The 144,179-nt window shown below is 40.4% G+C and overlaps 1 protein-coding gene across 1 annotated transcript; it reads right to left on the bottom strand.

The window, feature by feature from the left end:
- Nucleotides 1–59,786: 59,786 nt before the first annotated feature.
- On the bottom strand, nt 59,787–131,334 carry PAMR1 (peptidase domain containing associated with muscle regeneration 1). Its single transcript, XM_081327530.1, has 11 exons — nt 131,190–131,334; nt 129,443–129,571; nt 116,089–116,203; nt 114,590–114,807; nt 98,112–98,219; nt 69,968–70,168; nt 68,793–69,005; nt 66,128–66,194; nt 63,703–63,935; nt 61,614–61,906; nt 59,787–60,478 (listed from the first exon to the last, which is right to left on the bottom strand). Exons 1-11 carry the CDS (start codon nt 131,317–131,319, stop codon nt 59,942–59,944), a joined length of 2,244 nt encoding a protein of 747 aa, XP_081183656.1. The 5' UTR covers nt 131,320–131,334; the 3' UTR covers nt 59,787–59,941.
- Between the last annotated feature and the right edge of the window lie 12,845 nt (nt 131,335–144,179).

The following is a 144,179-nucleotide window of genomic DNA, read 5'->3' as shown; positions in this document are numbered from 1 at the left end:
TGAAAGGTAACGATCTAAGCCACTGGAGTGGCAGTACTGGATATTTCCCAGTAATAGCCTTGTGCTGATGAATTTATTTTCATCGCTTGCAAAGAACAATCCAGTTAAGAGTCACTTTGATAGAAATCGAGGCAAATGAAAACAACCTACCCTGTGGAGGTTGCAGGAGCCAATCATTTTGTTTTTTAAGGCTATGCTTAATCGTGAGTTGTTAAAAGCAGGATAGAAATCAAGTGTAGCATTACAGAATCTCTTGTGACATATTATTTTTGGTACTGAAGCTTAGCATGTGTGGCTTTATCCTTTTGACAGCTGTTTCTTGAAGCAAAATGAACGATCACAACATAGACTGATTTGATGAGTGAGTACATGCCATCTGGTATAATCAAAAAGGCTTTTTACACAGCGCACCTTAAAAACCAGTCCAATTTCTCTCTCTTTCTCTCTCTCCACACATGTACACTTGCAGCTATTTTAACAGCTGCACAACATTAAAATATAACTGGCAATGGATATTTTGCATACAGATGCATGCAGAGTTTTCAATACGCTTTCACATTAAGTATAAAGGGAGGAGATGAACAAAATACATGGTATATGAAACACCTACCATCTCAAGTAAAGGTGACTCAAGATCAGCCACAAGAAACAAGAATACATGCCAGACTCCTCCCATTTCGTCTATCAAAATGTACGTCCCAAATGAAATCTTTTAAGGAAATCCTGTTTCATGTAACCTTGAAAGGTAATGATTTGAGCAACTCAACTAGTAATACCAGCGCGGACCTCATCCGTCAAGGAATTCCAGCTGGTGGAATCTACAGAAGGGTCTTTTCTGCCATGGCTCCCGCCCTCTTGGACATCATGCTCCTCAAGGTGAGGAACGATCCCACCCTCTAGCCCAGGGGTAGACAACCTTGGCTCTTCATAAAAGAGCCAAGGTTGCCTATCCCTGCTCTAGGCCTTCTGAAAGAGCCTCAAAACCTGGCTCTGCCTATTGGCCTGGTGCCCCAATGTGGATGTTCCATGTTGGAGGTGGTTAGTGGACTCAGAAGAGGATCCCACCTCCATCCCTCAGCATTCTGGTTTTTATACATATTTAATCTCTGCCCATTTAATATTCAGTGTTTTGCATCTTTGTTTTTACAATGCTTGTAAGCTACGATCATATTAATTAATTAAATGACTTTGTACCAATGGATATCAGCTGGAGCACAAATTTCCCCAAGGCACAAAAGACTTACTTATTCATCTTAGCCTTTAACCAAATTAGCATATTTGTGGGAGGCACTCCTGCATTCATGATCCTCATCATGAATGCAGGAGAAAAGCAGATTAATTTTTTTTAAAAAAAAAGATTGAGAGGCATTTCTAATGAAACATGATATACAGCCTTACTCTATTTTCCTATACAGCACAGCAAACATAATATTTCAGAGAATATGCTGGTGTCCAATTATGAAGAAAAATCATGAGCTGGCCATTAACTGCACCTGGTGCTGCTAACATTTCTATTCCCGTGAACCAGAAAAAGGGACAGGAACACAGACTCCCCTCTATGAATTTGTTGTCCTGAATCCTCCGTCTCCCCAAATGCCATGGTTGTTATAAAATGCAAAAAGGCATACAGGATTTAAACTTTTAAGTATTGTAGAGTGAAGCCGTTGCCTACATTTTTAGCTGGAATTATCCTCAGTGATCTCTAAATGGATAATAATAATAATCCCTGCTTATGGACGGTTGCCATGTTTGTTGTGGTAAAGTCTAAAGTGCATTATATAAACATAATCTAGGATGAAATGGAGAGATACAAGGTAGAACATAAAGAGCAGCAAAGGCTAAAAGTTAGTACATGATTAAAAACAAAGTATTTGATTCAGTCCTTGGTAATCAGTCTTTTCTTTCAGTCAGAGGTGTGCGCAGGATAAAATAAAGTGCAATAAGAGCTCTGCCTATTTTTTATGAGCATTGTGCATGCAGCACACATATGGGTGCAGCTTCAACTGCACCACTGTAGTTGTCCCTTGATTTGTTTGACCATACCCTATGGAGACCTCTGCTTTCAGTCTTGCATTTCACAGACTATTACTCAATACAGTAACAAATATTTAAATAGGAAAGGAAATTTAATGGGTGGGATGTTTCTGACAAGCAAATAACTTAGTTTCTGCTTGAATAGATAAAATTACAAAAGGGCAGAATAATGTGAATACATTTTGTAAAAGGTTCTGAGCATTAATTATGCAAATTACCTTCTTATACATAAACCTCTGAAATTGCTAACGGGAGGGCACATTTTCTAAAAAAGAAATACACCATTTAATAGATAAATATATATCTTCTATCATCTATCTATCTATCTATCTATCTATCTATCTATCATCAAGAGAGAGAGAGAGAGAGAGAGAGAGAGAGAGAGAGAGAGAGAGAGAGAGAGAGAGAGAGAGAGAGAGAGACCGTCCGCAGATGTGCTGGTTATCCTTTGAATAAACAGCATACCAAAGGCAGCACAAATATCCAACAGAATGTAAGATGCAGACAGGAACAGCATACACTGAACAACACAACCAACTAGTTGGTACTGTGTACATGAACATCTGCACAGTGTATATATTAGACCCTCTGAAGTCTAGAAGGGAGGTTCCATAGAAGATCATAGAAAAAGATTTTCTGTGGAAATCCCACAGGACTAAGATCTTGTGGGATTTCCAGATCCAAACAGATAGGCAGATACTGCTCAATCAGCCAGACCGGAATGGGACAACTCGCCATGGCCAACTCGCCACAGGACAATTCAACAATTCAATTTAATTATTTAAAATAATTTTAAAAATATTTTAATTTTTGTCATGCAGATTTCATTTTGTCCCTTCTTTTGCATACTTTACTGATTCTATTCCACTATTTTTTTATATTAATTTAACTCTTATCTAGTGGTGGATTCAAATATGCGAACAACCGGTTCTCTGTGTGGATGCTGCTTCCAGAAGTCCATTCTAGGCCTGGGCAACAAAAAATTAGCTACCGGTTCTGCCAAACTGATGTGAACCAGCTGAATCCCACCACTGCTCTTATCCCATGGCAAGTTAGCTGGGGTGAGCTGTTCCACAGCAGGTTGGCCATGGCAAGTTGTCGTAGACTTCAGCCAGTCATCCTGGTGACAGACAAGGACCTGAAGACAGTGGTGGTGATAGATGTAGCAGTTCCAAGTGACATAAACATTAGTCAGGCGTATGATAAGTTGAAGAAGTACAGAACCTGAAGGAGGAATTAGAGAGGGCATGGCATGTAAAGGCCATAGAACTCCTAATAGTGGTAGGAACACTTGGGGCTGTGACTCCTAAGCTTGGAGAGTGGGTCCAACAGATTCCCAGGAAGAACATCAGAGCTCTGTCCAGAAGAGTGCACTACTAGGAACATTTAAGATACTGTACAGAAGACTCAGGGTCTCCAGTATTTGGTCCTAGATTGAGGAAGACACATCCCCCTCATAGTAGTGAGATGGTGTTTCTTTTTTAACAAATTACATATAGCACATGATGGGTATGCCTTGCATTTTCCCTTCTCTTCTACAGCACAGAAAGTCTCGAGATGAGGTGCAATTAATTTGATTTGATGAACTATTTTGATAAAAATGACAGGTTCAGTGCAGGGCAGGAGAGAATTATGGATATACTGTACTGGGGAAGGACCAGAGTCATCTTAATCCAAACATTTATACAACCATCTTCTCACAGTTCATTAGCTGAAGAAATGTGGCAGGCGCCATTATATATAAAGCACCACTGCTTGGCTTGTTAGACACTCCCAAGTTAATTTATTCTTTGAAGTGACAGGGAACAATATAGAGCAATTATTAAGGCATCTAGTGCTTGAGACCAAAGTAGAATTATCCTTGTAAGATGGGCAAAGTTATCTTCCATTTTTAGGGATGGTAATGTTTCTATAATGGATAATTCCAGTGAAAGAATTCTGCTCATGAAAACTCTGAATTCAAATTAGTATTATTTTCTGCAGCAATCAATTACTGCAAACATTCAAGGTAAAATTCTTATACCATTTATTTCTAAGAAAACTGTATGATAAGAGAAATGTCACCTTGGTATAAACTAAATGACCTTCAGAGATAAAGAATATTATAGTAATAGCTTAAGAATCCTAAATAATTATATAAGACAGACTAAGCTATTATTTCTAAATATAATTTGTAACTCTTTACATTTACCAAGTTTTGTCCATTGCCTATTAAATTAGGCTCCATTGTAGACTAACTAGATTTCAAATAGATGCCACTCTTGCTAGCTCTATGTTGAGAACTACAGTACAACTAAAAGTTGTGTTGTTTGGTACGAAGGCTCAATTACAGTACAAGTTTGATCCTGGAACTTGAACTAACCTAATGCATTGTTAATACATGTTATTATGTATCAAAAATAGCTCTGAATATTAAATGTACAGTCTAACTGGAGATTTTTTTTCATGCAAACATATAGTTGAAAAATGGAAGCGCATTTATTCTTTCTTCCATTTATATCAATAAGATGTATGTGTTTTTATAATTGGAAAGTCTGTGATCTTCATTTTAAAATTTCTTATCTACACTAGTTATATAGGAAAAAAGGCTATTTTGATAAACCTATCCTAAATTGGTAATTCAGCGTGTATGGCTATAGTTTGGGCATTATTTATAAAACTATCTACCACACAGTCCAATTTATCCAAAATGATATAATCAAAGGCTTTGCTTTTCTACTGCATTTGCTTGGCCTGTGTTCACTACTTCTCCCATTCTCATTTTGCATTGAAGTAGTAGAATGAGTAGTATGAAAAACAGAAACATGTTGAGATTATAAATTCCAATATACTGAAAATCCTGGCTACTTTCTGGCCACAGGAATGAAAAAAAAGAACAGGATTTCAGAGGACCTATTAGGGTTTAATAAGAAAAATACCCACATTCCAAATTTTATCTTTGGAGGATGAAACTTTATGGAAAGTTTTAAACCTCCCTGTCGGAGTAACTTTCTATCTTAAGAAAGAATGCTGAGTTTCAACTTGTGTTACAATATTTTATAACTGAAGTCTGGTAGCCAAACTTTCACAGCTGTCTGTACATATTGAACGTGTGTTTGTGTGTGTGTGTGTTGGGTGGTGCTTTTGAATCAGTCTTTACTCTTCGTGACTTCCTGTACTAGCGTCTCCAGCTTGTTTGTTAAAATTTCAGAAGTGGTTTGCCATTGTATTACTTTCATTTATACACAGTGTCTTGTTTCTTATCCTAAGTTTATAATTTTGATTAAGATTTATTTGAGCTCTATTTCTGTTGCCAAGTGTGACATTTGTTAAGTGAGTTTTGCCTCATTCTATGACCTTTATTGCCACAGTTATTAAGTGAATCACTGCAGTTGTTAAGTTAGTAACACAGTTGTTAATGACTTTGCTTGTCAGAAGGTTGCAAAAGGTGATCACATGACCCAGGGACCCTGCAACCGTCATAAATACATGCCAGTTGCCAAGTGTTTTTCACTTTGATCATGTGACCATGGGGATGCTGCAATGGTCGTAATTGTGAACAGTCATAAATCACCTTCTTCAAAGTTGTTGTAACTTTGAACGGTCACTAAATGAACTGTTGTAAGTTAAGAACTACCTGTGATTAAGAGTTCTTTCTTTATTCTACAATAATGTTTTAAAAGCAACCCCACTATCACTTTTGGAAGCGGCAAAGGGATTTGGTGAAGAAAAACCTCATGAGGCTGAAGATGGTCAGACAGAGGAGGATGGTGCTGGAAGGGATCAAATTACAACTTTGTTGGCTGATGCTGGAGAGCTAAGGGTGACGCGTGCTGCTTTAAAAAGAGCAAAACAAATAAAAGAACAAGACCAGCAGAAGTTTATGGAACTTTCAAAGCGTACTTACAGCGAGGCAGTGGGAGGAGCGCGGCCCAAAGAAGATAGGGCCATTGGAGAGGTGCTCCAGAAGCTTCGGGGCGATAAGAATGGCGACTAAATTCTTAACTTGGAATGTTAATGGACTAAATTCGCCTCAGAAGAGGAAGAAAGTTTTTCAATATTTAAAACAATTTAAGACTGATGTTATATGTTTGCAAGAAACGCATATTAGGGCTATGGACCAAAAGTTTTTACTGAATTCAAGATTGGGTACGCAATTTGTTGCCTCTGCAATGAATAAGAAAAACGGAGTGGTTGTTTATGTTAAAAGTGCTATAACAGCGGACTTAATTGAAGCAGATAAGCATGGAAGATACGTAATGATAGATTTGTTGTTAGAAGGTAAAAAAACGCTTTTAGTTGGACTGTATGCTCCTAATCAACAACAACAACAGGCTGACTTTTTTAGCTTACTTCATACAAAGCTTACTCAGTTGGATTACAAATCGTTTATTTTTATGGGGGATTGGAATGGCGTTTTGGACGTACAGATGGATAAAGCTGGTTTTTTTAAGCGTATTCCGTGCCATGCCAGACTGCCTAAGTCTTTTTTTGAAATGAAGGATGATTTGGAATTGCGAGACATTTGGCGTGACACACACCTGCATGAAAAGGATTATACTTTTTTTTCTGACAGACATCAATCTTTTTCTAGGATTGACTTCATTTTGCTGACTAATGACTTTTTTTCTAGGATTAAGAAGGTAAAGATCTGTGCAAGAGCTATTTCTGACCATAGTCCAGTATGGTTAGAGATCAATAAGGACAATAGAGATAGGCGCTCGTGGCGCGTAAATGAGAACTTGTTTAGAAATCAGAAAAATGTGGAAGAATGTAAACAACGGATGAAGGATTTTTTTGAAATTAATATGAATAAGGATACGTCTATGGACATGGTTTGGGATGCTAGCAAGGCATATATGAGAGGGGTGCTGATATATATGAATAATAAATACAGACGTACTTTGGAAGCTAGAAGGAAAGAATTGGAGAATGAAATTAAGGAAAAAGAGAAGGCCTTGATTTTGAATCCATTGGATGTGAAGACTAAGGAGGCTATCAAGCTATTAAGAGGACAATTTGATAAATTAATGGCTGATCAAGTGGCAACCAACTTGAGGTTTGCCAGGCATAATACTTTTTGCAATGCTAATAAGCCAGGTAGATGGCTAGCTTATAGACTAAGGAAAAAGCAGAGGGCTTCTAACATAGACAAAATTGAACATAAGGGGAAGGTAGTGTTTCAACAGGATTTTATTAAGGAAGCCTTTGTGGATTTTTATTCTAAATTATATGCTAAGGAGAAGATTAATGAAAAAGATATTGATGAGTATTTGGAGAATGCTAGCATCCCGGTTCTTACGCAAGTACAAAAAGAGGAGATTAATCAATTGATTACAGAAGAAGAAATATTTACAGCAATTAAGGAGTTGAAGGTCGACAAAGCGCCAGGTACAGATGGTTTGACTGCGGCCTACTACAAAAATTTACAATTAGAGATGGTTAAACCGTTAAAGGAATTGTTCCAGACAATCCAGAGAGGGGGAAAGGTGCCTCCATCTTGGAGAACTGCTTTTATCTCTCTGATCCCGAAGGAAGACCAAGATGCTACTCAAGTAAAAAACTATAGACCGATATCACTATTAAATACAGACTACAAGATATTTGCTAAGGTGCTGGCTAATAGATTGATGAGGGTTCTGCAACGGGTGATTCATGGGGATCAAACTGGGTTTATTAGTGGTAGGCAAATGAAAAATAACGTGAGGCATATAGTTGATGTGTTGGAATTTTTGGAAAGGAACAACCAGATCCCTGCGGCGCTAATTTTTTTAGATGCTGAAAAAGCTTTTGATCAATTGAATTGGCAATTTTTGATGAAAGTTTTAGATAAAATGAATTTTGGGGATAAATTTTTGCAACCAATTAGGGCATTATATCAAAAACAAACAGCTCGAATAATAGTTAACAATAGTTTGTCAGAAGTATGTAGTATTGAGAAGGGTACAAGGCAAGGGTGCCCGCTATCGCCTTTGTTATTTGTGTTAACATTGGAGATATTATTGGTAAAAATACGAAATTCGGAAAGAATTAAGGGTATACGGATTAGAGATCAGGATTATAGATTGAGAGCGTTTGCAGATGATCTGGTTGTTACAGTGACCCAGCCGGAGAGCTCTGTTGTGGACCTGATGGAGATAATAATGCAATATGGGAAGGTTTCTGGATTTAAAGTTAATGTACAAAAAACTAAAATTTTGGCCAAAAACATGACAGCATCGCAAAAGGCCCTTCTAGAAGGGTTAACTGGATTTGAGATTGTCAAAAGGGTCAAATATTTGGGGGTGCTTTTGTCGCCCTCTAATACAAAATTATATAAAAATAATTATGAAAAATTATGGGGAAAAATCCAAAAAGAAATGGAGAGTTGGGAAAAATTGCAATTGTCTTTACTGGGAAGAATTGCAGCAGTGAAAATGAATGTCCTGCCTAAATTTTTGTTTTTATTTCAAATGATACCGATTCTTAAGAAAGATTCTAACTTGGAGGAATGGCAGAGAGGTATCAATAAATTTGTTTGGGCAGGGAAAAGACCACGAGTCAAACTTAAGATCATGCAGGATACTCGTGAAAGAGGTGGTCTTAAAATGCCTAATCTTAAATTATATTATGAAGCTGCTGCGTTAGTAGGTATAAGTGATTGGATTAATTTGACACAAGAGAGATTATTAAATCTTGAGGGCCACGACTTGTTGTTTGGTTGGCATGCATATTTGTTGTATGATAAGAAGGTAGATAATGTGTTTAGAGTGCATATTTTAAGACAGGCATTGCTGAGAGTTTGGAAGAAGTACAGACATAAGCTAGACTGCAAGATACCATTGTGGGCAATTCCAAAACACGCAATAGAAAATATACATGCTGGTTTCAAACATGATGTGACTACGTACAAGGAGATTCTAAACTTGGAAAGAAATGTCTGGTGTTTGAAACCATATAGTCTCTTGCGAGATGAGAAGATTGTTCAGAATTGGTTTCAATATACTCAGCTACGGGCCAGGTGGAAAGAAGATCAGAAAAATGGTTTTACAATGACTGATGAAAATCTGATAAAGCAAATCAGAAATCAGGGTCCAGCACATATTAAACGGATATATCTTGCATTGATAGAGATTGACTCAGAAACAGAACTTGTTAAGGATTGTATGATAAAATGGGCCCAAAATATTCAAGAAGTTATTACAATGGACATGTGGGAAAAGATTTGGGTGAGGAATGTAAAATTTACACAAGCTCAAAATCTAAGAGAGAACTTTTATAAAATGTTTTATAGATGGCATTTAGATCCTAAAAAGCTGGCAAGCATGTATCCGAATTATCAACCAAAATGTTGGAGGTGTGGTGATGAAGATGCAACATATTTTCATGTATGGTGGACTTGTAAAAAGGTTAAGGCCTTTTGGATAAAAATTTGGTGGAATATGCAGAAGATTTTCAAGCAAAGGATAAAGTTTTGTCCGCAACTCTTCTTGTTGGGAATAATTACAGATGCTACGGTTGTGGACACTAAGTTGATGTTGAATTTAATCACGGCAGCAAGACTTTTAATAGGTCAGTATTGGAAGAAAGAGGAACTGCCGACTATAGAAGAATGGACTTTAAAGGTTTCCGACCTGGCAGAGATGGCAAAGATTTCGGCTTACTTGAAAGATCACTCGCAAGAACGTTATATTATGGAATGGAGAAAATGGGTTGAGTACATCCAGAACAAATATAGGGTTAAGAAGTTTCATGTAGCATTTGAATAAGTCTTCCTTCGCTTTTTCTTTCTTTATTTCCTTTTTTTCCTTTCTTTTTTCTTTTCTATATATATTTAATATCATTAAGATTTGTATTATCCTGTATAAGCTAGAGAGTGATGGATTTTAGAGTTTATGGTTGTTAGTATATGGTTGTTTATGATTGTTTTTCTTTTCTATACCTTGTATTTAGCTCTGGGAAGTCGGGGGGGGGGAGGGGGGGAGGGGTAGGGAGGGAGGGAGAGGGGAGGGGGAGGGGGGATTGTTAAAGATAAACTGTATGTTAAAACTTTTCAATTAAAAAAAAGAGTTCTTTCTTTATTATAGCGCATATATGCATGAGTGGGTATATAAATAGAGAGAAGGGAGAATTCGGAGGTGCTGTTTTGTTTTGTTCTCTCACAGACAAAGTAAGTGTGAGAATTTTAGGGATAGAAAATGCTGTAACTTTTACCTCTCTGTAACTTAATGGGTTTTTCACCTATGAAAATACAAATGGGAGTGTACCTTTTTACAGTAGAAGTATGTGAGTGTTTATTCAGAACAAATCCAATTAGAGTCAATGAACCTATTCCCCAAGAAATGTATTACTAGAGATTGCATAATACATTAATAAAAAGGAAAGATGCCCTTGACTGTTGCTGCCAGTTATCCCATTTATCTTATTTTCTTGGCAGTGTTATAAAAATGCTTTTCAGGATATGTTTTTAACTTCACAGTCTAGCCTACAGCCCTGGAATTCCCATGCAGTCATCCATCCAAATACGAACCAGGGCCCACACTGGTTCTTTCAGAAATTCAACAGAGCAGAACATTGTTTGTCCATTTTTACACTAGACTAGGGCATCAGGTATTCCTCAACTTACAACCGGTCACTTAATGATCATTCAAAGAAAAACCTTATTTATGATGCATCTGTGAAGTTACAGCAGCTGCACCATTTTGGGTGCTTGATAAGTGTCTTGCATTTCTGACTGACTGCAATATTTTGTGGTCAGCGAATCACATTTTGTGACCCTTTTTGCCATAATCCAGCAAAAACACACCTCTTAGATAACCATGTGATTTGCTTAGCTCCATTACTTGCCTAATGACCATTGTAAAAATGGTCCTAAAATGAAGATCAGTAATGTGATGACTTGAGTTACAACTGCAATGACTTATGACCAAAATTCCAGGCTCAATTGAATATAAATCAAGTACTACTGTACCTGTAGTTTAGTGTATTGCTAGAACCCACATACTGTACTGTATTAGTTTGCTTGCAAAACTGGGGAGCTAAGTACAATGAGAACAATGAAAATAGATAATAACAACCAACTAATTAGTAATAGGTTATCATAACCCAAACCTTCTCATAAAATCTGGCCAATTTATACATGCATAATCTGGAAACAATAAATCTAATTCCCCAAAGGATTTGTGGAAGAACAGCATTTTAACTGTATTTCTAAATACTAAAAGGAAGGGACCCAACCTAACTTTGGAGGATTTCAACTTTGGGATTATTCCAGGAAATAGGGATCATCACAGTGAAAGCCATTTCTGATTCCCCAATGTCTTTTCTGGATTCAGTTTGGATTTGCCATAGAGAAGAAGTTCTACTATTGTGCTTCCTAGACTTTTTTCAATTGCACTTTCTGCCCCTGTCCTCTCTGTTAAGGGCATTAAGTCCAAAGTAATCTGTGGCTACTGTCTGTAGATGGCCTTGAGCTAGGCTGAAACAGGAAATAAGATTTGTCCCGTGTCTGGGACTAAGCAAGTGTATTCTGAATGCTTAACTAACATTTAACACATATCTTCCTTGCTTCTCAGCTAACAGAGAGCAAGAGAGAGCCTGTGGCCTAGGGGTTAAAACAACTGCTTAAGACGCAGTCAGCCCAGGTTCGAATCTCAGAAGGGTATGGCTGACTGATGAGAACAAATGAGTTTGAAATGATCATATCGGTCTCCCTTTATTCTTTGTTAGCAAGCCAAAAAAATTTACACAAATATGAGCTGCCACTGCTGTGGCTATTGTCTGTAGATGGCCTTGGGCTAGGCTGAAACAGGAAATAAGATTTGTCCCGTGTCTGGGACTAAGCAAGTGTATTCTGAATGCTTAACTAACATTTAACATAGATAGATAGATAGATAGATAGATAGATAGATAGATAGATAGATAGATAGATAGACAGACAGAGAGACAATAGTTGGATGACATATCTCTATATCTGTCTATTTAAAATATGTATGCAAGCCTATAAAATGTAGAACTGTATACTGTATAGTGGGGTTGGACCAGAAGATCTCCAAGATCCCTTCTACCTCTGTTATTCTGTTTAAATAAAAGATACAGTAAGTTGCCAGTGTAGGTCTGCAGGCATTTCCATGAAAATTTGAATTTGTGCCTTTAACACATGACTTGAAAGAGAATTCTGTGAAATTTTAATTTTGTGGTTCAACATTTTTCCAATGTATTAAATTGGCAGTAAGGTAAACAAAACAACCCATGCTTTAATGGTCTAAATAAGCATAAAATCATATTGAACAGAGAAAGCTAGAATATGTGTCACTTGGATTTTTGTAGAATAAAAACATATAGCAGCTCAAATGAGAAAGAAAGAGGGAGCAACCTGGGGTTTAATACTTGAAATGCTTCTTGTTACAAAGGTAAAGGTAAAGGTAAAGGTTTACCCTGTCCAGTTGTGTTTGACTGTAGGGGACAGTGCTCATCTCCTTTTCTTAGCCAAGGGAGCCAACATTGTCTGAAAACATTTCCGTAGTCATGTGGCCAGCATGACTATAGTCAAAAGTGCATGGAATACTGTTACCTTCCCACCAAAGTGATACCTATTTATCTACTCACATTTGCATGCTTTTGAACTGCTAAGTAGGCAAGGTTACAAATGTAGCTGGTATTAAATAATCATAATCATATAATCATGACAGACAGTGAACTTTAACAATAACTTATGTCATGAATTTTATTTTCCCAGCAGATGTTTTACTTTGACTGGTACCTACTATGACCTCCACCTCACCAATAGAACTGGAAGAAGCTATTTAGCATTATAAAGATGGAGCCAGAGTTAAGCATATTTGGAGTTAGATCCACTAACATTACTTTCACCATTTATACTTCTGCAAATTATGGGGCTAAGTACTCTCCTGGCTCTAATAAGGCCAACCACACTAACACCTAATCCAGCCACTCCCTTAGTGTGGGTTAAAAGTTAATCACTCTATGCTATCATCACTAGTATAAAGTTCTAAAGATCGCCACACATGGAGATCGCAGCTCAAAAAACAACAAGGCACAGCACAGGTGGTAACATTTTAAATGTAAGAAGTATTGAGGTTGATAGATTAAGGATGTAAGTATTGAGGTTGATAGATTAAGGATGTCGTATTGCATCTATTCATTTGCATGTGTACATGGACATAAACATACACATTCAACTGATACTCTGACACACCCTTCTATCTCCTTCACGTCTAATAATAATTTTAGTTAATGAAAGAAAATTGATGTAATGTATTTTCCACCTTCCTTTTGAATCAAGTGCCTAGTAAGGTCCAAACATTTCATAGTGTTACCAATGGGAAGAAGTGAATGGGTCTCCGTGAAACGTCCTAAGTAGTTCTACTGGTGGCTATTAAGTATCCACATGTCATATACTGCATTACCAATGATGTTAAGAACCAGATCAAAACCAACAATCAGGGATACAATACTAGACATATGCTTTAACTGCAGCAACCCAAAATTTAGCCACAGTATCAATTATGTTAGTGTAAGAATTAAAAAGTGGAAGCTTTCTACAGGTGGTCCTTGACTTATGGCCAGCAACTGTTGAAAATTATGATGACACTGAATAATGATTGGTCTCTGAAAGTGCAGTTTCCCCAAAGTCCTAATCCAGGCCCTTACGATGCTGCAATGAGCCATGTTCACATTTGCGACCTTCTCTGCTGGCTTCCCCATTAATAGGGAAGCTGCAAATAGCAATCATGTGACTGCAGCCTGCTGCAACATCATAATCACAAATGGGCACTCAGTCAGTGGGGAAACTGGTTGCAGATTGTCCCCATGAATCACTCCTCCTACTACTGCCTTTTCTCCTTCTCTATATAGCATGAAATTCCAGGGATCTTATACTCCATAGCAGCCCCCTGCCCTCCTAGACTCTGTGGCACACACCCATCTGCAGCCCCTCCTGCCTGAGCCTTGGCTGGCCCACCCACATGCCCCAACACCTTCCCAGGACCCACCTGCACTCCTTGCCAGCCTATCCATGATACTTAGCATGTCACACAAACACCTGCATTCATTAGCTGGGACTCCCACGTCAAACCGCTTCACAATCTGGGTGATCCTGGAATTAAGATAGTAACTGGGACTGCTAGTGTTAAGTGATACAATCAGATGGCATCACCCTTTACAACTGCATTGCTTAACGACAGGAATCCAGGATCCAACTCTCTATTGTAACCCGAGGACTGCCTTTATAATAAATATCTATTCTGATCTTTTTTCTTTCTTTCTTTCTTTCTTTCTTTCTTTCTTTCTTTCTTTCTTTCTTTCTTTCTTTCTTTCTTTCTTTCCTTCCTTCCTTCCTTCCTTCCTTCCTTTCTTTTTCTTTTCTTCTATGCCTATGTGCAAGGCATGTATGGATCACTGGCATTTCCAAGGGTACTGGATGAATATCTGCCATTTTAAAGTTTTTGTTTTTTTAATGAAATTGTTCTCCTTTTCTGTCCTAGACAGACTACCACATTACAACAACAGTAGAAGCAAGCATATTTTCATTCTCAGTTTACAGTTTATTCTGTAAAGCTGCTATTTATTTTAAATAGCTTCCACCATTTATCTGTCGGGCTGGAAAGACAAGTTGGTCTTGCTATCATTATGCAAATATAATTATCAAAATAATAACTAGTGCTATTAAATGTTCATTGCTTAATTATAGGCTTACTTAAAATACTCAGTTTGGAAAATTTGTAAATACTTTCCTGCAGCTGGTATACAGGCACACCCAGAACTGAAATCTTGGTATAAATCTGGCAGTTATTACAGTTGAATATGCCCTTCAGCCAAAAAACTTTTATTATGAATAACTTTTTAAAATGTTGGTAATGCTACTGTTAATATCCATGATATACAGATGTGTCAGGATCTAAGAATATAAACCAGACACTGTTAAGCAATCCAGAATGTATTTTATGCACTTCTATCAGAAACAATTACAACTGCATAAAAATACATTCTGAATTGCATGAACAAATGTTGACACAATTCTTCTCTGGACTTCAGGTCTGTGCAGGTTAATTTAGAAGATAAATCCATTTAATTCAGTAAGGTTAGAAATGCAATTTTCATTTGCACTTCCCTGCTGGGGATTTCTATGAAAAGGTAAATAGCAACTTTAGAGACTTGGCTCCATCAGGATCATACATTACAGGGAAAGATAAAATTAATAAAATGGTATAGGTTCTCCTGCTTGAGCAGGGGGCTGGACTAGAAGACCTCCAAGGTCCCTTCCAGATTCTATTCTATTCTATTCTATTCTATTCTATTCTATTCTGTTCTGTTCTGTTCTGTTCTGTTCTGTTCTGTTCTGTTCTGTTCCCATCTAACAAGTTTCTTAGACTGTCTTGAATAGATGTCTGATGAAAAATGCCTGCTAATTACATTCTCACAGTTAACAGAACAGTCGCCAGCTTTGGGGGAACAGTAGGAATTTTTGGAATGTTAAAAACTCATTTTAGTTTACATAATGGTTGCCAGACCAAGTTATAAAACAAAACAAAAAAACAACAACTCAAGGGTAGGACATTGAGTTTTAATGGCACAGAGTCTGGCCTTTAACCATACTGCTGCTTATCAAGTTGAAGAATTAATACAATGCCTAGTTTGACCTAGAACTAATTTGGATTACCATTCTCTACCCCACCCCCCATTATTTGGTTCTGAATATATATTGTGGTCCTGAATCATGTTGTAAGTGAACCAGAATTGCTTGTATGAGATAGGTGGCCATACAAATCAAAGAAATAATAACTGATGGTGACAGTATTAGCTTTTGGCACAATTCTTTATGGCATTGATAACATGCATATCCAGTGCTACTTTATTTATTTGGCACTGTAAAACAGAATGGGATTGGGTCTTAAAGGCATACATTTTCTTCTTTTTATTTTCCTTCTACAAATCTATTTATTATTTATTTCTGCAAATCACAAGAGGCTTTCGAGATGTGAGGTTATTGGACAGCAGAGAACTCTGTTGTGACCATCCATTTAACTTTTATTCTGAATGCCAGGCAGTTGTGAAAAATAATAAAGAAGTACTACTTTACTAGAGTCCAATTATGGGTGTGGCAGCATAGACAAATATAATGAAAAGTATTCCTTTAATTATATTTGGAATCCACTGGAATTCAACGCCTGGCAAGGAAACTTAAGCAAAATGCATTTGACATATTCTAATGGAAAGCTGTATGTACGATTAGCCAGGCTTTCTGTCTTACCGCAAATACTCAACACGTTTTTCAGGATTCAGCTTACAAATTGTTTACCATTCACAGAATGCAATTAAGAATAAATAATTATTAACTTACAGAAAAGGAATCCAATTGGGAAACAACTCTAGGATTTCTGAGACACCTATGTTTCTCCCTTAACATATATCATTTTGATTCCTCCACAATTATCCCTAGAGTTTTCTGATAATATTTTCCATCCATTAGATATTTGCTGCTAGAGAGCAGAATCTCTATCTATATTCTGAACAGAACATTCCCCCCCCTTTTTTTGAATCCTTATATCTATTGTTCAGGACCACAGAACTGATCTGCAGCAGAGGTCTCCAACATATCTGGGTTGCCGGCCTGGTGGGAAAGGGAGGGGCAGGCACCTTTATGCATGCATGCACGCACACAAATGTGGCTGTGCGCATAAATGCATGAACAGGGCCGGGAGCATGCGCGTTTTGCAAATGGGGCTGCTAGTGCAAGTGCAAGACTCAGGGCTTGGCTAGCGCCAGTGTGCAACTCAAGGCTTGTTGCTTGGCTAGCACGGGTGTAAACCTTGTGGCTTAGCTAGTGCTGGTGCGAGGCTTGCGACTCAGCTAGCGCTGGCATGAGGCTCATGGCTTGGCTAGCACTGGCTTGGCTAGTACATGTGCGAGTCACAGCTCGGCTAGCGCTGGTGTGTGGCGGGGGACTCATTGCTCGGCTAACACCGGTGCGAGCATCGTGGCTTGGCTAGTGCCAGTACACAGCTTGCAGCTTGGCTAGCACTGGTGCGTGACTCAAAATACATGGCTTAGCTAGTGCCTGTGAGAGATTCACAGTTCGGCTAGTGCCGGCACGCAGATTACAGCTCAGCTAGCACTGGTGTGCAGCTCGTGGCTCAGCTAGCACTGGCACATGGATCAGGGCTCAGCTAGTGCCGGCACAAGGGGGGTGAACATGTGCACACATGCGTGTGTACTGGCTAGCCACCCATGTGGCCCGATGGCCAACAGGCCACGGCCCGATAGTTGATTGCAGCCCATAGGTTGGGGACCGCTGATCTACAGCATTGCTGAAATCCGCATAACTTTATTCAAGGTTTTTCACAATGCCTTTCCTAAGTTTGTCCAAGTGACAGTGTCAAGTTTGGTGGCATTTTACCACACGTGCAAATATAGCATAACTGTAATGCTCTATATTTTATGTTCTTCTTTTTGAGCACTGCAATCAGAAAGCTAATAATGCTGGTGATCTAGTTTATTTATCTTTTGCTTTGACAATATGAAGACAGGACGAGAAAGTATGAAAAATGCACACTTCTGTTCTCATTACTACCTTCTATCAATATTTCTCCCATTGTTTAAAAACATTTTTGTATCACACTGGCTCTGCAAACGTATGTTACATGAGAAATCATTTTGTATTAATATCCTCACTTGCTTTTTCCTTACCTAACAATACAGTATATATTATGACTAGTTATACTTCTGTGCAATCTGGAATTCATTACATTCATCACGTTTACTTACAGGAAAATACATGGAAAAAACCCACTACGTGTAAATTGGAGCTTTGGTTGAAACTATATACGAAATGTAATTGCCAGTGTCTTTTTCCTTCTGTTTTTTTTGTTATAAAACAGCTCCAGGTTTTTTTTTAGATCAGTTGGAAACATAGATCGTTTTCCTTTATTTTAAATTACCAACTGTTTTTCCCTATGTCCTGTGAAAAAAAATTGTAACAGCACTTCAGTCACCTCCTTCCTCCTGGAAAACTGTTTAAATGAGAAAACAGGACACACACCCTGCCCCCCAAAAAAGAAAGAAAGAAAAGAAATATCTGAGTTTCCCTCTGTCTGCTCATCTGCTGAAAAAAATCGGTTTCTTGGGCTACTTTGGATTTCATTTTTTTAAAAAATCAAGAAAGAAAAAAATGCACAGCAAGTAGATTCCCAAATAAAAGGAACAGAAAAGTTGCTTTGCAGAGTGAGATCGGCGGCATATAAATTTAATGAATAGACAAAAAAAAAATAAGATACTTACAGAAATTTCTATTAACCCAGGCCTTTCCAAGTATGCTCAGACAACAATAGTAGTCTTGGAAGTGATGAGAATGACTTAGAAAGAACTCGTATCAGTTTTATTTGGAATACTAGGGGAAAAAAATGGAGTTGATGGTCCCCAAGTTTTAAGCTTTCAGGAAGACTGGGAGTGGCTTTACTTTTTCCTAGATTATGTTGAAAGTCAATCCCATGCCAAGTCAAAATTGGGATGTTTTTTTTTAATTTAAAAGGAATCGATGTTTGTTTACTGGGCTATGAATTCTACTAACGATAAACAATTTTAGCCTTTTTTCTCATGATAGAAAAACACACGGTTTGACCCTAAACTTCCAAAACAAGAGTTAAAATATAAAGGGATGTCACAGAGGAAGAATTAATGGCTGCTTGCTGAATTCTGGGAGCTGAAGCCCACAAATCTTCAGGTTGCCAAATCTTCGGATGCCCCCAATATAGAAACTTTACCATTTAGGTCTATTGCTAGTAGATATGCGTGCTAACAAATAAAATGTGAGATTCATGTTCTGAACAATGGCAACCAGCTGCGAAAAGAGTGCCATATTTTTTTTGTTACGGATGAAGAATACTCTGAAGAGAATGATAGTGATATCTAAATGATAGAGAATATATTGAAACTTGCCCTTCTGATCTAAAAATTAAAGATTAAAACACAACTGCTACAGCTATAAAGGAGTTAACATTATCCATACAGCTTCACTGGAGATTAGCCCTCTAATCACTGTAAAAGTTCTGTAAATAACTAATACCATCACTTTAAGAATGATAAAAGAACCACTCACTATAAATGGCTGTGGTTTCTTGTTTTCACTTTGTTCCACTACATTATCTAATGCCGTAGTAAGTCTGCATTGAGCAAGAGTAAAAGCAAACAGTCATGAGCTTTATTGCCTTTAATCTCCCTAATCATCAGCCTCAAAGACCGCAATGAAGCCTTATTAAAAGGCAGCGAAAGGTGTTGACATTGCTAATTAAAACAAATGACTTAAAATACAGACTGTACAGAATACTCACCGGTTGTGCAATGCTTGATGACTCCCACCCAATATATATATTAGGCTAACTTTGGTGGACTTGAAGATCCAGCAGACATTTTGTTAGTTTTACTAAGATAAGCTACGTAAATGCGGCTGCTCTGAAAATTCAGTTTACAATTATTCTAATGCAGGAGTGTCAAACTGCTGACCCGCAGGCCAGATGTGTCACGACGAAACCGCGCCCACCCCGTTGCTGGCAATGGGGAAAAAGTTCCGATATGTCGCGCAACATCACGTCTGTTTTACATGTCTGTTCTAATGGTACTAATAGCCATTAAACATAAGGCACCAATTTGTATCCAGTTATATCTATGACACTTTCATGAGTGAGAACGTATAGCAGAAAAGTCAAGATTAACAAGTAAAAATCCCAGACTCCAAATAGTGTCTTAAATATGTTTCAGTGTCTTCCTGCAGAGTCACTTTTTTAAAAAAAAATGCTAATCCCCTGTCTGTTACTTTGCCTTGCCACTGACATCTGAGCAGACATGGACCATAAGTACAAGGCCTCATTGTTGAATTGTTCATGTATGAGTTAATTAATTACTCATTTTGATACCTTTGATTAATTTAATTCTATGGCTTTTGATAATGAAAATATAAAGCAGGATTAGTAAAAACGTTACAGCAACAACTAACCAATATATTAAAGAGCTCCTATGTCAGAAGTGAAACCTATATGTGGGCCAAGAAGCAACAGTGAGAACTGGACACGGAAGCACTGATTGGTTCAAAATTGGGAAAGGAGTCCGGCAAGGCTGTATACTGTCGCCCTGCCTATTTAACTTATATGGAGAGCACATCATGAGAAAGGCAGAGCTAGATGAATCAAAAGTTGGAATTAAGATTTCCAGAAGAAATATCAACAACCTAAGATATGCAGATGATACCACTCTAATGGCAGAAAGTGAGGAAGAACTCTTGTTGCGGGTGAAGAAGGAGAGTGCAAAACTTGAAACTTAACATTAAGAAAACCAAGATCATAGCATCCGGCCCTCTCAATTCCTGGCAAATAGATGGGGAAGAAATGGAGGTAGTGACAGATTTTATTTTCCTGGGCTCCAAGAACACTGCAGATGGGGACTATAGCCAAGAAATTAAAAGACGCTTGTTCCTCGGGAGGAAAGCCATGGCAAATCTACACAGCACACTAAAAAGCAGAGACATCACCCTGTCAACAAAAGTGCGTATAGTCAAGGCTATGGTCTTCCCAGTTGCAATGTATGGCAGTGAAAGCTGGACCATAAAAAAGGCTGAGCGCCAAAGAATTGAGGCCTTTGAACTATGGTGCTGGAGAAGACTCCTGCGAGTCCCTTGGACTGCAAGGCAATCAAACCGGTCAGTCCTAGAGGAGATCAACCCTGACTGCTCCTTAGAAGGCCAGATCCTGAAGCTAAAACTCAAATACTTTGGCCACCTAATGAGAAGGAAGGACTCACTGGAGAAGAGCCTAATGCTGGGAAAGATTGAGGGCAATAGAAGAAAGGGACGACAGAGAATGAGGTGGCTGGATGGAGTCACTGAAGCAGTAGGCGTGAGCCTAAATGGACTCCAGAAGATAGTAGAGGACAGGAAGGCCTGGAGGAATGTTGTCCATAGGGTTGCGATGGGTCGAATACGACTTCGCAGCTAACAACAACAACAAATGTCAGAAGTTCCTATTAACCGAGTCTCTTACTATCCAAGAGACGCTGGATAGTATAATTCTGAAATAGGAGTTAGCAAGTTAGTTGTGGCTTTGGGGTCAGACTGCTTTCTTCGATCCTCATTGCCTCCAATGAATTGAGGTCTTCATTGGGGAAATTTGAACTCCCCATTATTCTGAGGCAACAAACACAAAAGAAGTGTCATGGCAGTACTAAGGAAAAAGGAAACCTTTCAGTCCTCAGCTATTCTACATTATTGCCCTGCGCAATGCAACTCTTCTTTGGTTTAAACCATAACAAATTTGCATGTTTTGCATTCCATTAAATCATAACAAATTTCTGTTTGAAACTAGGGCACTGTTTTTCAACCTCAGCAACTTTAAGAGACGTGGACTTCAACTCCCAGAATTTCCTAGCCAGGAATTGAAGTCCATGAATCCTAAAGTTGTTAAGGTTGACAAACCCTGATCTAGAATAAAATGTCTCTCAAAGATACAAAAAAAAAAAGATCACCATGAACTGAAAGAATTTTTTTTGTTGTTTTTTTAAATATACACTGATATTTTGAATACAGTGAGAGTACAAACTTTTTGCACTTTTTTCCACTTAAAAATACAAGATCTACATCATTTAATCTATATACTTGTGTTCTCCTTGTGTCTCTTCTTGGACAAATGCACAGTAGTTTATTTTTAGTGAACTTTTTCAAAGAGTTTTAATTTAAAGCCCAGCTAATCTTAGCTGGTCCATAGACAAGGTTGATCTCTTGATAAATCTTAGCACAGATTTGTGGTGAGCTCTAAGAGGATATTCGATGTCCACGCAGGAAATTTGTGAAAGAGAAATTATATCCAAAATCTACAAAAAGAGGAGCAGCCAAGATAAATATAGCCAGTGGTGGGATTCAAATATGTGAACAACCGGTTCTCTGTGTAGATGCCGCTTCCGGAAGTCCATTCTGGGCCTGGGGAACAAAAAATTAGCTACCAGTTCTGCCAAAATGGTGCAAACCAGCTGAATCCCACCACTGAATGTAGCATAGACTTTGTGATTCTCAAACATGTATCTGAAATGTGTTGGTTATTCATAGCTTCCTTGACATAGTTTTGAAATCATAGTGGTCAGAGAAATCATTTCACTCTGCTCAAATACAGTACTAATCTACTCCACATCTTGTAAACACAGAGCAATACACCCCTGCTCTTGAGGCTATTTCCCATTAACTGGTTGTCTCTATGGAACCATGTTATGAAAGATACATACAAGAAACAGGATACTAGATTGAAATCATTTTTAATAAAACTGTTAGGAGAGTTTCTCTAAAGTCTGGAAGAAAAAGCAAAAACGGAATTGGAACATGCAATCAAATCCCAGAATCTTTCCTTGATATTTTTTTAGATATGATATAGAATAGATCTATTTTATTCACATTTCCATATCGAAAGATTCCACAATGTGCTATCATTCTGGACAGGCAGTATCATGCCTGTTCCAAGTAAATGGGAGCAAGAACCCAGCAATAGGGTGATTTGTTGACCTTATGTGATGAAAGCTTATTTGACAATTCAGAGTAGTAGTAAAGCCTTTACTTTTATAGAGAATTTGACTGAAACTAAATAACATCATACCTAGTTCTTAAAGGTGATGTGGTTATTACAAGCATTTGCTTATTACAAGCAAGTACATTAATGAATGGATTTGTCTTGGTTATTTTATAAAGATGGGACATGTCTTATAATCAAAAAGCAGCAAAGGCATATATCATATCATTATTTATCACTTAAATTATATCCTGCCTTTGTTCCAGGAGCTCCAAGTAGTATACATAGACCTTGACTTATAAACAGTTGCTTAGCAACCATTTGAAATTATGATGGATCTCTCCCAAAAAGGTAGCTACAATCCAGATTTGAAATTCAGATAGCAACCCCTCAGGTGACATGATCACATTTTGGGTGCCGGGCAACATATAATAAAAATACGTAATTTTATTTTGTCACCAAAGCAGGAAATGTCTTTCAGAAAGAAAAGGGCTCCGTTTTAGACCTTTACTTCTACAATCCTTCAGTTCCTTGGCTCTGTCATAGTAGGAAGTAGTGCAGGAAAGACAAAATAGCTGACCAGTACTTGCTAATATGCAATGCGACATCCAGAGATGCAGAAGAAATAAGTACGTTATAGTTTGAAAACTGTCAAATTTATATATTTCAACTATGAAAGCCAAAGTTTGACCAGCTTTGGGTTTTTTTCCTCAAATTAGATGCAACAAAATGGTTTCTATGTGAAATCTACTCCATACAGGTGCTCCTTAATATTACTGTAAATACTGGATATTCTGTAAGTTAAGAGGAAAACTTAGCTTTATTCAGGTTGTCTCCCTTTTAAAACAAATGGTCATACAGCATAGAAGACTATATTAGTGCCACTCAAAGACAAATGGGAGACATATAAGCATCACATTTCGTCCAAGGAGAGAAAAATCTATAGCTTCCTACACCCATTCCAGGAACCACCAGATAACTGCACCTCCCCACCCCCACCAAGAAACTATATGTTCTAGATCAGTGATGGTGAACCTTTTAGAGACCGAGGGTCCAAACTGCAACCCAAAACCCAATTATGAATCATCGAGTGCTGGGTGGGTGTGGCCCATTGGGTGGATGTGGCCCATTGGGTGGGTGTGGCTGCAGTGGTAATGGCAGACTGGGTGGGGCTAAAAAGTTCAATCAATCAATTCCAACTTTGCAGATCTTTTTTTTTCCCCGCAAGAATTTGAAATTGATTGATCGAACCTTTTTTTTTTTGCACACAGCGGCAGAGGCCTAAAGCGAAAAGGTTTTATAAAACCCAGCTGAAGGCTTAGGATTGGGGTGACGATGCACGTGCCCAGAGAGAGGGCTCTGTGTGCCACCTGTCTATGAAATGGTATCTGCATATATTATTCTTATATCCCTTGGTTCGCTTTTAAAATCTGATGGTTAGCTTCATGGGCCATCCCAGAAAGGAAATAATCGCTTACAACAAAATTGAATAAATAATACAAGCTTATCATAAAATATATATTTAAAATAAATACTGGGCAAAGTTTCATAAGAGACTTATGTACATAGGGGATTGTTTGTAGCTGTTTTTCTAACCACCATAAAAAGAAGCATCTTTGAAAATGAATTTGGGTAGAGAAATATAGTCTTAATATATACTGCCATCTGTTGGGAAACACATGAAATTTTTTAAGTGTGCAACCGATATATTGTATAGTCGTAAAAGAATCTCTGGCAAATCTAGCCCTCATTCCCAAATAGCATCCAAAAGAAAACATACATTTCATTTACTGAAAGAACACTACTTCACTTGCTAATCCCAAAACATAGTTTTATCACATGAATAAACATGACTATGCTTTTTTCTTAACTCAATAAATTAATTAAGTAAGCAGTATTACATTTAGATGTCCCTTTAACATATGGACATTATGCAAATTAATTTCAGCATAGATTAAAGCTTCTTTACAAGAGCATAATTAAATATATATTTCTCTCTGGGAATGAGAAAAAAAAGAGAATTTATCTTCCTAACCCATTTATTTTCTGCTGAGTGGATTTTAGGCTACAGACATTAAGAGTGTGCTAAGTACAATGTCACTGCACTAAGACAATATGTTGGACAAAATCCATGGCTTTATTGGTAAATAAAACATATTTAAGTTAGAAAGACAAAATAAAAACAAATAGACTAGCTGCTATTGAATTGAATTGCTGAGGGAATATCATATGCAACAAAACATGCATTTTAATATTCTGTGGCTGTTTGCAATGTCAGCCCCAATCTAATTTGTGCAATATTAACACAAGCTCCTGACAAACCACCAATTGTCAAATCAGTATCAAAAGACTGACAAGGAATGAATCTGCAATTATCAAGGTGAATCTTTTGATTGAGACAGTTTTAAATAGTACTAAAAGAATTGAATGTTGTTCCCCCCCCCATTTAGAAACAAGCTTTGAGTTTGAAACTGTTACACATCATGCAAGTTCATCAGTTTCAAGAGACTGAGATGAACCTTGTAATTGGAAGTATTCTCATTTACCCAGGAAGAAAAGCCAGAAAATACACATTTCTTTGTCAATGCTCTGTAAATGTAGAGCATTGACAGAACATGGACATGGATGCCCAAGACTTAAGTCTAGATTTAAATCATAGCATTTCTTCAAGTTGTTGCAGAGCCCCTGTTATGACATCACAGCCCCCCCAGAGGGGTCCACAGACCACAGATTGAGAATCATGTGTTAGAACATTAGGTCTGAATTCTGCAACACTGAAAACCAAAATGCTTATTTTATAATCTGTGCAATGTAACACAATTGTCCAGAATACAAAATTTAATCAGAAAGCTAGATAATGAACAAGTCCTCTCCTTCAAATTTAGAATCCTTGAAAAGGAATTTTAATTCTGAAATGTAAGCTTAGATCGTTGAAAAAAAACTGGTGAGCCAGAATACAACTATAGCATCATCCAGTCATGGTGCAGAAATAAGAGAGACACTTGCTGCATTACAGTGCTTTTTTTGTAAAAAAAAAAAAAAAGTGCCAGAACTCACACACAGCTCCGGCTCCAGTCAAAACCCCTTTACAGAGCTGGGGGAGGAGAAACTGCTTTAGAGAGCTTCCAAGGTGCAAATCACGTGAGCAGTGTCAGCTGACGGATGCCATTGCTGCGGCTTTTGAGAGGGCACTTGTTCAGAGCTGGTATGTCTTCTGAGACCTTGTCCTCCTCCGCCTCTGATGACACAGAGGCTTCCTCTGGAGCCAGAGTGACCAAGGCGGTGGTGGCACTGTTGCTTTGGGAGCACGCCTGGTCCTTCGAAGAAATTCGCTCCAGGAGTCAGTCCTGGTCCCTGGTGGCCAACACAGGGGTGAGGACAGGCGGCGGTGGTGGGGTGACCCCTATGAACCAAGGCAAAGAAGAGGGTCTGCTTTCAGGAGCATGGAAGTGTTTCCGGGTTGACCTTTGATGCCCCCGATTTCCCTGGGCAGCTTCCTTTCACAGGTAGTTCTCAAGATATGAGTGTAATGGAGCCTGCCCATTCCAATCGTAACTCAAAAACTCATAGAGTGAATCTCATTCCTTTAGTGAAATCATTCTCTTGCTTGTTAAAACATGCAGCTCATTAAGTAAACATGAGGTATCTCAGGGTGGGGAAGGCCATGGATGGCCTATTGATGGAACAGGTACCCAAGGCCTGCTGACACACTAAGATACCTCATGTTTCCCCCTCTCTTCCTGCCATGCGGGACTCACCTGGAAAAGGTCTGTTTCCTCTCTGCCGTGGTTCCTGCTGCTGCTCTGATCTGAAGCCAGGGGACACGTCCACAGCCCCCCATGGCCCAATCCGGGTTCCAGAGGCCTGGAAAAGACCTCTACCACCTGGATCTAGGGTCACGGAATGATTTTGAGCCCCCCCGACCCGATCTGGGCTCCACACACCTTTTCCAAGCCTCCGGAGCCTGGATCCATGGCCGCAGAGTGATTTTAAGCCCCCCCCCAGCGGCCTGATCCAGGCTCCAGAGGCTTGGAAAATGCCTCCGGAGCCAAATTCGGCCTGGGGTGTGTGTCCAAAATCACTCCGCAGCCATGGATCCAGGTTCCAGAGGCTTGGGAAAGGCCTGTGGAGCCCAGATCAGGCCGCAGGGGGGGCAGTGCAAAATCATTCTGCGACCATAGATCCAGGTGGCAGAGGTCTTTTCCAGGCCTCTGGAGCCTGTATCGGGCTGCAGGGGGCTGTGGATGCGTCCCCTTGCCTCAGATTGGAGCGGCAGTAGGAACTGTGGCAGAGAGGAAACCGAACTTTTCCAGGTGAGTCCCGTGTGGCAGGAAGAGAGGGGGAAACATGAGAGCGGTAAGTGAATGCTTGTAACTCAGGAATTATCTGTACTCGTGCTGGCATCTTACAAGGAACCGGTTCTTCCATTCAAAAAAAGGTGCCGGAATTCCATCCTGTGCGTTCTATGACAAAAAAGCACTGCTGCATTATATTAAATGGTGTTTGAGGTAATGTTTCATCATTTGGGTTCAATGCTACAAGAGCATTCATAGCTGGTACAATTGCTAATAAACTGAAATACTGTTCAGCTGCAAAAATATGTGCTTAATAAAGTATTAAAAATTGCATTAGTCTGCAGATTGGTTGATACAAACAGACAACCTCACTCAATTCTTTGGCCAATCCCTCTCCTTTTGAGCTAGTTACCATCCTGATTCCATGCTGGGAATCTAATCTAGGGGAACTAGCTGACCCGTGGAGGTCTACAATCTTCCAAAGCCTCTTTCCTCTTCCCAGTTGCCAAAGTCATTGCTTGTGGGTGCTCTACTTGAAAGCATCCATGTCCACTGTGCTTTGGTTCCCATACCTTTTCCCTTCTGGAATGGCGAAAAAGGATAGGGCAGCTCTAGCTAAATCTGCTGTACAGATTTGATTCCATTTGAAACAATGCAAAAATTGTTTTTATTGCCTTCTATCACTCTGATTTGTTTTATTCATTCATTCATTCATTTATTTGTATCCTGCCTTTATTATTTTGACAAATAACTCAAGGCAGTGAACATATCCTACATGCCTCTCTCCTCCTATTTTAACACCAAGTTCTGTCAATCCACGTCCTTCAAATAAAGCAAGCAGGAGTCTCCAAACAGGAACGTGTGACAAACAAAAGAGGCTTTATTCAGCTCCAAAGCACAAAAGCAAAAGCAAAGTCAATGTTGGGAGTTAATTGCTCCCAACACTTACATAGCTGGTCAGACAGGGCCCCGCCCCCAAACCACAAACTAGCATCTGCCCACAATCCATTATAATCCCTCCTTCCCCTTACAGCCCCCTTTGCTACTCTATCCTATTCAGCATCCCCCCCCACGCGTTCATCAGCCTTTTTCCCCCATGTCCAACAGTCCACTGGCAACTAGATAAGTAGTCCATGAAACCCCCACTCTTACTTCCATATGTCCGGGCCTGCCATATACAGCTCCACGAAGGGCAGTGCAGCCCAAACCATCCCCAAGCCTCGACCGAGGCAAAGCAAGCCCTGGAGAGCTTGAGGTAGTCAGCTGCGGTGGCGGCATGTAGGGAGATGGCAGCATCACCGGCGGCTCAGCAACACCCACCGACGCTCCCTGGATCAGCTGGCCGGCAGTAGAACTGGCAGGGAACTCCAGCTGCTCTGTGGCCTCCGCCAACATTCCCTGGACCAGCTGGCTGGCGGTAGACCCAACAGGGAACCCCAACTGTGCAGCTGCGCCTGCCGGCGTTTCTGGGGCCAGCTGGCAGGCGGCAGAAAGAACAGGACACCCAGGGTGACCGGCAGCATCAGCAGCGAGACACATCGAATGCCCCGAAGTCAGCTGACTGTCGGTAGGGCCCGCGGGGAGCTCGGTAGTGTTGGCGGTTCCGGGTAGGGAAGCAGCAATGTGGTCAGTGGCCCAGTGATGCCCTCTGATGCGTCCAGGATCCAGGAAGGGAAAGGAGCCGATGCGAGGCTCCGCCTTCCCCCCCACACTGAATGTCGGGCCCACGGGGCTTGACAGGTGGCTCCCCCTACCAGGGCTCCATCTGGAAGACAAGAGGATACAGATGAATAATCGACCACCCAACCGGATGGTTCAGCTTTTCCCCCACCCGGCTTTCCTGGATGCTGGCGATGAAACGCTCGAACCAAACAAGGTGCATGGACGTCCATCTCCTTTACCCATGATGCTTCTGTCATGGGATAACCCTTCCACAATATGAAATATTGTAACCTCCTGCTCTGCACCCAAGTGTCAAGGATTTCCTGGACCTCAAAGTGATCGCTCCATACGGGTCCTGGGCCCCCCTCTCCTGGTTCATGGGACGATACCAAGGCCGGCTTCAGAAGGCTGCTCTGAAAGACAGGATGTATTTTCCCCAGATACCTTGGCAACCAGAGCCATACTGTTACAGGGTTGATGACCTGTATCACTTTGAAGGGTCCTAGGAACTTCGGTCCTAGCTTCTTACAGGGTACTTGCAGCTGCAAATACTTAGTGGAAAGGTACACCAAATCCCCCACCTGGAGGGGCTTAAGGGGTCTCCTCTTCTTATCCGCCTGCTCTTTGGTTGTTTTTGCACCCTTTGTTAGGGCTTTCTTCACTGTATCCCACATATCCCCCACCTGTCTCATCCATTCCCTGGGTTGGCAAGGTAAGGGATCCCCCTGAACACACACGGGGATGGGAACAAATTCATGACCAGACACCACCCTAAATGGGGAAAACCCAGTGCTACTGTGCACCAGGTTATTATGTGCCACCTCAGCGAATGCCAACAGATCCACCCAGTTGGACTGCTGATACGACCCATAACATGTCAGATACCACTCTACCATGGCATTCGCTCGCTCAGCTGCCCTGTTGGTACTCAGATGGTATGCCGAACTGAGACCCTGGGATGATCCGATAAATTGAACGAATTCACGCCAGAAGTGAGCCGTGAACTGTACCCCCTGGTTTGAGATGATACTTTGGGGCACTCCATGTAGGCGATAGATGTGGGTTATAAACATTCAGGCTAACCTTCTGGCAGATGGTAATCCCTTACATGGCACAAAATGCGCCTGTTTAGAGAAGAGATCAATTACTGTGCAGATCACATTGTAGCCTCTACTCTCTGGTAATTCGACAATGAAGTCCATTGCGATGTCCTACCAGTTTGTAGTAATCCCAATGGCTTCCCCGTACGGGGTTTTGTGGTGGCACAGGTGTGACACCCCCAGACGTAGTCCTCGATCTCCGCTTTCATTCGCGGCCACCAAAACTGCCATTGTGCCAGATGTAAGGTCTTTAAGAACCCAAAGTGGCCCGCCTGTTTGGCATCATGACACCGATGAAGCACCCCTTGCCTCATAGTTTGTGGTATGTAGATCTTATCCCCATGCCAGGCTAGACCATCCTGTCTCGTCAAAATATTTGGATGGTCTTTCAACCAGATATCATCCTGGAGCGCTTTCTATAAGTTATGTGTCAAATCCCCTGTCACAATGCGGGATACTGCTCCTGCCACTTCTTGTTGGCAAGGGGGCATAATTGCTTGCACCACCTCCTCCCTCTTACTTTCGTATTGTGGCAGTCGTGAGAGGGCATCAACCAGGAAGTTCCCCCCCCCCGGCACATATTTTATAGTAAAACGGAAGCGTCAAAAGTATTAAGCCCATCTGATATATTTTGGGGACAGACGTCTTGGCGTTTGTAGCACCTCCAGATTTTTGTGGTTGGTCCACACCTCAAACGGGTTTCTAGCCCCCTCTAGGAGATGTTGCCACGTCTCGAGCGCCCAGCGTACAGCAAAGGCCTCCTTCTCCCAGATTGCCCATGCACGTTCAGTGTTTGTTAGCTTCCTTGATGTACAGGCACAGAGTTGCAGGAAGCTGTGACTGTTTCGTTGGAGAAGAATGGCTCCTACTGCAACGTTGCTGGAGTCCACCCGCACCACAAATGGTAGTTCGGGAACTGGGTGAAGTAGAATGGGTTCTCTGGCAAACAAGGCCTTCAAAGCCTCAAAGGACTGTTGGCATGCCATAGACCATGCCAGTGTCTGCCCAGGACAAGGCTTCATCGATGCTTGTCACGTGTGCAGGAGGTCTGTAAGGGGCAAGGCTATTGTGGCAAAAGATGGGATAAACTGCCTGTAAAAATTGGCAACCCCCCAAAAAAATTGTAATTGGCGATGAGTCCTTGGTGCATGCCATTCCAGGATGGCTTTGACCTTGTTGGGGTCCATCTCCACCCCTGTCCCAGATATCCTGTACCCCAAATAGTCCAACTGAGTCCTATGGAACTCACATTTCGGTAGTTTCACATATAGCCGGGCCTGCAACAACTTTCTCAGCACTTGTCTCATCAAGGTAATGTGTTCCTCCATATTGATGGTGTATATGAGAATGTCGTTCAAGTACACTAGTACTCCATGGTACAGGTGTTCATGCAACACCTCGTTAATTAGTTGCATGAATACCGTAGGAGCTCCTTGCAATCCAAACCGCACAACCCGGAATTGGTAGTTGCCAAGTGGACAATTAAATTTCATCTTCCATTCATCACCCCGCTTAATACGGACCCTATAGTATGCCTCCCGCAGGTCCAGTTTTGTAAATATCCTGCCCTTAGCCAGGTGGGCCAAAGGTCCTTCATCACGGGAAGGGGGTACAAATGTTCTACACATACCCCGTTTATGCCTCAGAAATCCATACATAGACGTAAGGAGCCATCTTTTTTCTCTTTAAACAGGACAGGTGCTGCTATATGATAATGGACTGGTTGGATGAAACCTCTGGCTAGGTTCCGGTCGATATATCATCGCAATTCCTCCATCTCCTGTGGTGTCATGGCATACATACAGGGCTTGGGTAATTTAACTCCTGGCTCTAATTCAATGGCGCAGTCCGTCGGTCGGTGGGGTGGCAGGATGTCGCATTCTTGTTTGTTGAACACTTCAGCAAGGTCAGAGTACACCTCCGGGACTTGGGCCTCCTGTCCTGTATCTGCCTTGCATGCCCCTCGGGTTTCCCTTCAGGTTTTTCAGGGTCATGACCTGGTGGCCAGGGACCTACCACAATGCATAGGTTACGACAACCTCCCTCCCACCAAATTGTTGGACCCCATTTATTTAATTTTAATTTAATTTAATTTATTAATATTTCTATACCGCCCTTCTCCCGAAGGACTCAGGGCGGTGTACAGGGCAAGAATAAAACACAGAAATTTACAAAAGATAAAAGGTAATTAAATACATGCCCAATTAAAAAATACAGTTAATACATACTAAAAACCCCAATAAAAATAGTAAAAACCCCACCAATCCCCCCTCAGGCCAGGCCGGCTTGCTCGAACAAGTATGTTTTCAGATCGCGGCGAAAGGAGCGAAGATCGGGCGCCGTCCGGAGCTCAACCGGTAACTGGTTCCATAGCTCCGGGGCACCCACAGAGAAGGATCTCCCCCTGGGGGCCACCAGTCGACATTCTCTGACCGGTGGCACCCTGAGGAGGCCCTCTCTGTGGGAACGCACAGGTAATTTATCAAGCCAGGTAAGCCCCAGAATCACTGCTTCAGTCATAGAGGGTACCACTATGAACCGAAGGACCTCCCAGTGAGCCCCCATCTCCATTCGAATAGGCTATGTTATGTGGGCAACAGGCGCTCCCCCCAAAAGCGACCCATCTACCTGTTCAAACCTGAGTGGGGTGGCTAATTGTTCCATCCTAATCCCCACCTCAGTCACTACTGCTTTACTAATAAGGCAGCGGGTACTACCGGAGTCAATCAAGGCTCTGTATGCATCCCTATATCCTGTCTGTGGGCTTACCAACACAATGGGGATGGCAAAGGGACACACCGGCACACTCACCATAGGGTCCTTGATTGACTCGTCCGCACTGTCGTAGATCACCAGCTGGTGCCTAGCAGCCATTGGTGTCTCTTCCCCCATCTGGGATGGCCGTCTGGACATCTCTGTCCTGCTGGTGTGCTGCCCGTGTCCATTCCACAGGTTTCTTTGGTGTAATGCCACGTGTCCCAGGGGTTGGTGGGACTGCTCAAAGTACTGGAACCGGACACTCTGCTACCCTATGTCCCGGCTGGTTGCAACGAAAACATCTGATCGGTGAACAGGGTGCTCTGACTGGAAGCCCTTGGTGTTGCAGACTGGGTCTTCTGTCCTTCCTCCTTGGTTTTCTCAATCGACTTCCAGAACCCGGGTGGGTTCTCCATTCTCCCCCGGAATTCCTGTAAACCTATGTCCAGCTCTACTGTCACCCGGAACCAGTCCTGTAACCGGTTCAGGATGCCTCGGACAATACATACCCAGCGAAGAGCCCCGTTCAAACCCGCCCGGAAATGGTGGACCAGAAGGCATTCCAGCCACGATCTTAGTCTACCAGCCACCTGCCAGAACTCATGGACATATTCTATGACAGGCCGACCGTGCTGTCTCAGGACCACCACTTCCGCCTCAGCATGTTGGAACCAAGAGATGTCCTCAAACCTTGCCCGTAATGCCTCCAGAAAGAGACTGGCATCGCACAGCTCTCTGGTGTGGTTGCTATAAAGATCCGCTGCCCAGGCCGCTGCCTCACCCTGCAGGCTAGCTGTTACTGCCACCACCATTGCCCACTGAGATGGGTAGGCTGGGGCATATCTGTCCAGGTGGGTAATGGCATGACTGAGAAACATCGCCAGGTGATAGGGATGTCCATCGAATGACATCGGCAGCGATGGCGTATCCCATACCAGTCCCGAACCCCATGGTCCCGTATGCGGCCCTGTCCCTCGTGGAGTGTTGTCGTAATGTTGGGAACCCGTTGCCTGCCAGTCCAAAGCACCGGATAGTCTTGCTGTCTGCCTGGTAGGCATTCCATCTGCCGATGGCCTGGCATCCAGACCAGACCGTGATGTTACTGCCAGGATGTGCACAGCTGGACCCCTCCCCTGGGACACACCAAGGCTGGATGGAACCCGGAACCGTGGGCTAGCTAGCCAGAAACGGGACGGCCCCGAGCGAACAGGCTAGGTCTCATTGCGAGACCACAGCATTGTATTGTGTTCAGCCTCTGGGCCTGACCAAGACATGGGCTCCCAGTACCCTATTTCGCCAAACCTATCCAGGAGAATATCCATGGTTTGTCTACCTGGTGCCATGGAGTAACTCCACTCCTCCTCATCATCATCAGTGAGAAGCCTTTCCATCCACTCCGTTAAAGGTCCTCCAGGCCTTGGCGTTTGTCCTTGACCAGGGTTTGGGTGGCCAAGAGTGGGGCTGAACCACCATTCCCCTCCAGAAGCAGGGTCCCGTCTCCTGGGACTCACCCACTGCGGCTACCGGCTGTGAGTCCCGCACCTTTGGCCTAACCGTTGGCTGAGCATCCCCTGGCTCTGCCACTGTTATTGGGGCTGTGTCATCAATTACACAGATAGAACTGTAGAGGTAGAATTAAGTGACACATTTTTTCCTTTTGTACTTCTTTCCATTTCTGAATATTGGAAACTCTTTGATTATTTGTGTTATAAACTACACAGGTGACATCACAATTACCAATGCATCAGTTCAAACAATAAATACCCATACTTTCTAGGCTGGAAAAGCTAACATGGAGGTAATTTGCCTCTAAAATATAGATCCATTCAAAAACCTTGTATTCTGCATCCATTAAAGTTGGGGTTTTGCTAAACAGTCATTATATCTGACTAGGAAACAATATCATGACCTATCTTGAAACAAGCAAGCCAACAAGATATCAAACCTACATTTAATTGAGGAGTAAAATACCAGAAATATTTTGGGAAGTGCAAGTGGAATCTGTATCAGAATGCTGCAGCATAAATTAATTCACCTCAGAATTCCAGATAAACAGTCTTTAACATGCCGTTTGCCATTTCATTGTCCCACTAGGAAACTCCAATCTTTTCTACCCAACTGTCAATCAGCATGCCAAAACCCAAGCTCACAGATTTAAGCCAAAGATAAGAGTTTTCTCTGTATGGCTTTACAATATATGCAGTGGTAATAACAAAGAATGGCTGATTATTTGAAAAAGCTTCCTCTTTTATGTAAAACCAAACTTCATCTCTTACTCATCCTCTTAGAAACTTCATAAAAAAATCATTCCTGCTTTTATTATGTATATGAAACCCATGCTTTTGGGGGGAAAAACACAACTCCAGCTATTTTAAAAGTGACAAAAAGTTTTAAATTAACACTCTTTTCAAAATGCACCTGCTGACAAAAATAGATACACCAAGGTTTCTGACATGAATACAAATACAGGCAGGAAGCGAGACTGAACTGTGCTATTTTAAAAGCTTAATTTTCACAATGATATGAACCAGATTGCCTGTAAAGTAATACCTCTTGGAGAAAATGAACTACCTTAATGTGTCCACAAGTAACCACCCATTGTTTATATTAATGTAACCCAGGATTATCCAATTTCTTTCTCCTGGTGGGTTTTGGCCTCTTCTCAGTAGCTAGTTTTTTTTTTTTTTGAGAAGAGAAGGATAGTCAATTTTATGTACAGACACATCATTTCACTATTTCTTGACTCAAGTATCTATCAATAGTTTCCTGAGTAAAGAATAAAGATACAAATATCTACATAATATTCAGGCACAATATTGTGTGTCAAGATAAGGGTGCATGTAATAATTTAGACCATATAGTACTTGCTTCTTAAAACCTGAGATGTTTTCTAAAAATATTTTCCTTTTATTTTATTTTCAATTTATTTTCCAAAGCACCAGAAGGCAAGACAAGAAGCAACGGATGGAAACTAATCAAGGAGAGAAGCAACCTGGGATTAAGGAGAAACATCCTAACAGTGAGGACAATTAACCAGTGGAACAGCTTGCCTTCAGATGTTGTGGGTGCTTCATCACTCAAGGTTTTTAAGAAGAGACCTGGACAGCCACATGTCTGAAATGATATAGGGACTCCTGCTTGAGCAGGGGGCTGGACTAGAAGACCTCCAAGGTCTCTTCCAGCTCTATTTTGATTACTATTGGCTGGCTGCCTACTGTGGCAATGCTGGCCAAGTGCCTGGAGAGTGTAAGCATCTCGACGGGGAAGAACCAGTTTCGACTTAAAACTGATAAGACAGAGTTTTTGCCTCACCCCTCCCAGGTCCAGAAGATATTTCATCTTTCACTCTGGATGGGATGGCATTTCCCCAGATTGTTGGCATGCAATTTGGGGGTTCTCCTGGACTTATCGCTTCTGCTTGGGAAGCAGGTGAGAGCCATGCGTAAGGGAGCTTTGTACAGATTTGTCTAGTGCAGCGGTCCCCAGCCTTTCTAGGTTGGTGGACCAGTGGGGGAATGGAAGAGGGGATGGTTCTGTGTGAGTGACGGGTGCTTGTGCTTGCACAAATGGAGCTTCACGTGCAAGTATGAGTGCCCACCGCTGGCACAAGTGGATCTGTGTGCACGCTCACTGCTTGCACAGCCCAGTTCCAAATGGGCCATGGCCCAATACCAGACCACAGCCCGGGAGTTGGGGATATCTGGTCTAGTGCATCAATTGCATCCCTTTCTGCTCAGTCACTCACTGTATGTCTTGGTCACCTTCCATTGGGATTGCTGCAATGTGCTCTATGTGGGGCTTCTCTTGAAGACCGCCTGGAAACTTCAACTGATCCAGAATGCAGCAGTGTGCACAATGATAGGTGCTGTTATGTTTGCCCGTGTAACACATTTGTTGTCTGATTTGCACTAACTTCTACTTTCTTTCCCGGTGCAATTCAAGGTGCTGGTCATCACCTTTACAGCCCTCTATGGCACAGGGCTAGGTTATCAATGAGACCACCTTTCCCTAAGGCCATCTACCTGTCCTAGAAGATCAGGTAAAGTGTGCAGGCTCCTAGCCCCTTCCCTAAATATTGCCATCTGGTAGGAACTAGGAAGTGTGCCTTTTTCATGGGAGTCCCTACCCTATGGAATACTCTTCCCTACTGAAATTCAGCAGGTCTTTACCCTTTTAGCTTTCCATAAAGCTTTGAAGACTTGGCTCCCCCCCCACCTTTGGCACAATGTGCAGGTGACTGCACATTGGAAGTTTGAATCAGCACCAGGTTTTTGTTTTTAATGTGTTTTCATATGTATGGTTTTCATAAGGTTTCTATGTTTTATGTTTTAATTTTTGATTGGGAGCCACCCAGAATTTGTTATAAGATGGGTGGCTATATAAATATTTCAAATAAATAAATACTTTTTTCCATAGTTTTTTTTAAAAAAAAACTGCATATGTGAATTGATTTGAAAGACTAAGTATTTTTTTTCACAAACACAAGATTTAGCCTGTATTTGTGTGCAAGATAAATTATGAGAAGTTATTGTTTCCTATTTTCTACATCTCAAGATACTTTTTCAAGTGTCTGACCTACTCCATTTTTAATCCCTTTTAAGTAACTCCAGGCAGTGAACATACCTACTACTCCTATATTGTCCTATGTGTGAGGTGGGTTGGGCTGTATGTTTTTACCTATTTAACTTATATGCAGAGCACATCATGAGAAAGGCAGGGCTAGATGAATCAAAAGTTGGAATTAAGATTGCCGGAAGAAACATCAACAACCTAAGATATGCAGATGATACCACTCTAATGGCAGAAAGTGAAGAAGAACTAAAGAGCCTCTTGTTGCGGGTGAAGAATGAGAGTGCAAAACTTGGGTTGAAACTAAACATTAAGAAAATCAAGATCATGGCATCTGGCTCTCTCAATTCCTGGCAAATAGATGGGGAAGAAATGGAGGTAGTGACAGATTTTATTTTCCTGGGCTCCAAGATCACTGCAGATGGGGACTGTAGCCAAGAAATTAAAAGACGCTTGCTCCTTGGGAGGAAAGCCATGGCAAATCTAGACAGCACACTAAAAAGCAGAGACATCACCCTGTCAACAAAAGTGCGTATAGTCAAGGCTATGGTCTTCCCAGTTGCAATGTATGGCAGTGAAAGCTGGACCATAAGAAAGGCTGAGCGCCAAAGAATTGAAGCCTTTGAACTATGGTGCTGGAGAAGACTCCTGCGAGTTCCTTGGACTGCAAGGCGATCAAACCGGTCAATCCTAAAGGAGATCAACCCTGACTGCTCTTTAGAAGGCCAGATCCTGAAGCTAAAACTCAAATACTTTGGCCACCTAATGAGAAGGAAGGACTCACTGGAGAAGAGCCTAATGCTGGGAAAGATTGAGGGCAATCGAAGAAGGGGACGACAGAGAATGAGGTGGCTCGATGGAGTCACTGAAGCAGTAGGCGTGAGCCTAGATGGACTCCAGAAGATGGTAGAGGACAGGAAGGCCTGGAGGAACATTGTCCATAGGGTCGCGATGGGTCGGACACGACTTCGCAACTAACAACAACAACAACATATACATGATACATCCAGGATAGTCTCATCAGCATAGGCAGTGACAGCAAATTAGAAACACATCTATCATAAAACCACACACAAAGACCAAGTGCTCCACTACCAAAGTAACCACCCAATCTCCCACAGGAGCAGCTGTGCAGAATACTATTTAAATGAGCACACACTGCAGCAATCCTGAACATCAGAAAAAAGGAAACAGATCCTCTATAGACCATCTTCCAACAAAATGGATATCCACATAACTTCATCAAAAACTGCCTGACCACTCAACCCACTATAGCACAACCAACACAAGCTGTGAAAAGGATACATGTAAACAGGAGACATGTTTACAGTGTAAGGACTGTAACAGCCACTATGTTGGATTTTTCAAAATCCAAAAAGGATGAACATAATATTCCATTTATTTATATTATTTTAACACATTACGTGACTAAATCCTGATCTTATATGGAACCTGTACATGGATTATTTTTCCATCCAATTATGGACAAGTCTTTCCTATCACTATATAATAATCTAGGATTCAAAATGATGTATAAATAATGTACTAATACAAGCCGGGTAACTTTTCAGTAACTTTTCTGTAGATGTTCTCTTCCCACTCTGGAAGAGAGAAAGATGAATTTCACCAATCCCCCTTTTCTGTTGATCCCCAACATACATTGTCTTGGTGGAGCAGTGGGCTAATGCCTCCTTAAGTAACACCAGCTGCTTGCAATTAGTGCAGGTTCGCATCCCACCAGGCTCAAGGTTGACTCAGCCTTCCATCCTTCCGAGGTAGGTAAAATGAGGACACAGATTGTTGGGGGCAATAAGCTGACTTTGTAATAATGCCGCTTGGGGGCCCCCGAAAGCCCTAATAAGCAGGCATATACATAGAATGAAGGCTATTGCTAAGCACATTGATTTGTGCTTTAAATTGTAAGCCGCCCTGAGTCTTTGGAGAAGGGCGGCATATAAATAGGAATTTTTTTTTAAAAAAAGCAGGCAAAATGGCCGGCTAGCAAGCTCAAGTAGAGGTGTTAGAGCATCGAGATGGCCACACCCACCCAGTCTGCTGTGACCACCCTGGCTATGCCCACCTAGTGGGCCACACCCCCACCCTCCCAGAGGGCACCACAATGCTGATGCAGCCCTGGCATTTTGCAATAAATAAGTGGGTTTTGGGTTGCGGTTTGGGCACTCGGTCTCTAAAAGGTTTGCCATCACTGTTATAGCCCTTCCTTATTAGGCAATAACCTCTTCATCTAATGCCCTCCCAAAATAAATCATCATCCCTGTTCTTCTCTCACTTGTGCCATGAAGGTATCCTGCCGCAGAAACAGCAGGTTTAGTTCAGAAAAAGATGTGTCAGGTCAAGCTCGGCAACTGGTATCTCTTATGAGTACAAGCAATTTTGTTTTGTCATGTTTTTTTTCCAGGTTTTTTTTTAGTTGGCCCTACAGTCTTGTAATTTATTCATGGTCTTCTGTCCAAGTACTAATAGCTTAGCTTCCCAGTTCACACATAAGGTTGGCCAGGTGCTACTATTTGTTGAAATGCAGCAGAATTAGAAAACAAATACTTCCCAAATCTCTGAATGTCATGTTCTCTTCTTTCCTCTTAACTTGCATGCTTCAACCTCAGGCCATTGGAACATATCAGGCTGTTAAAGACTTGCAATGCAATCTGCATCCATTATAGTCAACAACTGACGTTCACGGATGGAGCTTCATGACACTCAAATATTGTTTCTATTTATAGTGATAGGGTTTTTTTTATGAAATTAATAAAAGTAAGCATGTTTTGAGGTGTCCAGATAATGTCTTATTCTTAATTTTGCACTTACAATAAATTTGCACTACTGAATTCATTGGGAATTGTATCTCTGACATCAGTGGGAAGGAAGGTCAGGATACAACAAAAATGTCTTATTTTATATGTAAGTCCATTCTTTCTGGCCCTTGATTGCCAAGTGAGATAAAATAAAGAGCAAGGCAAGTAGAGTTCTGGTATTGCATACTAACACTGAAGCTTTGTGCTCCATGGATTTTAAACTGACTTGATTGCATCACAATAGCACCATTTAGGCATTCCATACATGATGTTAAATAACATCTGGGCAAGGAAGGCAAATGTGTTAGTGGCCCATACACTCCACTGCTATTCTAGTTTCCATATGTATATTGAGGAACTCTGTACTAGAGACCCTTATCTATCTGGTGAAGTTCCCCACATAATTTAGATTTCCATGATTCAAAATTTCGTTAGGAACTTGCATGGGCAGAAAAGGCTTCTCTTTGCAATTAGTCTTCAAGGGATGAAATATTAGTTGAAGGAAGAAGAAATACATGTAGTCACCCTATTTTCTATCTCTTGCACATGTAATGAAGGAAATACACTTGCTGTTTCCAGATAAAAAAGCTATGTTGATGTGCCGTACCAAAATTTACAAGGACGCTTGTAGGATCTTCTAATTAATGGGTTTATACAGGGTAAACTTTTGTGGATTAGAATCTCTTCCTTAGAGGAAGTCATGCTATCCTCAAGAACAGGAGAGCGCACAATCTCAAACTGCAAGGTTGCGTTTCACCCAAATTTGGGCACAGTTCCTGGAGCCCTTTCTGAAATTTAATGCTTTATTTTTAAAATGTTACTGCGAATGAGAAAAGAATTACATTTGAAGAGAAAATATATCAAAGGCATAAAGTAAGTACAATTAAAACAAAGATGTCAAAAATGAAAATCAGATAAAGCCTATGAAAAATAAATGACGATACAACCGTGTTCCTGCACGTTCAATGTATTTTCCACCAGTTCTATGGCTATGTTATCACAGTATCATATTTAGAAGACCATAAACAATCTTCAAGGCTTTTTATGGAATACCAACTACAGTAATATCACAGAACAGAAGGTAATCTGTAAATTCAATGCAAATTAACAATAGTACTAGAGAAATTAACTCCTCTGGCTACAAGACATACCGTATATTAATTCAGGTTTACCTCACCCTAGTGCTTTGCCGGAGGGTTACCCGTTTCTGCCATTAAATGCTACTGTTTGGCAAAGAGAGACACTTTTTTCTTTCTGGAGGGCAAGGTTGGAGATTGCTATCTCAATTGTTGCCAAGCATTAGCTCCATCTGGTGCGGATTCCATGGCTTGAATCTACAACAGCAAAATATTTTATTTACTCAGCAACTCAGTGCCTGATAGGTGGTGAAGTAGTAGCCTTCTCTCTTTCTAGTAAATCAAGAGTAGGAACCTTTGTGGCGCATGAACTCTCCTCTGAGCATGAACGCTGAAGAAAGTGATCAGTTTCTTGTCATTTTTAAATGAAAAATATGGCATCTGTATGGAAAGCTTCAAAACTGATGCTTACAGCAAAAACCCCTCCAAGCTCTCCTGATTTCCAAGCATTTCATGTATCTTAGTTGCTTTGTGGCCTGCCTATTACCAGAGAGCATCAAATACAGAACTTGGCTATCGAAGGTTGCTCATTCCAGCTTTAAAAGCAGTGAGAATTTTCTTTTTCTTGTACATTGGAAGTGCATCAGCGGCTAGCAACCTGCTGCGTGAATTGATAACTTATGACCTAGAATGGAATAACTGATGTTGGTGCTAGCTTGTTCACAAAATACCAGTCCATGCTACCAAACTTACTGAAGCTAGAGGCTCTATTATATTGAGTGTGGTTGAACATTAAAGATGAGAGACGAGGAGGAAAAAGTCACGTTTCAATTTTATCCTGAAATGTATTAACTCACGTAACAATTTTAGCGACACCATAATTTAATCGACTATGAAGTTATAGACTAACTCCCTCTGCCTCCAACGCCAGTAAAAGTTTTGTTTGGTGTAAACTTGCACAGTGATATATCCAGAGTTTGGAATCAAGTCTGGGAAGAAAACACTGGATTTTTAAAGCAGATGCTGTGAATACACCTAGCCAATTCAACACTGAAATGCCATTGATACATATATAACCTATTTCTGCATTCCTTAGGAATATTACCACCATCCCAAGCCAGTAAAATGTTGCTATTATGGTTCATAACTTCTCCATGAACCCTGACCCTATAACCTTGGGTTACAGCTGAGACATTGCTAAGAAGCTAGAAACTGATTCTATCTACTTTCTGATACTATGATCTAGAACAAATCTTTAATGTAGATAACAGCCTCCTTCATTCCAGTGAATAAAGAAATCACGACTGGAGCTCCTGAGCGGAGAAGCAGCATTTCTATCTTCAACCAGAAGCAAGTAAGCAATCTCTGCAATCTTTCCACTACTCAAGCCTGAAAATTTTTCTGCTTCCTTGTTAGGGGATTTTTCTTCCATCAACCCTCTAAGCCCATGGAGGAAATTGCTGCAGAAGACTTCTCTTTCATGCTTTCAACAGATGTCATGGTTATAAATACACCATGACTCTGCTTCGGAGCCTCTTGTTAACTAAAGGTAAAGGTAAAGGTTCCCCCGCACATGCGTGCTAGTCGTTTCCGACTCTAGGGGCCGGTGCTCATCTCCGTTTCAAAGCCGAAGAGCCAGCGCTTGTCCAAGGACATCTCTGTGGTCATGTGGCCGGCATGACTAGACGCCAAAGGCGCACGGAACGCTGTTACCTTCCCACTACTGGAAGTGAATTGATTCCTAATCAATGAATATATTGTATGGGACTTGGCTTTTTCAGATATATTCAATATACTATTAAGATAATAAGAAGTGGATGGCAGAGTTGGATGATGTTTAGAATTGTTCCAATCTGTTTTCAGATACTGGACGGTTCCAGTGGATGAGTTATTTTGGGAAACTGATGAAGGAAGTACAATGCTGCTGGTTGTTCTTGATTTCTTAACAGTTTTTGTTATTTCTCACCTAACATTATGTTACCCAAAAGGGTTTGGTTACAACTGCTGTCACTTTTCATTAGTAAATTATAGTTAAAATAGCACACTTCTATGGTTGTCAAATGTGGCCATCTAATAGGGCCCTTCTAAGAATACTTTGCTTCTCTGAGAGACATACATGGGGGAGGGTCTTCTTCATGGTAGCCCTGTTTACGAAACATTCCTCCTCCAAATTATATGCAATCATGACTCTATTATCCTTCCATACGTAATTGAAAGCTGCTTTATTTCAGTGAGTGTTTGGCTGCAGTTGTTGGATGTTAGCCTCTCCTATGGGTGTCAACATGGACATCTGTACTTTTGATTTTATCATTTCTCTTTAGTCCTGTATATCACCCAAAATTCTTCAAGAATGAGGTGAGTTATAAATGTTGTTAATAATAAATATCACAATAATGGCCATGGTGTGTCCATGACTATGTCTACCATTTTTTCTGCTTTTGCAGATATAGTCCAGATAATTTATTTCAATTCTCTGTTGCCTGGTATCTTCAGTCCTTGTTTGTTGCATAAGATTTGCTCAAGACTAAACTTTGACATGCAAGAAATCATCTTATAATAACCATGGTTAGCTTATCTGGTTGAGGATCCTCTCAATCATTTTCAATAGGAATATTCTGGTCTTCCTACCTGACCATTTCACTGAATCTGAGACATGCACTAAGTTTAAAGAAAAGCTTGAAAAATATATGTTGCAGATAATGGTAGATCATGACTACCATGGGGCATGGTAATGACTCAAGAAACATATTGCAAATAACTATTTTTTTACCCAAAAATATGTGTGTATATTTGAACTAATGATTTGAAAAATAGCAAGCTTGATTTATTTGAAGTCCACATAACTTATTTTAGAGCAATCTAAAAATAATCATGAGAGGTATAAACTGTACAATTCTTCTATCGATTTATAGTTTTTATGATAAATTTGAAACATACATGCTAAGCTACCAGATTTGGATTGCAAAAATCCATATACCACTAGACAGGGACAAAGAGATACAAAAGCTCTAATGCTCTGCTACCTTTTAGTGATCATATGCATTTTAGCAGCTCACTTCTGTTAGCCCTGATGTCTTCCATACGCCAATGTTTGTCATTTGCCAATGTTTGGCAAAGACTAAAGATATATGTATACAGTATTCAGTCTTTTAAAGGAAGGAAACCCTGGTTGGCTTGGTGACTTTTTGAGCAGCAATTCAAGGTTTTTCAACCTTCCCCACCAGATGCTATTTGTATGGTGAATTTGTTCAATTTCATTCTGAAGTAAGAATGCTATTGCTAGCCCAATTTATGGAGAAGAATTCTAAATTAGAGATGGGATTGTAAGTGTATAAACTCACTCTAAGTATACAACTTCTTGTAAATTTCGTTGTGTATTTAGCCTGAAGACTTCAAAAGAACATTTGTAGGAATGCATGTTGCCCTAAAGATAATGAGACTTACAAGCTGAGCCTGACTTTGGTGATTGCACCCATGCAGTTATTCAAGCAGCATTACAAAAGTGGTTTGCTATAGCCTTCTTCCAGGATATTCAACCTCTCAATCTAGCCAATAGCCCTGAAATCCCTACCTTACAAGGAACCGTTCCTGGATGAGGAAAAGAATGAAAGTGCATTTACCTGAATCTCTGTTAAGGTATTTGCAAACAGTAAGGTTGAGATGTAGGCATGTTCCCCAATTCCACTAGTTTTAAAATGAACATCTACACAGGTCTTAAATACAAAGTTTTCACTAAGAAATCTAACCACACGCTCTACATTATATATCCATTAAACAATAACAATGCTATGATGAATTACCGTATATACTTGAGTATAAGCCGAATTTTTCAGCCCACTTTTTGGGCTGAAAAACTCCACTTCGGCTTATACTCCAGTCAACAAAAAAAAGAACTGTCCCTTCGTTCGGAACAGGCTGCTGAGAGAAGCTGCCTCGCCTGCTGCGCCCCCAACAACCGCCGCTGCCGCTTTCCCCCCCATCGCTCACCCGCTGCCCCCGAAAATGCCGCTGCCGCTTTTCCCCCCCCATCGCTCACCCGCTGCCCCCGAAAATGCCGCTGCCGCTTTTCCCCCCCCATCGCTCACCCGCTGCCCCCGAAAATGCCGCTGCCGCTTTTCCCCCCCCATCGCTCACCCGCTGCCCCCGAAAATGCCGCTGCCGCTTTTCCCCCCCATCGCTCACCCGCTGCCCCCGAAAATGCCGCTGCCGCTTTTCCCCCCCCCATCGCTCACCCGCTGCCCCCGAAAATGCCGCTGCCGCTTTTCCCCCCCCATCGCTCACCCGCTGCTCCCGAAAATGCCGCTGCCGCTTTCCCCCCCCATCGCTCACCCGTGCTTTCCCCCCCCATCGCTCACCCGTGCTTTCCCCCCCATCGCTCACCCGTGCTTTCCCCCCCATCGCTCACCCGTGCTTTCTCTCCCCATCGCTCACCCGTGCTTTCTCTCCCCATCGCTCACCCGTGCTTTCTCTCCCCATCGCTCACCCGTGCTTTCTCTCCCCATCGCTCACCCGTGCTTCCCCCCCCCATCGCTCACCCGTGCTCTCTCCCCATCGCTCACCCGTGCTTTCTCTCCCCATCGCTCACCCGTGCTTTCTCTCCCCATCGCTCACCCGTGCTTTCCCCCCCCATCGCTCACCCGTGCTTTCTCTCCCCATCGCTCACCCGTGCTTTCTCTCCCCATCGCTCACCCGTGCTTTCCCCCCCCATCGCTCACCCGTGCTTTCTCTCCCCATCGCTCACCCGTGCTTTCTCTCCCCATCGCTCACCCGTGCTTTCTCTCCCCATCGCTCACCCGTGCTTTCTCTCCCCATCGCTCACCCGTGCTTTCTCTCCCCATCGCTCACCCGTGCTTTCCCCCCCCATCGCTCACCCGTGCTTTCTCTCCCCATCGCTCACCCGTGCTTTCTCTCCCCATCGCTCACCCGTGCTTTCTCTCCCCATCGCTCACCCGTGCTTTCTCTCCCCATCGCTCACCCGTGCTTTCTCTCCCCATCGCTCACCCGTGCTTTCTCTCCCCATCGCTCACCCGTGCTTTCCCCCCCCCATCGCTCACCCGTGCTTTCTCTCCCCATCGCTCACCCGTGCTTTCCCTCCCCATCGCTCACCCGTGCTTTCCCCCCCCATCGCTCACCCGTGCTTTCTCTCCCCATCAAAGATCCTTGGAAGTAATGGTTGGAAAAGTTTGCAAGTCTTTGGGAAAGTTCAAGAAGTGAAAGGAATACCCTCCTCTTGAAAGACCAGATAAGGCAGACAGGGAGATGAAGAGTTCAACCGAGTTTCCTCTTTTGTTCAGGCATCTGCACCCGCTGCTTTTAAACTCGCCGGGCGCTGCAACGGCACCCGTTTTCCCCGGCGAGTTTTCCCTACCTGGCCCCTGCAGAATCGCGGCGGCGCCCCCGGAGAAGCCTACCCCGAGGCTGCGGCCGATTTTTCCTTCTCCTAGACTCTGCCGCCCAGAGCGTTGTTTCTCCCCCTCGTGCGTGCGTGGGATGAGGCGAGAAACCAACAGCCTGCGTCCGTCTCTCTTTATGTATATTTCTGTATATATCTTATCTCGGGATCTAGACCTTTCGAAGGAGAAGGGGCGGCTGGAGTTCGTGAGTTGCTGTGGGACCCAAGGGTTGGGGGAAGAGAGATGGGAGGGAAAAGGGGAGAAACCTGCCGCTGGCTAGTTCTTTGTCTGATCGGGGAGCCTGAACAAAAGAGGAAACTCGGTTGAACTCTTCATCTCCCTGTCTGCCTTATCTGGCTTTTTGAAACGCACCACCGGCTGCTCCGTCCAGAAGCCCAGATTCGGGAGGGCTGCTTGGCTTCCACTTGAGCCCATCTATGTCCGCGGGCCCCCCCCACTACCCCTAGACCTCCGCCGCCAGCGGAGGCTGGATCCGCGCTCCGCAGCGGCAGGGCGCGGATCCAGCCGGCGGCAGAGGCTTGTGGAGCACGGATCCAGCCTCCGCCGGCATGCAGGCAAATCCTGCTAAAGGGCTTTCCCCCCCCCACTGGATCCGCGCTCCGCAAGCCTCTGCCGGCGGCAGGGCGCGGATCCAGCCGGCGGCAGAGGCTTGTGGAGCACGGATCCAGCCTCCGCCGGCATGCAGGCAAATCCTGCTAAAGGGCTTTCCCCCCCCCCACTGGATCCGCGCTCCGCAAGCCTCTGCCTGCCTGCTTCTTTCCGCCGCGGAACGAAGCAGCCTGTCTCCCCAAACCTCCCCAAACCTCCCCAAAAGAAGCAGGCAGGCAAGGCACGGAGATCCGGAGACCTGCCGACGTTTGGGGAGGTTTGGGGAGGTACCCAAACCTCCCCAATCATCAGCAGGTCTCCGGATCTCCGTGCCTTGCCTGCCTGCTTCTTTCCGCAGCGGAAAGAAGCAGGCAGGCAAGGCACGGAGATCCGGAGACCTGCCGACGTTTGGGGAGGTGCCCAAACCTCCCCAATCATCAGCAGGACTCCGGATCTCCGTGCCTTGCCTGCCTGCTTCTTTCCGCAGCGGAAAGAAGCAGGCAGGCAAGGCACGGAGATCCGGAGACCTGCCGACGTTTGGGGAGGTTTGGGGAGGTGCCCAAACCTCCCCAATCATCAGCAGGTCTCCGGATCTCCGTGCCTTGCCTGCCTGCTTCTTTCCGCAGCGGAAAGAAGCAGGCAGGCAAGGCACGGAGATCCGGAGACCTGCCGACGTTTGGGGAGGTTTGGGGAGGTGCCCAAACCTCCCCAAACGTCAGCAGGTCTCCGGATCTCCGTGACCTGCCTGCCTGCTTCTTTCCGCAGCGGAAAGAAGCAGGCAGGCAAGGCACGGAGATCCGGAGACCTGCCGACGTTTGGGGAGGTTTGGGGAGGTGCCCAAACCTCCCCAAACGTCAGCAGGTCTCCGGATCTCCGTGACCTGCCTGCCTGCTTCTTTCCGCAGCGGAAAGAAGCAGGCAGGCAAGGCACGGAGATCCGGAGACCTGCTGACGTTTGGGGAGGTTTGGGGAGGTGCGCGCGCACCTCCCCAAATCTCCCCAAACTTCGGCAGGTCTCCGGACGGCGGCGGCTTGGGAGAGGTGCGCGCGATCCTGGAAGCACCGAAGCCTCGGCCGCGCGCAAGTCCTCGGTAAGCTCCGGGCGGTCACTTGCTTCGCGTCTCCTGAGGGAAGGGGGGGCGACTGGAGCGGGCGTGTTTCCTCGCCTGCTGGGCGCCGCGATTTGCCCGGGGAACGCGCGGGCCCCGAATGGCAGCGTGGAGCGAGGAAGCGGACAGCCAGGGCTTCCCCGAGAGCCGCGGCCACACAGGGTATTCCTGTGTATTCAGGCTTGCAAAATGGCGGATCGAGCCTCTGCTGGCGGCGGAGGCTTGCAGAACGGCGGATCGGCTTATACTCGAGTCACGAACTTTTTCCAGTTTTTGGGGGTGAAAATGGGGGTCTCGGCTTATACTCGAGTCGGCTTATACTCAAGTATATACGGTACTCATGTGATATGTGATTAGGCTAGGATGAATGTTGGAATCAGACTACCTACTCGAAGAGAATCAACAGATCAACAAATAAATATGTTCCACAATCTCCAACACAACATCATTACATATCATAGTAGTGTATATCTACTGTACATATCATCTTTATTATCTACCTTTTTGGCTTTTCAGACCTCAGCCTTAAATCAGCAGGTTTTTTAAAGTAACTTTATGTAGTATCTTCTGGTTATTTTTAGTATTTTAAAGGTTTATTTTTTCAGTTCAGTCACTGCAGCCATATTTTATAAAGTAAAAATGCACATGAGTAATTCATCATAGCTAGAACTTGCTGGTCACTACTAGGTATCTTTTGCTTTATGCTTATTCTCTCCTGAACAGTATTTCTCTCAGAGAAGTGAAGGAATATATGAGCTAAAGAAACAGAAAGTTAGATTTTCTAGTATACATGTACCTGTGGTATCAAATTATTCTACTTTAAAATCCAAAGTCTATGCATTAAGCTTATTTCAGGCAAGAGAGAGAGAGAGAGAGAGAGAGAGATAACAAGTAGGCATATTTCTAACTCTTGTATGTCCTAATACCTGACAGACATTTATGGTGAGAACTCATATAACGAAAGTAGGCAAATGATAGTTCTCCATATGTTACTCAACTGAAGTTTCCTATAAACATGACCTACAGCAGTTTTTCTCAACCTTGGCAGCTTGAAGATGTATGAACTTCAACTCCCAAAATTCCCCAGCCAGCATAGCATAGCTGGCTGAGGAATTCTGGGAGTTGAAGTCCACAAATCATAAAAGGGCCAAGTTTGAAGACCCCTGGTTTAGAAACATTGAGATCCAAGAAACTGTACTTCAGCAACATATAGAGCTTAGGCACCCAGCTACAAGCCAAGCTACCAAAAAATGAAATGAAAAGTGTGATAGCACAATGCAGCTCATTTTATATACTTATGTCTTAACTCTGATAAATTGGTAATTCCTGCTGAGTTTCCACTGCAAAGTTATGACACATGTTTCACTGGTCTCCAGCCTCCATCAGTTCTTTATTTTTATGACATAATGTAGCTTTAATGAGCCGCGTGTCTCTAGCTCAAATACTGTATCAGCAATGTATGTACTCAGTGCCTCATTCAGTCTCTTTCTTTCACATATAATACATCTGATATATGGGTCATAACACAATTGCTGCTGGTAGAGATGTTAAGAATTATCCTGATTCACTCAAAGCTTTGCAATTAGACAATTATTTAGCTATTGGCCAAGTTCACCCAGCATGTTCTTGTAAGCTGAAATGGGACTCAGAGCTTTGTGGGAACCAAAGTCAGTATCTTAACATGGTATGCCAATCAGGCTATCAGGTTAAACTGTAATAAAGCAGCTCATTTGCTTGGGAATAGCATGAGATATGAGGGCAGCCATTCTGTTTTATCAAGTTTGATTTAGTGTTAACTTGTATGAACTTGGCCATTAAATATCAATGACAGCAATGATTTATCTGGAAGAGAAAATGTAAGCCTTTTGAGAAACATGCCACAACAGGACAATTCTGCTAATGTTAAGCATTTTCAAATAGCATATCACCAGCTGGAAGAAACAATCGGTAGGTTTTCTATATTACGCAATGATTGATTGATTTATCAGAATCCTTTACAGCCATGCTAAAGAAACAACCTGTTGTATTTTACTGTGCTGTAGATCCTTGTTGCCCCAGACATAATCTCACAAGTGATCCACATTCCTTTCCTTCACATACTGATGGGGATGCATTTTCCAAAACTGGCATTTGTGTTTTGTTGTACTAATCTAATGGATTAGATGGGGGGAGGGGGGGCGCAGAGACAGAGGCCAGCAAATAGTAAACAACTAAGTGGAATCAGTGGGTCCTGCTTAACTAGGTCACATAAACATGGTAAATATATCTGCAGGATGCATGGAAAATAGGGTTAATAGCAATGAATTATTTTTAAAAAACCCTCTCTTTCAGTAACTTCTATCTGCCTTTTTTATTTTTTTTTAATTTTAATCCCATTTATATCCCGCCCTTCTCCGCGGCTTACAAGCTTAGCAGTAGCCTTCATTCTATGTATATGCCTGCTTATTAGGGCTTTCATACACCCCCCAAGCGGCATTATTACAAAGTCAGCTTAATTGCCCCCAACAATCTGGGTCCTCATTTTACCTACCTCGGAAGGATGGAAGGCTGAGTCAACCTTGAGCCTGGTGGGATGCGAACCTGCACTAATTGCAGGCAGCTGGTGTTACTTAAGGAGGTATTAGCCCACTGCACCACCAAGGCTCATGTTTTAATTTCCTTGACAATATTTAAATGAGCTAAAGCATTATAAAAGGAAATTCTATAGTTCCTAAAGCTGATTATGAACTTCCCTGGGTTTCTAACAGTACTCCAGAAGGAAATGTTCTATCTAGGTGGTTTATAATAATTTCACAGGAGTACCACCACACGAGTCTCTCTCTCTCTCTCTTTCCCTGTTTCCTCGAAAAGGATACCGTATAGTGGAAAGCTTTCAGGAACTTCCTGACGATCACTCGCCTTTAGCCAGACAAGTTATTTTCCTTCTCTCAAGGCGCGCAACAGTTTTCCAGCAACGCGCCTCGAAGCCTCAGGTTGCTTTAAAATCAGGGGTCTTCAAACTTGGCCCTTTTATGACTTGTGGACTTCAACTCCCAGAATTCCTCAGCCAGCTGGCTGAGGAATTCTGGGAGTTGAAGTCCACAAGTCATAAAAGGGCCAAGTTTGAAGACCCCTGCAGTTTAAATCGCCTCGCAGTCGCGCGTCCGAGCGCAGTACCGGCAGCCTATTTCTGCGCAGCCTCAATCCCGCGCTTACAAGATTCTCCCCAGATCTGATCACGCAGATCCAACCTGACAGCAAGGTTTCGCGGCTCAAGGGAGGAGGGATAGATAGCCCGGCGCCTAATAATGCAGGACGAACCGACGGGAGCCCCAGACACAACTTTTCACTGCAAGCACGCCAACCATTCCCCAAAGCCAGAGCGCCGACGCTGACTTGGGCCTCGGGAAACCTTTCGCAACAGGCTAGCAAACAGCTCGACACTTTTCAAAGTATTGTATGCAGAGCAGCGCCCAAAAACGTGCGTTTGCTTGCTCCGAAATAGGGTATAACCCGCACGGCGACGTCCCGTTTGCCTTGGCTTGCGGGCGTGTTTAAATTGCGTCTGCAACTGCCGATCCCCTTGGAAAACTTCCCGTTAAATCGCCGCCTTTCGGTTTCCTATTCTGAGCTTGTTTCGATTCCAGTTCGATTCCGCTCTTAACGCTAAAAATTAAATCCCATCTTCTTCAATGCAATTTACTGTCTAAAAGGTTTTAAGGTTAATACCCTGGCAAGGCCACGTCTGCAGGTCTGGCTTAAAATAGCTCCCACGAGTCCAAAACGAGATTCCCAGGTAAGAGGGAATTTCCTGGTTTTTCCAGCGCTATTTTATACAGACCTGGCTTGAATTTAAGCAGGGTACTCTGGGATAAGTGGTTGAATGGCCACTCCTGGTTCTACCTGCCTTACTCTAAAGATAGTCCCACTGATCTCACTTAGGCTAGGGGAATCTGCAAAGAATCTCGGTCTGGATAATCTCCTTGATCCTTGGAGGTGTGGGAGGGTGGGGGTGGGGAGGAGGTTTGCTAACGTTAAGCCTTGTAAGGGTTACAGAAATCAAGGGGAAAAGGTAGCCTTGTTAGGAAAATGGGTAGCCTTTCTTCCCGAAGGGGGCTCATATTTGAAAGGCCGGTCTATCAGCGCTAGGCTGCCATAGCTCGCCTCGCCTCTCCCCCCACCCCCCCGGGGCTAGCCTCAGCCGCCGGGGAAAAGGACCGAGGAGACGCGGCTCTCCGTTACAACCATATAAAATAAAACTCTTTAAGCCGTCGCACGCTCTGGAGGTAGACCGCGATCTTCCCGTCCCACCCCTCCCCGCCAATGCAACCCCAGTCCCGCCTCACCCTTCCGTCGATGCCATCGTGCTTGTGCGAGCCCCCCTCGCTTATCTTCTCCAGATATCTGCGGGGCTTCAACAAAGCGCGGCCGCTTTCAGCGGGGAAGAGTCAAGACGCCCCCTTCCTTCTTATCTTCGGGTGTCGGGGACCCCTGGCGATTCCTGCCTTGTATAATCCTCCCGGCTCTGAAAGGCCAGCATCCAAAGAGCTGGGCTCTGAAGAGCAAACCCGCCGCCGCCGCCACTTCTTCCTCTTCCTCCTCCTGGCTTGGAGAGAAATTTCTCAATGTCTTCTGGAAGCTTGAACGTCTTGATGGAGAAGGGGAGTGCGAACGAGAGGGGAGGGGGAGTGAGGAAGGGGGGAATCCAAAAGCCCACAGACCCCCCCCGTGGGGGAAGACTAAGGTCAATGGCAAGGCTTAAAGCACTGGAAATGCCAGGGCTTTGATTCTTCGCTTTCTAAGCTCACCCGGAGAGCTGGCTGGAGTGAGTGAGTGATTGAGTGAGTGCGTGTGTGTGTAGCGCGCGCGCGCGTCTGTGTGTGTGTGTGTGTGTGTGAGAGAGAGAGAGAGAGAGAGAGAGCGAGCGAGCGAGCGATTGGAGGAAGGGGGGGCTGTGTTGTGTATGAACGCGTTATGGGGCGGTGGGTGATTTCACATTGCCATGGTGTCGGCTGAGGCTGGATTGGAAGGTTTAACTCTGGATTTGCAGACTCTCCCTCTCTATTTTAGGCAAGAGCCGACATCAGTAGCGGTTTGCCTCGCCGGCAAATTCCCCCCAGCCTCTTATTTGTACAGGAAAAGCCCTCCCAGAGGAGCGCAGGGATGTATAGGAATGAAGGAGAGAGAGAGGGAGAGAGAGAGAGAGGGAGAGAGAGAGAGAGAGAGAGAGAGAGAGAGAGACGCCTGGTGCACCTCGGCGGTCTAACTTCCAAACCCTGAAGAAACAGGCTGATTCTCGTTAATTTGATATTATTATTATTATTATTATTATTAATTATTATTATTATTATTATTATTATTATTATTATTATTATTATTATTATTATTATTATTATTATTATTATTATTATTATTATTACTACTACTACTACTACTATCCACCCTCCCTCCCTCCTGGGCTGGCTTGGAAACTGGAGCGAAAGCGATTAAATGCCACCGCGTGGGGGGAAAAAAGCGCTTCAAATCTCAATCTACCGCGACGGTCGATTCCCTTTGTGCTGGCTCGGTTCCGATCCCACTCAGCGGTGGGGGCTGCAAAAACACGCGTCTGCCCCTTTCGCGAAGGAACATTTACGTACAACACCGCGCCTCCTTTGTAACCGTAAGCACCGATCCCCACCACTTCCACTGTGTTTTATTCAGATGCGTAGCCTCTTTCTCTCTCCCACCCCCATCCCCCCCCCCCGCTTCCCGTCCTTCGCTATATGGCCAGGAATCTGGGCAACATTCAACGGCTAATTAATACAAGCAGTCGGTATTATTCACTTCGTTATTGTTCTTCGAAATCCGGGCAGTAGCCTACCGCGCGAAATGGAAGCGTCGCTTTGGCCAACGGGGAAAGAGTTAAATCATCTGCCTTCCCCGCCCCGAGCTGTCACATTTCTTCTTTAAAACCTTTCCGATTGGAGCGCCGTCCGAGGGGCCGAGAAGCGCTAATGAATTAATACGAGGCGAAGGCAAAGCGGAATGCGCTCTCACTCTCTCTCTCTTAAGCTGCTCCAGCTCTGGCTTCGCTTTAGCCCTTAAGGCTGTAATCTCACACACCTTTAAAAGAGAGAAGGCTCTCTTGAGTTCAAAGGTATCGCGGCTGAGAAGTGTAAAGTTGAATTTCTGGGGGCACCATCAAAGCAGCCTTTTATGACGGATGGGGTGCAATTTAGAATCTCATGCTTTGGTGCGGCAGATCGGGTTAGAAAGCATGTTTGGGGCTGGGGATTAAAGGGATGAAAATGGATGATTTTGAAAGGCATCAGATCCACCCCACCCACCCATGCAAAAGGGAGTGATTTGGCCTAATTATTCTGCTAATGGGGCCCTGGAAGCTATAGCATTTCCCCCACCCCTCCCCTCATATATAGGCTTCAAGAATAGATAGGATTCATTGTTGGAAATTATTTGGCAAATTTAGAATGAAGTTTGTAAAACGATTCTCCCAGCTTCCCTTTATTGCTTGCAAAATGTAGGGGGAAAAGTATGTTGCGGGTAATATAAGAATTTTATTTTATGCTGCTGAATTTGAACAGGGGTTCTGTGTGGGACTACCTCCAAGTGGCAACTTCCGACAGTGACTCTGTAGCAAAAATCTATCTAAATGAAGCCACTCATACAATTCCATGTACTTAAGAAATAGTTTCCTGAAAGTCTAAACTAAATCAGCTAAGCAGAGCAATATGAATTAATTTATCAAGTGGGGAAATGGAATGTTATCCTTTTGCAATACAGAATTCTGTTTTTTGGGGGATGACTGGACTAGAAGATCTCCAAGGTCCCTTCCAGCTATGTTCTAAGATATATTGACTTATATCAGTAAGGTCTTTTATTGACTTGCTCTCCGTGCAAATAAATGTAGTCTTTAGAGTAGCCCAGCATTCTTGATTAGATTGGGTGAATAAACCAAGCAATTCTGGAGTTGGGGTGAGAGACCAGTTCCAAATAAATTCATAATTCTCTATCCAGTTAAATTTCCTGTGAATTTGATTATTCCCAGAATGCAGCAGTGAGATACATTGTTTGCCTTTGGATAATTGATGCAATCTGATATTAATAGATGGCGCTAATATCTGATGATGATATCTGGTTGGGTAATGAAATGTATGCAAGCAAACAGCCAAGTTCAGAGTGCATCAAGAACTCCACGGTTCAACCTTGAGCTATAGATATTCTATTGGAACTTTGCATAATTACCTGCTTTTTTTGCATCTATAAAAAGTCAGGCTGGCGATATCATAGGTTATCAAAACAGGATCTTTCCCTAGAAATTAAAAACATTGACTTGGTTTTGTTTTCTCTTAAGTGATTTCTTCTTAACTGGTATTCTGGGAAGTAGTAGATTAACCTCCTTAGAACAAAATAGAAAAGAGAATAATAGGTATCCTTTTAAAGTGGAACATTGGCTGTTAGATCCAGAGCCATTCTGCTGATGACTCTCATCAATTTGAAATGAATCAGGAGGAGTCTGGTAACACCTTTTCCAATTAACATTTTTTATTAAAAGGGCAGCATATGCTCTTGCCAACTGGAGCTCAGTTCCTCAGATGCATAGAGTGGCTAGGACGCAGGATTTAAAAAGGGGAGAGGTGAAAAAGTGGTTATGCAGATGTTGGATACATGTGAGAAAGCCAACAAACACCCCATCAAATAGCAGTTCTAATGTATTAAAATCCACTGTGTTTGTTAAGACCTTCTGTCCTTTCGATGTTATGTGTGTTTGACAATCTGTTGCACTATAATAGTGGTGCAGTCTCATTGTTCAAAAAGAGCAACCTTGAACTGTTAACTGAATGTCCTGGAAAGCTGAAATTAATACTACTTTGTCCTTATTTGAGGTCCTGATACCAAACTCGTATCCATTCATTCTTTTCCACAAAGTCTGCCTGATCAAAGTACAATTGAAAGGGGTATTGCTGACAGATGAAGGTGTGTGACACATTGAGAGAAGAGCATGTGTAGATGCTTTTTCTTTTAATGAAGTTGCTGGGACTAGTGATGGTGCTGTTGATGTAAGGGGGGGGAATAAACCTCTGGGTTTATTGCAGAGTCTGCTTCCCAGTTTGTTGCTTGTAAGAAACTGTTTCAAGTTGGACGATTATCTGTATGCAAGTATGGGTATGCACCCCAGGCCAGAGAAATGTGTCATTGTCCAGTATGATTTGTAATTTATTAATAAAGCATTTGTCAAGAACTGTAAGAGATAACCAGTGTGTTTTGCTCTTTGTGGTTTGTCTTTTAATAGATCCTCCCTGATCATTGATCTGGCTCTCTTGATTTGTTTAGTGATCTCACTGGATAGGTAGTTCAATCTTATGAATGGCTGGATGAACTCTGTCCATGGAACATCTTTTATCAAGTGGGTTAGAAGGAATGTAGTTGTAGCACAGAAGCTGGGTTTAGATTTAGTGGTATGTGCTGAGTGGAGGTATACATGCATGCATTTGTAGATTTTCTATATTCTGGTGTTTGTGTATTCATTCTTCAGCTTTACTGTGACATCAAGAAAATGGGCTTGCTTGGTAGAAAGGATGACATTGATGGTGGGTAGAAGTTGTAGTCATGATGGATTTTAATGATAGGTTCTTTTTATGGTCCAAATGACAGTGAATCTCAGGGAGTGTGAGTTGAGAAAGTGTTTTAAGTCAGAGATAAATTTGTTTTCTTTACAGGAAAACATGCTTGCAATCCAACATACATTAATAGTTATATTTTCCCTTGGGGAAGATTAAGTTTTCACTCTGAGGTAGAAACATTTACCATACTAACATCATGAAGCAGTTACCAAGGAAACACTTCTTTGTACTGAGTTTATTTTGTTTCATTGTTCAAGTCATATTTTGCTTTTTCTATTAGATTTTATTCAGCTACAACCTAGCCTGATTTATTGATTTTAACTTCTTGCTTACTGACTTTTGTAAACTGGAATGTACCTGCTTAAGCTAATATGTCTTTTGTGTCTTGTTTCTTTCATTGAAGAACTACCTCCTTCCTACATCTGCTTCAAAAGTCACTCTAGATCAGGGGTGTCAAACTGCCAGCCCGCGGGCTGGATGCGTCACGAGGAAACCACATCCACCCCATTGTCGGCAATGGGGAAAAAGTTCCGATACATCGCGCAATGTCACGTGATGTCGCAAGTTTGACATGTCTGCTCTAGATTATCAGAATATTGTTTTTCCACAGTTTTTCCTCTTAACACAATATGACGGGTTATTATTATTTTATAAGATTTCTATACTTGCCCACCTTAAGCAACTCTGGGTGGTTCAGAACAGCAACAGATAATGGAAATCTCTATAACAAATTGTCATATCGCAAACTTTGTTGGGTTCCTTTATGATAGGTGATTCCACCAGAAGGTGAGCCATATAACTCTACTTATCTCTCACTTGCATCTTGATTTCTCCTCCTTTGTCCACACCCTTACTTGTTATTTTTGTATTTTTCCATGGCCTAGGTGGATCCCACACAACTCCCTGCAAGAAGTAAATGAAAGAAATGATGCCTTTGCCTCCCACAGGCATTTCAGTCTACCTAAGGCGAGAAACAGACTGTTAGTCTGTAATGTTGAATGTAAAATGCTGTTTATATTTCCGGGGCCAAATGTCAATGCCCTATAGAATTTTTGTTCTTATCTCCTGAACAGGAGAGAAAGAATCTATTGTGCAAACCAAAGAAATACATGTACGTTTGAATAGTTGTCATAACATACAAATTACAGCATGAGTGAGACGACCCAAAGGAAACAAAAAAGCAAACATTATTAGTATAGAATAAATGATAAAAGCTGTCAGTTGTGCCTAAAATCTAAAATAGCCCTACGCTGCAACTCATACCATCGGAATAAGAACAGCATGACAGAACATGATTAAACACAGAACCAGCAATTGGGAAGAAAGACATGTTAGCTACAATGATTGAAGGAGACTTTGAGATAACAGTAAAATGTATAACTTGGCTACCAGATGGCCAAACTTTGCAGTTAATAAGAGATGGCAAAAACAGGGAAAAGCCTAACTTTGCAATAGATTGCTGGGCTTTATTGTTATGTGAGTAAAGGAATTTTTATTTCCTGGAAACTTGAAGATTGAATTATGAAGGTTGAGAAAATGTGAATAGTTTAAGAAGAAAAACTTAATACCAAATAGTCAGTGAAGTGTGCACAATTTAAGTGCACAAGATTGAAAAAAACGTGGCCTCTGATTTCTGTAGTCCAAGAGACTCATTTTCCTTGAAGATTAAGAATGGGAAGATCATCCCACTGTTAGGTTTTATCATACAGAATTCTTGCTTTGTTTTTATGATATTGGCGAGCTTTGCTTGACAAACTAATGTATCTTAATAAGTTTGTTTTTAATAAATCGAACTGTAACTTATTTCTAATTTGCTTTTGTCATTATTTTCAAGGAAAAATAAGCCACAAAGAACTGTTCAGACTGGTGAATGCATTTGTAGGTCTAATTCTTATAACATTGCCTAACACCTAATAATATTAAATCCTTAAATTGTTTTTAGGATTCCAGCATTTTATAACATTTTCATAAAATAATTTCAGGCTGCATGCTCACCACATAACTGCATGTCGGGTAGAGATTAAACAAAAGTTGTTTTGTACTGCAATTGTTACAACAAAAGCACACTTTAATTCCGTTTTTTGGTGAAATATTTATTATTTGGATTATAGTAACTGTTTTCAAAGTGCTTCGGGTAAATGCTGGAGAACTTGAGAGACATAGAAACTCAGAAGACATAGCTTGTATTCTACATGTATATTGAATGCCTTTTCCTAAACACAAAATCTATCCATTTTCAGACGTTCTATGATGGAAACACAAATATGTCTTGACAGTTAATCAGTGAGAAAAAAAGATCCCGGAACATAGGAGATATGAAAAGTGCTGAATTATACCTTTTATAAATGTATTACTATTCTATATTTTCTAGTTCTAACAAGTTTTTTTTAAAAAAAATTGAACACAATGGATAGGAAAAGATTGAGATGGATCAATGATCAAATTTTGGTTGCAGGTTTAAGAGAACCTTTGTTTATTTGAATATGTACAGTATATTAGGAGGGAAAAATATAATATAAAATATACCAAAACAAACTAACATAGCCCATAATAAATTCATCCAGGTTTTGAATAATCTCTTGCCATTCTCTCACGTTTCTCAGACTTGTGCAAATACCTTCGGATCTTTTTATTCAGATAAGTGTTAAAACAGATAGCATACAGTTACTTTGGCCCATCATACTTTGTTCTCACCAGAAGAAAGGGGAAATCTGAGACATGATAATCCAATTATATATTCGGAGCTTCTGATAAAACCATCTACCCTCCCTGAATAGCTAGTGTTGTGATTCAGGGTCAGCCTGTGGGTTCGGCAGTTGGGTCGGACGATTCAGAGGAGGAGGAGGGGGGTGTTGGAGAGGTTGCTGAGGGTGTTGGAGAGCTTGCTGATGAGAGCCCTCAGCCAGGCCCCTCCCATCTGGTTACAACGCAGACCCAGCTGTGTGAGCCTGACAGCGTGGATGAAGATGACCCACAGCTGGCCCGGTTCAAGGATGCCCGATGCAGGAGGCAGTCAATCAGGAGTAAACAGAGGAAGGCAATGGGGCACCTCAGAAGGAGGCAGAGAGAAGCCATGCCCTGAACTGTTTAAAAGGGGAATGCGTGGGAGGGCTGGTTTGCTGAAGGCAACCGTTTGAATAGCTCCTGTTTCATGGTTCGTGTCTTGTTTTGCTCTGTTTGCTTTTGTGTCCATAAATTGGGCAGGCTTAGTTCCAGCCTCTTGCCTTCTTGTAAAGGGGTTGTCCCTGCCTTATCTGCAGGGCCAGTAGTAGGCTGGTACAGAACAGCTAGATTGTGGCAAATTACTGAGGGCCCTGCTCTAACTTCAGCAGATGAAAAACCTGAAGTATCAGAGAGAGGAACCAATACAGCTATCTTTTCAGAAAACAGTTCTGAGCTAAACATTTCATTTCATGTTCTTCTCAATCCAGTCTTTGAAAGGAATTGCTCGGCTGTAGCCAGTGTAAAGTTGTAGGCTGCACGTCTTGTCATAGCCCCAGCTCACTAAACCCATGAGATGCCAAGTTAACTCAGAAGAAGATTTTCCTGACAAAGGTATTGCAGCAATCCCTCCGGTCTCAGAAGGGCAGATGTTAGAAGCTGCTGTGGGATGTTGCTTGGCACAGAACATACTGTCAGTGACACTGATTTGGATTCCATGTTCCTCATATTGTTGCTCGCACAGAAGGGAGTCCACTATCTGAACAGACCCGCTACGAATTGTATCATTCTTGTAGTTTGGGTCTGTAACATCAGTCAGGATCTTCCAACCGGTGATGACTATTTGCAAATCATCTGTGGGAGGATCGATATCACGTGTGGAAGCCAGGCATATGGGTTGGACATGGCTACTGATTCTGGCTTTGTCCAGGAGCTTAATGATAGCTATGTCAGAATCAAGCAATATAGGGTCATAATTTGGGTGAACTATGATGGCTGAAATCTAGGAGAAATCCAGAACAACAATATAAGAATTTACATGTTACATATATTTTATCCTATTCATTTTAATATTGTATATGAAATCCCAAATCATCTTTAGCAGTCACTAACCATTGTCAATTGCAGCCACAGTTATAACAGTGACCCCAAACCATGGATATCTTGGAATACAGCTATGCTAGATGGGAATTGTAACAGGTAGGTTCCCAAGGCAATTGGAAAGTCTCAGAAGGAGGAAGGTAGCTTGAGTACAATCTAACCGTAGATTGCAATATTAAATCAAAACCAAAGGACTACAAACCTGATAATACTCAAGTGTAGAAAAAAGAAAATTATTTTGATGGAAATATGCATCCCAGGTAAAGGCAGTAAAACATTTTAAAAGTCCAGAATAAAATAACGGTTAAGACGTGGCTGAAGCAGTCACTTCCCTATTTCACCTCACTATAAGGAGGAGGTACAGAAGAAAAAGATTTGCAAAATTCTATATTATAGCCAGCCCCATTAAATTAGTTTCAGCCTTCCTAGTTTACTTATTGGGGTTGATGATATCAATGGAATCTAGGTACGATAGAGCTTATTGATCTGTTTCTTTAAAATTTAATTAATCTACTAGAACCTTCAAAGCATTTTTTTAAATCCAGTAATATAAGAAAAAATTAACAAGGAATCAACAGTAAAGATGAAGAATATCTATCTATCTATCTATCTATCTATCTATCTATCTATCTATCTATCTATCTATCTATCTATCTATCTCTACTGTATCTATTGATCGTCTATCTTTGTTACCATAAACAATTGGCTAGGGATACTCCCATTGCAGCCTGTTAGTTGCAACTAATTATAATGATATCAGTAAGGCTTATCTCTAAATGGCTGACCTGAGAGCATTAGGCCGCAAGTAATCCCTGGAAGCCTTAGATATGGACAACCAGAAGCCTCTAAATGAAGATACCCAAGTATAATTTTATGGAACAACAAATTAAAATTACTTATTACCTGACTTGAAAGGGAACGTATGTACTGTGTTCAATTTCAGGGAAATGGAAATATCAATGAAGTTTGGTTTTTGTTTTATTCACTATGATGTACTAAATGCCTTAGCACTCATCTATTCATTCCAAACAACTCACCCGTAGGTTCTGTATGATCTTCTCATCTCTATCCTCATCTCTGTAGAACTTGCCAAGAACAACTCTGATGTCTGCTGTTTTGAGAACAGTGACCTTCCCCAGATTGGTGACACAGTGTGCAGCCACAACAACTGTGCGTTCATTCAACAAAGCTCCGCTGCAAATCAGTATCCAAGTCCCTTTTCTGTGATTGGGAAACTTCACCCCATTAGGTCTCCGATAGATGGCTGCTTGCCATGGCCATCTGGTTGTGGATGATTTGTGAAGTATAGTGTTTTCTGTCTTTCCGCAGACTGCCAAAAGGAGAGGGAGAAGAAAGAAATACTATTTTTAATTAATAAAACAAAGTATGTAAAATCAATCTTATTAAATTATTAAACTACCTGAGCTCAAGCAAATTTTACCTTGCAGTAAAATTACATTATGTAAAATAAATCTTTTGGCTTTCTAAATGCTATCCAGTTCTACCTATCCACCCTCCTTTCCAGATCTCTTTCTTTCTTTGACAAACCATATTATATTCTTAAGCTAATGAAATATTCAGGACTTCCCAAAGCAGATTTTAAAGTCACATATTTAACCTTGTTCTAAAAGATGAGAAGACTTTTTGATTGTTTAGACAGAAAAATAGAAGAGAAGCTTAACAATAAACAAAACAAAACAAAAATGGTCTTAGCTTTATGAATATTACTGGAAGTAGTCACACCAATCAGTAGAAAAGCTTATTCTGTATATTCTGTGGTTGTCAAGCCTCTAAACTAAGTAATGAGTCTTTTCCATTCTCATAGACAGTTTATTTGCATGATGTGCAGACCAATATAAATGAATATTTTATTCATTTACAGTATGAATACTGTAAACACATATATCCAAAGGGAAGAATCAAGTTGTTTAAAATTAGGCATAATTTGCTTTTAACATTAATCCAGGCAGAGTTAATATTTTAAAGTCCATTGATTTCTGTGGCAAAAGCAAGCAGAAACATAAACGTCTCTTTTTTAAATCAGTGAAGGTTAAAAAATTTTAATCTCTGTTGAATTGGGCTCAATTTTATTTTTGCATATTAAAATTTATTTTGATCAATAGGTATTTTCTAGTGAGTATTTCCTTTGGTTTGTCACAATTGGCACTCACTGCTAATGAAACATTCATACGTTCATTAAAAAGATCCCTCAAATCTTTCCAAGTGCTGGAAAATTTGCAAAAAATAAGCTGATAATCGCCATTTATCAATTGCCTCCATTTCTGATGACAAAAAAATGGTGTCATTTTGTGGAAATGGCTGCACCCTTCTCCTCATCTGTCCCTAAGACAGTGGAGATGAGGAAAAACAGATTCTCTTTAACACATTTTGAAACTGTAAATTTCAAAAAAACCAAGCAGGAAGTGACATTCTTGTATATTTCACTTCAGCATAAGGCCTGCTTTGGCCTCATTTCCAACCAACCTTTCCCAATGCCAATGACCTTCCTTTTTTCACAGGAACAAGCTTTTTTTTTTGCTTCCAAAATAGGTTGGATTGGCAGAAAAGGCTTGTTAGCTGAGGGGAAAGCAAATCCCACTGAGAGAGTTGAATGGGTCTTGCTCTGTCTCACAATTGGCTGAAGTATTTTCAATGTCTATTTTTCTCAAATGTGAACTTGTTTGCTATTAATACATCCTTTCAGATAAAGATCTTTGAACGGTTATTTTCCTCTAGCTGAAGATCTTTGAAGGATATCCTTATGTTCTGAGTTGCGTAAGTAACAAACACTGAATAGAATTAACAGGAGCAACTCCCCGCTTCACTCCCCTCTCACTTGTAAAGAAGCAGCTTGTATTCCCTTGTGTGCATGTTTGAATAATAGTTTTGTTGGCTGGCCTACAAGTAGCATTCATGTACTTCATTTAAGAATGTCTAATCACTGACTGGTTGTGAAGATAAATTCTCATAACTATTATAAAATGCACCTCATCACAGACAACTGTACATGAATTCCCTCAACCTTAACAATCTGTTCCACAAGGAATTTTCATTTAGAGAGCAATATTATTACTTATGGCATGGCAGTGTTGCCTAATGTTGTATGTTTGATAGCCACACTCTTACTTGGGATGCATGAAGGGGCCCTCCCACTCCATTTTCCTGTTTTCAGACAGGTTCTTCGGCTGCTTCCCAAACGATGATAAAAAGGAGAAATACAGTCATACTGCAGCTGCGTGTGAAGATGGTGGAAGCCTGGAGGCAATTCTCCAAATGGTAGTGAAGGTTTCTTGGTTGGATAAGCCTCCAACTTCTGTTTGTTAAATGTAGATGAATAGAGTTGATGCAAGGGAGTCTCCCTGTTTTGTTCGTAGAGAACATGGAAGTATAATCAACAAGCTGAAACCTTTTCACATCTTTAGCTTTCAAAGTATTGAAGTATAGTTTGGAATAAAGCATTATTACAAATAAGCTAATATTTATAATTATAATCCACTGAAACTTTGCAGCCCATGGAACCATGCAAGACTTTCTAGACTCCTAGTAAAATTCAGCATTCTCTTCTCCAAATATGATTTAAGAGGCAAAGCTTACCAATAGAATATTTAGGCAGGCAATCCAAATTCTGTCTACTGTCTTTCCATTGTTGGGAAGATGTGCCTGATGTCTTGTAGTTTCATTAGTAAAAGTATACTTAATATACTTATATAATACTATATACTTATACATATATACCAGTAGTCTGATTCACTATACTTTCCAGACTGCCTTTAACAGATATTAGACTATTTTGAAAGTGTGACCTCCTTTTGCAAAAGATTCATTAAAAAGAACACTGAAGTGCTTACCAAGCAATTGTTAAAATCAGCAAAGAAAACTTAAGGAGAGAATGAATCTATATCTATTCCACTATGGGACACTCACTCTCTCTCTCTCTCTCTCTCTCTCTCTCTCTCTCTCTCTCTCTCTCTCTCTCTCTCTCTCTCTCTCTCTCTCTCTCTCTCTCTCTCTCTCTCTCTCTCTCTCTCACACACACACACACACACACACACACACACACACACACACACACAGTTCTGAAAATTTTGTAAATTCAACCCATTTTGGGATAAATAAAGAGGAAGATTTTTTCCACACATGTAACTCTCCTCTGGACAAATTTTAAATATGTGGCAATAAAACCTAACTGAATCTAAAAAAATTACACAGCACTAAGAATTTTAGAATTGGAGAGAATGTAATGTGTAACTCTTGTGTTAGGATTACAGTATATAATTCAGTACTACAGTATCACATACTTTTCATATAATAACTCTTCAAATATGTGTTAATTTAGGAAGTGCTAGTTTTGTTGTCTAGCATGTTTATGCTGCTTTTCACTAGAGATTTAATTGTATGCTATATAGGTCAACATTCTAATATCAAAAGTAAAATGTGCCTCAAATCAAGATTGACTCATATACCCATTTCATGGATTCATACATTCTTCTTGGCAACAATGTGGAACTAGCAGTAATTGACATCTTAGTCTAGCCTGCAACCTGATCCTTCACCCAAGTACTCATGAAAGCTGTAGGACAAGGAGTAGCAGAACTTGGAGGCAGAGTTAAAAGAGGGATCAGCCTAGAGTCCCTATATACAGTAACCACAAGCAAAATAAGTCCAACCTCCCTTGAATTCCAATGACCCATATCTAGCCCCAAACAGGTGTTAACTATTTGTGGAGAAGATTCTTGCTCATATGCAATATTAGCAATAAATCAGTCTAATTGGACTTGATTTTTTTGCACCTGACACTTGCTTAGGTTACTAGATAAGCAAGCTGGCTAAATCTAATAGTAATCAAATGCTGAGGTTTGAAAGGAAGATTTATATTTTGGATAATTCCCAGCAGAAATCAGACAAATGGGATCTTGTACAAAAAGATGGAACAATAGCTCATTATTTTATAGGATGACATAGACGTCAGTTCCTATCTATGATGCCAAAATTATGAATTGTGCATAGCAATATCATGATACAAGTTCTGCCATTTCTAATTTTGTTGCAATGTTACATTCAAGGATATAAGGGGCAGAGGTTTCATATCAATTTCATAACGTTTGCCACTCCTTTTTCCCTGCAGATGCTTATGTATGATGAATTCATGAATATCTTCTATGTAATCACTGGAGCAATAACAGTTTTAAGTACCTATTTTGACAATTCTTATCACACCTTTCTTTAGTTTCCACAGAAAATCTTTCTTATCTTTTCATCAATTAGGATTTGGTCGTCTGTGTAGTTTATTATAAAGTACTGTGACAGAAATTGTATTATAGATTATATCAGCTAATATATCTGCTAGTGGATGTTCATATTTATATAGTAACTCGTGGGTAACCATGCTGGCTTATACATTTCCACCTAATAGATTTTTATCAAACTAGCATTGTTATTTGCAGAATAACTACTACAGTTTATGCCTGCAGATAATGTTTGTACAACCAGGCGCAGAGACACAAGAACAAGGAATAATATTTTTCATTAATATAAGGTATTACAATCTTACCTCGACTGTACTTGTATAGGGAGTACTTTCTTTCTCACTAGGTCAGAAATCTTTGGTTCTCTGCAAGCTAGAAAAAAAAATACTACACAATGTTGCATAATCCTTTTTCATGTTTCAAGCTCAAATCAATAGTGTCCCTATCATAAATGAATTAAGATAAAGGACAAGCAATTCATTAAATGATAGATACTGCCAGTGCTTTTTTTGTAAAAGAAAAAGGTGCCGGAACTCACACATGTCATACAACCCGCCTTGCCTACCCTACAAGGTTCCATCCAAAAAAGGTGCTGGAACTCCGTTCTGAGCGTTCTATGAGAAAAAAAGCCCTGGGTACTGCATATGTTTTTAAGAATATTTTTTTAATTCTGTTTTCTTAAACAGAACTAAACTGAGCAAACAAGCCTAAGCTTTATGGTTTCATTTGACAGACCATAGAAATGATGCAACCCACTGCTTCTCTACTTAGAGGTTCTACATATCTCAGTAAGAACAGCATAATTATACCCTACTTCTGCATATTTATAGCCTGGCAATAATCACCCAGCTGGTCCATGGATTATATATGTCCACTATTAGCAGGAAGGATATTAGAGAGAGCCTATTATATTTTGGATGAGACATGGGATCATTAATAGTTCCACAAACCTCATTCCTTCTGAAAACTGATATTTACTTTTACTTTTCATGCTTAATAAATGAGAGCAGAAATAGGTAATAGATAAACCATTATGAAATTAAGAATTAAACGCAGTATTAATTCATTTTAAATGCAAGACAAGCCATTATATGGTTGTGAAAGATTTAGACATTTTATTTATTAGAATTCTGTCTTGGATCGGCTTGCCCAACAATGGGCTAGTAATTAATATTTATAAAGAGGTAAAGTGGGAGGAAGCGGTGACAAAACATTTAGCGTGACATGACTCGAACTTTGTCCTCTTGTACAGTATATCTTTGTCATTTGGCTCCTGAGTTGGCTATAGATCTCCCTAAGGGTAGTAGTTCTAATGTGGTTATGCAAAATTATAGAAGGAATAGTACATATCAGCCCAAAAGCTATGATTGACTGATTACTGTGTCCATTTTTATGCAATATGCTTTTCATTAGCATTTTATTGTTTTCCTCCCTGTTTTGATAGAAATTGTCTGGATTCTTCCAAAAATAAAGACTTCTTCTACCGCCCACTTGTTTAATTGCAAACCTGTGAAAAGGTGAATTAGCAATCTCATTCTGTAGATGGTTTTTAGTTTCTATAAGCAAGCAATTCTTTTCTGTACTGTCCAGCTTCAGCTTAACAGTTCCTAAAGTTAGCTTATCCAGTAAGTCAGATGAAAAAAAAATGATAAAGAAGCCAATGAAGCATTATATCCCAATTCTATATAATAGGACAATTTCTTTTTTTAAAAAAAAACCTGATGAGCACATTCACAATTTTAAGCACTTATTATAGTGCTTCTTGCAAAATAGCTGCAAAGTTGCCTTATTTATTCCAAAAATTGCTGCCAGTGCAGATAAGAGTGCAAAACATGGATTCACCTGTTTCTTATTCCTATTTTATTTTCTTTCAGATTTTTGGAGCAAGGTGCCAAAGCCACAGACATACTGCAAGAAACTTTTTATTAAAACCAAAAGAGACTGAGCCTACTCTGCCTAACATTACAGTACCCTGTTTCTTACTATTGGCTCCCCTCTTTCTCTTCTGCCTAGCTTCTCCTCCTTGGTTAGTTTCCAAATCTGGACTGGCTCTGAACAAGTGTTCCTTAACACCTAGTTTGCCTCCGGGAATTGATCACTATAGAATATAACACTTCCTTATCCATCTCTGTTTCTCAAATACTTTTTTTCTGGGCAGGTAAACATCTTTATAAGCAAAGCTGCTTGGGTGCTTTCATGGTATTTTTTGGAAATAAAGAGGATATTGAAGGGCAACACTTTGTTTTGTAGTATGTCACTTTTTTGAAATAAAAAAAACAAATGGTGCACAAAGCTGGACAGGAGCCAAGCATCTTTTTTCCATGAGGACAATTATTACAGAGCAATTGAGTACTTTCCAGATAATTGGATTCTAATTTTAATAAGCTCCACTCAACTTAATTTATGGTCAGAGATTACAAAGGGGATTGGAAAAATTATCTGCCTCTATATCAAGTCCTTATAGTCCTGGTATTCATATTAGTTAGTATGCAGCTTATACAATGTATAAAATAACTTGCAATCTATTTGGATTGCTTCACCCATGTAGAATTTGGAGAATGTGTCATTGAAGCTTTTAGAAAATGATTGTCGTGGTATCAGTGATACTTATGCCTATCCATGGCAATCAGATTGTATTAGAAGGAACATGGGTACAGTTGTTCACTGACATCCAGTTAACCACTGTGGGGTTTTTTTTTCTTGGCAAACTGGTTTGTCAGTATCTTTCTGTGGGGCAAATGTTGGATCCTGATGTATTCTTGAATAGAGAAGAGATGCAAGAGACTACAGCATTAATTTATTTTGTAACAGTCTAGCCTCCTTTTAAACTGTTGTTAATTAAAGGAATATGGAAGAAAGTAGATGAAGTAGGGATTCTAGTGGGAATCAGCAAAGATTACATCAGTACAATAGATGTCATGATATATTCATTAAAAAGCATTACAAGTATTAAGTGATGTTATTAATTACCTTTTATACAGATTGGTTGTTTCCCTGACCATTCGCCATTGGGCTTGCAGGTCCTCTTTTCATTACCGCTGAGAGTGTAGGTGTTATTGCAAAAGAATGTAATTATGGTTCCAATTTTTGCATAATGACCATTAATTAGAGCAGTATCATCCATCAGTTTCCTGTACCCATTGAGTGGAGCACCAGGATCAGAGCAGTTTCTCTCTTCCATAACTAGTAATTCAAATGGTTGTTGCTGTTATTATCCAAAGTAGAATGCTTTATTGAACATCACATTATTCAATTCTTTACTAATCAAAAAATATGATCAAATTTACTTTTGCCATTAACCTTAAGTTAGGCATTTGACACCACACGAATCAGCCATTAGTTTTGCTAAAATGTCTTTGCATTCAACTATATCTTTTTTTAGATTACCACATTCTAGATGCTATTTTTGCTTAATTAATTTCTATATTATTCTTCCTCTCAGGCATATCCAGCAATACTGTGGGTGAACAAATCTCCAAATCCAACTAATTAATTCTTTGTTGTAATTTTAATTTTAATATATAGTTTTAGATATATTTTAGTAATAATTTTTAGAATGTTTGGATTGTGTGATGCCTTAAGAAAGCCTACTCTGAAAAGGAAGCTGCAAATCCAATGTTTACTAAGGCAATAAATAAATAGACTTCCATTTCATTTGGGAAGTGGCAATGCTGCCTGAACCTAGGAACAAATTTTCTATTAGCTCAGCCATCAAATTGCAATACTCATAAAGTATTCCTTCTATTTAATGCTGATTGACTAATATTTAATTTAATTTGAACTGCAGTAATCTTAAGAGAAAAAGGGGAAAAAACACATTTGCCATAGTCCAGATACAAATATCTCCCTTCTGTTCACCAATTGTCCTTCTATGGACCTTTGCTGCAGAAGTCTGATAGGCTGCCATGTCTTTCTGCTTCCTGCCCACACAGGTAAACTCAACCACATATGCCTCTATTAACCATAAAACTAAAAATAAATGCCAGCAAAAGAGAGGTTTTTCCATGCTGTACAATATCAATGTAAGCTTTGCTAAAATTAAATTTTATGTCAGACAACCAAGATGTTAGGTTAGAAATACATTTTTGCTTTTTTTATTTTCTTAGCAGTTTTTGGAAAATAAAAGAAACACAAGGAACTCTTACCACATCCAGGATGGTGTGCAGACCAGCTCCCATTTAGTTGACAGTAGGCAGCTTGGATTCCTCTTAAGGTATAACCTGCGTTGCATTTGAAGGAAACCTGGGACCCGTATTTAAAGTCATCTCCTTCCACAAAACCATGAGCAGGATTACCTGGAGTCCTACACATCACCACTGACAGTTCAGATATTTCAAAAAAATCCACTTTATTACAAAAACAGGACTGTTTTAGGATTAGTAAGAATGTTTTTAAAATGTTACATTGTAAGAATAGTAAGAGAGAAGCAAAATGAAGAACAAGTAACTAGTACAGACAATTAAAAAGTGTTCCATAGTGCTGATGTGTTTTTCATATTTTGACAGCTCATGGTAGCAGGACTTGATTGAAAGCATAAGTATACCAGTATGTGCATAAGTGTCTGCAGGGGAGGTGATGCGAAATGATGAAATGTAGATCAGAGTGTCACACTGCAAACCCTGTAACATCTATAGTTACAGCATGTATATATTGTCCTGTTTATTACAGCCAGAGAACCTGAATGGCTAAGTATAGATATAATCAAAAAGTTTGGCATAAAATAAAATGGCTCGACAGATAAAATAGATTGATATTTCATAAAAGATTAAAAAGAAACCTCAGTGTTATTAATGTACTAATAGCACTTTTTAATATTTATTTATTTATTTATTTTTACCCTACCTTTATTACTTTGTATGTAACTCAAGATGATGAATGCTGGTAGTGTCCTCAACTTACAATATTCATTTAGTGACCATTTGAAGTTAACAATGACATTGAAAAAAGTGACTTATGACCTTTTTTCACACTTACGACTGTTGCAGCATCCTCGTGGTCACATGGTCAAACTTGGCAAGTGGTTCACATTTATGACGGTTGCATGTCCTGTTGGTCGTGTGATCCCCTTTTGCCCCCTTCTGACAAGCAAAGTCAATGGGGAAGCCAGATTCACTTAACAATCATGTTGCTAACTTAACGACTGCAATCATTCACTTAATAATGGAGACAAGCAAGGTCATAAAATGGGGCAAACCTTACTTGTACACATATTTATATTAGGATGCAAGTGCAGGTAGTCCTCATTTAGTGACTTGCTCAGTGACCATTCACAATTATGACAGTGATAAAAAAACAACTTTGTGACCAGTGCCTGCATTTATGATCTTCACCATTACAGTCATTTAATACAGTATTATGTTATCCTGTGTCTGCCCCATTTCCCCCTCACAGTAGAGAGGTTACCTAAACGAGCTATCTCTCCTTGAACTGCTTTATCTCCACAGCACAGTCCTTCCCTAAAAAGTGCTAACTAGAGTTAATAAATTAAGCTTTGTGTACTTAGTTGAGAACAATATTCCAACTTGCAATTGCTGCCTGAAATTGACAAGACTTTCTTTTGCCTTCCAAGTGCTTGTGGCAAGTGCACTAGGCAAACAGCGAGTGCTAGTGCATTTCTATTGGTTTGTTTTCCCGAATGTGTGCCTGCTTACTCTCTTGTGATCCATACCTCTCCAAAGAATGTAAATTCAAACATTGATTCTCTTCCAAAGGGCAGTGGGTGAAAAGAGAGAAGTTTCCAAGCTGAGCCATGCTGGCTCAGGAATTCTGGGAGTTGAAGTCCATGAGTCATAAAAGAGCCAAGGTTGCCTACCCCTGACTTAGACTGCAACTGCAATCGCTAAACTAAGACTACCTATATAAAAATGTGAGAGTTTGCATCATGACATACGTTCCCTCATCTTTTCATTACCGAGGCAACGCCTATGAGTATGTGGGTAACCAAACAGTTACTTGTACCATAGTTTTCTTTCTCTAGCCAGAGATTTCAGTTAAATGCCAGGTACCATAATAGCACCAAAGATTTTTTTAAAATGCTAATTACTTGTAACTATTCATTTTAGTTTATTATATGATAGTGATCATATCCCTGAGATTAAAAAAAAAGCTTTTGTAGTTAAAAGAAGAGTATCTTGGGTGGTTCAGAAAAAGTGGGGTTTAAGAGATTTAAACACTTCCTTTTGATTGAACAATATTTGGAAGATGAAATAATGAGTGAGAAGGGGATTCAAATCATTCACTCACCTTTCTCTTGTTAAACTAAAATATCCATAAGACAGAACAGAGCAACCACATGCCAGAAATAGTTTTCAGCATGGTACATTTAGCTAAGGCATTGTAATTGTTGCCCTATCAAAACACTGTATAATAAGTAGAATCTTCACTATGACATATGGAAGATTATGACCTAGAATGTAAGTGATGTAATATAAATTGTGGAGCATATGAATTAACTAAGGAATTGAAGGAAATATAGATACGTTATTTGTCTATGACAGGGTTTTTCAACCTTTTCACCCATTGTACCACTTTTAGGATATGGCAACATCCCAGTACCACCAGTCGCCTAGCAAGGTGTCAAAAACTTGATGAACAAAAAAAAAAGGAAAAAAGTGATGAAGTACAGGTAGTCCTCGACTTACAACAGTTCGCTTAGTGACTGTTCGAAGTTACAATGGCACTGAAAAAAGTGCCCCCCAAGCCACAGCCAAGCAAGACACCTGCCTGCCCGCCCGGCGGCACTCTTCCTCCTGTCCGAGGTTTTCATTGTTGTGAGCATTTCTGTTGAGGATTGGCAGCAGGGGTGGGGGTGGGGGTGTTTGGTTTTTATTTCCCCCCCTCTTCTGGGTGGTTGCAGCAGGTTTTGGTCACTTCACATGACCCTGGGACACTGTGACTGTCATAAATATGAATCATTTGCCAAGCATCTGAATGTAAATCACAAGACCCTGGGGATGCTGCAACATTCCAGCTGATCGGCACTTCTTCTGGGCTCAGCAGACATGCTGGGATCAGTGCCGAGCTCCAGCTGGAACCCGGTGCTTATCCTGGTGGTTACACTGAGCCCTGACATTCTCAAAGAAGCGCCAATCAGCTGGAGCCTGGTGCTGATCCTGGCACTTCTGCTGAGCCCTGACAGCCCTGCAGCTCCAGCCATCTCTCGCTCAAGCTTGTGCAGTGCTGCCACCGGTTCAGCTCATTCCCCTCCCTGCTACCACTTTTCTAGGATGGTCGTGTACCACCTGCCAGGTGCCAATGTACCACAGGTGGTACCCGTACCACTGGTTGAAAAGCCCTGGTCTATGAAACTTAAAGATAGCCTGATTATTCTATTAAATTACATGAGCAAATGGGTGGAAAAACAGAAAAGTTCAGAAAATGTTATTGGGCCATTCAAAAATCCACAATAATAGTGATAGTGACAATAGTAATATGTAATTAGACAAATGAAAAATAACGTGACGCATATAGTTGATTTTTTGGAATTTCTGGAAAGAAACAACTAGATCCCTGCTGTGCTGATCTTTTTGGATGCTGAAAAAGCCTTTGATCAATTGGATTGGCAATTCTTGATGAAAGTATTAGATAAAATGAATTTTGGGGATAAATTTTTACAACCAATTAGGGCATTATATCAAAAGCAAACAGCCCGTATAATAGTAAATAACAGTTTGACCGAAGTATGTAATATTGAAAAGGGCACAAGGCAGGGGTGTCCATTATCACCTCTATTATTTGTTTTAACATTGGAGATATTATTGATTAAAATACAGGATTCGGAAAAAATTAAGGGAATCCAAATAAGAGATCAGGATTACAGATTGAGGGCGTTTGCAGACGATCTGGTTGTTACGGTGACCCAGCCAGAAAATTCTGTTGTAGGATTGATGGAGATAATAATGCAATATGGGAAAGTTTCTGGATTCAAGGTTAATATACAAAAAACTAAAATGCTGTCTAAGAACATGACAGTATCACAAAAGGCTGTTTTAGAAGGGTTAACTGGATTTGAAATTGTCAAAAGGGTTAAATATTTGGGGGTATATTTGTCACCCTCAAATGCAAAGTTATATAAAAATAATTATGAAAAGCTATGGGGAAAAGTTCAAAAAGAATTGGATAGCTGGAAAAAATTACAATTGTCTTTATTGGGAAGAATTGCAGCAGTGAAAATGAATGTCTTGCCGAAATTTCTATTTTTATTTCAAATGATACCTATTCTTAAAAAGGATTCAAACTTGGAGGAATGGCAAAAGGGTGTTAATAAATTTGTTTGGGCAGGGAAAAGGCCACGAGTCAAATTTAAGATTATGCAGGATACGCGTGAGAGAGGTGGTCTCAAAATGCCCAACTTTAAATTATATTATGAAGCTGCTGCTTTGTCAGCGATAAGTGATTGGATTAATTTAACACAAGGAAGATTATTAAATCTTGAAGGTCATGATTTGTTATTTGGCTGGCATGCATATCTATTGTATGATAAGAAGGTGGATAATGTGTTTAAGGTGCATATTTTAAGACATGCTCTGTTGCGAGTTTGGAAAAAGTATAGACACAAGCTAAATTATAAGATACCTCTATGGGCAATACCGAAACACGCAATAGAAAATATAAATGTTGGGTTTAAACATGATGTGACTACATATAAGGAAATTTTAAGTTTGGAAAGGAATGTATGGCATTTGAAGCCGTATAATTTCTTACGAGGAGAAGAGATTGTTCAAACCTGGTTTCAGTATGGGCAACTACAGGCCAGGTGGAAAGAAGATCAGAAAATTGGTTTTTCAATGACTGATGAAAATTTGGTAAAGCAAATTAGAAATCAGGGTCAAGCACATATCAAACGGATATATCTTGCATTGATAGAAATTGATTCAGAGACAGAACTTGTTAAAGATTGTATGATAAAGTGGGCTCAGAATATTCAAGAAGTTATTACAATGGATACTTGGGAAAAGATTTGGGTGAGAAATGTAAAATTTACGCAAGCCCAAAATTTAAGAGAGAATTTTTATAAAATGTTTTATAGATGGCATTTAGATCCCAAAAAATTAGCAAGTATGTATCCGAACTACCAGCCTAAATGTTGGAGGTGTGGTGGTGAAGATGCAACGTATTTTCATATATGGTGGACCTGTAAAAAGGTTAAAGCTTTCTGGATCAAAATTTGGTGGAATATGCAGAAGATATTTAAGAGAAGGATAAAGTTTTCTCCGCAATTGTTCTTACTGGGTATTATTACTGACACTACTGTTGTGGACACTAAGCTGATGTTGAATTTAATTACGGCAGCAAGACTTTTAGTAGGGCAATATTGGAAGAAGGAAGAACTGCCGACTATAGAAGAATGGACTCTAAAAGTTTCTAACCTGGTGGAAATGGCAAAGATTTCAGCGTATTTGAAGGACCATTCGCAACAGAGATATATTGTGGAGTGGAAAAAATGGATTGATTACATCCAGAATAAATATGGGACTAAAAAGTTTCATTTAGCATTTGAATAAGTATTGATGTGATATTTATATTGCTTCTAGTTATTTTACAAGAGTTAAAGTGCGATAGACTTAACTCATTGTTGTTAGTATATGGTAGATTATGATTGTTTTTACTTTTATACCTTGTATTTAGCTCTGGGAAGTCGGGGAGGGGGGAAGGGGAGGGAGGGAGGGTTGGGCTGGGTTGGGAAGGGGGTGGGTGGGTTGGGAGGGGTTGTTTTGTTAAAGATAAAATGTATTGAAAAACTTTTCAATAAAAAAATAGTGATATGTAATTATCTGTTTAGAAAAAGGTCTGCTTGTTTTAAGCACATGGCTCAGTTATAAATCCATTCATTCTATTCTCACATGCACACATACAAAGTAAATATAAACCTAGATGTAGGAGATGACCAGGCTGAGCCTGAGGGAGGGGTCAAATGTGTCATAACTCACAAGTCTCTTTATACCCACAAGAAATCCAAGTTCAGCCCACCTTGAACTCCATTGACTCTTATCTACTGACAATTTGCTTGGACTGTTAGTAATTCATATTCTTGCAGAGAGTTCAAGCTTGCAATAAACCTTTATGTCCTTTGAACTGCCTGGATCATCTGATTTCCCTGGCGCTTCACATTAAAGTGTTACTATTTTGATTATGATATAATGTTGAAAGAATTGTTAAAGATTAGTTCTGAATTTTTGAAAACTTCTGAATTTGTGACAAATGTCACAAATGAAAAGGTCTGAAGTTGTGACAAATTAGGTTTTAGCAGCATTAACTGAAGTTTTGGGGAAAACAGACACTGAAGGAAACAAAGTGGAAAAAACCCCAGAGGGGTTTTAGAAATAATTACAGTAAGAGAAAATTCAAGTCTTGCACAGAAAGGTATTACAAGATGGATTAAGCTTCTATGGAAGCTACTTGAGAACGTGAACATAATTTTACCACAAAGTGCCAGAGGACTAGCTAGAAGTATGAGAATGCTTAGAGGGATGAAAGAGGCTATGAGTGAGAAAAGAATGCATGTAAGAAACAGATTGCTGCAAAAATGAAGATATGTATAATGTATACAGAGATAAAATGATGGCTTTCAAATACTGCCTTCAAAGCCAGCAAGGAATGGGTAAGATTTAAAAAGGGAGGGAAATGCAGAGTGAATGGAATTCCACATAGTAACTGAAATAAAAAATAAAGTATTGAAATTACTGTATCTGGGATTAAACTGAAGTGAAAGAATACTGGAGTAAATATTTTAGCTATTTGTATGGAAATAACAGTGCTATGTCTCAGAGTAGAACGAAGCAGAAATTTATACGGCTTTAGGAGCTTGTATGCATACATCTTCAAGTCAGGAGTTTGTTGCATGTAATTTCAAGTCAATCTTGACTCCTGGCATTTACATGGACAAGTCAAAATGCAGTTTTCTGGACATTTTTCAGCAGTAATTTGCCCTTGACTGCTACCTCAAGCCAGCTATCCAGTTTCTTTGGTCCAGCAGTTTCAACCACCTAAGTGAGTATTTTGACCATATCATTATTTTCATGCATATTTTCCACTTCCAAGCTGTAGAAACTTGAATGCTTAGTGGATATAAGCATATCAGGTGATGTGTTATTTGTGTAATGAGGGAGGGTGTGGCCTAAGAAGATCAATACCTTATACCACAGGTCTGCAACCCGCGGCTCCGGAGCCGCATGCAGCTCTTTCAGCCGTCTCCTGCGGCTCCCAGTCCTCTGCCATGTGCAGTCCCCCCCCCAAAAAAAAGTGGGACTAAAAAAGTTCAACCAATCAATTCAAATATGCAGGGTAGGTGCATATCTCGCCTTGGCTCCACTCTTCAGTCAAACCCTGTTCTGTGCATGCGCGCATGTATGTGCATGTGCACACATTTTTTGCGGCTCCCAGTTTTTCCTTTTGTGAGGGAACCGGTTCCGAGTGACTCTTTCACTGTTTCAGGTTGCTGACCCCTGCCTTATACCATACCTTATATCATAATTACTAGGCAGCGTCTTTTCCTCAGGCAAAATAGGCCCCAAAAAGAAATTTATCTGGCTCTGAAAAGTCAAAAGTTGTAAAAAGTCTTTCAGAGGAATGCAGCACTTTTGAAATTGCTAAGATATGGGGGCGGGATCACAGAACCATCAAATGTTTTGTTGCAAACAGGCAACAGGGTCGCAAGAAATGTGCCGAGAAAAAAAAAGACACATATTAACTGCCAAAAGTTTGAGAAGAATCAAACGTGAAGCTACCAGGAACCCATTATCTTCCAGAACTGCAACTAACCAGGAGTGCCCAGAAGTATAAGGTGTTCAGTGATCAGAGACATAGCCAAGGTAAGGGAAGGCTGAAACCCAACCACCACTGAACAAGACACATAAATTGAAATGGCAAAACTGGGCTAAGAAATAATCTGAAGACAGATTTTTCAAAGATTTTATGGACTGATGAGATGAGAGTGACTTTTGATGGAGAAGATGGATGGGCCGATGGCTGAATCAGTAATGGGCACAGAGCTCCACTTCAACTTAGCAAGGTGGAGGTGGGGTACTGGTATGGGTTAGTATTATTAAAAAAAAAGATGAACTGGTTGGACCTTTTCGGGTCAACTCCCAGACCTAACTGCCAGTTTTTAGAAGACACTTTCTTCAAGCAGTGGTGCAGGAATAAGTCTGCATCTGTCAAGAAGACCATGATTTTTATGCAAGACAATGCTCCATTGCATACATCAAAGTACTCCACTGTATGGCTAGCCAGTAAAGGCCTTAAAGATGAATGAATAATGACATGGCCCCCTTCCTCACCTGACCTAAACCCTATTGAGAACTTGTGGGCCTTTCTTAAGTGGGAGATTTACGGTGAAGAAAAACAGTACACTTCTTTGAAAAGTGTCTGGGAGACTGTGGTTGCTGCTTCACAAAACGTTGATCGTCAACAGATCAAGAAACTGATAGACTTCATGAATGGAAGGTGTGATGACCCAGGGCACGGCAAAGAGGCAATGCAATCAGCTGGCAATTCAAACCGCCCTTTAATTGCTCCAAATTTTCCCCAAATGCTCCCACATTTCTGGCAAGCCCCAGAACAAAGTAAGACACACACACCTTAAGCAGCCTCTGGCTTCAAGTAAGTTTCACATACAGTTAGATTAGAGTAATTTACTCAAGGCCACATAGATAACAAGGAATGAAATGTACATCCAAAATCTAATGACTCTGTGGAAATACAAGCTTCCCTGAGCAGTTTCAGAAGAAAAGCCAAAATTCAATCCAAGGTCTTTGAACACCAAACCAAGTTTGTCAGCCAGTCCAATGGTCAGAGTTTCAAGGTTTCCAAGCAGAAATCACAACACAGAACAAGAGATCAGAGAGTTCTTTCCAAGATCAGCAGCAGCACACAAAACTCCAAGGAATCAGCATTTGTTCCCGACAAATCCCCCTCACCACAGCGTCTCCTTAAGTCTCAGTCTCCAGGTGTGCCTTGTGGAGAGGGGCAGGGCACTCTCCTCCCAAGTAGTTGAACCTGCCTGCATTGTTCCCTCCTTCTCTCCACTCTCTGTGCTCTAGGATCAGGAGGGAGTGGCCCTTGCTCATTGCTTTAGAATCTTTAGAGTTCACAAGCTTAATACTGTATGGAACAAAGCTGTGACTGAAATCTGGATGTTCTGCTCTAAGACCTCTTCCTTCCGTTATGTATTCAAGATGGACAGTGATTAATATTTCTACGTTACTTATAAGTAAGGGTGTGGGTCTATACATATGTTGTATATACAGTAGTATGTTTTAAATGTGTGTTATGTATGTGTACAGTTTGAGAGCAAGCAATTAAATTTCATTTTTAATGTGTGCCATTGTGCCCACAGAAAAAATGATAATAAGGCTATCTAATCTAATCTAAGGGATGCGGTGGCTCAGTGGGTTAGGACGCTGAGCTTGTTGATCAGATGGTTGGCAGTTTGGCGGGTCAAATCCCGAGTGCCGCGTAACAGAGTGAGTGCCTGTTACTCGTCCCAGCTTCTGCCAACCTAGCAGTTCAAAAGCACGTAAAAATGAAAGTAGAAAAATAGGGACCACTACGGTGGGAAGGTAACAGCGTTCTGTGCACCTTTGGCGTCTAGTCATGCCGGCCACATGACTACAGAGACATCCTCAGACATGCGCTGGCTCTTCGGCTTTGAAACGGAGATGAGCACCAGCCCCTAGAGTTGGAAACGACTAGCACGCATGTGCGGGGGAACCTTTACCTTTACCTTTTTATGGCTTTTAAGAAAACACTCACAAATATAATTTTATATCAGTGACATTAACTACTTATGCCTTTAATTTTTGCTCTACACTGTATATTCCTTCCACTGAAGCAGCTGGAGGCTTCATTCACATATGGTTTGTGTCAAGTAGTGGTTGAAAAATTGGGACAGAAATAAAAAGAACACCTGCAAAGAGAAGCCTCTATCTTATTCACTTCATTTAATTTTTACAGAGCTATCTCTTCAGTGAAAGACGTATCCCACCCAATCCAGTCCAGAGACACTTATCTCCAATTATATTAAACTGAAATCAATAAAACTTTTATATCGCATGCAATGAACTCATCCTATTGATTTGAGTGGTATTAAAGCATGGCTGGTGTTTTCTAATAGTTTACTGTCAAAAAGACATGAAACATTTCAGCTTACTAAATGCAGGCCTTCACTAATGAGACCCCATACGCCTTTCCCAATAGAGTCTAATCCCTCCCCAAATCCCTTGTGCAATAATAAGGTCATAAGATACTTCCAGACTTCTTATTTTCTCTGGCGAGAATTCCTGTCCTCTCCAGAGCATATACAGTATATATCTGTAGAAATGTAAGACTGGTCTTGAAAGACAAAATGGACAACCCTTTCACCCAGGAGAACAGTAGCAATCAAACCTGTCTTGAGGAGCAGGGTGTCAAAAAAGTCAAATGCTTTCCCGTTTCAGATTCTGCAACACCTACAATGAGTTTCAGGCTTTGTTGTAAGTTGCCTATTTTAAACTGCTTTTTAACCATCTCCCTTTCCTAGTTTATCTTGGCAGTAGCCTCTGCCCATCCTGAAAGAGGTTCCAGGAAAAGAAGGAATAAATTTGTATGCAGGAAAGAACTCATGTTTAATTCTGAGTTACTTATGCACACATAAATGACTTTTCGAGGAACTGCACCCCTAGGCCCAAGCCAGCTGCATTTAAATGTGTAGCTGGAGATGGAGTTACATTGAAATTAACATCCCTGCCCATGTTCTACCACAACTGCTTGTATGAAACAAGAAGTAAATCAGCTCTTATCTCAGCTCATTTCACCCCTCAGTATGGGACAGGGTGTTGAAGCAGAATGTTTTCACCATGCAACTGAAGTGCCATGGGAAAGAAATAGTAGAACTGCATTAGAAAAATAGTGAGTTAAATTTGACTTCAGATCCTCAGATTCTCAGCTGGCACCCAACAGTCCATTCCCTCTGCCCTGATTCTCTTTCCGAAGTTGTTTTGCATCAAAAAAGGATCTTACTAAGGTTCTATTGTGCGCATTAGCCTATTCAGCTCAGTGAAAATGGCTTGAGAGCAGATCCCACAGAAGGGGATATTTTAAAAGTCAAATCTAACCATCTATACTTTTGTGCAGCTCTAATTCCCTCCCACAAAGGGAGTACATTGCAGTAGTGTATATCCAAATCCCCATACAGGGCAGCATTGACAAAATCTTCATCTCTTTAGTATGCTATGAAAGATATGATTAAATCCATATTGTTGGAAAGAAAGCCAACATTCTGAAAACCTTCCTCAGCTAGATGATGACTCCCATCCTTAACTTACATTCTTCATCTGCAGGCCACAGGATTAAAAGATTCATTGAAATCCTCTCTGCCATCACAGTACCAGATACTGGAGTGCAGCTTTAACCTGGAAGTCTGCAGAATATTTTAGATACAGTGTCAGAACACTCTCCTGGAAATACTTGGGGCAGCCAGTGATTATTAAGGAATTGCTTATGAAGTCGAGGTGAGTTGAGAACGCACATCAGTCACAATCAATCAATCAATCACTTTCTAGATGTGGGTTACATGTAACTGCTGTCATTAGCACACCCCTGATTATGGTCACTAGAGCATAATTTTCCAACTGCTTTTCTCCTCTCCTATCAATTATCTCCCATTAAACCTTGTACAAATAGTTGTAATGTTTTAATTTAGATGTCATTTAAATTAAAGTTCTAGGCTGAGTAGTCCTTCAGTACCCAATTTCTGCGTAAACTGACACATTTTTTTAGAAATGACAAAATGAATAGATGCTTTTCCAAAATCATGATTGCTGTTGTGAAGCCTACTTAGAACCTATCAGTTTATCAAGCATTTTTAACTTTCTAAGGTAGAAAAGGAAGATGATGATCATTATATGTCTCAAGAGTTGTAGAATATCTACAAGTGCTGATTGCAATATGATTTAGTCATTATCTCTATTCTTTCTCTTTCTATAGTTATGCCCTGATATATGTCTAGTCTGAACTATATTTAGTATCTCCTGTGTTCTATTTATAGAACTCAAGACAATCTGGAATAAATGAAGAGAGAAGATCAAAACTGTTAAATTAAATATTCTCATTCTTTTTTCCACATATATATCTGGATGATATTACTTCGATTTTAATAAGTTCCCATTTCTTTACTCAGTCAGCTAGAAAGAAATGGATTAGTCATTTAAGACATTTAATCTATTTGAACATTTTCATTATTTTTGCACCTGATTCTTTACTTTCTTCCATAGATAAAGCCAACTTTCTTTTTCTGTACTTTCTTCTCATAGTTAAACTGATATATTTATATCACACCTTTTTTTAAAAAAAATCTTCAATACAATCTCATTGTTGATGTTTGCCACCTATACCTCTGAAATACAGCCTATAACAGGGGTGTCAAACTCAATTTCATTGAGGGCCGCATCAGTATGGCAGTTGCCCTTAGGGGGCTGGGTGGGTATGGCCAGGGTGGGCGTGGCCTACTGGGTGGGCGTGGGTAGAGTGTGTATGGCTTACTGGGTGGGTGTGGCCAGCTCTACATCATTCGCATCAAGGGTGCCTATGGGGGCCTGGGCAGGAGTGGGACAGATCTGAGGGTCTCTGGCAGAAGGAGGGTCTCTGGGACAGGGGGCTGTTCCCTCACTGTTTCTAGGATGGCTTCGCGGGCCACATGAAACCACTTCGCGGGCCGGATCTGGCCCCCAGGCCTTGTGTTTGACATGTCTGGCCTATAAGCTTCTCAGGGCCCTAGAAATAAAGGAAGTTTGAGGGGGAAATGTCCTGATTTGTACCTTTGTACAGATCAGGATCGATGTAGTTATTTACTAAATTTCATATTTCTTCAAACATTGCAGCAGCCTAACAAATATGTTTACAGCGTAAATATTAAAATGTATTTAAAATACTTGCATAAATGCTATTTTTATATAATTAAATTTACTGGTGCGAAAGTAACATAGACTGGAAATGAAAGGTTTAACCCTTAGACTAGTGCTGTATACAATAGTATACTTGTTAAAATGTTAACACAGGGATGACATAGGCTACATCTCAAGTCATGGAAACTCAAAGAATAAATTTGTACAATGTGCTTAAGTGGGTCTTGAGTCAAGTCATTGTGTGTCACACAAACATTAAGCCCAATCAGATGAAGGGTTTGTTCCCAACACTGACAGGTATGGGGGCCAAATAAGTTGCATACCTTTTCTCCCTTGTAGTCAGAATTTTATGCAGAATTTTATGCAGAATTTTCTGCAAGCATCTGCAATAATTGCATCTATAACCATTAATGACTGGTTGTGAGCAATTTGCTTAGTTCTTTGCAAGCAATGTCAGTTGGCTCCATCTCAGTGTGGACTCCAGCATTGGAATAGACCCCTGGGGTGTACCTCAGCAATCTCTTGGTCTGTAATTGTGGGCTGGCAGGTGGCCGTTGTAATAAAGTAAACCTAGGCTACATTTTACCTGATACACTAGCAGTGACCTTCTTGAACTGGTCATATTTTGTTAATACTTGTCCATACTTTGATTACAGTTTTGCGTTGCCAGCTACAATGAGCTCTACATAGAGCTACATTTAAAAGGTATCCAGACAGTACAGGTGGAACCTAATGTGCAAGTTACAAGAATCATATTATGCACGTCACTGAAATATCTGCACTTTTTATCATTTGCTTACTGGCGTAATTGAAAGTAGACAGAGAGATGGCTCTTTCTATGTAGCTCCTAGCATTTCCTTGGGAATTATGTCTGGCTCCTACACTCTCAGCAATCTGTAAGACAATCTGCAAAGATGCATGCATTTTAGCAAGCATTTAATTTTAAATGAGTTTACAAGATAGTTAGCTTTAACCTCTGCTTTTTAAATATTCAACTATGTTTTATAAATATTGTGAGGTGCCTTCATCAGACTAGAGATAGACAAAATAAATTAAATACATTTCTCGTGGCAGATTCCTCAAAATTGGTTGTTTGACCGCACTGTAATTGTCTACACCCTTGCCCTCATGTCATACCAAAGGCAGGGACCCAGACCTTGAAAAGTGGAATATTCAATGAGATGGAAAATGGGAAATATGCTAAGTGTTTAAAGGGGCAAGGGGACACTCTTGGGCCAGAAAGAAAGTAGGACAAGAGGAGAATGTGACAGAGGTAACAGGGGAGAGGGGAACAGCAATAGGTGAAAAGCAATAGCAATAGCACTTAGACTTACTGTATATCCTGCTTCACAGTGCTTTACAGCCCTCTCTAAGCAGTTTACAGCCTATTGCCCCGAACAATCTGGGTCCTCATTTTATCAACCTAGTTAGGATGGAAAGCTGAATCAATCTTGAACTGGTCAGGATCAAACTGTTGGCATTCCACAGAATTAGCCTGCAATACTGCACTCTAACCACTGTACCACTTTAAACAGCATTTAGATACCTCTGAATCCTTTGTTCCATGCCCATACCTAGTGTTTCAATAACACTGAAAGCTTGCTGGTTGTCTGCTTTAGGGGAAAAAATAAGATATTTTTTTGCAGAACTGTTTGAAGCACATGTTCTCAGCATTGATAATAAATGGTTTGGACTACAGGATGTTCAAAGTCCTGCCATACTTTAGAATGCTGGTCTTCACCCTCAATTTACCCACTCTCAGAATTCACCTTCAGAATGTCAGCTTTCACCCTCGGTATGGCAGATTTGTGCATTTTTTCCATGAAGATGAAATTGAATGCTACAGTGACTATCAATTTCTGCATTAGGCTTTCATCAAGAGCTTCCAATTTGTTTTTGTACCCTTTCTTAAGCAAAGCATCTTTTCTGCAAGTATCTCATCAGCCAGGAATAATTAGAATAGGACAATGATGTCATCCTACAGGCAGTGAAAAATCTTTTCATGCCTTTTCAGCCAAGTGGAATCCACCCTGATGTTTTCCAGCTCTATGGTTCTGTGAATGAGGCAGTAACCATGTGAAAGTATGCTTGGGTCAGCTGCTATGATGCATTCATCTGGAGGCAATTTGGAAGCTCTTGCTTACAACTAGCCACTTGATCTTTATCAGCATTGTTTCAGACTTTTAGAAAGCTGTGTCTCTGGATACCAACCTTTCCAGTTATTTGGTTCCCTCATTTAATTTTAGAAGTAAAGAGTGGAGTGAACATTATATATATAATAAAGTTCCATTTTATTGCCCACTCTTTTTTCCAATATTAATCATATGGGTACATTCCAAGTATTATTCCTTGGTGGATGCAAGTTTAACATTATAGTGCACATATTCTTAAGTGAGGCAACTTTCAATATGCTGCCTGGGGATGCTGAAAACGGTTATCTAGCACATCTGCAAGACATCTGGGGAAGATTGGAATAAGAGAATAAACTTTCTCCATAATAACCATGCCCCATTTGTATCCGGTATATTCTTTAATGAGCTCTTGGTAGAAGATTTCAGATCTTAGAAGCTTTGGACTTCATAAACACTATGATAATTTTGAGCCTGTTTTAATGTATATTCCATCTGTTTTTATGAGCTAATAGTGGACAAAGGAGAAGTATTTGTAATCAAGTATGCATTGGTGGAGCCTTGGTGGAGCAGTGGGCTAATGCCTCCTTAAGTAACACCAGCTGCCTGCAATTAGTGCAGGTTCGCATCCCACCAGGCTCAAGGTTGACTCAGCCTTCCATCCTTCTGAGGTAGGTAAAATGAGGACCCAGATTGTTGGGGGCAATTAAGCTGACTTTGTAATAATGCCGCTTGGGGGTGTGTGAAAGCTCTAATAAGCAGGCATATACATAGAATGAAGGCTACTGCTAAGCTTGTAAGCCGCCCTGAGTCTTCGGAGAAGGGCGGGATATAAATGGAATAAAAATAAAAATAAAAATAAAAATAAAATTTGGTCCATCCCAAAATAAACTGTGTAAGTCTCTTTGTGACCTTTGGGTAGTATGAAATGTACATATCACAAAGCTCAGAAAAGTAAAATAAAGCAATTTTTAATAAGTGGGAAAAATGTCAATGTTCTTTAAGGTTTTTAAAAATTCTTAGGGCAATAGAAAGTGCTAGTTCTATTAAGTCCAAAGAAAAGCACATCTTTCCTGAGAGCCAGTTTGATCTAGTGGTTAAGGCTCCAGGCTAAAAATCAGGAGATTGTGAGTTCTAGTTCCACCTTACTTATGAAAGCTAGCTGGCAAATTCCTTTTACCACAAACAGATCAACATTTAGTTGATCAGGAGGGGGAAAAAACCAGACCCTGCAATTGCAGGAAAAAGCTATGAAAAGAAATTAGCACATTTTCAATTTAACCAAGGCCACTTATTGATGTGAACAATACTGTATTGGAGTAAAAATAGGTATGTATGTTGCATTCAGATATGCTAACCCACATGGTAAACTTTTCCAGGGAAAAACCTGCACTTGGTCTTTGAAATACATACTCAGGGGCTGAGAAATGGACAATTAAATTAGATATACTATTCCACTATTACTATTGTTACTATTGTTACTCCTTATGCAACCAGGATTTGTGTCAACTATACAAATAAGCATCAAACGAGATTTAGTCTAGCAAATGTACAAAATCAGGGGACCAGGCAACCCTATTTATGCACAGTGAATATGATAAGAAAATCCCATGAGTTCACATTGGAGTTTCTTACCCTAATATACAGGTGAAACTCGAAAAATTAGAATATCGTGCAAAAGTTCATTTATTTCAGTAATGCAACTTAAAAGGGGAAACTAATATATGAGATAGACTCATTACATGCAAAGCAAGATAGTTCAAGCCGTGATTTGTCATAATTGTGATGATTATGGCTTACAGCTCATGAAAACCCCAAATCCACAATCTCAGAAAATTAGAATATTGTGAAAAGGTGCAATATTCTAGGCTCAAAGTGTCCCACTCTAATCAGCTAATTAAGCCATAACACCTGCAAAGGGTTCCTGAGCCTTTAAATGGTCTCTCAGTCTGGTTCAGTAGGAATCTCAATCATGGGGAAGACTGCTGACCTGACAGTTGTGCAGAAAACCATCATTGACACCCTCCATAAGGAGGGAAAGCTTCAAAAGGTAATTGCAAAAGAGGTTGGATTTTTAATAGAAAGTTATGTGGAAGGGAAAAGTGTGGAAGGAAAAGGTGCACAAGCAGCAGGGATGACCGCAGCCTGGAGAGGATTGTCAGGAAAAGGCCATTCAAAAGTGTTGGGGACTTTCACAAGGAGTGGACTGAGGCTGGAGTCAGTGCATCAAGAGCCACCACACACAGACGGATCATGGACATGGGCTTCAAATGTCGTAATCCTCTTGTCAAGCCGCTCCTGAACAACAAACAACGTCAGAAGCGTCATACCTGGGCTAAAGAAAAACAGACCTGGTCTGTTGCTCAGTGGTCCAAAGTCCTCTTTTCTGATGAGAGCAACATTTGCATCTCATTTGCAAACCAAGAACCCAGAGTCTGGAGGAAGAATGGAGAGGCACACACTGCAAGATGCTTGAAGTCCAGTGTGAAGTTTCCACAGTCTGTGTTGATTTGGGGAGCCATGTCATCTGCTGGTGTTGGTCCACTGTGCTTCATTAAGTCCAGGGTCAACGCAGCTGTCTACCAGGAGATTTTGGAGCACTTCATGCTTCCTTCCACAGACGAGCTTTATGGGGATGCTGACTTCATTTTCCAGCAGGACTTGGCACCTGCCCAAACTGCCAAAAGCACCAAACAGGTTTTGGTGCTTTTGGCAGTTTGGGCAGGTGCCAAGTTCAATGACTGTGGGATTATTGTGCTTGATTGGCCAGCAAACTCGCCTGACCTGAACCCCATAGAGAATCTATGGGGCATTGCCAAGAGAAAGATGAGAGACATGAGACCGAACAATGCAGAAGAGCTGAAGGCCGCTATTGAAGCATCCTGGTCTTCCATAACACCTCAGCAATGCCACAGACTGATAGCTTCCATGCCACGCCGCATTGAGGCAGTAATTGCTGCAAAAGGGGCCCAAACCAAGTACTGAGTACATACACAGTATACTTGTCAGAGGTCCGATATTGTTCTATGTACACTCCTTGTTTTATTGATTGAATGTAATATTCTAATTTTCTGAGATTGTGGATTTGGGGTGTTCATGAGCTGTAAGCCATAATCATCACAATTATGACAAATCATGGCTTGAACTATCTTGCTTTGCATGTAATGAGTCTATCTCATATATTAGTTTCCCCTTTTAAGTTGCATTACTGAAATAAATGAACTTTTGCACGATATTCTAATTTTTCGAGTTTCACCTGTAAATCATAGGTCATACTGTTACATCTCTTGATTTATTCCCTTTCTATGACTTATCCCTCTTCATGCATCATGCAGAGTAAAAGAATTGCCCTGAGATTCTCTAAGAGAGGAATAGTCACCTTACAGGGGAGATGGGCAGCATAAATAAGTAAAATAAAAATAAAATTTTATTATGGGTTAAGGCAAAAATAGGAAACTTATTGGAGCTGAGGGCCATGTTGGTGGTTTGCAGGAGAGAAGCAGAGAAATGACAACTACATTAACGGTCCTGATCATCTTCAAACAAGCCTCTCAAAAGCTGGGAAAATCTGAAAACCCATCTGGTAACTAAATGAGACAATGGGAGTGTTTTCTTTTGAGATCACACTCCATTTTATCTCTCCCCCACCCCAGAATTTTCATTCCATTCTAGCACCTCTATTGTCCATCAGTTGCCTATGGCTACAAAACTTGCACACTTGTGCTATTTACCAATCCTTTTAGAATATTTTTGAAGATACTTCTGCAAATGAAGTTTCCCATGAATGGTTAGCTTCAGTGAAGACTGAAGGAAGCCGCCCTCGAAGCTGCTGTGGGAACCAAACATGGACCATTTGCTTCAACTTCACTGCTTCAGTCTGAAACCCCTCAGTCTTCTCTTGCAAAGCTTGCACTAGGGCAGGGGTAGGCAACCTCAGCTCTTTTATGACTTGTGGACTTCAACTCCCAGAATTCCTGAGCCAGCATGGCTCAGCATGGAAACCTCTCCCTTTCCCCTCAGCATGGCTGGCTCAGGATTTCTGGGAGTTGAAGTCCACGAGTCATAAAAAAGAGCCAAGGTTGCCTACCCCTGCACTAGGGGAAAAGCTAGAAAGCAGTCTCCTTCAAGAAGTACTGTAGAGGAAGACCTTCAAGTCATCTAAGCTAATTTGGAGAGAAAAAGCTCCCTTAGCCTCTTCCCGTCCCCTGCCAGTGTGTTGCTCTTCTACAAAGAGGCAAAGATACAAGAGGTAAACAGTGTGTCTGCGCTTAGTAATATCACTTAGCTCTGTCCAGAAAAGAAATATAACTTTACTCCCACAACATAGGTAGGTTCCACTGTTGGTAAATACCAAATTCTTCACAGTGGCTCAAGTGCTTCAAGACTGGGCTCTTTCAGTGGGTTCACTGAAAGCTGTCCAGCAAGAAAAACCTTCGGTGCTCCTCTGCCAGCACAGAGGAAGAAGGCTACCTCAACTTCCTCCCCCAGTACTAGGCAGTTTCACATTGGTGAAGCAAAGCAAAGAACCTTCACGGCTCAGATTGTCTCACTGAACAAATCTGAGTCACTTTGAGAAGATCTCACGCTGGGACTTCTTATTGTGTGAATGAGGCAAGTCTGGCTGTATCAAGATGAAGAATATTACCATATAGAATTACCATAAAGAGAGACCAGAAGCATTGAATAAAACCCCTGGCTGAAAGTGTGCTGGGATAATACAGTCAAAATTCCTTGTATTCATCTGTATTCTAGCAGCTGTACTTGAAAATAATAAAAGCTTCTGAACATTTTTCAAAGCCAGCCTCCTCCAGAGAAGGTTACAATTATCCAATCTCAGTATAACGGGGCTATGAATGACAACGTCCAATTTCTCTTAGTGGGGACACAGCTGGTGCACCATTTCCATCAGATTACCTACAGGATATTTCTGTTCATAGCATATTTAAATATATGGATGAAGCCTATTAATCATCACAGTAGCTATTAAAATAATGCAAGCCTTCCTTATCCTCTTCCCCTCGCAGATGGGAAGATAATGCATCTAGAGTGATCTAATTCAAGGCCACACTATTATTTAGCAGCAGATTTAAGAAACTTGTCTTGTTCTCTCTGTATCATGATGGCCTTTGTTGTTAATAAAAAGGTTTGCCGAGTGATATTTTTTGGCAGTTGTAGGAATAATAGAATGCTTCTTTAACACATTTCATCTTCCAGGTTGTGATGGAATCTCGCAGGATACTGCATGTTAAATCATGCTACTTGCTATGCTTATAATAACAGTGTTACCTTCTCTCATATTCAGCATTTGCTGACCCCACTGAATTTAAAGGCTTAATGAGTAGATTGCTTGACCTGGAAAGAAGAGTAGGGCTATAAAAGAACATTTTGATTTCCTTCCCCTACTCATGAGGGGAACAAAATAGTGAGGCAATAGCCCTACCTGTTGTCTTATCTCTAGCTTGAGGGTCAGTTGCAGCCTTACTGAGAAGCTCACGTGTTATTGCAAATTGCTTTAAATCTGGCTGCCTTGAAGACCACATAAAATGTCAGCTGGGGCAAAATCCTGCAGATTAGATGCTCATGGGATAGTCTCAGGACCGCCCTAAGCACCTCTTCTATAATAGTTATTGTAGGTTATTGTAACAAATACGTAGCATTTTCTGCTGTGGATCCTGCTCTTTGGAACATCGTGATCCCTGAGGTGAGATCTGCACCCACCTTTCTGACCTTCAGTAAGGATCTGAAGACCTGGCTCTGCCGGTTGGTCTAGGGCAAGGGTAGGCAACCTTGGCTCTTTTATGACTCATGGACTTCAACTCCCATGGCTGACTCAGGAATTCTGGGAGTTGAAGTCCCCAAGTCATAAAAGAGCCAAGGTTGCCTGCCCCTGGCCTAGGGCCCTAATGGAGGTGCATCACTCTGAAGGTGGCTCTCTGATTAAAAGAAGACCCCATCTCTCCCTGTGTGCATCTTGCTCCCTTTCTCCTCATCTTTCAACTGTAAATTATTTTCATTGTTATTGTTATTTATTGATTTAATGTTTACTGGTTTTTAAAGCTTGTAAACCACCCAGAGTTGCCTCTAGGCACGATGGGCAGTGTACAAGTTTAATAAATAAATAAATAGGCTGCTGGGGTGTTTATAAGTACAGTTCAAAGTGCTGGTCATTACCACAACACTCTATATAGTTCAGAGCCTGGATATCTACCATACTGACTTTCACTGACGGCTTGCAGCTGTCCAACTTGAAGGTCTCCACTTCTCATAAAGGGCGATGGGAGAGAGAATGAAAGCGGGCCTTCTCTGTTGGAGCTCTCTTTTATTCTGGAACTTTCTCCTGTGGGCTTTTGAAGACCTACCTGTTTCAGAAAGATTCCAGAGTGACTGGTATTGCTGCTCTTGATATGTTTTTATAATTAATGTGCCTTTCTATTGATATTTACATTGGTTATTGTTCCCCTGTTTAGAGTCTTTTAAACTGAAGCAGTACATAAAATATATAAATAGGGCTAGAGATTTCAAAAAGGCACCTATTGCAATATTTTCTTTTGAAGTTTATTGGGGTGGGGACTGCCAAGCAAATTTGGAAATAATCTAAACCTGTGTTTCCGAATCTGGGAAAGTTTAAGATATGTGGACTTCAACTCCCAGAATTCTCCAGGTAGCATGGCTAAGAAACACTGACCCAAACCATGTCTTCCTATAACAACAACAACAACAACACTGTTTTTAAAAGTTGTAGTTTAGAAAACAGAATGAGAAATGTTGAGTCATTACAAAATTCAGTTAGATTATTATTTCTGCAAAAGCAATTACAGTATCTACTGAGATATACAATAAAAGTGGTAAATATTCTTATCCAAATATGACTCCAATCATCTGGCATTTACCAGAGAATTGGGCTTCTCTGCATGTTATTAAGATGCGGCACAATGTTTCCTCTTACTTTCTTTTAAAAATCTTTAAATACTTTCTCTTTTCAATTTCTCGCTGGCTTTCCATCCTACTTTCCCTATTTCTAATTCAACATTGTTACCTAAGAAAGCTTATGCCACTTTGTAATTTTAAAAAAAAACCTTCTAAAAGTGCCATTGAATATGTTCTTTTTTTTCAAATAAAAAGGATCCAGAGATCCCAAGCAACACATTCAAAGCTGACCAATAGATGCTTTTCAAATGAGAATGTTTCTGCATGGAAACATGCCTGTCATTTCTCTGTTCACAAAGCTAGGCCTCTTCTAACTGTTCAGTCAGATACTGTAATATGAAATAGTTCTTATGAGAGAGAGAGAGAGAGAGAGAGAGAGAGAGAGAGAGAGAGAGAGAGAGAGAGAGAGAGAGAGAGAGAGAGAGAGAGAGAAGAAGGAGGAGGAAGAAAGGGGGGAAGGAGGGAGAGAGAGGGAGGGAGGGAGAGGAAGATCTGGAAAGTCTATCTATTTATCTATCTATCTATCTATCTATCTATCTATCTATCTATCTATCTATCTATCTATCTATCTATCTATCTATCTATCTATCTTTCTATCTAATTTGCTTGCTGCCCATCTCACTATGGAAGACTCTGAGTGGCTTACAATGTTAAAAAGAATAAAACCATACAGAAACATGTATATAATAAGAATAAAATACTATAAAAATACAAACTATCAGCTGTAACTAAGAGATGAGTAGGGAGGGAGTAGAATGAACAGGAGTGGAGGTGGGATCTGTTATTAATATATTAATCTACCAACCATCCTCAATGTAAAACCCCTCCATTGGAACCTGAGGCCAACTGGCAGATCCAGGTCTTCAAGCTCTTGTGGAAGGTTGGGAGGATTGGAGCCAACCTCACTCCAGGGGGCAAGATGTTCCAAAGGGCAGGAGCGATGTCAGAGAAGGCTCTTCTCCTGGACCTCACCAGCCAGAATTCCCTGGCCAATGGGGCTTGCAGCATGCCTCCTCTGCTGGCAGAGATGAGGGGGGGGAGAAATTCCAGTCGGATGAGACAATTCCTCGAGTAACCTGGACCCATATCATGAGGGGCTTTAAAGGTGATAACCAACACCTTGAATTGGACCTGAAAACAAACTGGCAACCAATGAAGCTCTGGGAACAATGGTTTAACATGGGCCACTCTAGAGACCCAAAAGTTGTCCACGCTGTTGTACTCTACACCAGCTGTAGCTTCTGAATGTTCTTCAAGATAGCCCAATATATAGTAGTGGGATTCAGCCAGTTTGCACCAGTTTGGCTGAACTGGTAGCTAAATTTTGCTGAGTTCGGAGAACCGGCTTAATGCACAGTACTTCTGGAAGTCCAGTCTAGGCCTTGGAGGTCTGGAGGAGGCCTCCCAGGCCTAGAATGGCCTGCCGGAAATGCATGGATATCACTTCCGGAAGTCCATTCTAGGCTTCGGAGGCCTTCCAGGCCTAGAACAGCCTGCCGGAAGTGCATGGATGCCATTTCCAGAAGTATGTTCTAGGCCTCGGAGGTCCAGGCCTGCATCCAATAAGAGAATTGGTTGTTCAGGTATTAGAATCTCACCACTGCCCATATAGATATTTTACAGCAGATGCTTTCCAGGAGAAAAGTACTGATATCAACACAGGCAGGCATTTGAGTTTGTGATCTAAAAGTCAATCCCAGTCCATTTTCTGAAATTGACAGATAATGAGGACTAGGCATCTCTGAGTTTCTTGTGCAGATTTCAGACAACCCTCAATATTCCACATAGGATTGGGAAAATTCCTCATCTGAATTTCCTAAGAGTCACTACCAATCTCTGCACATTCCCGAAGATCTATCTCCACCCATGGCAGCTTCTACATCCCTTTTTGTTTTAACACTACCTTCTTGCTCTGTTTGCAGAACATTTGGGTAGTTCCACTTAAAGGGGCATGCAATTCAGCTCTGAGGGAGATATTTCAAAGTTGGAAAAAAAATCTAAATTCTTTGCTGGCACACCCTCATCCGTCAGTTTTCTATGAATTCTGAGCAATTCTGTTTTAAACATGTGCACTGGGATTTTTATCTTTGAGTTAATCCATAATACTTTTACTGTTTACATCTCATACAAGAGAATACGCCATAGATCATGATACAACTTAGACAAGACGAAAAAGTCATAAATCTTAAATAAGCATACTGATTTAGAGAGCTTTTTCTTGAAAAGATTGCAATAGAGCTCATAGCCTACTACACAATTTAAATGTTATTCACATTTCAAAACATTTAATTTTTTAAATATCTGGCCATATACTAAGACTATATGTTGAACAACTGTGGATTCAATAATTTAAATCAATAATATCAAAATGTAGCTTTTTGCCATATAAAGATGCATTTTTCTATTGCATTTTTAATCCTGCCTTCATTACTTCATTACAGCAAACATACATAATACTCCTTCCTTCTCCTGTTTTCCCCACAACAACAACTCTGTGGAGGTGGGTTGGGTTGGGTTGGGTTGAGAAAGAGAGACTGGGTCCAAAGTCACCCAGCTGCCTTTCATGTCTAAAATGGGTCAGTCGCCTGATTTCTAGACCAGACCTTAATAAAGACAGCGCCCCCAAATAGAATCTCCCAGCCTCATATTTTGACTTACTACCTTTATTGATGCCAGAAGCTATAAGAAAAGCCTTCTTACATAGGAGTCAGATAGTAGGAACAAGGAATCCTTACATAAAAGGCTCATCTAAAAAATAATGGCTATTTCCTACTAGTAATCTAATTCTATTAATGATGGTCCAGAATTCCAGAATCCAGCTCAATAAAGAACGTTTCATTAGGATTCCAAGTAAATATTGCAGGGCTGGCAGCAACGGTCTTCTGAGAAACTGTATAGAAATGGAAGTGGGATCAAAGCAATGAATTCCCCATTCAAGACAGGACCTCAGCGTTTACTCAAGGACTTGAGGCTTGCTGGGCTTTGTTTTGGACAATGGAGACAGGAAGTCTCAGAGCAAAACTTGGTCAGAGACCCTTGTTTTAAAGGCCAGCAATTCCATACAACGACCCACTGAACCAGAATGCTAAGTCCCATGTCAAAAATCAGCACAGCTTTAAAGGAGTGAGGGAAGGGGAGAAGCCTCATCACACAGAGGATGGGATTAGAGTTCTTCTTTTGGTCTCCAGGATAAAGCAGAGAGGAATCTATTACATTTTTATATTTGTATTTATTTGCCAGTCTTGTGTTAAATTTATGGGTGGAATAAAACTTTTGTAGGAAATAACTTTGGGAGCCTGCCAAAGAGCTTTGCCTTTATATTCATGGTTTACCTGCAGTAGAAAATAACTACTTATGTTTCTACTCCACAGATCAATTTGGCACAAACAGCCCTTTCCCCTCTTTTCTTAAGATCAGGGGTCTTCAAACTTGGCTCTTTTATGACTTTTGGACTTCAACTCCCAGAATTCCTCAGCCAGGCTGGCTGAGGAATTCTGGGAGTTGAAGTCCACAAGTCATAAAAGGGCCGTGTTTGAAAACCCCTGGTTAAGATGGTCAGAAGGGGTGAACATCAAAGCAACTGAGGCAGTCCAAGAAGAAGCATATCCATGTAAACACAGCACCTTCCTCTTACTGTTAGCTAAACATCTTGCTTTTCTATCTTCTAAAGCAGGGGTCTTCAAATTTGGCCCTTTTATGAGTTGTGGACTTCAACTCCCAGAATTCCTCAGCCCATGTTGAAGTCCACAATTCCTGCTCTAAAGTTTGTGGCTCAAGTCAAGTCATTGTCATCATTGCCCTCTCTGATTGCTAGTGCTATATCTGATACTAATCTTTTTGGAAATCAGATTTATGAGTGGCCCAATATGATTCTTTGCATAGGACCTATTAGACCACTTCCATAAGCCATCCAAACAAGGGTTGTCCATGCAAATATAACCACACTAATTAAATGTTGTATGTTTGCCATGCTGTAGACTCAGTTATTGTTGGCTTGGATGATAAATATATTTATAGTCTCCCTTTAATTCTTTGTTAGCAATCCAAAAATTTACACAAATATGAGCTGTCACTGTTGTGACTACTGCCTGTGGATGGCCTTGGGTTAGGCTGAAACAGGAAAAAAGATTTGTCCCGTCTTTGGGGCCTAGCAAGGTATTCTAAATACTTAACATGGCCAAGTAGAGGTAGGGGTAGCATAAAATAGTTCAGCAAAAAAAAAAAAGCCAGACTGGATCTAAATAATCTCACCATAAGTTGGAGTGAACTATACAGCATTGCATATCATGTTCTACATTTTTCTTACTCTCTGTATTTCTTCTTCAGTAAGAACTTAGATACCCACCAAAAAGGAATATGAGGATAACTTTGAACTAAAAATGTAATAACATTTACGTAAACAGAAGTTTAACTCTGAAAGAGGAGAGGTGGTGGGAAAGAAACTCAAGATTGCCCCATACTGATTCTCTTCTGTATAAGAAGAGGGAAAGAGAAAGTTTGTCAGGCTTTCAAGATTCTGTTTTTATTGCTGCATTACTTATCTGGATCATAGAAGAAGGCCTCTGCTATAGTTCAATACCAAAGCACATGAAGTTCCCTCTAACTCACAAATGGTGCATCAAAAGCATCTGTTTTTGTCCATCCCATTTTTATCTGCTTTCCAGATTGCTCATATGCAAAGCAGAAATATTTTATCAATCCTTCTTTCCTGCTTTGTAGTTTTCCTGTTGTTTGTGAGGAAGTGCGGAAAGATGGTGCACTGCTTTGGACTTCCCCCCCCAAAAAGAATATTTAAACTAAATTTGACAATTTCAACAATGAAATGCCTACATGGATATCAAGAGAAAACATAGGTATACTAAGTGGCATATGTTTCAGGAGTCATCTGGTAATCTAAGCTTTCAGTCATAGTCAGTATACTTCCATTCCTCTAGAACTGCATGAAATTTCTGATTCAAATAACTCAAGAGGTAATGACTGTGTTACTCAACATCATCACACACACATAAAAATGTACATAGATATTTTAGGACCAATTCTGTACTGGCATCTGAATGTTAAAAATGTAAGACTCAGTTCTTAATCACTTCCCGAAACAGCCATCTGTCCTATTTTGCAGTACAAAAACATAAAGAGTTGCAAAATAATATCTTTTTCTATTTAAAGGCAATTTCTATCTGATGAACTCTCCAGCCCAAGACTTGTTTAAAATCAGATTATCATGAGATATAAGGAATGAGGTATTTACAGATAGTCCTTGACTTACAACCACAACTGGGACTGTAAACTTTGAGTTAAGCGTTGCAGTCATTAACCAAGGCATCATGCGATTACATCCAATCTTACAATGTTTTGCCATGGTCATTAACTGAGAAGTCATGTGATTGTGATTGGTAACCTTCCCTGCCAGCTTCCCCATTGACTTTGCTTGTTGGAAGCTAACTGGGAATGTCACAAATCATGACCACTTGTCCCCCAGATCCTGCAACCATTGTAAACATGAGCCAGTTGGCAAGTGCTCAGGTTGTGATCATGTAAAACTCACAGGGACTCTGTAGAGTTGTACTGTAAGTGTGAAGATAGATATAAGCCACTTTTGTTGTAACTTCGAACAGTTCTTAAATGAATAGATGATGTACATCAAGAGCTAGTAAAATAGTTTCAAACTTTATCCATGTAAATAAATTTAAAAAGAGATATAATAACTCCACATTTAAAATAGCAAAAGTACAAATTGGCCTGTTTCTTGGAGTTTTGGAAGTGAAATAATAGTCATGATAATTTACATATTCAATTGTATTATCCAATCTGTGAAATATTTTTCTTCAAAATATATATATAAAAAGATTATCCCAATCTTCTTCAAATCAGTGTATCCTTGATGTATGAAAGCCATCATAGGCTCAGAACATTCATTTAAAAATGCTCAGAATTGAAATTGGCAAGCCTTAAGCTCCTTTGTCAGATGTTTTGTCCTGACTCAAGAGATTGGAAATTATCTCAACACATCTGGAGATATCAGAAATGATGGGAGAACTCCATTATGTGGAGAACAAACCAAAGGCCTTCTCTGTTGACAAGTTCAATGCAATAATACGATGTTGTGAAGTGGGACATTCTTAAAGACTTTGCATGACACTTTAGCTTCCCATATTAAGGGGTCTTGTGCTTGAGCAGAGGTTGGACTAGAAGACCTCCAAGGTCCCTTCCAACTCTGCTTTTCTGATATCCTGTTGTAGAAGCATGGCCTTCAAGTCCATTTCATTGTACTTGAGAGTGCCAAACAGGAGTTGAATGAATGAAAACCCAGAACCTTTGAAAATGCTTTTGCGTAGCTACAGTGATATACTCACAGCTTTCACAGCGATTTCCAGTATAGCCAGCCAAGCAGGCACATTTGTAATCACCAATTTTATCAACGAGGCAGGTTCCATCATGTAGACATGGAGATGAAGAACAACCTGAAAATGCACAAGACATCTCAGTTCCTTCCACAGGCTGATTCTTTCTCCTCTTTTACCTTTTTTACACTCCTTTCTCTCTTAGTGAGAGACATCTGCAATGCGAGTATTTGGGGGGGTGTGATATATCTTTGAAGCTGTGAGACAGTGATGTTAAAAATGCTTCTACCTAACCCATCCTCTGCCCCAATAATCCTTTTTGTGAATCAAATTTTGTCAAAAACAAGGTAAAGAGATGTGACTAAGATTATTCCATGCTAAAACAACTGTTTAAAAAATTGAAGCAGTTCCCAAGGGAGAAGCTTGCCATTTTATATACACAATTTGTGTTTTTAAAGCCAACTGATCTCTGAATAACATATGTGATTAGCTGTGTGTCACAACTACAAAATGATCCTTTATAGTTTTAGGGAATTAGGAATAAAGCAGCAGGGACGAAGCCACAGAGGAGAACTCTACAACTGCATTTGCAGCAAAAGAGCCTATGGAGATCAAATAAACATGAAAGGTCAATGAAGAGATCTAGCAACACTGCAAGCTGTCTGAAAGGGGTTTTAGTGGAGGTGGTGTGAAGCCAAAAGCTCAAAAATGAAATGTGCCAGAGGAGATGGAAAGAATCCCACACATTGTTAAAGTATTGACAGTATTGACACTTGTTATGTTCAATATATAAGTACTGTTCTTAGTATCACCCTTCAAAGAATCCTTAATGATAAGGTTAAAAAAACTTAGAACTGTCATTAGAATAATAGAATAACAGAGTTGGTAGGGACCTTGTAGGTCATCTAGTTCAACCCCTGGCCCAAGGAGGAGACCCCACACCATTTCCAACAGATGGTAGTCCAGTCTCTTTTTGAAAGCTTCCAGTGATGAAGCTCCCACAACGTCTGAAGGCAATCTGTTCCATTGGTTGATTATTCTCATTGTGAGAAAAATTCTTCTTATTTCCAGGTTGAATCTCCCCTTGATCAGTTTCCACCTGTTATTCCTTGTCTGGCCTTCAGGTGCTTTGGAAAATAGATTGACCCCCTCCTCTCTGTGAGACTCTCTCAAATATTGGAACATGGCTATCATTTTCCCCCTGGTCCCTCTCTTCACTGGCCCTTCACTCTTTACTTCACTCCTCACTCATCTTAGAAATGTTTTTCCAAAACTCCCAGCCAATACATCAAAGTTCAGGAGATCATCATCATGAGTTCTAGAGCTGCAAACCAAACTCAGCTAAGGTGAGAACGATAGTCTTGAAAACATAAGTTTTCTCTTGAGGCACTGTATGGGCTTTCAGTCCATCAATGTGGTCGAACAATAAACACAGGAAGACCGCCAAGGAAATTCTGTTCCTCCGCTTACACTGACCTTCAACTACTCTCAAGGCTTTTGTCCTGGGAAAGATTTCACACAGTTTGTTAAGTGTGTGCTGCTGGAGGTCCCACAGCTCAAGCAACATTTCTCCCACCACCCCCCTTTGCTCATCATGCAAAGCACATCCTTTCTCATCAACAGTTTCAGGGAGCAGGTTAATGCTTTGCAAAGGAGAACATTTTAAACGTTTTTCATTCAAGCTGTATACAGTCAAACTGGAGTCTGCTCTGCATAGATTATCTGAGTAGCACCCACCTTATCTCTCCATAATTGCTGCTAAAAACTGGGGCGGAAATAAAGGGGGGTGGCAATAGCGGAATACCAAGCGGTTCCCACCGAGAAGAAGAATCGAGAGCTATTAATCCCCCTTGTATGCAATGTGTTAGTCTCTTGAGGATGGGAGGCCTTTCTGCAACATATCCCACGTCAAATCCCATTTTATGGAGTCGACTTTTGTCTTTTTATAGACCCTTTAATTAACATAGCCCTTCTTCTAGCAGCTACTGTGATGGTACTGTTTGTTCTTTATGTAATAACAAGGGAGGGAAAAATCATGCCCAGCAGATCAAATAGGGACACGATCTAAAGTAGACTGAGCAATGGACTTTGAAATGACAGGACGATATTCAAGACCTTTTTGAAATTCTCAAAGGCTTTCTACCAGAAAGCCATTGGAGCCCTCCCCCACAGTCCATCTTTGCCCTGTATTCTTTCTACATTATTATTTTTTCTTTATTATCAATTGTCCATTGCTGTCCATGCCCCAAGAAAAAATAAGAATGGGCAGAGAGATCTAGTGCTCTGAATTCATTCTTGGGAATGGATTTGAAATGACTCTATTCTCTGACTTAAAAAACAATTTTTAGAATAGAATAGAGCTGGAAGAGTCTTTGGAGGTCTTCTAGTCCAGCCCCCTACTCAAGCAGGAGAACCTATACCAGGGGTGTCAAACTCAATTTCATTGAGGGCCGCATCAGCATTGCGGTTGCCCTCAGGGGGCCAGGTGGGTGTGGCCTGGGTGGGTGTGGCCTACTGGGTGGGCATGGCTAAAGTGAGTATGGTCTACTGGGTGGGCGTGGCCAGCTCTACATCATTCACATCAAGGGTGCCTATGGGGGCCTGGGCAGGAGTGAGACAGATCTGAGGGTCTCTGGCAGGAGGAGGGTCTCTAGGCCAGGGCCAAGGCAGTGGGGGCCGTTCCCTCACTGTTTCCAGGATGGCTTTGCGGGCCGCATGAAACCACTTCGCGGGCCAGATCTGGCCCCCGGGCCTTGTGTTTGACATGTCTGACCTATACCATCTCATACAAGTGACTGTCTGGCCTCTTTTTAAATATCTCCAGTGGTGGAGTGCCCGCGATTTCTGGGGGTAAGCTATTCCACTAGTTAATTGTCCTCACTGTCAGGAAGTTTCTCCTTAATTCTAGGTTGCTTCTCTCTTTGATCAGTTTCCAACCATTGTTTCTTGTCCTGCCCTCTGGTGCTTTGGTGAATAATGCGACCCCCTCTTCTTTGAGTCAGCCTCTCAAATACTAGAATATTGCTATCATGTCTCCCCTATTTCTTCTGTTCTTTAGAACAGTCCTGCAGCTGTTCTTTGTATGTTTTAGTCTCCAGGCCTTTTATCATCTTAGTTGCTCTTCTCTGAATTTTTTCCAAACTCTCAACATCTTTTTTTTTATATGGTGACCAAAATTGGATGCAGTATTCCAGGTGTGGTCTTACTAGGATTTTATAAAGTGGTACTAATACTTCACATGATCTTGATTCTATGCCTATGTTTATACAACCCAGGATTGTATTAGCTTTTGGCTGCTGCTGCACACTGCTGGCTCATGGTTAAGTGATTGTCCACTAACACTCTAAGAACCCTCTCACAGTTACTGTTTTTAAGCCAGGTCTTGCCAAATCTATACTTGTATCTTTAATTTTTCCTATCTAAATGAAAAACTTTGCTTTTTTCCACATTGGAACTCATTTTGTTGGATAGGGCCCATTCTTCAAGTATGTCAAGATCTTTTTGTATCCTAAGTTTGTCTTCTGGAGTGTTGGCTACTCCTGCCAGTTTGATGTCATCTGCAAATTTGATGAGTTCCCCTTCAATTCCCTCATCTATGTAATTTATGAAGATATTGAAGAGTACTGGGACAGAACCTTGTGGTACCCCGCTGCTTACTTCTCTCCATGTGTATGTAGTGCCATTGAGGACTACTCTTTGAGTACGGTTTGCCAGCCAGCTACAGATCCAACTGGTGGTGATGTTGTCTATTCCACTTTTTTCTAGCTCACCAAGGAGTAAGTTGTGGTCTACTTTATCAAATGCCTTACTGAAGTCTAAGTATACTATGTCCACAGTATTTTGCTGGTCTATTCACTTTGTTGAAGAACGAAATATGATTGGTTTGGCATGATCTGTTTTTAACAAACCCATGCTGGCTACTAATTATAACTTTGTTTCTAGTTGTTCACAGATCTGTTTTTTTATTATCTTTTCTAGGATCTTCCCAGGTATTGATGTTAAACTGATTGGTCTGTAGTTTCCTGGGTCCGTTTTTCCCCCTTTCTTGAAGATGGGAACCACATCAGCCTTTTTCAAATCCTCAGGTACTTCCCCAGTGCTCCAGGATTGAAATATATGGTGCAATTGTTCTGAGATAACATCTGCCAGTCTTTCAGAACTCTGGGATGTAATCTGTCAGGCCCTGGTGATTTATATTCGTCAAAGTCAGATAGGTGTTCTCTTACCATTTTCTTGCTTATTTTATTTTTTGTTTCTAATTTGTCTTTTGCAGTGGTTTTTTTTGGTATGTTGGGCTAGTTTCTTTTTGTGTAAAGACTGATGCAAAGTATGATTAAGCAGCTCTGCTTTCTCCCTGTTGCCTGTTATTTCCTTGCCATCTTCTCTCTTTAGTGAACCTACAGTTTCCTTGATTTTTTTCTTGTTGTTAATATGTTTGAAGAAACTTGTTTTATTATCCATGATTTCTGTTGCAAGTCTTTATTCTGAGCCTTTGCTTTCCTGACTTCATCTTTGCATGTTCTGGCTGTCTGCTGATAATCGGCCTTAGTTATGTGCCCCTCTTTCCATTTTTTGTATTTGTTCTTTTTGTCTTTCAGTTTGTCAGAGAGAGATCTTTGTGCAGCCATGCTGGTTTCTTCTTGAATTTCTTTTTTCTTTTTCTTTTTCAGTGGTATTGTACTGGTTTGGGCTTTTATGATCACATTTTTCAGAGTTTCCCATGCTTCTTGAGTAGTTTTCCCCTTTAGGATTTTCATCCATGGGATCTTTCCTAGGTTCTCTCTGAGTTTGTTAAAGTCAGCTCTTTTGAAGTTTAAGACGCTGGCTGGATTGTTTTCTATTTCTATATTAAATTCCAGTATGACGTGGTCACTTTCACCAAAGGTTCCAGAAACTTCAACTCCCTCTAACACTTCTTTTCTATTAGAAAGAATTAAGTCCAGTATAGCTTTGCATCTAGTTCCCTCTTCCAACTTTTGGATGACATAGTTGTTGGCTAGATTGGTTAGGAATCTGTTTAAACTCCCACTCGCTGCAGAGTTTCTCTCCCAGTTGATATCTGGATAGATTGAGTCTCCCATTACTACTGTCGTATGCTTCCTACATACATTTGTTAACTGGTTGGCAAAAAGTTCATCTATTTGGTTGGGTGGCCTGTAATATACACCTATGGTGATGTCACTTTTTTTCTCTTTTATATTGACCCAGATACATTCTGGAGAGATTTTATCTTGGATCATGTACATTTCTGTAGATATGTAGTGTTCTCTTACATATAGTGCAACTCCCCCTCCTCTTTTTGTAGACTTGTTTCTTTTGAACAATTTGTATCCATCCATCAGTCCATTCCATTCATGGGCTTCGTCCCACCAGGTTTCTGTAATGCCAACTATGTCATACCCTCCCTCGTGTACTATTGCTTGTAGTTCGCCCTGTTTGTTCCTCAAGCTTTGAGCATTTGTATATAAGCATTTAAGATTTTATGCCTGTTTATGGGCATGTTTCCTGCATCTCCTGATTGTTGTTTGGATTTTTCTTTTTTCTCATCTCTGCCTACCTCATTGTTGATTTGTTTTTTTGTGATTTATGATTGGTTTTTGGGTTCTAGAGATTCTAAAGATTGGTCACCCTCCACTCTCAATTTTAGTTTAAAGCCCTCCTGATGAGTTGGGCCAGTCTTTTTCCGATTACATTTTCCCCTGTTTTTGTGAGGTGTAGTTCATCCATTGCCACGAGTCCTTCGTGTAGGAAATGCAGTCCATGATCCAGGAAGCCAAAGTTTTCTTGGTGACACCAACCCTTTAGCCAATGGTTTATTTCTAGAATTCTTTTTCCCCTCAATAGGTGTTGGCCTTTCATTGAGAGTACAGATGAAACACTACTTGCGCTCTTAGCTTCTTAACTTTATTGCCTAGTTGTTTGTAATCTCTCACTGTTGTACTCAGGTTCTTTGTGGAGGAGGAGGAAAGGGTGGTAATCAGTAGGCCTAATTATTTTGGTTAGGTTCTCAGCCACATCTTTCATGTTTTCTCCAGGGAGACAACATACCTCCCTGGATTGTATGTATTTTGATTGTATTTTGAATGTATTTTGATCTACCCAATCATTTCAAGTAGCAAAGTATGCCTTGAATTCAGCCTTAAGTATGAAGGTGAGGTCTAGAGTCACTCTTCAATACTTTACTGTGCTATTTTTGACATGGAACTCTCTCACATTTTTTTCTCCGTCCAGTTTTCATAAAATGGAAGTATTATTTGTGAAAGAAACCAGTTCATTTAGGAAACCTCATAAGAAAGTATAGATCAACATAGTGTTGCTATGCATATGTACATGTCACACTATTTTCTTTGGGGATAAGCATTATTAGGCAAAGCACAGAAAAGAGTAAGAAACAGTGAGCCAAATGAATTAAGGCAAGAGATAAAGGATAGAAAAGGGAACTCTTGTATGGCTAGATCTAGTTTACCCCAAATATCTTGCTATGCTTCTATACTTCTCTTTCTGTATAAACCATCCTGTTTCCACCACTGCTTACATTGCCTTTTGTTCCTTAAATGTCTCCCAACCTCTGTGTTTGACTCCATGTTCTCTGTTGCTCCTTTTGAATAGAGGAACAATAGCAGCATTCTTCCAGTTATCAGGCTCAGACACAATTTTCACACATAATTAAACAAGAAGCACAAACATTTCATAAGCTGACTGCATTTTAACTTTTTTTCCACTTAAACCATCTATGCACATAGCCTTTCCATTTTTCAACATTCTCACATTGCACTTTTTGACAGGTAACTACCATTCCTATATAAATGTCTAAAAAGCTTATTCAAGTATTCGCTCACTTTAAGCACTTACCGTATTATTTCATTATTTTTATAATTCCCTTTATTGTGCTGGAGGCTCCTTGCTTAGCCCTCATCATCCACTTCCAAAATAATATTTTATTTCATCCAAAATTACTTTTTTCTCTGCCTATTGCAATCTTTATTGCTGCGTTTTCCAACTTCATTCCTGCTATCTTTTTCTCTATATACCCCTTATAGAATCTGTCTCTCATCCTCATCCATTTTTATAGCAACCATTTCTTTTTTGTAGTTATTAAATTTATACACTGACTAATTTGGAAACCAAAGCCCAATTTTACCCCAAGCTATCTCATGGAATTCTATACAGACTACTGTCAACGCTGCTAACATTGGATGTTCTTGCTTTGACAACAGATGGAAATGTAGCCATCTTTTCTCTTTTGCTTTTAGAGTTAGATGATGCTGGGAGGGGGGCTGTGAATGAGAGTCCAGTTAGACATAACATCAATACTCAGCCATGGAAATCAAGGTTATTGAGCCCAGAGCTGATAAAGTTTTGGCAGGCTGGAGAGCTGGGGAGAAAGCCCGCCCTTCAAGCTAATTGGGGAATGTGATTTATGACTGTTAATTGGAGGAGGGAATGGCTTCAACTATGTAGTGCCGTCACTCTGTTTCTCAAATAAAAGATTCTTTAAGGTAAACAATACCTCGAAGTTCTTTTAATTTAAAGAGTTTCCTCTGTCAGAACCATGCAAGTCAACAATATGCCATTGCCCATATCCCACCAACCAGAGTAAATTACTGTACTGACAAACACAGAACAACCCAATTAGTTAAATACTACTTTATTTATTATCCCTAGGAATTATCCCCAGACCTATCTGCTCTTGCAACATTGACACAAATCCAGGAACTGGGTGAATTTATGATGAGTCTTGCTCAAATGTAGGTAAAACTCAACAAATTCAACCCCTTCTCCTAAGGTGCTGTACAGACCTTCCATGCATTCTGTCCTTCTGTGCTGTCCCTATTAGGAACTGTTCCCTCTTTCACTTTTGCCTCAGTATAGTGCTATTCTTTGCATTTCCATCGGTAGCAGGAATTCCAGATCAGTTTCACAATGGTTTTTAAGGGAAGTGGGATTAGAAACAGTTGTATAGTTGCATTGAAGTGACAATAATAAAAAGGAAGTAGCATTTTCAAAAAATGGCATGAATGAATACATGTAAGTTCTTAGGGTTCCAATTAGCTGTATAGGATGCAAAAGAAAATATGATGAATAGAATTTTGCTGCTTATTTGTTCATTTTTTTAATAACCATGTAACAGCCATGTATCTCCCACCTTGATGGGACTTGGTTCTTGTCCTGTGCCTTAGATAGGATGTTGTGGAGTTTTAGTAGTAATATTTTCTGTTTGAGATAGCGTGTTTGTGTGGTAGTAGAATAATGTGAACATGGAATCCTTCTTTCTAGTGTTTTTTAAAATTATTATTATTCTTTCTTACTTTTAATGTAAGCTACCCAGAGTTGAGGGACACGGTGGCTCAGTGGGTTAGGACACTGAGCTTATCGATCAGAAGGTCGGCAGTTTGGCGGGTCAAATCCCGAGTGGCACATAACAGAGTGAGTGCCTGTTACTCGTCCCAGCTTCTGCCAAAATAGCAGTTCGAAAGCATGTAAAAATGCAAGTAGAAAAATAGGGACCACCACAGTGGGAAGGTAAGAGCACTCTGTGCACCATTGGCGTCTAGTCATGCCGGCCACATGACCACGGAGACGCTCTTCGGCTTTGAAACGGAGATGAGCACTGGCCCCTAGAGTTGGAAATGACTAGCACGCATATGCGGGGGAACATTTACCTTTACCTTTTTACCCAGAGTTGCTTTAGGTAGCTTCTAAATTTCATAGATAAATCCATTTCATTAATAAATTATGCCATTTACCCATTGTAATAATGCTTTCCTACACAATGTATTGTTATTCTCTTCTTCTGTCTACTTAAAATTATGAGTAAATCTTACATCACAGTCAACCTAAAGTTGACCTCAAAAGCATTTGGTCTGATAAGATAAGAATGCATGTTTGTAGACTTCCGGGTGGCTTTTCAGCAGCGCGGACGGTCGGGATCGACCGCCAGCCTCTCAATTTCGTTAAAGCCACAGAGCAGCGATGATCAACTGTTCTGAGGCTTGAAAACCCTTCCCCTTGAGTGAAGAGGGGAGGGGGAGTGTCTGGGTAGGGGTAGAGCTCCCCTAGAGCCCCAGAATATTTATTCTGGGGCTTGAAGGGTGAGAGCTCCCCCGAAGCCCGGAGATACTCCGGATCGGAGGACTTCTCTGCTTTTAAGCAGAGCAAGACGCTGAATCCACTCCTGCTGGATTTGATTGTTATCTTGAGCAACTGAAGCAGGCAGAGAGGATGTGGGAGTTGTATAAATAGCAAGTATAAGACTTTAACTCTGGAATTTCAATCTTTTTTTCCTGTTTCAACAATCATCTTTAAAAAGAAGGGGAAGATGGCACCTGAGTGATTCTTTGTAACAAGATTTAGAAAAAAGTGGGAAGAACAAAGGATTAAGGAAAATAATATTAAGAGGAAGGAGGAAGATTGGATGTGGATTTTCAAAGTTGCAAAAGACTTTGTTAACGTTTGAAGGTGCTTAGGTGATTTAAAAGACTTGGATACTGAATAGTTAAGCAACAAAGTTGCAATTGGGGTGGAAAAGTGAAAGTGCGAAACAAAAGTTAACTGAGTGTTAAAAATGGCTTCTAAGAGATTTCCCGTTCCTAAAAGTGCGGGGGCATCGTCAGTTCAATAATCTGGACTTCAGTCTTTGATGCCGCCCCCTGCAGCCACTGCACCTACATTGACATTAAAAGATCTACAAGATGCCTTAAAACTTCAATCGGAACAAATATTTGAGCTTATCAATGAAAGAAATAAGGAAATACGGGAGGATATTTTGCTGGCATTTCAGGGGCTCTCAGGTTGTATTGAGAGTCTGGACGAACATGTGGAAGAAGTTAATCAAAATAATCTGATATTGGAGGCTAAAATGTGTGAAGCTGAGAATAAAATGTATAAAATTGATGATGAGGTGGTTATGATACAATATAGAGACATGGAGTTTGTCTTGCAGATATGAGGTTTGAAGGAAAATCCACAAGAAAATTTGGAAGAGATAGTGGTGGATGCTCTGGCGCCTATTTCGGGATTTCAACCAGAAGATTTTATAACGGAGATAGACAAAATATTTTGTGTTAATTCTTGGATTGCTAGGCAAAGGAAACTGGCAAGAGATGTGGTTGTGTATTTCACAAAGAGAAAGATCAGAAATGCAATCATTCAAGCTTTTTACAGTAATAGATTTAAAGTGGCTGATCAAGAGGTTTTGATTCTGAAAGAAATTCCCCCAAGAATTTTAAGAAAAAGAAAAGACTTTGTTTTTTTGGCAGATGAATTAAAAAGACAACAGCTTCAGTTCAGATGGGAGATACCAACTGGGATAGTGGTGAATTATGCTGGTACTAGATACCGTCTTAATACAGTTCTGAAGGCACGAGATTTTTATTCTAATGTATTGAAAGCAGGTTCACCACCATCTCCAGAAGTTAAAAGAGGAAAGGAAGAAGGAATGCGACAGTCACAGGCAGAAGGCATACAACGAGGTGAAGAAATCACCTCGCTGGTTCCAAAGGAAACACAGCAAAATTTGGAAACTGCGCACCCTTTGGTTTTATTAGAAGAATTAAAGACCCAAAGAGTGACACGGGCTGCATCTAGATGGAAGGAGCAACAACAACAACAACAGCAACAGAAACAACATCTTACAACTATAACTCAAGAATCTACTCTTAGTGAAGCAGTGGGAAGAGCGAGACCCAAGAGGCAGATGCTTGTGGATCTGCAAGATACGCTCCAAAAGCTTCAAGTCGCAAAAGATGGCGACAAAGTTTCTAACCTGGAATGTTAACAGCTTAAATTCACCACAAAAGAGAAAGAAAATATTTCAGTACCTGAAACAATTTAAAAATGATGTTATATGTTTGCAAGAAATGCATATTCGTGTATCTGATCAAAAATATTTGACAAATTCTAGACTGGGCATACAATTTATTGCATCTGCTCCAGAGAAGAAAAATGGTGTAGTTATTTATGTGAAGAAGGATTTAACAGCCAAATTAATTGAAACAGATAAACAAGGAAGGTATATTATAATTGAACTTTTAATAGAAGGGAAGAAAATACTTTTAATTGGAATATATGCACCTAATCAACAGCAAGGAGAATTTTACAAATTTTTACATGATAAAATAACTCAATGGGATTATAAATCATGTATTTTAACGGAAGATTGGAATGGAGTGATCGATACACAGAAAGATAAAAAAGGGCTTTTTAAAACTACTCCAAATCATGCTAGATTGCCTAAATCCTTTTTTGACTTGAAAGATGATTTGGAGTTGAGAGATGTTTGGAGAGATCGCAATCTGGATGAAAAGGATTTTACTTTTTTTTCTGATAGACATCAATCTTTTTCTAGGATTGATTTTATATTAACCACTAATGATTTTTTTTCTAGGGTTAAGAAGATTAAGATATGCCCAAGAATTTTATCACACCACAGTCCAGTATGGATGGAATTGGAGAAGGGGAAGGGGGATAGAAGGTCATGGAGGTTAAATGAAAATTTATTTAGATATGAAGAGAATGTGGAAGAATGTAAAAAGCAGATGAGAGAATTTTTTATTATGAATATGTATAAGGGTACTCCCATTGAAATGGTTTGGGACGCAAGTAAAGCTTATATGAGAGGAGTGTTAATATATTTGAATAATAAACAGACGTAGAATGGAACATAAGCGTAAAGAAATGGAAGAGGAAATAAAGATGAAAGAGAAAGCTTTTATTTTGAACCCATCTGATAAGAGGCTGAGAGAAGCAATTAATTTGTTAAGAGGACAGTTTGATATGTTGATGGTAGATCAAGTGGCAACTAATTTACGATATGTTAAACATAATACTTTTAACAATGCTAATAAACCAGGTAGGTGGCTAGCTTATTTATTAAGGAAAAAACAAAGATCTCGTAATATAGATAAGATAGAATATAAGGGTAAAGAAGTATTTCAGCAAAATCTTATTAAAAAAGCTTTTGTAGAATTTTACTCTAAATTGTATGCTAGGGATATAATTCAAGGCTTAGATATAGATAGTTATTTACAAGAAGTGAATATCCCGGTACTTAGACAAGAGCAATGGGAAGGGTTGAATCAGTTGATAACTGCTGAAGAAATTATTTTAGCAATTAAACAATTAAAAGTGGGTAAGGCACCTGGTACGGATGGCTTAACAGCTATTTATTATAAAAATTTACAGTTAGAAATGGTGGAACCTTTAAAAGAACTTTTTAGAACAATTCAATCTGGTGGAGAAGTGCCTCCATCATGGAAAACAGCATTTATAACGTTGATTCCAAAGGAACATCAAGACCTTACTCAATCAAAAAACTATAGACCTATATCGCTTTTAAATAATGATTATAAGATATTTGCAAAGATTTTAGCAAATAGATTAATGAAGGTCATGCAACAAATGATTTATACTGATCAAACAGGATTTATAAGTGGTAGGCAAATGAAAAATAATGTGAGACATATTGTAAACTTATTGGAATATTTGGAAAGAAATAATCAAGTTCCGGTAGCTTTGATCTTTTTGGACTCTGAAAAAGCGTTCGATCAATTGAATTGGTAATTTTTATTTAAAGTTTTAGAGAAGATGGAGTTTGGTGATAAGTTTCTACAACCTACTAGATCAATTTATCAAAAATAAACAGCTCAAATAATAATTAATGGTAGTTTAACAGAAGCTTGTAAAATTGAAAAGGGTACGAGACAGGGATGTCCATTGCCGCCATTGCTGTTTGTTTTAACACTGGAAACATTATTGATTAAGATACGTGATTCAAAGAAAATAAAGGGAATTAAAATAAAAGATCAAGATTATAGATTGAGAGCGTTTGTGGATGACGTGGTTATTACATTAAGTCAACTGACTCAATCAGTCGTAGATTTAATGGAAATAATTTTGCAATATGGTCAAGTTTCTGGATTTAAGGTGAATAGGCAAAAAACTAAAATATTGTCTAAAAATATGACTACAGAACAAAAGGAGGTTTTAGGAGAATTAACTGGATTTGAAATAGTTAAAAAGATTAAATATTTGGGGGTATATCTTTCAGCTTCAAATGTGAAATTGTATAAAAATAATTATGAATTGTTATGGTTAAAAATACAAAAAGAATTAGATAGCTGTAGAAAATTACAATTGTCTTTATTGGGAAGAATTGCAGCAGTAAAAATGAATGTTTTGCCAAAATTTTTATTTTTGTTTCAAATGATTCCTATACTTAAAAAAGATTCAAATTTGGAGGAATGGCAGAGAGGTATTAATAAATTTATTTGGGCAGGCAAAGGACCGAGAGTTAAATTTAAGATAATGCAAGATATACGTGAAAGAGGTGGTCTTAAAGTGCCCAATCTTAAATTATATTATGAGGCTGCGGCTTTATCATCAATTAGTAATTGGTTTAATTTAACAGAAGGGAGATTATTGAATATTGAGGGGTGTGATTTGTTATATGGCTGGCATGCTTATTTATTGTATGATAAAAAGGTGGATAATGTTTTTAAGACACATATATTAAGGTATGCCCTGTTGCGAGTTTGGAAAAAAATATCGATATAAGTTAAGTTATAAAATACCAATTTATTTGGGCGGGGAAAAAACCAAGAGTTAAATTCAAGATTTTACAAGATGCCAGGGAAAGAGGGGGACTCAAGGAGCCGAATTTGAAATTGTATTATGATGCGGTTGCCTTGACCTGGGTTAGTGATTGGCTTAATCTAACTAACAAGAGAATACTTCATCTTGAGGGATGGGATTTGGTATATGGATGGCATGCATAACTTGCTTTATGATAAGAAGGTAGACAGGGCTTTTAAATCCCATATTCTTAGAAGTGCTTTATTGCGTGTCTGGAAAAAGTATTATTATAAGTTAAATTATAAAATACCGATTTGGGGAATTCCTGGACACACGATAGAGGGCGTATCTATGGGAGTGAGTATGGATATGGTTTCTTATAAGGAACTACTTAGATTGCAAGGGAATGATTGGCAACTTAAACCAGTAGAGGAGTTAAGACAAGAAAACATAAGTTACTCTTGGTTTCAATATACCCAATTGAAAGCTAGGTGGAAGTCAGATCAAAAGGTTGGCATCACAACTACAGATCAAAATTTAGTAAAGCAAATTAGAGATTCAAATTGTGCACATATAAAGAGGATATATAATGCTTTAATTGAATTGGATTCGGAAACGGAACTGGTTAAAGACTGCATGATAAAGTGGGCACAAAATATTCAGGAACCAATTTCGCTGGACACCTGGGAGATAATTTGGGTCAGAAATGTTAAATTTACCCAGGCTCAAAATTTAAGAGAAAATTTTTATAAAATGTTTTATAGATGGCATCTGGATCCCAAGAAGCTGTCCAATATGTATCCTAATGTACAGTCTAAATGCTGGAGGTGTGGTAGTTTAGAAGCTACCTATTTTCACATGTGGTGGACTTGTAGAAATATAAAAACTTTTTGGATTAAAATTTGGTGGAACATTCAAAAGATTTTTAAGAGAAAGATAAAGTTCTCCCCGCAATTGTTTTTATTGGGCATTGTTGTAGATTGTGATGTTAAAGAAACTAACTTGATGTTGAACATGATAACGGCAGCACGGTTACTGGTGGGACAATATTGGAAGAAGGATAGTTTGCCCACTGTAGAAGAATAGGTGTTTAAAGTTTCGAATCTTGCAGAAATGTCTAAGATTTCTGCTTATCTGAAGGATCATTCACAGGAAAGATATATTTCAGTTTGGAGGAGATGGATAAATTATATTCAAAACAAATATGGGACCAAAAAGTACCATTTAGCTTATGAGTAGATTTAGTGGGATATTGTTATTGGTACGTTGTTTGTAGTTATGTTAAAAGAGAGTTAAAGCGCATTATGAATTTGGTTAATTGTATATTATGCATAATTTTTATTTAGAATATGATTATTGTAACTATAATCCTGTATTTAGCTCTGGGAAGTGGGGGGGGGAAGTGGGTGGGTTTGGGGTGGGAGGGATTTGGGGATATATTGTAAAATTTTGTTTTTGTAAAACTCTTTAATAAAAAAAATACCAATTTGGGCAATACCTAAACATGCGATAGAAAATATAAATGTGGGATTTAAACATGATGTGACTACATATAAAGAAATCCTTAGACTGGAAAGGAATGTATGGCAATTAAAGCCATTTAACATTTTAAAGGAGGAAAAAATAGTACAAACTTGGTTTCAGTATGGCCAGATACAAGCTAGATGGAAAGAAGATCAGAAAATTGGCATCTCGATATCAGATGTAAATTTGGTAAAACAAATTAGAGATCAAAGTCAAGCGCATATAAAAAGGATATATAATGCATTGATAGAAATAGATTCTGAAACAGAACTTGTTAAAGATTGTATGATAAAATGGGCCCAGAATATTCAAGAGCCAATTACGATGGATACTTGGGAAAAAATCTGGGTCAGAAATGTAAAATTTACACAGGCACAAAACTTAAGAGAGAACTTTTATAAAATGTTTTATAGATGGCATTTAGATCCTAAAAAATTAGCATGTATGTATCCAAATTATCAGCCTAAATGTTGGAGGTGTGGTTGTGATGATGCAATATATTATCATATATGGTGGACTTGTAAAAAGGTTAAAGCTTTTTGGATTAAAATTTGGTGGAATATGCAGAAGATATTTAAGAAAAAGATAAGGTTTTCTCCACAGTTATTTTTGTTGGGTATTATTACAGATTGTACAATGATAGAGACTAAATTGATGTTGCATTTAATAATGGCAGCAAGACTTTTGGTATCTCAATATTGGAAGAAGGAGGAACTGCCTACTATAGAAGAATGGACTTTGAAAGTTTCAAACTTGGCAGAAATGGCAAAAATCTCAGCATATTTGAAAGAACAATCGCAACAGAGATATATACTGGAGTGGAGAAGATGGATTGATTATATACAGAATAAATATGGGACTAAAAAGTTTCATTTAGCATATGTATGAGTATGAGTATAATTATTATTAGAATTATAAGACGTGTTATTATTTAGTTATGTTTAAGGGAGTTAAAGTGCGATAGGACTTGAAGTTTAATTATAGTTATTTAGCATATTTTAGTTTAAGTTTGTTAAAGGCAATACCCTGTATTCAGCTCTGGGAAGTCGGGGGGGGAGGGGTAGGGAGGGGAATTGGGGTTATGTTTTAAATGTATTGGATAATGTATGTTATGTTTATATTTTAACATGTGTTGTAAAACTTTAAAACTCTTTAATAATAAAAAAGAATGCATGTTTGTAGCTTCCAAGAATTGGTTATGAAAAAAAACCCACTAGAAAAATTGGGTTGATGGTAGATAAAATCAGCCATGGATCACAATTTTTGCAATTGTAATTGAGCTTGCTTTCATATCAGGATTTCAATATAAAGTATTTCAATAGCATTAAAAAGTGAAACAGATTCTAAGATCAAGCTATTTTAGTTAAAAGTATCTTCTATGACATGCTTCTTACCTGTGATTTCTTCAAAAACTGCATGAAATCCATCAAAATTTTTGGAACCATCTGAATGAAAAAGGACATGAAGGGAGGAGCCAGTGCTTCGTATTGGGAGAGGCCTGTCATTGCCACAAAAGCGTTTAATTAACTTGCTGTCCACACTGTCCCCATCACGGACTTCCACATAATCGTACTGACACATGTAGTCAAACTCTAGACTCAGCATAGCAAACCTTGACCGGAGAGAAAGAGACAGAATGAGACAAATTCAGACGCCAAATTTATATGTCTGTACTATTTGTTCTATAACACTGAATTTCTACTTTGCTTCTGTGCAGGTTTTTCACCTGCATTTTTGCAATTACATAAAACAGAGTTAATAAGTAAAATTACTGTACTACCAACGTTCATTCAAGTCTGTAGGAAGCTTCTATAATACGAACAACCCTCTTCCAGACTTCCTCATAATTCCTGACCTCAGGAAGACTCATTTTGAGACTGGAGGAGAATGTAGAGGAAAAAATCCCCAAGGTGCTTCTTTCAAAAGGCATCTGGACTTCCTTCGTTTTCCTCGGAGATATTTCACTTCTCATCCAAGAAGCTTTTTGAATGAGAAGTGAAACACCTTCAAGGAAAACAAGGAAAGTGCAGTTGCCTTTTGAAAAAGCACCTTTGGGACAACCATGACTGGGAATCTCCATAGAAATGTAGAGAAATAATGCTTCAATAGCAGAGCATATACCTTCATGAAGAAGTTTCTGTTGTGATTCAGGGTCAGCCTGTGGGTTCGGCAGTTGGGTCGGATGACTCAGAGGAGGGGGGGGTGTTGAAGAGCTTGCTGAGAATAATATTGAGGCTCCACAGAGCCCTCAGCCAGGCCCCTCCCACCTGCTCACGACGCAGACCCAGCTGTGTGAGCCTGACAGCGTGGATGAAGATGACCCACAGCTGGCCCTGTTCAAGGACGCCCGACGCAGGAGGCAGTCAATCAGGAGTAAACAGAGGACGGCAATGGGGCACCTCGGAAGGAGGCAGAGAGAAGCCACGCCCTGAACTGTATAAAAGGGGAATGCATGGGAGGGCTGGTTTGCTGAAGGCAACCGCTTGAATAGCTCCTGTTTCATGGTTCATGTCTTGTTCTGTTTGCTTTTGTATCCATAAATTTGGCAGGCTTAGTTCCAGCCTCTTGCCTTCTTGTAAAAGGGGTTGTCCCTGCCTTTTCTGCAGGGCCGGTAGCAGGCTGGTACAGAACAGTTTCCAGTTCATCCATGGAATGATCTTCCATTAATAAAGATGGACCCGTTGCATTTATTTTTAATGTTTTTAAACTGATGCAGAAATTCAAAGACAGGCATTTATTTATTTAAATATTTTGTATTCCATGATTGAAAATAATGGCTCTGGGGAGGAGGCAGCAAAAATTCCTTGGTGTCAGGTTTGAAATATTAGACTGATGCCTCAACACATCTTTCTCCACAAATATGAAAAGAAAACTCAGTATATTAACATCCTACCTTAATTCAACCACAAATCCAGGTTTGGCATGTATAACCCATTCGCACTGGGCATTCAGCGGATAGCTCTCCAATAAAATCTGACCTTTGGAAGCTTTGAGAACCTGTCCACACCCTAAAGGGAAGGGGGAAAAATTCACATATTTATAAAAAAATTATCTCAGGAACAATGCCAAAAGACAAGTTATTGGTCATGTGCACATTAGAAAATCTTCTTTTTAGGTACGAATGTAGCCTGAGCACGTTTTTCCAACCTAGCCAACCACAAGACATACAAGATATCCTATAAAGAGCCTATTATTGCCTGCATGGAATTTTCAAAACTTCACAGCAGATTCTTGGCCTGTCCATCATGGCTATATGAAACTAAAGAAAACTCAGTCAACCCTCAAGCTTGTTCCAGGTCGCTGTTCAAAGCACAACTATTGCTCAGTGAGCCCATTCATTGCAAGGCAATGATGTCACTACTACACTCACCCTACAAACATGGGTACATTGTAGGTTCTTCCGAAGAAAAGCTCATAAAAAAGCATAACCACTGTTTTGCTCCTGTGAGCTCTGCACAGAATTGCAAGTAATCTTCCACATTTCAAATACCATGGGTTTGCTTTTTGTTTTTTTGTTTTTTGGTGTGTACATCTCAGTTTGTCCCACTGACTGGCCCCATTTGGCTTAGGTCAACTGGAAATGGGAAGAAATGGGACAGGTACTGTATATCTTCTGCTAATTTCCATCTGTCAGTTACATCTGCTTGGATTTGTACGTATACTACACCAATACATGATGATATCTTAGGTTCTTGGGAAAAACTCAATGCAAATGAAGGCCAACACCAGCTAAAGAGCTGGAGAATGTGATTTCACATTGTTGTGTACATAATAATCCTTCCAAGAGTAGTCCTTTGGTGTGGGGGAGGGGCATATGGTGCTCTGATGAGTTTGAGAGCTATGCTGATCATAATCCATACTAACAGAATGGTCACCCATGCGAAACAGGTCTTAGTGGAAGAACCAGATTAAGTGTATCTCACCAATCCAGGGTGAGAAATAGGAAAAAAATACCATACCAGATTGATCAACACACATTCATCATATTAGATATTCAAGTTCCTGGGCAGCTTTTGACAAGTGGGCAATGTGGCTTAGGAGCTGGTAACCAGGGCTTAGTCTTTTTGGAAGAACAATAGCCATAGACAAGACAAAAGTATACCTTGTTTAAAAATTGCAGCATTAAGGCCTGCTATAATAAATCAGAACCACCAAAGTGGTGCTACTTAAAGTAAATATTTGAACTGTGGAAAACAATTTATCCAGACTTAAGTGTCACTAAACAACAATTAGCAGATAAGAGAAGATTCATTAACAGAAGTAACACAGTCAGGGATGCAAAACTGGAAGAGATTCAGAAAAATAGTGAAAATGGAAGACCCAGAAAACAATAGTAGAATAACAGAAAAAATGTGGATAACAACAATTGGAAATGTAGAGGAAACATCTAATTTGAACTACAGAAATGATAACTTAGAAGAAATAATAATAACAGAACAAGGGAAGCCCAACATTGAAACAACCTATGAACTGACTCCTCATCAAGAATAACAGAAAAACATAGTTGGAAGGGATCTTGGAGGTCTTCTAGTCCAACACCCGCTCACGCAGGAAACCCTATACCAGGCATGTCAAACTCGCGACATCATGTGACGTCACATGATGTATCTTGACCTTTTTCCCCATTGCCGGCAATGGGATGGGTATGGTTTTGGCATGACGCATCTGGCCAGCCAGCTAGCAGTTTGACATGCCTGCCCTATACCATTTGTGACAAATGGTTGTCCAATCTCTATTTAAAAATCTCCAGTATTGGAGCACCGACAACTTCTGGAGGCAAGTTGTTCCACTGATTAATTGTTCTGCTAGGAAATATTTCCTACAAGAAAATTATGGTTATGCAGAATTACTGGTAGAAAGACAAAGACTGCCAGCATTGAAAATAGCATCCAAAAAAGACCTGGCACTGATAATGAAGAATGTGCAAGGATTAAAACAACAACTATTGGACCAAACTATCAGCTTGCCCATAGTACAGCAGTGGTGGTAACAGAAGAACTACGCATTAAAATTAGAAATCCAAATGCAAAATCATATTCAATCCCAAAATGGAAGATCTGACTGGAGACCAAGATAAAGAAATTAAGATCAGATGTGAATAACTTAAAGAACATGAAAGGCAAAAAAGGGAAGGAAGTGTGGATCAAGGCAAGCCCAATTTTAAAAAATGGCTTAACTTAAAAAATAAGCTCTGGAAATAAAGCAACAAATAAAAGCAATAGCTGGGCACAATGATACAAGGCACAAATTAAGCAAAATCAGGTATTTCAATCAGATCAAAAGTGATTCTAAAAATCTAGATAAAAATCTAAATAAATAAATAAATAAATAAATAAATAAATAAATAAATAAACAAACAAACAAATAAATAAATAAATAAATAAATTCTGCCAACATATAAATAGCAATAGGAATTCTGACAATGGAAAATCAAGCAAAAAGAAAGCAATCCAGTTTTGGAAAGATCAATGGGAAACTTAAACGTATTATAATAAAAGAACTGGATGGATAACAGAATTTGAAGATGAACTGAGTTAAAAATTGAATGGAAGAACTAATAATAACAGCAGAAATGGTTAAAAATTGAATGAACATGAGTAAAAACTAGACATTTCCTGGAAATAATGAATTGCATTATTTACATGACTAAGCAACTAAATGAAGCATTGAATAAAAGAGACATCAGCAACTGGTTAATAAGTGGCACAAATCTTGACATATAACACACCAGATTAAACTGTGGTTGAAAAGAAGAAAGTGTGGATAATTGCTGTAACAATACCAGGGAATAGTAGAAGACAAAGAATTGGAGAAGACAGCAAAGTATCATGACCTGAAAACTGAAGCTGAAAGATTATACAGGTAGTCCTCAATTTACAACCACAACTGAGCCCAAAATTTATGTTACTAAGTGAGAAATTTGTTAAGTGAATTTTGCCCCATTTTTTACTTTTCTTGCCACATTTGTTAAATGAATCAGTGCAGTTGTTAAATTAGTAACGCAGTTGTTACTGGGGAATCTGGTTTGCCCATTGACTTTACTTGTCAGAATGTTGCAAAAGAAGATCCCATGACCCTGGGACACTGCAACTGTCATAAATGTGAGTTGGTTGTCAAGCATCTCCATGACCATAAGTGTGCAATGGTCATAAGTGTGAAAAATGGTCATAAGTTACTTTTTGCAGTGCAGTTGTAACTTCAAACAGTCACTAAGTGAATTGCTGTAAGTCAAGGATTAACTGTATAGCACAAACACCCCATGGTCCCACTGGTTATCAGCACACTGGGTGACATACCAAAAAATCTTACAGGGCACTTAGAAAATTTGCACATTAGCAATATTTCTATCTGTCCAATTGCAAAAGGCAGCTTTGCTTGGAAGAGCTTAACATCCTGCAATGACACCTTAACACTGTTAAACAACATCTGCCTATCCCAGGTCCTTGGGAAGGACACAATAGATAGATAAAAATGCCAAAACCTCTGTCAGTCTACAACCAACCACAATAGCACGTTTCTTGCTTTCCCCACCAAAAGTAATTGCTTACATGAATTTTCTGTGGCAAAAATGACAAAAGGAATGGCACAGGTTTTTTTTTCCAGTCTTAAGTTCTAATACACAAACAAACAAACCATACAAGGAGCCCAAAGATGGTACAGAATGTAAAACTATTATTTTGGTATTGGCTGGTAATAACTGTAACACAATAGCATTCTTGCTTAGCTCCTTCCAAAATAATTGATCAGGAGAACTTTTATGGAATCATGGTCATTAAGAGGAACTGGTGCCATTTCAAGATGTGTTTGCATTGAAATTCTGTGAATTCTTAACACACATTTAGAAAACTCCAAGTAAGAGGCTCCTCTAATGAACAGTGATGTGGTTGAATCTTCTTCAGTAACACACCCACTATCCCAGTGGTAGGCAACCTTGGCTCTTTTATGACTCGTGGACTTCAACTCCCAGAATTCCTGAGCCAGCCAAGCTGGCTCAGGAATTCTGGGAATTGAAGTCCACGAGTCATAAAAGAGCCGAGGTTGCCTACCCCTGCACTATCCTATCTCGGTATTTCCTGTATCCTACATGGTTCTACCTTGCTAAGATTTGTCCATTCCTACAAGTGCAAATCATTTGCCAGTTTACCCTCAATTACCCTCAGCTATGTAGACTCCAATAAAGCACAAAACAAGCTCATAAGGGTCTGTCATAAGTGCTTCATTCCACACCAGGGCTTCTTAGCTCCTGATGTGAAAAACTGGAGAATTAATTACATTGCCCCCATGACTGTCATTAGGATGCTGTTGAGATATGCCAGGATCCGCTGGAAACTAATGTAGCTTCCCACACTGGGGAGAGGAAATGTAGCACAGTTGCTGGCTCTCCTCTCAAAACAACCTGAGACAAAGCTGCAGGAAATCTTCTTCAGAAGGATTGACAAGGTCCTTGAATCACCTCTGAGAACATTCCCTTTCCATCACAATGGGGCTTTTCTGTTTCCTTTCTTTCTCTTGCTGTTGGCAAGAAAGAATTGGTGCAAAGCCATGCAAGGAATACTGAATGCACCTTTCTTTGGAGAACAGTACAATTTGAACTTGTGGAACATTTCTGCCAAGGAAGTAGGACTGGCCAACAAGGCAGGTGGTCCAAAGGCTAAAGAGAGAGCCATTCAAAGAATGCTCCAGAGAAACAAGCTCCTATTTGCCACAAACCATGTCTGCCTGAAACATATACATGATCAAATCCGATTGTCATTTTCCTGTTTCTAATCCATCCATGAGAGGGATACACGATACCTGCCCATCCTTTGATATTATCAGCCAGGCAGCTCCCAACCGAAACATACTTTTATTTCAAAATCTGAGAGAGAGAGAGAGAGAGAGAGAGAGAGAGAGAGAGAGAGAGAGAGAGAGAGAGAGAGAGAGAGAGAGAGAGAGAGAGAGAGAGAGAGAGAGAGAGAGAGAGAGAGAGAGAGAGAGATTTGGGAAGTTTTGAGAATAATTTAAATGCTGAACATAAATCCTGTCTTGTCTTGAAAGAGGAAGGAGGGGTGTTTAGGAAGGGGAGAGAGTGGAAAGGAATCAATTCTGGTAGGCTATCAACATCACTGTTCTTTTTGTGTCTGGAAAAAAGATGGCAAAACTTTCTGGAACATATTTTTTTGCCTGAGGCGAAAAAATTACAGTAAATATACTAAATACACTTAATAAATGCTTCTAAATATGACCAATAATTTTCTTCTTAAACAGATGACCATAGAAACGACCATACAAGACAGAACTACAGATTTAAACATAAGTAGTGCCAGAACTTTAGATATAAATGCTGGCTCCTGAATGCAGTAAGAGTAGCATAAATTGAAAAAAAAAACATGCCTGAGAATAAATGGTATGTTGGGTGAATTATTCAATATTCAACAGAGAATAAGATACGAGAGTGCAGCATCTCCTTGATTCTTTAATATATTTATGGATAATTATGCTTATAGTAACATTAGAAATGCATTGATTTATAATGTAAATATGTGTATTTTCATATGTAGACAATGCCACGTAGTTGACTTGAACACCCAAAGGATTTGCAGCAAATGTTAAACTTTGTGGTGCAAATGCTGGCAGAAAGCAGTAGAAACTGGGAAATGCAGATAGTCCTCAGACCATTTTTTAAATAATAGTTCAAAATTATGTCAACCTCAGAAAAAGTGACTTGGAGCCTATCCTCAAAGTTATGACCCGTGCATAGCCCACCCACCCCCATCATATGATTGTAATTTGTGTGTTTTGGGTACTCCCATTTGCAAACACTGTAGCATCTTATGGACACATGATTGTGATTTGCAATCTTTCCAGTCAGCTTCTGCCAAGCAAAGACCACCATGGTCACTTAACAACCATGGTAAAATGGTCACCAAATTGGGTTCAGTCGCATGACTTGTTTAATGATCGCATCGCTTGATGACCAAAATTCCAGTATTCCACAAATTCCAATTTGTGGTTGTAATTTGAGGAATACCAGTATGGGGGCTGTTGCAAGATATAAAAGCTAAACAAAGTAAAAGCTGCTACGTAGAAGAGTGTACTTGTAAATGAAGTGAGTGTGGAGTGTGTTAGGTGAAACTTTAAAGTCAGCTGAATATAGCGCAAACGGGTTTTACAGTAAAACATGGTCCAGTATAAATGGATGATTAAGAAATATGGATTGAATACAAAAGTGAGTGACCAGTCCAGACCTTCACTTGAAAAGGCTGTCATATAAAATGAAGACTGAATCCAAAACAAGCATGCTGGATGGAGAAAATGTGGGAGTTTGAAGAACAAAAGGTAGTGTAAAAATTGCTGTACAAACATGAGGGAAGCAACAGTATTTGCAAAGGTAGATATGGGGAGTATAGTGAATTGTACTACATGGACCAGGTTTAATTAGATTTCCTTTTCTCTTTCCTCCTGCTTTTATGATGTTTTGCTGACTTACTCTTTTTCTGCACATCGCAGAAAGTTGCTTATTCCCAAACAAAAAAGTAAGTTGGACACTTATAAAGTATACGAGTTTAGTATGAGGTACTTATAGGGCTGAACCGATTAGCAATAATAACTTATCATTTTAATTTATTTATACGTGAAAAATGAAAGTTGAACACAATCGCTTCAAAACAGACAATAAAGATAGTCTTTGACTTACAATCATAATTAAGCCCAAAATTTATGTTGCTAAGCAAGACAGTTGTTAAGTGAGTTTTGTCTCATTTTACAATGTTTCTTGCCACTGTGATTAAGTGAAACTCTGCATTTGTTAAGTGAATCTGGCTTCCCCATTGACTTTGCTTGTCAGAAGGTGGCAAAAGGGGATCACATGACCCTGAAACCGTCATAAATACGCTTCTGAATTTTGATCACATGACCATGGGATGCTGCAACTGTTGCGTGAAAAATGGATGTAAGTCACTTTTTTCAGTGCCATTGTAACTTCAAATAGTCACTAAATGAACAGTTGTATAGCTGAGGGCTACCTGTAACTTTAAGTAAGAAGCTTGGTAAAAAGGAAAGAAAATGCTGAGGATTAAAGTTTTTTAGAATGCTTCTGGATTACTAAAAAATGCAGTTACATAAATACAGTAAGAATGTATTTCATAGGTACATGTCACCAATTCCAAGAGATCATCAGAATGATTTATGAGCACTGTCACAGAGGCTATTGGGTGGGGGCAAGGGAAGGCTTCTTCAAAAAAATTCAATTGCCTGAGTATAGAGCAAAACGAACAAGGCACCAAAGAAATACTAAGTAATCGTATACGACGCAGAACTTGATTTGCCTATGCTTATTCTGAAGCATGTTACCAGTAACTTCATGACTAATTATAACAGGAACACCAGGCGGTCTAGTATATAGGGGGCCGTATCGTTACCGGGAGGGCCGTCTCCGCTACTTACAAGCGGTGAGGCGCTCCGACCCTCTGTTTCTTCCCCGAGGTTCTGGCAGCGAGGATGTGCAGCCTCCTGAGCTCCGGCTGGTGTATCTGAATGCCAGGTCCGTGATTAATAAGGCTCCCCTTGTGCGGGATTTGGTTGAGGGTGAGCATGCGGACCTGGCTTGTATCACCGAGACCTGGTTGGGTCCAGAGGGTGGGGTCCCTTTGGTCGATCTTTGCCCACCAGGTTTCCGAGTGCTACACCGGCCTCGGGCTCAAGGTAGGGGCGGGGGAATGGCGGTAGTTATGTCCGCGGGAGACCACCGTTCCTCAGATAGTCGGGTGTGAGTCTCTCTTTTTGAGGTTTGGTCCGGGGGCGCAGTTGGGCTTGCTGCTGGTGTACGTTTCACCTAGTCGCACAGCGGCAGCCCTGCCTGAGCTACTCGATGTCCTCTCCGGGTTGGTGATTGAGTTCCCCAAACTTATAGTTTTGGGTGACTTCAATCTACCATCCCTGGGAGGGTCATCTGAGTTAGCTCGGGAGTTCATGGCTTCCATGATGGCCATGGACCTGACACAGGTAATTTCTGAACCAACTCATGAGGGAGGCCACACCCTTGACCTGGTTTTTTTATCTGGACGGTGGTTTGATGATCTTGGTGGGGGCTCTCCATTTATTATGCCCCTGTCATGGACCGATCACTACCTCCTGCGGCTGGTCTTCCGTCTTGCCACCCCCCGCCGTGGGGATGCGGAACCAACTAGATGGTACCGCCCTAGGCGCTTAATGGACCCTGATGGGTTCCAGGCAGCGCCGGGATCCCCACCTGCCTCCGTTGCTCACAACTCGGTGGATGCCTTAGTGGAAGCCTGGGAAAGGGCAGCCACTGAGGCACTTGACCGAGTTGTACCCTTGCGGCCCCTGACCCAGTGCAGATCCCATCGAGCTCCATGGTTCTCCGCGGAGCTCCAGGAGATGAAGTGTCGGAAACGGGGCCTAGAGAGCTGGTGGAGGTCCAGCCGATCCGAATCCGACCGGTTGCGACTAAGAATCTATATTAGGTCTTATCTCGCAGCGATGAGGGCGGCGAGGTGTAATTACTTCTCTGCCCTCATCGCGTCTGCAGATAATTGCCCGGCCGCCCTGTTTAGGGTGACTCGCTCCCTCCTTAATCAGGAGGTGAGGGAGGATCCCTTGCAGGGTCGTGCCGAGGAGTTTGGTCAACATCTGTCGGATAAAATCGCTCGGATTCGGAACGGTTTGGACTCCAGCTGGGCAGAGTCTGACGACCAGGACACGGGCGGTCTTGTCAACGTTATCTGGGAGGAGTTTGATTCTGTGACCCCTGAGGAAGTGGACAGGATTATGGGGAGGTTGAGCTCCACCACATGTTTATTGGACCCGTGCCCTTCTTGGCTGGTTTATGCAGCTAGGGAGAGGACACGAGGCTGGCTCCAGGCAGTTATATCTGCTTCTTTGAGTGAGGGTAATTTCCTCACCGTCTTGAAGGAGGTGGTGGTGAGACCTCTCCTCAAGAAGCCTGCCTTGGACCCAGCTGTGTTAAACAACTTTCGTCCAGTCTCCAACCTTCGCTTTCTTGCGAAGGTTGTTGAGAGTGTGGTGGCGCATCAGCTCCCTTTGGTCCTGGATGAAGCGGATTATCTAGACCCATACCAATCGGGTTTCAGGCCCGGGTACAGCACGGAGACGGCATTGGTCGCTCTGGTGAATGATCTCTGGAGGGCCCGGGACAGGGGATATTCCTCTGTCCTAGTCCTATTAGACCTCTCGGCGGCTTTCGATACCATCGACCATGGTATCCTGCTGCAGCGTCTCAGAGGATTGGGAGTGGGAGGCACGGTTCTTCGGTGGTTCTCCTCCTATCTCCTGGGACGCTCGCAGTCGGTGTTGGCAGGGGGGCAGAGGTCGACCCCTAGGTCTCTTGTTTGTGGAGTTCCTCAGGGGTCGGTCCTCTCGCCTCTCCTGTTCAACATCTACATGAAACCGCTGGGTGAGATCATTCGTGGTTTTGGAGTTGGGTATCATCAATATGCCGATGATACCCAACTTTTCATTTCGACCCCAAACCACCCCAGTGATGCCCTCGCTGTGATGTCCCGTTGCCTGGAGGTGGTTCGGGTCTGGATGGGGAGGAACAGACTTCAGCTCAACCCTGACAAGACTGAGTGGCTGTACATTCCGGCATCCCGGGACATTCAAAATGTTCCATCGCTCTCTATGGGGGGGTGAGTTTTTACCCCCCGTGGATAGGGCTCACAACTTGGGAGTCCTCCTAGATTCACGGCTTACCCTAGAAGACCACATAGTAGCCGTGACTAGGGGGGCTTTCGCTCAGGTTCGCCTGGTGCGTCAGTTGCGGCCCTATCTGGACCGGGATGCCCTGTGTACGGTCACTCATGCGCTCGTGACCTCTCGTCTGGACTATTGCAATGCTCTTTACATGGGGCTTCCCTTGAAGACTACTCGGAGGCTCCAACAGGTACAGAATGCGGCCGCAAGAGTTGTCTTGGGAGTTTCCCGGTACTCCCATGTTACACCTTTGCTCCGCGAGCTGCATTGGTTACCAGTTGTCTTCCGGGTGAGGTTCAAGGTCTTGGTGATGGTTTTTAAGTCCTTACATGGCATGGGTCCGGAATACCTCGGGGACCACCTGCTGCCGGCACCGACTCCCCTCCGCCCTGTGCGTTCCCACAGAGAGGGCCTCCTCAGGGTGCCTCCGGTCAGAGAATGCCGGCTGGTGGCCCCCAGGGGGAGGGCCTTCTCTGTGGGCGCCCCGGCTTTATGGAATCAACTGCCGGTTGAGCTCCGGATGGCACCGGATCTTCGCTCCTTCCGGCGCGGGTTAAAGACCCATTTATTCGAACAAGCTGGCCTGGCCTGATGGGGGAAATGTTAGGGTTTTAATGTTTTTTATATTTTGATTGTTTTAATTTGGGCAACAATTTAATCCTTTTTAACTTTTGTATTTCTATTTATATGCCCTGTTCACCGCCCTGAGTCCTTCGGGAGAAGGGCGGTATAAAAATTCAATAAAATAAAATAAATAAATAAATAAATAAATAAATATAAAAGTCATGGAGTCCCTGCAGATTTTACTCTGCTAGTTGTTGCCTAACTGTAGGGGGCAGTGCTCATCTCTGTTTCAAGGCCATTGAGCCAGAGCTGTCCAAAGGCGGCCAGCATGTCACCATGGATCACTGTCACCTTCCCACTGAAGTGGTACCAGTTTATCTATTTGCACTTACATGCTTTCAAACTGCTAGGCTGGCAGGAGCTGGTAAATATAGTATATAATATATACAGTTAAAAAAACTAATACAATTTAGGGCTGTAGCTGAACTACTGGTTAACAAACTAAAGAGTCTAATTGTATCTGCCTTCATTACAATAGTTACAGCATAGATACCAGTGCCTAATGGAGACAATTGTAGTGGCAATGGGTGCATCATTGCAAGACCTGAAGGACTTGGTTAGAGACACATCATCAGAGAAAAACAAGAGGCAACAGCAACTAATCAATCAATCACCAGTGCCTGAAATTGGTTTCATGAAAACCACTTGAGAAACTGAAGCTATTCTAGTGATCAAAGATGAAATTCTCAACATTTTACTAAAAAATAAAAATAAATGGCTATAGCGAGATGGTAGCCCAGAAAGAATGATTAATAACCTCAAATGTGAAAATACTGCTTTCAGAAAATAATATAATAAGACTTATCTACATATAGCGGTTAGCCCAGTTCTCTCTCCTTCCATTAACCTTGTTCCTTAATCCAGCTCTATCCTATTCTTGTCCTTTCTTCATTTTCATCCTTTCTGGAAGAAGTGAGGAGAATATGAGGATGGATCTGCCTTCTATGTTACATGATTGGCTGTTTGTGATGGATAATGATAGATATATGTAAATGAAAATAACTGATTGTATAAATGGACTGCATTTATAGGCATTTGACTGATTTTCCTCAGGGTGATCTACTCTCAATCTGGCCATTCAAATCTTTCAATGGTGCACATAGCTGCTCTATTTATGTTCCACCACCTTGCTGTTCTTCATCTTCTCTTTCCTTTCCCATCTTTCCCTGACTTCTGAGGAGAGCAGGGTCATATGTTCAAAATAGGATAATTTGACCCTAGTCATTGCCTGTCCGTTTCTGATATTTTTAGATATAGCCACATCACAACATCTGGATAACTTTTCCAAGACCTTCATTGCTACTTTACCAAATGCTAGTCTGTAAAGTTTAATTTACAATTGCCTTATTTTAATTGATAACAATTAGCACTTACAGTTCTATTCACAAGTAATTGAGATTAAGGTCCACTTAATTCAATGGCATACCTTTTGGCAATTCTGTATGGGACTGCTCTATTCCTACGGTGCCTTTCCTGGTAGCGAAAAGGGAACCATATTTTTAAAGAAATGAAGTGTTTTACAATATAGGTTGCAGTGAAAGAATCACATATTTATATTCAATCTACTCTTAGCTCAACTTATTTCTGAAACTCACAATTCAATGCAGGTTGTTTTTTTTTTTAAATCAGAACTAATTTCATTCTCTCAGTATTGCATCCATATTCAAAGGCAGAACATTTAAAAGGCTGCAGTGATGAAATTTTGCATATTATCCTTACTAGTCTTTGCACATGCAATGGTTTCTCATTAATCTGTAACAAGCTATCTTAAGAAATTATTCTCCCCCGCCCCCAAGAATCTGGTTATATTTTTATTTGTACTGGCAAATCTCATGTGCGCCACTTACAGGATGGACCTTAGTACGACGATCAAGGCAGCGAATAAACAGAAAGAGAAGGATTTCCTGGCCTTGACATGGGCAAAGGATTGTGCTCCTCAACTAACATATTTTCCTTTGGTCATTCAATCCATAAGGTCTAATTTTATGCCAATGCAGATATAAGGTATACTGTATGTATATTTTTATCCACAAATCCAACAACGAATATTCTCCTTACATTTTCTTCAGTTAACTATTCCTGCTGATTGCCCATCATATATATGATTCTACCCATATACAAAAAAAAAAACAAACCCAAAACAATTTGTCTTTTGCTAAGGAAGCACTTCTCCCTCCCCACCCAAAAATATTCAGATTAGGCATAAGGACCTATTTTGATCAGGAAAAACACTGCAGTAAAAGTTAAAAATCAGGGATAATGATATATAACTGTAATAATAGTTACCTGTAAGTGGGTTGTTGATAGAAGCTTTTATTCACCTGTAGTCTTCAAGGAGTGGCAGAACATTCATCTGCTGACAGTGCTCTACTTTCCATTTTCCTGATCAACCAGAGATCTATAAACTGCCTGCTACAAACTGTAGGATAGCCTAGAAAGCCTCCTTCAGCTCCCTCCCTCCTTCTTTCTGGCAATGGCTGCATTCTGCAGAATACTTGGCACTTGGGTCAGAACCCAGGATACCCGATCTGTGCTGTGCAGATTTGGATAACCATTAGATGGCAGCAAAGGGTTATAGAAAACAAAGCATTGTCCATAACCATCTACGTTTGTGAGTCCTTAGAGCTCTGGGAAATAGAACTGGACACTGGGAAAGGAATTGGAGAAATACCTTTGGCCTATAAAGCCCCAGTATGAGATCATTTCCCAGCCTCTAAAAAAAATGTCTTTGGCTATATTGTCTTATATTTTCAAACTGAGTGTCAATGGTCATGAAAAGGATTAGGAATTGGTCTTTGCTTCGACATTAGCAGCTCATTGCTGGATGAGCTACAGGAAGACTTTTTTTTTCTTTCCCAGCCAAAGCATCAACTCTCCTTGTGGTGAGTACATCTCTCACCAATACTTACTCATGCAATCGCCTCCATACCACCCTGCTCGGCATTCTGCACAATAAATGCCCTTGATGTAGAAGTTGTCTAGTGATCCTCCCCAAGACCCATTGCGACAGGTCTTACAGTTCTCAAAAATCATGCAACCTGAAAGAAGAAGAAAACTCTTTAATTACGTAAACTCTTTACACAACTCAGTGTATCTGTGTGGTTGCTGTACACAATTCATTACTCTCACAATCCTGTTTTTCCGTGCAAGCTCTTGTGTTTTTTTTTAAGAGCAGCTCTGCACATCCTTTTCAACGTATGCTTACATTTGGGTGTCTCAGAGAGGTAGCTGAAAACTATAGACCGTACAGCCAATGTTTTTACTTTGGCTGTATAAAATGTGGCTTGGGAAAGTCCTTTCAAGCAAAACACTCATCTAAGCCAAACACACCCAAACATAAAGAGAGAGAATATAAATACCATTAGGAGGGCTGGATACAAAAATTACAAACATGAATTTTCCTGTAGTCTACAATGACTGAAAAAGTGATGACATGATGACACGACAACACAACCACCATCTTCCTTGTTTATACTCTAAAGTAAGATGCACATACTAAAGTCATGGAGTTTGTGTTATGATGCCACAATGTATGTTTCTTCACCTGGCATTTCTTCCCATCACTCACAGATGTCTATAGCTATAGCATCCAGACTTTCTCCTATTGATCTCTCCCTTCTTTTTCCTGAGGATCCTCTTGTTTAAGGGAAATTTACTTCCTGAACATCCTATATTTCAAATCAACTCAAGTAGAATTTTATTTTCAGTAATGCCCCAATGATGGCCCAAAGGTTAGATAGGATTCAGTACTAGTTTCTGCCCTAACATTTATGAACAAGAGTTCAGAATATATTTTACACATTAGCAAATGACTATTCATAGTCATTTGCAAATTTCAACATAAATTTATTATTATTTATTTATTTATAATAAAAAGGAAGGCTGAATGTCATTCAAAAACTATTTAGAAGTCGTGCTTTGGAGCACATAGAAATGAAAATGCAACATTTCTTTAAGCCAGTTGCTTCTGCGAGAGCCGGAAACCATACGAGCTAATATGTCACATTAAAGATGCAGCTGTTTTAATGCCTCAACATTAAAGCTTACAGCAGCTTTAACTTATTTAGGCTCATTTGGAAAAATCTAAAAGAGGACAAGGCTGTTTAAACGAGATCTTGCACTGCCAATCCCATTTGGCCCGAAGCACATCCTCTTAATAAGTTTCAAATCAGGCAGAATCCTAATCGATACATATTCTTTGCAGTCTCGCAAACTGCTTCTTCATATCCTTTATCTTCAATTTTAAAAGCTTTCCTCAGCTGAGTTTGAGATCAATAATAATTCTCTTTTTAAAAAGAAGGTAGTGTGCCAACTAGACCTTGGAGACTGAAGTGTAGCCTCCATGTAGTACTGAAGCCAAAGGTGACTTTACTTTTTGGAGAGCTTCCAAGCATCCATGGTAAAATCCTGAAATGTGAGTTTCTATTGTGTGAGGAAAAAAAAGCTAGCAACAATATGCATTAACTTTCATCACAGTGAGCATTTGTATTGGCATCCATCCATCTCTAAGGAGGAAAAAAAACTATTAATCATCAAAATCTGGCAGACAAAACAGGCTGCATGCTCCACCTAGCTACAAGCATTTTTACTGCATGTAAATTAAACAATAAAAGAGTACAGGTGGACACATCAAAACAGCACAGTAAATCAACTCACCTGGGTGAATTAGGCAGGAGTCACACTCATTGTCCTCATTCCTACAACAAGGAATAGTATATCCTACTACTTCTTTCTGTCCAGGACACACACATTTGATCTGATCATATTCACAGCACTCCCGACACATGATATTCCATTCAGCACCTGGACAGTTTTCGTTGATCAGGGTGTACTCTGCAGAAAAACAAAATGAGAGTTATATGAGAAAGAAGAATTTTACCTATTGGCAGAAGATAATCCTTGTAACTGGAAGTCAAGCAATGTATTACGCAGGGATGTTTCCTCTTATTATAAAATTAAGCTGAAGGAAAAAGTCTGCCAATTGGAATAGAGGCCTTAGGAAGAGGCTACTCAGTTCTTTTATTACATGTCATTTTTTCGGTCAGAACTGTCCATGCTGCACTACCAGTTGAAAATCCAAGAAGAGGGGGGGGGGAAAATGGAATATAGAGCTTTGATTAGGAAAGTGGCATGGACTATTGTTCAATTAAATTGCCAGCATTTAATGGCTGCACTTTATTTCATGAAAAGAAGCATTCCATTGGAAGAGGCAGCCGTGGCTCCCTAGTGTCACCTATTATGCGCCCTCATAAAAGAAGGTCATATTTCATTTATATCACTTTCTAAGAATAAAAGACACTGTGCAATGGCTCATTTATTAACTATTTATTATGTCCTGAAGTTTTTTTCCCCCTCCAAATCAGAAAACAGGTAGTCCTTGACTTACCACCACAAATGGAATTTCTGTTGCTAAGCAAAGCAGTTTTTAAGTGACTCATCCCCAATTTTACTTTTTTTTTTGCCATGGTTGTTAAGTGAACCATTGAAGCTGGTAAGAGAATCATGGGGGTTATTAAGCAAATCTGTCTTCTACCATTGACACCCAGCTAGATTACAGAGTCGTCATTACGCTATAATCCCAAGTCCAAAATAAATTCTAACACATAAAATCCAATGGGGCAGTCCAAAAATCATGTTTCTGCCCTCTTTCTGGGATAAGAGAAATTTGGATTCAGCAGAGTTTCAAGTACTATCAGGTCAGCTGGCTTTTGGCTATTTGGGCTACTTCGCATTGGATTACAAGCAGTGCTTGATTTAAACCTGTTTGTTTAGTGACCATTTGAAGTTACAATGGCACTGAAAAAAGTGACTTATGACAATTTTTCAGACTTACTGTACAACCATTGCAGGATCTCCATGGTCATGTGTTCAAAATTCAGATGCTTGGCCACTGACTCATATTTATGACGGTAGCTGTGTCCTGAGGTCATTTGGTCACCTTTTGCAACCTTCTGACAAGCAAAGTCAATGGGAAAGCCAGATTAACTTAACAACTGTGTTACTAATTTAACAGCTTCAGTGATTCCCTTAACAACCATGGCAAGAGAGGTTATAAAATGGGACAAAACTCATTTAACAACTGTTTCACTTAGCAACAGAAATTTTGGGCTCAACTGTAGTGGCAAGTCAAGGACTAGTTGTATCTATTTGGAGCTTTTGCACTCAGTGGAGGACACAGGAACAAGAACACTTCAGAATCAACCTAATTTTCTGAAATAAATGGATGACCATATCCTTGAATGTGCTAGTTGGTATGGACACACACACACACACACACACACACACGTGTGTATATATATATATATATATATGTTAAGTATTTGTCAAGGCTTTGTGAAAGCACCTTGCTAATTAACTCTTTCATTCCTGCTTTGGCCTGTCTCAAGGCTTATCCACAGGATATAGTCAACTATGACAGCTCATTATTTGTGCAAATTATTCAAATTGCTAATAAAGAATTTTGGGAGGCTGAGATGGCCATTTCGAACTCTTTATGTTCTCATCAGTCAGTCATACCCTTTATCCGGTTCGAATCTCAGATAAAGGGTATGACTGACTGATGAGAACATAAAGAGTTCGAAATGGCCATCTCAGCCTCCCAAAATTCTTTATTAGCAATTTGAATAATTTGCATATATATATATATATATATATATATATATATATATATATATATATATATATATATATATATATGCTTTCAGTTGAAGAAATTGAATTAAGGCAGAAGGTACCAATCTCTGCTATTTGCAATAAAAAGTATATGTTCCAAATATTTCTAATTATTCAGCCTATTAGGGAAAAGAGCAGTGTTATAAATATTAATAGAAGCATTATGATTAGTAGTGCTAGTAACTAGAACGAATTCATTTTCTAGTAATAAAAAATAAAGGCATCTAAAGGCATTATAGTTATAATAATTTATACGCAGTTGTGCTTTAGGGCATTCCATCTTAAATTTTTACATTAATTTCCAGGCACTTAATCCTAATACATTATGCTCCATTGAAACATACTTATCTGCAAGTATTACTGGGTTGAATAGGCAAAATCTTGGCATGAAAACAGAGAACTGAACTTCAGCAGTAAACTTCTGTTAGCAGATCGGTTTTATGGGCTAATTTATCTGTATGTTATTTGCTTGGTAGTCCAAATAATAAAGCACTACTCCAAAGAAAATGTAGGATTTACTGAGAATGAAACCCATCAACTATAAAGTGTTATTAAAACAATTTTGCTAATTATAAAAAAATACTTGGGGGGGTCCAATCTGATTTCATTACAGCTTTTACAAGCAGACGAGATTATTTAATTAATGATTCTTCAACCAGGACTGACCACGTAATGCTTGCAATGAGATATAGCACGCATAACCCTTTGAAGTGGTATATTCATACATTGCAGACAATTAATGCTGCCATTTTAAAGCAATAAAGAGCAGTTAAATGTGCAATTTGATTCTAAATGAACACTAGAATTGTTTAAAGGAACACCTTTCTACAAAATAAGTCCTGTAGGAAATGGCACTGATTGGTTTTGAAGAAATGATTCTCCCATGCAGGAGACATAACTCCCTTCAATCAGACATTTAGGGTGTAGGAGAAGACTCCTCTTAGCCTTCTACTGCAGCTCTGACCTCTCGGCTACATGGCTTTAGGATTATCCATGGCACAATGTTGGAGCAACCCAACCCAGAAAACCTTCAGCTAGTAGTCCAGAGAAGGTTTCAGGTGGCTGCCTTTGACTCAAACTGTGGGCAACCTCATGGCATTCACCAAAGCCTGAAATCAGATCAGCTAATGCTATAGAAAAAGGTTCCTCTCCACGTTCTCCCACGTTCTTCAAAAGACGTCTGAGAGGGGCACCCAGGAAAGAACAATCACATAATCATGGAGGAATCAGATTGCCTCACAAAGCAGCTTTGAAGTGCTTTGCTCTAAAGTGAAACATTCCTTTGAGGCTTCACATAGCCCTATGTCAGCCTTAGAAGGTAGACCAGGGAGGAAACATGGTCACATAAGCTACTTCTACTTTACTGTAAAGCTGCATTAACAGAATTTTGCAGGTCTGAAAATACAGTTCTCCCACTGTCACCTTTACATCCTTATAACTTAGGAAGAGTCCCTCCTGAACCTCTCACTTCATCCACGATGTAGCTGTTGGCTATGCTACCTTATTCAACTGTTACTTAAGCAGCATCTTTTTGCCAGTCTCCCAAGGTCCTTCCTACATGCCATTACACCCTAGCAAATATTCCTGAATTTTGTGAAGATTGCTTGATATCTTGTAGTTCTTCATTATTAGGGTTTACAGTGGAATTGCCACATTCGGTCATATTTTACGAAATATAAACATTCATCCTATAATGTTTCTTAGGTTCTTTTTTCACATAAATAAGATACTATATAGTACTGAGATTCATTACAAAGGTGCTTTGGAAGACACTGGAGCATGAATAAGCCCTGTCTGCTGCTCTTTAAAACAGCTGTACAGCAGTCATATGAACCTGGGAAAATGCATGGCTGCTTTGAAGATCTGACTAAAGTCTTCTAGTATAGAGGAGTAAGCAAATAACCTTGAACAAGGTACCCAAGTTTATTATGGTACCTGTTCCCTGACCTAGCTTAAATTGAAGAGTTCACCCTACTTAGTTTTTCAACATTATCAGTCAACTTTAATTATGGGAAAACACAATTGCTTATCAAAATGTCAGAACTTAATAGTGAAACTGAAATAGTGCAGAAATAGTGGAACTGATCTGTTTGATCACAGAACAAACAAAAACCTTTATGAAAGACTGGAAATCTTATATGGACTTTTTGCTGAAATAATAAAAAATATGATTTATGGATTTGAAGAAACATGTCGACTAAACCAGGGAGAAAGGTGATTTGTAAAATATTTAAGAGGAAAGAGAGACAATAAGAATGTAATTATCTGTTGAAAAGATACATGAAAATCACTTATATATTTCCTTCCTTCCTTCCTCAAATGAAGACACTTAAGGAATTCTGGGAGTTGAAGTCCACGAGTCATAAAAGAGCCAAGGTTGTCTACCCCTGGTCTAGTGGTCAAAGCACTAGGCTGAAAAGTGTGAGACCATGAGTTCTAGTCCTGTCTTAGCCATGAAAGCCAGCTGGGTGACTTTGGGCCAGTCACTGACTCTTAGCAGAAGTCACCTCACAGGATTGTTGTTGTGGGGAAAATAGGAGGAGGAAGATGTGTTGGATATGTTCGCTGCCTTATTTGTTAAAACATTAAAGGCAAGATACAAAGAAATAAATAAAATAGAAACTGGACTTATTCAGAAGTAATCATATCATTTCTCTCTTAGCTTGAGAATAGTAAGGATGTGGCAATAGATACAAAGGAAGGAAAATTTATTTGCAAACATCTAAACTGTGGGACAGCCTATGAATTCAAGAAGAAACGTGTAAGTGGTCTCTCATAGTCCCACACATAATTAAGATTCCAATCATAATAATACTGTTTTGCTATCGGAGTGGTTCTATTGACAATTTTTATTTATCTGAGCAATTTGCAACCAAAGGTTTGTCATTTAATGAAGCAGTAGTTAAGTGAGATATCTCTTGACTGCTTCACTCAACAACCGTAACTCCAGCACTCCCGGTTGCAGTTGTTAAGCAATCTCCAGGTTGTTAAGCAGAAGGAGCCTTATGAAAAGCATGCAGGGTGCCTCAGAGTGGGTGAGGGAGGACTTAGGAAGCCTGATGTAGGCCACATGTGAATCTGTCTCTGTTCAGGAGCTGAAAATCCTCCCTGCTGAAATCCAAGCAGGATGTTTAGCTCCTGAACAAAGAGAGTCCTGTGTGGGGTCTGTGCCAGAGCTCCCCCACCCCAAGGCACCTTGCACTCCTTACTTTACTGTGCTGCCTCTCTGCTCAGAAGCTCAATGTCCTCCTTGCCAAAACCCAAGCAGGCACAGAGCTGAAATCATTTGTCAGGCAGTTCTTTCAGCCAGCCCCCCAGAACGAAAGAGCTGCTTCCTGAAGGATTTCAGCTTTCTGTGGCCTATTTGGCTTCCTGACATCCAAATAGGCATGGAGCTGATACTCTTCAGTAGGAAGCTATTTTTGCCAGCCTCAGAGATTAGAGGAAGTCCTCTTTGCAGGAAGCAGCAGCTTACAACCTTCCCTGCTGACTTTTCCATTGGCTTCATTTTATTTTATTTATTTTATTTATTTATTTTAATCCCATTTATATCCCGCCCTTCTCCGAAGACTCAGGGCGGCTTACAATCTAAGCACAAATCAATGTTTTCCTTGGGAAAATAGGAGAGAAGATTGTAAATGGTGCAAACAGGATGCTAAGTATCCAGATCATGATCATACGAACACAGGTGACGGTGGTGCAATGTTTTACCACTGTTGGAAGTGCTTTACAAACTGTAAAGTGCTTTTCCGAGGCCATTGTTAATTAGAAACATCATTAAGCAAACAGTCAAGCGCAAGGAACTCCAGTACAAGTGAGTAACAGTCATATAGTCCCATTAATGTTAGTTCCCTCTCCATAAAGTCACAATACATTCAATCTGTCTAAATGAAACAGTAAAATCATCTAACAGAAATAAAATTTTAAAAAATGGAAAACATGGCCTTGATTCTTAATCTATTTGCCTGTATATGAATTCAGGATCTATTTACATAGTAAGCATAGGAAAAGGGACCCCTGAACTTGCAAGACATACTGATCCTGGAAGAATTAGGCAGTACAGGTAGTCCTTCACTTACAACAGTTCATATAGTGACCATACCAACAGCACTGAAAAAAAGAAGGCTTATGACTGTTTTTCACACTTATGACCGCTGCAGCATCCCCACAGTCACGTGATCAAGATTCAGATGCTTGGCAACTATACGTATGATGGCTGCTGTGTCCCAGGATGCTGTGATTCCCCCTTTTACGACCTTCTGACAAGCAAAGTCAATGGGGAAGCCTGATTCACTTAACAACCATGTGACTAACTTCACAACTGCAGTGATTCATTTAACAACTGTGGCAAGGAAGGTTTAGAATTGGGTAAAACTTATTCAACAACTGTCTCGCTTAGCCACAGAAAGTATGGGGTCCATTGTGGTTGTAAGTCAAGGACTAGCTGTATTGGGAGATCACTCTATATGGAGAGGGCAGAGATGGAGAAGCAAGCCATGCAGCTGCTCCTTTCTGACGAATAATGTATGTTTTTGGAAAGTGCCGTGAGTTTTGTCCCATCATTAATATTAAAGAGAGATTCACTTGCGGCCAGCTTCTGTAAGTCAAATAATGAACTCAGTTTTGTCTCTTACATCAGGCCTTACTCTACTTTCCTTTCCTTATGTTTTTCACTGTATTTCATGCAAACCCATTTCATGTTTCTGAAGTATTTTGTTCTTTTAATGAAAAAAAAAGATAAATGACCATAGCATGCCAAAAACTGTGCTAAGCTAGTTTTATATAGTCTTCTTTGACAGAAAAGTTTTTTCCCCCCCGTTAGAATAATGGTGTGGGGAAAATGCATGAGCTCCCGGCTAATACTGATGCCAAGCCTTCAATACATCTCCTAGTGAAAGTGTTGGGTTAAGGAACATATGGTGATAGATGCCCCTCAAACTCTTCTAGAAAGTTAAGAACTAGAGGATTTGCAAGAACATTATAACATAGCAATGACAATAAAGTCATTCCAAGATCATGATCTGCGGCTGAACATTTTTGAATGCTGTAAGTCTTTCTAGAGGATCAGCATAGACCTTTTTAAAATGGCTATATTTCTTCAGTGTCAAATAAATTGAGTGAATGTAGCTGCCTTCCTTTGAAAACTAAATAGTAATTCAGAGAGGCAATTTTTATGGTTACCATGGCAGACAGAGAAAGTTAACATTTCATATTGCTCTTCTTCCTCTGTAAGTATAAGAAAGATTCCTCATATGTGGAAGATGGCCAAATAATTCTGATAAGCATTCTGAACTAGATGAGCCACGTGTCGATACAGGAGCCAGGATAAAGTCAGTTCACCCTTGCCCTAGACTTAGCAGAGCATTTTTTTCAAACTACAGCACCACTAAGGAAAACAGTAGAGAAATCTGAAGTATATGGAAAACCTTGGGAATAAAGGCCGATTTATATCTTGCAGCCAGTTCTACCTTGTTGAAAACCAGTAGAGTTTAGATCAGGGGTGTCAAACTGGCGGCCCGCGGGTTGGATGCATCATGCCAGGCCACGCCCACCCCAGCTCTGAAAAGGCAAAAAAAAGTCACGATAGGTCACATGACACAAGCAGTTCCCACCTTTTCTATACCCCACACCCCTAGAACGCTTCTGATATATTCTCGCACCCCTTACAAAAGTTCAAAATAATGGCAATGAATTATGCATATACACTATAATTTTGAAACTTCTGAAGCCAAGTTTTTGCGTCCCCTGGAATATCGTCTTGCACCCCCAGGCAATGCGAGCACCCCCAGGTGGGAACCCCTGGTTTAGATGAATCCACTCATATCTCTGGGTGATCTTCCAACCAGATCAGGCTTGATGAGCAACATCTGAGTAAGGGTGGAGTAGTAACACTGCTAAAATAAATTCTCCTCTGAGTGTAGTTCATTATCAGAAGCAAGTATGGTTAGCTACTATTGAAGTATGACAGACTTCTCTAGCAGACTGACATTTTTTTGCCTAGACCTGTAGTTTAGATTCTGTCTTTACCATCGAGAACCTCAACTAGGATGTGAACAGGCTTGCCTTTGATTTCTTGACTGATGCTGACTACATCTTAAATATTTGTTGGAAGCAGACCTTAAAATGTACAACTAAGTTTCCACTACTCCCAGTGCCTAACCTAACATGTGGAAACCCTCCACCCATTCCTAAGGCTTATACTAGTAAAAAAAATATTTAGTTGTACTCTTATGGTTAATAGGATGTCCAGTTTTATTTTGAGTCTCGTGAGTCTTTCTGGTTTGCTAAAATTCTCTTATGTTCCTTTCAGATTACAATGAAAAACATATGATATTTCTACTTAATTGTAGCAATATAGAGAACTCAGATTTTTCTTGGCAGAGGAGACTTGAAAACATACTTTTGCAGTTATATTGATGATACAAGCTTTTGACCTTTAAACAAATCATTCTTGGTAAATCCGTAAGACAAGCGCTAGAAATTCCTCCCAAATATGGGAAACAGCCAAAGTATTTGAAGTGACTTAAAATCAGAATAGGGTCTTTTTTGTTTTCTGTTGGAATGCTTATTTTAACAAGCCTGCCTCTATATCCTGTACTTACAAAGAATTAGTACAATAATTTATAACATTTACTATACATAAAGACCTTGTTTTCTGTCTTACAAGTGTGACTCACCTCTTGGGAGAGGATGGGTAAAGATATTATATAGTCTGTGGTACGAAGTTATTTGTTTGGAACGTCTCTCCATGAATCATTTTCTGAACTTCCCAAGTATCCCCAAACAGGCTGAGAACACAAGGGTGTGATCAAAGGTAGAAAAATGCTTTATTATAGAGATACATTTATTTACTGTATATTAAGTAAGCAGGACTGTAGAAGTGCATCAAATGTCTCTGGAAATACGCAAGCCATAAAACATTGCTATAATTGCTATAAGATACTGTAATGCCCAGAAGAGGCTTACAATAGACCAGTTACTCCTTAGATCGCAAGCATTCCAAAGAGATTTATTGGAAGGCTACAAATACAGAACAATGAGTAGAAGAAAAGATGTACTAAAGCTGATCCCTGTTTGAATTTTAAGAACAAGATTATGAAGCTTTGGGGAAAAATCATAGTTCCTATGAAGGATGCTAATGCTGCACTACATCCAGTTACTAATACTGAATGCTTATGCAACCCGTATCAGCCATTCTGTCCAAACTGGTTCCATCCATCCAGGTCTGAAGCCAAACTGCTGCCCAAAGGAATGTTTTCTTCATTAGATTCTACACAGGATCAAGTGACTCTATGGTAGAAGTCAAATGTGCCATTCTTTCCAAAAATCCAAGGATACACATATTCACTATCCTCCTGTCATTTGCTAGCGGAACTGTCTAATGACAGATCAATCACTGCAGCCTCTTCAGTTGATCAGGAGTGTATTGACTGGTTCTATTATAATTAAGAAATTCCTAGTTACGAAGTCAGGAACAAATTTCTTCAACTGTGTTGGATTACGATTCTGCAGTTTTTGTTTCAATGACTTCCATCTTTTTCTACTATGTAGTATTGCTTGTAACCCAGGCCAATTAGAAAGCATTAGAAAGACTGGGAAAGTTAGTACCTGAGGTTTAAATTGCTTTTGCCAGATCTTCTATTCTCTAAATACTATTTAGTTTGATGTCACAAAACTGAGGAATGAAATGCAGGATCCTTTTACAAGAATGCACTCTTATCCAAGGATCTTTACTTTTCTCACTGAGCTGCAAATGGTCCACGCTTATTTCCAATCAATATCCACTGTCTGCAACTACAATTGATGTAGCTCATAGTTGACCTGTATCATCTAAATTGAAAACATCTGGAAACTGGTGGAGTGTGACCAAAACCTGAGGTTGTTTTTTTTTAGCTTTTTATGAGGGGAGTAAATATTCTTGCAAACACAAAATTACATTAAATTGCAGGTGGAAATCTGAGTTAAACAACTACTTAGCTGAATGTCTACAGAGTTTCTCAACCATCCAGTCATGGTTCTCCCAAAGTTACTTTTTCAAGAGCCAACCGGACTTTCTTGCTTTTCTTTGAAGATGTTTGCTTTTCATCCAAGAAGTTTCTTCAGCTCTGACTGCAATGACCAGCTGTCTGCAAGGAATAGAAATTCTTCCATTCTCCACCATCCAGTCAGAGCTGAAGAAGCTTCTTGGATGAGAAGCAGAACGTCTTCAAAGAAAAACAAGAAAGTTCATCCCTATCCCCACATTTCTCCTAACTGCTTGTCTGCAAAAAAGTGGACTTCTGTTTTCTTGGACATGACATTGTAAGGTTGGCTGGATGGTCTACCAATTCTGAAGCAACTGGGTTAGGACACTGTTGAGTTTATCCTACTGCTCTACTTCAGGTTGGGGTATAATTGTCTGCAGTGTAAATGCTCCTTTAGGAGGGAATTGCTTTTATCTTCCCTTTCTGGAGCCAAATGATTCTAGTTTTTATACTTCTTGCCAAAGGGATTATTCCCCTTAGACTTGTGATAGACCCAAACTAGAGCCCACCATCCCCTAGATTTGCGCAGGAAACTCATTTTGTTTGTTTTAATCCTTTTAAATAGAGCAATAAATTCCAAATGTTATGCTACATATGGAATTATTTATATACACTATGAGCTGCAGTGCTTGGAATGCCACAGTATTTACTTACTACATGTGATTTTTACTAGTATCTTCTTTAATGAGTCTGAGGAAAGCAACCCAAACAACTTCTTGTTACCCAGACAATTTCTCTCCCTCCCTCTCTCTCTCTTATATTGAAAAACTAAGCCTTACGCCATAAAGTCAGCCACCCCAGAGAGTAAAATACATATTTTACTCATTTTTACCGATTTTACTGTCTCTGTATATATCCACAGGACATTAAGTGTTTTCCTATTCCTGATTTCACAGCTTGAAACAATTCTTTTTTTTTTTTTTGTTAAATGCTGAATTCGCATCCCAGGATGTCTCCCAGGGCTGCAGTCTATGAGAGAGGCCAAGAGCTTCTGGGAGGAAGAACATGGTTTGTAATATCTTAGTTTGTCTTCATAAAACAGCAGGGCAAACATGCATTTGCTAAGCTATGCGTATGAAAACTGCAGATTTCCCAGTGGACTTATACTCAAGGGGAACAGTACAGGAACTCCAGTAGAAAAGTATGCATGCTGGGTTAGTCTGCCAAAATTAAAAGAAAAAGCACGACCTGCATACATTTGGCCTATTTAATTTTTTGCATTATTTTCTCTTTGATGTAATACAGAATGCGCCGAAATTTATATCAATTGCAAATCAAATGTGACATTTGCTATTTTCCATTTCCCCTCCAGGAGCCCCCCCCCGCCAAAAAAAGAGTTCAAATAAGTCTTGCCCTTTTCTTTACCATTTTGGATGAAGAATTGCCTGTATATCAATCAGAACGTGAGAAACCAGAGGGTGTGTATATGTAGCGCTCTGGCTAACGCATAAATGGTCCGGGATCCACTTATTTCTCTGGAAATCAAAGCTAGAAAAACTTTCTGTCACCGTGCCAGCAAGAAAATAGAACGTCTGCCACTGAAGTCTCCTCTCCAACACTTTCTGCCAGATCAAAGAAAACTCTGCCGCCCTTTCTTTTAAGCCTGCCCAGAAAGGAGCTTGCCAACTTACGGTACCTCTTGGCAGACAGGAAATGAAAAGGAGCTGCAGGAAGGTTGCGAGTCCTAAATGCCTCCAGGCAGATGGTGCCATGCTGCTGCTGCTGCTGCTGCTGCTGCTGCTCCGGCTGCCCGGTGCAAGGGCGCGCGTTTCCAGAAAGGGAAGCCGAGAGGGCGCGCAGGCAGTTCAGCCGCGTCCTTGTGCCTGGGATCTCACCAAGTGGTGATTCTATGAAGGGTCTCAAGTTTCAAGCCTCAGCTCGCTCCCTTCTGTTTTTCAAAGAAGGAACTATCTTCCAGGCTCGTCAGACGGCCAGACAAACACAACGACGTCACCCCCCTCCAAAAACTACTCAGCGGTAACTTTTAACTCTTTGTCAACGCGGGCAAAGCCGTCTAGGGGTTTGGAAGGAGACGACCTGCCAGACACAGAGCAGCCCTCTGGAGTAGCCCAGGGGATTTAAAGGCCAGAGGGGCAGAAATCTTGGGAGCAAGGGGAGGAAAGAAAAAGTGGACAAGGGGTCGCGTTACTGAGCGGAAGCCGGATCAACTGAAGCCAGCAGTAGAACGCAGTTTAGGAAGAACGCGCCGTTTGGTCGTGTGGAAAGTACGCGCAGAATGGCACGTAAGGCTGCTTTGGCTCGACCTTTGAAACTCGACTCAGTGCAGTCCCGTCGAGGGATCCCTCGCACGTCTGTCCGTTTGGTCGTTGTTGGTGGGAAAGGCTATTCAAAGCATTCCTTTCCTTTCCACAAACTTTTCAAAGGCATCTCAGAGAAGAGAGAAAGTGGCCTCATTACAACGCGTTACACGGGCCCCCCCTGTTCTGTTTAATGCTGGGAGGAAGGGCTTTAAGGACTGAAACTTGGTGGCAAAGAGTCTGGTGTGACGGGTGGACAGACTGAACTGAAGAGAGAAAGCCTCAGCATGTCTAACTACAGTAGTTAATACTGCTAGGAGAAAGGAGCTTAGAAATCCATGCTTGAGGCTGTTCCAAGTGGATGTATAAGGGCCCCAATTTGCAGAGACAGAATGAGTGAGCAGGGAGAGCAAACAGGTGTTTGGCAAAGGTGTTGGAAGAGATAAAAAAGACAGGAGTAGCCAAGGAAGGGAGGCCGTTGATTACCCATTGTTCCTGATTGGAGCATCTGGTTGGCCTAAGCAGCTCAAATGAATCCGATTTTCAAAGAAAGATCACCCAGTAAGTGAACAGGGAGAAATAAGAGAACAGTGGAGGGGAGATCGAGAAGGAGGCACTGCTTTCTGCTTTTCCCTTCTTCTGTTTCACCTGGTCCAGAATACAGTAGTTTTCCTCAGAGGGGGAGCTTCTGG

The sequence above is a fragment of the Vipera berus genome, assembly GCF_964194415.1.
Source record: "Vipera berus genome assembly, chromosome: 1".
Lineage (NCBI taxonomy): Eukaryota > Metazoa > Chordata > Lepidosauria > Squamata > Viperidae > Vipera > Vipera berus.
This window is presented reverse-complemented; position numbering and strand designations above follow the sequence as displayed.

Bases quoted from the DNA above. Each gene is read 5' to 3' on its own strand.
- PAMR1 (XM_081327530.1), bottom strand. From the start codon at position 131,319: ATGTGTCGGGAGTGCTGTGAATATGATCAGATCAAATGTGTGTGTCCT. The intron at 116,204-129,442 runs GTAAGTATTGGT...CCTTCCCTTTAG, and splicing joins GTATGGAGGCGATTGCATGA to GGTGTGGACAGGTTCTCAAA. The intron at 63,936-66,127 runs GTAAGATTGTAA...CGAACAAAACAG, and splicing joins CCTATACAAGTACAGTCGAG to GGAGACTCCCTTGCATCAAC.